Source organism: Saimiri boliviensis, chromosome 9 (genome assembly GCF_048565385.1).
Source record: "Saimiri boliviensis isolate mSaiBol1 chromosome 9, mSaiBol1.pri, whole genome shotgun sequence".
Lineage (NCBI taxonomy): Eukaryota > Metazoa > Chordata > Mammalia > Primates > Cebidae > Saimiri > Saimiri boliviensis.
Window position 1 is genome coordinate 107,970,025 of NC_133457.1, and position 132,310 is coordinate 108,102,334.

The 132,310-nt window shown below is 47.0% G+C and overlaps 2 protein-coding genes and 1 long non-coding RNA gene across 5 annotated transcripts; 1 reads left to right on the forward strand and 2 right to left on the reverse strand.

Moving 5' to 3' along the window:
* Positions 1-4,387: 4,387 nt before the first annotated feature.
* Positions 4,388-87,592, reverse strand: JPH2 (junctophilin 2). 3 transcript variants are annotated; one of them, XM_039479793.2, is made up of 6 exons: positions 86,420-87,588; positions 57,489-58,278; positions 11,228-11,346; positions 8,271-8,992; positions 7,408-7,502; positions 4,388-6,166 (listed from the first exon to the last, which is right to left on the reverse strand). In XM_039479793.2, the coding sequence occupies exons 1-5, from the start codon at positions 86,796-86,798 to the stop codon at positions 7,422-7,424; spliced, it is 2,091 nt and encodes a 696-aa protein (XP_039335727.2). In that variant the 5' UTR covers positions 86,799-87,588; the 3' UTR covers positions 4,388-6,166; positions 7,408-7,421. The 3 variants fall into 3 exon arrangements, 2 of the variants coding, with proteins under 2 accessions (XP_039335727.2, XP_074262666.1); XR_012519357.1 differs by lacking the exons at positions 4,388-6,166; positions 7,408-7,502; positions 8,271-8,992; positions 11,228-11,346 and adding exons at positions 48,757-52,574; positions 53,463-56,305 and having other exon boundaries at positions 86,420-87,592; XM_074406565.1 differs by lacking the exons at positions 4,388-6,166; positions 7,408-7,502; positions 8,271-8,992; positions 11,228-11,346 and adding an exon at positions 48,757-56,305 and having other exon boundaries at positions 86,420-87,592.
* Positions 87,593-96,779: 9,187 nt separating this feature from the next.
* Positions 96,780-111,215, reverse strand: OSER1 (oxidative stress responsive serine rich 1). The gene is made up of 4 exons (XM_039479712.2): positions 111,082-111,215; positions 106,811-106,919; positions 103,267-103,380; positions 96,780-98,018 (listed from the first exon to the last, which is right to left on the reverse strand). The coding sequence occupies exons 2-4, from the start codon at positions 106,885-106,887 to the stop codon at positions 97,334-97,336; spliced, it is 876 nt and encodes a 291-aa protein (XP_039335646.2). The 5' UTR covers positions 106,888-106,919; positions 111,082-111,215; the 3' UTR covers positions 96,780-97,333.
* LOC141585701 (uncharacterized) lies at positions 110,537-113,933 on the forward strand. The gene is made up of 2 exons (XR_012519358.1): positions 110,537-110,916; positions 111,725-113,933. It is a non-coding gene; the product is annotated as an uncharacterized LOC141585701 (long non-coding RNA).
* The last annotated feature ends 18,377 nt before the right edge of the window (positions 113,934-132,310 follow it).

A 132,310-nucleotide genomic window follows, 5' to 3' on the forward strand; every position in this document is an offset into this window, starting at 1 on the left:
TCACCACAGAATACTACACAGCCATAAAAAAGAACAAGATTTTGTCCTTTGCAGCAACATGGATGGAGCTGGAGGCCATTAACCTAAGTAAACCTAACATAGAAACAGAAAAGCAAATACCATATGTTCTCATTTATCAGTGAGAGCCAAATATTAAATACACAGGAACACAAAGGAGGGGACAAGTTTCTGGGCCCTACCTGAGGGTGGAAGTTGGGAGGAGGGTAAGAATGAGAAAATTACCTATCAGGGCCTATGCTTATTACCTGGGTGATGAAATAACCTCTACACCAAACCCCCATGACACATAATTTACCTATATAACAAATCTACACATGCACCTCTGAAACTACAATAAAAGTGTAAAAAGAGAAATTGTGTATCTTTAAAGCTTATTCACAAATATGGCTCTCAATATATTAGCAACATATTAAACATGTTTGTTTTTCAATAATACAAATGTAGAAATTAATAATATCCTGTTTCACATTCAATATTGTGCATTCCTTACAGTGCTTGTCCCTGACTTTGGAGAATAATGCTGCAGAAAATAGAGAGCCAAAAAAGGCATAGATAAGCAACAGAGCTTGTATTCTAGAAGTCCACTTGAAGTGTGGAGGAGGACAAATTCCTAGAAAAACACAAACTACCAAAACTGACTCAAGAAGAAATAGATAACCCGAGTAGACCTATAAAAAGTAAAGAGGTTGAATTACTAATGTTTAAACTTCCCATAAAAATTCAATCTTTGTAGATCGCATGCCTCTAGGAAGTCATCTATTTCTTCTACTTACGTAACTTCTAGGCTACATAACAAAGGATGCAATTAGCAGACTGAAGAAGCAATCCACAAATTGAGAGAAAATATTTGCAAACTATAAATCTGAAAAGGGGTTGATATCCAAAATATATAAGGAATTAAAAAGACTCAACAGCAGGAAAACAAATAACCCAATTAAAAATGAGCAAAGGATCTGAACAGGCATTTCACTAAAGATTAGATACAAATGCCCAACAGGTATATGACAAAATACTCAACATCTCTGATCATTAGGAAAATGCACATTAAAACCACAGTGAGATTTCACCTCACACCTGTTGGAATGACTATTACCAAAATGACGAATGACAAGTGTTGGTGAGGATGTGAAGAGATGGGAACCCTTGTGTATACTCTTGGTGGGAATGTAAATTAGAACAGCCATTTTGGAAAACAGGTTGAAGATTCCTCAAAAAACTGAAAGAACACTTTTGTCCTCTAGCAAAGCTGTCATGGTGGGTTCCTTCCTCTGTAGTCAAGGCTTTCTGGGTCTGTGAATTAATTTAGGTCTGGGAACTAGGTATGACGCTGTGGCTCTCCATTGTGGTGACCCAAGTCAGGCTTCTGCCTATCAAACCTACAGTTTGTTCAGTAATACTTTAGCAGATGGCATGGCTATTTCCTCTCCACAGGGATACCAGCATTGATTGGCTCCTGGTAAAAATGCCTGCATGTCAAACCTCCTGATTGCTATTTGCTCACATTGCCCGCTACAGAACTTGCACCCACCTTGTCTGTGGGAGTGAAATGCTGCCACTTAGCTTCTACCACCTTCAGATCCTTTCATTCCCATTGAAATCAGGAGACATGATGGTGCCAATTACGGGCCATAAATGGGCTGTGATGCATTAGAGTCCCTCCATCTCTGACGGCCTAAGGCGTTATTTCCTCAAGCTTCTTCAGAGACCCCCTCCTTCCTTCCCTGAGCTCCTTTAGGAATTCTGAATCATTGCATCCACTCGTATCCAACAGACTAACGGCCCCTGCATTGGGTAGCATCTCCCCTCAGCTGGCTCACCTGCAGTGATGGGATAGTGGGAGCAGTGTGGTTCTGTCAAAGAGCACAGGCTCTAGGTATCCCAGCTCTGTCCTTCCCTCACTGTGATACCTGGAACCAATCACTCCATCTCCCCGCGGCTCAGTTTTCCTCATTTGCAAAGTGGGTGGATGAATACCTATACCATGGAGACATTCCAAAGAATAGAAAATAACAGGGCATTTACCGTCTGCTCGCACCATGCTAAGAATTGTTCTAAGTGCTGCATTCATATTTTCATTCTGAAGAGGCAGGTAACACGGTAGTCATCACCCCCAGAAAAGAAAGTTATAGATGTTAAGGGACAGAGCCAAGATTTGAACCAGCAACTATGTGCTGAACCACACAGCTGTTCTGCCACCACATACAGGAGGTGAAGGGCTTAGCACGGGGCCTGACCCATGGCCACCTGACTCCACTGAGTGTACCAGCAAGATGGGCCAGGAGAGCGCGAGGGAGGGGGACCTTCAGCCTCCATAAGCATAGACAGAGTTTTGCACAAAGCAAGAAGCTAAGAGCTATTTTAATTTCAGCATACATGCAAGTTTTATGTCTTAACAGTTTAAGTATTATTTTTATTTTGAGTTATTTATTTGGGGGAGAGCATCTTCATATTACGTTTTCAGGCTTGGCACCTCCAAGGTTCATCATCTGGGCCTGCATCTCTTCCAGAACAGCCAGGTCTTCTGTGGGTCCATCAGATTATGAAACTTCCCTTCTTGCCCAAATCCCACATCTGACTCCCATAGTTCCTAGGTTCCCTCCCTTTCACTGCCCTAGAAAAATCCTGCAGAGACCTCAAGGCAGTGGGCCAGCAATGCTCGTAAGTTCACGTGTGGTATAAAACACTTTAAATTCATTCAGGGCATGGCAGGAGACCCATCAGACTTCCTAGAGCTGCCTGTGGTCAAGACTGGAAGAGGAGGCATCAGCCAGGCTGTGTCCTACACCTGAGCCAAAAGGGGGTGCTGTTTCTGACCAACCCCACCTGGCTGAGTCTCCAATCCTGATGCTCAGGAAGCCGCCTCCTTTTCAAACCATCCAAAGTGAGTTTAATACAGTCACCCACGACCCCAACTCATCTAACACACACACACACACACCCCACACCCCGTCTGCAGACTGGCTACCTGGGCTGGCTGCCCACCTGCTTTCCCTCTGTAGGTTTTATCAAAGTCTACAGATTAAAACAACTCCCTCCTCATCCCCGCCCCTCCTATGGTTCCTCCAAGCTCATCCTTCCTGGGATCCCAGGATGTTCTGTAGTTTTGAAAACCTTTTTTGTTTTTTGAGACGAAGTCTTGCTCTGTCACCCAGGCTGGAGTGCAGTGGCTCAATCTCAGCTCACTGCAACTTCCACCTCCTGGGTTCAAGAGCTTCTCCTATCTCAATCTCCCAAGCAGCTGGGTTTACAGGCGCCTACCATTACATCTGGCTAACTTTTGTATTTTCTTTTTTAGTAGAAATGGGATTCTCGAACTCCTGACCTCAAGTGATCCACCTGCCTCAGCCTCCTAACATGTTGGGATTCCAGGTGTGAGCCATCATGCCCAGCCTAAAACCTCTTTATCACTAGAATCTCTCTCATTTGAGTTTCACAACTGCATTGCCTAGGAAGAAGACCGTGGGACAGGGATTAGTCTCCTCAGCAGAAGAGGAAACTGAGGCACGGAAAGAGGGAGGGGACACACAGCCCATCATTGGTAGGGTTGGGGTGGGTGGAGGAGCCAGGCTCCTGATGACAGGGTGCGCCTGAACTCGAGCCTGGTGGTGGGTGAGGAACCCGCCCCTCCAACCCCCTCGCTGGGGACCACGGGCTTGAGAGAAACTTCATGGGCAGTGCTTATTCCTAGAAAGTCATGAGACCTCTCAGCCTTCCTGTCACCAACTCGCTGTGTGTGTGACCTTGGGCAAGTCCCACTGCTCCAAGCCTCTGTAGAGTGTGGCGATCACATCAGGGTCCCCCACTGATGGAGAGAGTCTGTAACGAAACAACCAGTATCTGAATCACCTCCACCCCTTTGGGGTTCCTGGGATCCTCTATAAAAACGCCAGAGAGCTGGAGCAGAGCTAACAGTACTGTAGTGTGATAACAGTAACATCCACCTATTTCTCACTGCTTTCCACCGCTGGGCTGCCCATAAGCCTTAACAGCTAATATAATCCCCACTACCGGGAGGTAGGCACTGTTGTTAGCCCCATTTTATAGATGAGAAAACTGAGGCTCAGAGAAGTGAAGAAAGTGATCAAGCTAGGATTGGAGCCTGGGGGGACTCCAGTTCAAAGGGCAGGCTCTTGATTCTACGGTCAGCTACTCATAGAAGTTTCTGGAAGTTTGCTTTGGAAACTCCACTGTGGAAGCTCTGTGGCCTTTGAGCTTTCATTCCAACTGAAACCCCTCAGATGCCCCTCAAGTGTCATGAGAATGACACTGACGGGCAGGACCCACATCCTCCAGCCTCTTCCCACCCACCCTCCTCCAGCCGGCCCCTCATCCTGGGCCCACAAGCACACTGCAGCCCAGCCAGAGCCCATGAGCAGATGCAGGTTTATTATTGCACAGACTGCAGCATCCTGAACCCCCACCCCAAACACCAGCCCCCACAGTAGGCCTGGGAGCTTCAGCAGGCACAGGCTTGTCTCCAGAGCAGGTCAAAAGAAAAAAAAAAAAAAACAGGACAAGAATCTCCAATCCTGAGCCTGGAGCCCGTCAGCACTGAGCAGTGCCCCCGGCCCACTCCACTCATGCTCCAGGAGTCCTGAGAGGCTCCGACACAGATGCAGAGCCATGGGCCATGGCTGGCTGAGGGTGGAAGAATCTGCAGGTTCTTCTCCATGGAAATGCAGTCCTGGATGCCAGCCAAGCCACAAGGTCCCAGCAGGGCTTGAAATGGCAAGTGTGAAGCTGGAGGAGGTTTCCAAGCATCGAGGGGAAGTGGGAAAGCAGACCCCATCAGAAGCGAACTCCCAGGTCCCAGAGCTGCCTGGGGGGGCCCTGCCACAAAGCCAAAGCCCTCAAGGTCCACAGAAACGGAGGAGGACAGCAGCAGTCCCCTCTGGCTCAGCTTGCACGCCACGTCCTTCCCCAGGCTTGCAGGGTCCTGGAAACCCTTTCCCTCCATCCTCTGGCCTCACCCCACCCCCAGCAAACACAAGCGCCCAGAGACCTAGTGTGGTAGAAAACGTCTTTAAGTGAGGTACATGCAAGTAGCTGCTGTCTTCTGCCAAGTAAACCAAAGGGGCTTATAACTGCACCCAGGCTGTACCCAGGAGGAGTCCCAGACTTGCTCCTCTCCCGCTGGGAAATGCTCCTTGACAAGCAGCCTGTCTCCTTGTCAACTGGTGTCTGCCTGAGTGGGCCCCAGGGACATCTCCCTGGGCTTCCGTGGGCTTCTGTGCCCCCCTCCCCAAGCCTTCAGTGGGCCTGGGTGGGGCCATTTCACACATCACAGGAGCTTTCTCTCGCCGGCCCCAGGGCTCCTGCAGGTGACCCTCTAGCATCCCAAGCACACGGGAAACCCCAAATGCCATCCCAGCCTCAGGCTCAGACACACTCAAAGACAGGTCGTCATCACTGTGCCTTAACCCCTCTTCCTGCCCCCGCCCCGTGGCCACCTGGTCAGCAGCCTCCCAGCCAGAGGCTCTGTCGGGTCTCTCTCGTCTGTTGGTCCAGAAGGGAAGCTAACTGGACTGGTGGGAGGAGACAGAGCGCTGTGTTCTGGGATCTTCACACTGACCTTGTCCCTCTCCGCTACTGTTACCCAGAACATCCACAGGCAAGGGAGGGACCGCGGGGCACAGACCGCACAAGGACAGGCCTCTGTGCCGGTCTGAGGGGGGTCTCAGCACCCATCCCACCCAGCTTCCCTGGGAGGCCTCGGTCCACAGACAAAGGATTAAATCAAAGTGGGGCAGCGTGGGAGGAAGGGGAGGGTGGGATGAAAGGGGATGGGGGTGAATATTAACATCCTGGTTAGGGGACATCTAAAACACACAAAAGCCCAGGGAGGGGACAACCTAGGGGAAAGACAAGGGAGTGGAGGAGGATGGGGGACAGGAGCAGTTCAGGACGCTCAGGAGACCAGGGCGCCTCTCTCCGGGCAGAGAGCTCCTGGAGGCTGCCATTATACTTCATTCCTCTTGACACCACCGCCACCAGGCACAGGCGCTATGGGAGACCTCCGGAAACATTTGTGGGGTGAATGTGAGCTGGACCGTGGGGCTCTGGGTCCAGAGTCCAGTCCTCTTTGGCCACCCTGCCTGGCACTGCAAAAAGAAGGTCCTCATGTCTTCAGCAGGAACTTCTGGCTCTGCAAAGAGACAGCAAAAGGGTCAGGCGAGGGAGGTGGGGTGGAGGCTGGGCTGCCAAGTCAGGTGCAGGGCTCAAGCCTCGGGGTTCCTCTTCTCTGGGGCAAGATCCCACCTCTGCATCCCCCAAGACAGTCTTGTCCCTGGGTTCTGATACTCAGCAGGTCACAAACAAGTCCCCAAGGCCTCTCCTGGCCCTGGCTGCCTGCCTCTGTGTATTCGCAAACACTGCTCCCTTTGCTGGTGCGCTCATCTCTTCCCTCCTCCTCCCCCACTGTCATCCAGTTCACTCCTTTTCACCCTTCAGGCTATTAAAGGAATCAGTGCCTGCAGGAAGCTTTCCCAGAGCCCCTGGGAAACACGGAACCTGCAGAGCTCAAGCGTTCACCCCCAGGGCAGCACCTACCAGGCTGGTATTGTCATTGACTGTTTACATGGTGACAGCACAGACTCTCCTGGGACAGATTAAGAACCTCCAGCCCAAACTAAGCTCGAATCAAAAAAGAGGGTCTTGGGAAGAGGCAGAAACCCCATTATTACCACCAAGCATGAGACGGAAGCTGTGAAGGCTGGTTCCAGCAGGGAGAAGATTTTCTTTGTCTTGTAGATACTTCACCTTGAAAGCAGCGAGGGCCACTCTCCTTCAGCCCAGCCCAGCCCCCTGCACTTCACGGGACCTTACCCCAGCCGCTAGCTCCACCATGGGGAGAAACCAATGGACAGAGGAACGGGAGGAGGCTGGGAGGCCAAGGGATTAAAGACTGAAGCGGGGAAGGGAGAAAGCGAGCATGGAAATGGGCATCCCCCCATCCCAGCTGAGCTCAGCCTAGACCTGTTGTGCTTGATTGAACTGCAAGACTTTTCTGTAGTGAGTTCTAAGTTCAGGGTCACTTTCACTGTGTTCACCCCATTCTTAGGGCAGGAGTGAGTCTGTGCTGGACCCCCAGCTTCCAGCAGAGCAGTACATGTAGGCAAAATGAATGAGTGAATGAAGCCCTCAGTGCTCACCTGACAGAGAGCAGGTGCTCTGCAAACACTGAGCTAATGAAGAGAGAGAGAGAGAGAGAGAGAGAGAGAGAGAGTGTGTGAGTGTGTGTGTGTGTGTGTGTGTGTGTGTGTGGTGGGTGGGCCTCAATTCGTCACAGGACTGTCATCCAAGTACCGAGTAGGTCCCTCCTCCCTGGTGCTCAGAACTCCCCGGGGGCTCCCGCCCCCCACCTCTCCTCCAGCCGGCTGGCCGCACCTGGTAGGCAAAGGTCAGGTCAAGAGGTGAACGAAGAGGATGGCCAGGCCGATGTTCAGCAGGATCACCATGCAGATGAGGATGGTGTTGGGGACCTGGGAGCAGTGAGAGAGGCTGCCTGAGTCCCCATGGCCTCTGAGACACCCCCACCCAGGTCACAGCAAGGCTGGCCAGAGCAAGAACTTCTGGATCGGCCTTCCTAAGGGCATTGCCGGCTTTATTCACTGCTGTATCCTGTCACTCGGCCAGCAGACCATCACAGCTGGAAGGACTCTTGGAAATAACCAAATCAGGCCTGGAACCCATGCATCCTGCCTTCTTTACTACTATTTCCCCTTGGGATGCATTCTTCAGTCCCTCAAAGCCCAGCTTCAGTTTTTTTGTTTTTGTTTTTTTTGCTGCTGAACCTAGCTCCCTGCCTCCCATAAGTCATGAGGTCCATTGGGCCCTTCCTCCACCTCCAGGAAGCCCTCCCTGCTACATCTTGTAGCAGATGCTGCTGGGGCCCAACCGAACCTCCCCACCCCCGACTGGGCAAATGCAGCCACCCTCCAGCTGCTCAGGCTCCCAGCTCATGAGAACTGCCCCCCTGCTCATGAGAACTGCCTCTGCCAATGGGATATCAGGTATAAAGGTACCTGCCTCAAGGTGTGAGGACTCCGTGGGGCCATTTATCCTCCAAAGTGCTCTGTGGCCAAGGCCACACTCCACTAATCCCCAGCCCTGCTGCACTTCCCCCTACTCTATCTGCTTCCATCTCTCGCAGCCCAGCACCCCCCAAATCCCTTGCACCTGAATCCTGCCTCAAAGCCGGCTACCTCTAGGGAACCCGACCTCAGGCACGCCTTCCCCGACAGCCTCACCTCTTCCACCTCCACCTCTGTCTCAGCCGCCAGCGTTGCCTCCTTCCGTCCCTTCTTCTTGGCCCCGGCCTTGGTCAGCCCTCGGGCCTCAGTCTTGCGGGCCTTTGGCCTGGGCTCGGCTTTGGGGACGATGGGCTTGGGCTCCAGCTTGGCAGGGGTCTCGCGCGAGGGTTCGGGGCCTCGGAGCGTGGGCAGCTGCAGCGGGGCAGTGGCCGGGGACGAGGGCGCGGACTCGGACCCGGAGACCTCGGACTCGGGCTGGTCCTCGAAGGGCGGGGGCTCGGGCGGTGTGGTGCGCACAGCGTAGCTGTGGTAGCCCTGGTAATGCGCCACCTCCGGCTCCCGCGACGGCGGGGGCGGCGCCTGCAGAGCCTCGATGGCCATGCGCTCGGTAGCTGGACGCGTGGGACTGCGGCGGACCGCGCCCTCGGACGGAGTGGCTGGCCGGCTGCCCTCGCCGCTGGGCTCGCCGTTCCAGGCGCCCGGGCCCAGCAGGCCGTCCTTGGATGCCCCAGGCCGGGGCCGCTTGGGCTGCGGGGGCGTCCCGGCCGGTGATGGGGGACCACCCTCGGGCCGAGGGGTCTCGCGCTCGTGTAGCTGCGGGCTCTCACGGGGCGGCTCCCGGAGGCCCGCCGCACCCGCGCCCCGGTCGGGAGGCTCCAGCAGGCTCTCCGAGTTCTCCAGGATCTCCTGCAACAGCCGGCGCTTCTGATATTCCGGACCTGCCAGGGGCAACACATGGAGGCTGGGCTCGAACCCCACACCACTGCTGGGTGATCCCGCGCCAGCCGCTTCGGCTCTAGAGCCTCATTCATGGACTCATTTGGCACTCAGATAGCATTGACCAAGTGCCAGGCACTGTTTTAAGCATTTTCCAAATATTAACTCATCTAATTGTTGTAGTAACTCTGTGAAGTTGATGCTACTGTGAACCTCGAAGGGAGGCTCTGAAAGGTTAAATCACTTGCCCAAAGTCACACAGCTGCCAAAGGGCACAGCCGGGACTAGTACCCAGCAGTCAGGCCCCAGAGGTAATGCCCTTTACTATGGCACGCGTCTCTTTCCATTCCCTTATCTGAAACATGGGGCTGATCATAGCTATTTCATAAATACGAGTGGAAGGATTGAGAAAATGCCTGTCAAAGGCAGAGCTCAGCGCCTGCAGAGGCAGAGACCAGCAGGGGGAGCGCTGGGACCAGAAGTGACGGATCCTCCGGGCACAGGTCTTCGCTCCTAGGTTACCCATCTGGCTTCCTTTCTGCAGCCAGGATCACGTTTAGAAAACACACATCTGGCTTGAGCCACTGTGCCCGGTGAGCCGAGATCGCGCCATTGCACTCCAGCCTGGGTAACAAGAGCGAAACTCCGTCTCAAAAAAAAAAAAAAAAAAAAAAAAAAAGAAAAGAAAAAGAAAAGAAAACACACATCTGGCCGGGCGCAGTGGCTCATGCCTGTAATCCCAGCACTTTGGGAGGCAGAGGCGGGTGGATCACAAGGTCAAGAGATCGAGACCATCCTGGTCAACATGGTGAAACCCCGTCTCTACCAAAAATACAAAAAATTAGCTGGGCATGGTGGTACGTGCCTGTAATCCCAGCTACTCAGGAGGCTGAGGCAGGAGAATTGCCTGAACCCAGGAGGCAGAAGTTGCGATGAGCCGAGATTGCGCCATTGCACTCCAGCCTGGGTAACAAGAGCGAAACTCTGTCTCAACAAAACAAAACAAAACAAAACAAAAAACAGAAAACACACATCTGATTACGTCGTTAACTTTAAAACCCTTCATTGCAGAAAACACCGATCTCTGTCCTTCAGGGGCTCCCACCACTCTATCCATGTGCAAGATCTCAACCAAGGCCGGGAGGTCCTCCTTACTCTGCAGCCTCGGTTCTCAGCACCCACAGCCTACGTTGTGATCTAGCTTCCTGGCATGCTGCTCTGACCGAGTTTCTGTGCCTTTGTGCTTCCTCCGCCCCTCCCAGCCAGCACTATCTGGTGCAGCAGTTCTCAAACCTCAAAGTCTGGTCTCTGACCAGCCGCATCTGCATCGCCTGATCCTTAGAAATGCACATTCACGGGCCCCACCTGAGACCTACTGAATCAGAAACTCTGAGGGGTGGGCCCAGCAATCTGTGTCAAATTTAAGACCCACTGACTTGATAGACTCTTGTTCGGCTTTCAAGACTGAGCTCAAATGGCCTCTCCTGAGGGCAGCCTTCTCTAACACCTCCTCTTGCCTAAGTGGGTAAAGTGCTTCCTGTGAGCTCCCCCTGCTCCCATTCTAACCTCACAGCGCTCATCCTGCTGTGTGAAATGGAACCATAATCGTGAGACAACAGCCACAGTCACTGAGAGCTTACTGAGGACTGGGCATGTACCTTACATGCATTTCCATGCACAAAAAACCAGGTACGATTCTTACTCCCATTTTACAGATCAGAAAACTGAGGTTTATGGAGGTTAAACACCTCACTCAAAGTCTCACAGCTGGGAAGCAGTGGAATCAGGATTTGAATGAATGCAGAGTCCATTTATTGTACCCCTAGCTTTGTTGTTTTTGTGACTCTTTGCTCCCCTAGATTTTGGACCCCACTTATGTACCCCTAGAGCCTGGCACAGTGCCTGACATATGGACAGTGCTCAATGCTTGACTGAAACTGTTGGGCAAGTGCAAGAAGCCATTTTTCCCTCTCATCCACCAGTGACTTCTCCCCTCTAAGCTTCACCAGCTCCAACTGTCTTCCCTGCTCAGAGCAGAGAGAAGAGACCTGGAGTGCCTCTGCTGCCCTCCCACGAGCTCCCTGAATCATCCCATCCCATACTTGCACAACACCCCAGTTTCCGAGACTCCCGGGCATCCAGGAAACCACTTGGGCATCTCAGATTCCAGCAAGCAAAGAAAAGTACCCACCCCAGGGAAGGCTCTACCCTGCCCATCCTTCCCTGGTTGGCCCTACCTGGCTGGTAGAAGTCTGGAGCCAGCTCCCTGGCCAAAGTGCGAGCAATGTTGGACTCCTGGTTGGCAGCCACTGCAGCCTGTTCTGCTGCCTCAGCTTTGGCCTTGGCGTGGCTTGTCCTACGGAGACAACGTGGCAGAAGACTCAGGATCCTTCCAGAGAACCAGCCTTCTGGCCCTTCTCCCTAACCCACAAAGAGACGTGCTAAACAGAGCATTCATTCACTCGGGCAGTCAATGAATACTTATTGAGCCTCATGGCCCAGACTGCTGTGTATTCTCCAGATCATTTCCTCTTCTTTCTGAGCACAGAGATAGACTACATTTCCCAGCCTCCCTTGCAGTTAGGTATGGTCAGGTGACTGAGTTCTGGCCAATGCATTGTGGGAAGATAACATGTATGCTATTTCCAGGCTTGGCCTATAAAAACCTCTATGCCCTCTTGTTTTTCCCCAGCATTGCTGGTTGAATGCAGAGCAGGCTGAGGCCCCAGAACAGGGTATTTAACCTCTGTGTCACGGATTCCTTTGGCAGTGCAATGAAGCCTATGGATCCCTTCTCAAAATAATGTTTTCAAATACATAAAATACATAGGATTACAAAAGGATGCAGTTACTTGATATACTGTTTCCAAAATATTTAAAAGAACACATTTGTAATATAATAATCTATATCCTTATTTATCACATTAAACAAGATACCAAGTCTATTAACTACTATAATTTTAAAGTATAGATTAGCATAAAGGATATTTCAAGGATATCTAATTAAAACATGTAATATGGGTCGGGCGCGGTGGCTCACGCCTATAATCCCAGCACTTTGGGAGGCCGAGGCGGGTGGATCACGAGGTCAAGAGATCGAGACCATCCTGGTCAGCATGGTGAAACCCCGTCTCTACTAAAAATACAAAAATTAGCTGGGCATGGTGGCGCGTGCCGGTAGTCCCAGCTACTCGGGAGGCTGAGGCAGGAGAATTGCTTGAACCCAGGAGGCGGAGGTTGCGGTGAGCCGAGATCGTGCCATTGCACTCCAGCCTGGGTAACAACAGCGAAACTCTGTCTCAAAAAAAAAAAAAAAAAAAAAAAAAAAAAAAAAAAAAAAAAAAAACATGTAATATGACATGAAAATGTGAGATTGCTATTAATGACAAAGTCACAGCTACTACTAGTACTATTATGATTTACTGCCTATTTCCACAACTGAAGAGAAGGCTAAATTGCAGTTAGAGTTAACAAAAATATAGATGGAGTGTTTCCCATCTGTAGCAGGCACGTTTGGTGCCCTACACAGATCCCTTCACTGGGCCAATGTGCCCACCCCTGGCTGATGTGAGTGTTCGCTGCTAATGACTCCTTCCTACCCCAGAGACTTGTAGCCCATAGAAGCCACCTTGTTCCAGAAGTTAAAATACTGCCCTGCTTACCTCTAAACCCAGGCAGCCCACATTAATGATTGATACTGGTCAGCCTCCTCTTGCCCCAAGAGGAAGGAACTCCAGCTGCAGCAGCTACAATCCACATTCCAGGGCCCCAAGTGGACTTGCTGAAGCAGGTCTCCAGCTGAGACCACATCTCTGTTTAGCTCCTTCCCTATGCTGCCCTGCGTCTCATTCTCCTCTCTGCTGGAAGCCTTCCTCAATAAATCAGCTACATAAGAATCCCCATTTCAGGCTCTACTTCTAGGGAATCTAACTGAAACCATCCAAGTTCACGTACCCCTGAAATCTATCCACAGAACCTCCTGTGGACTTCAAGTTAAGAAATCTGAGTGAAACTCCGTCTCAAAAAAAAAAAAAGAAAAAGAAAAAAAAAAAGAAATCTGAGTCCATAAATGATTGCACAGAGCAAAGCCCCTTCCCACAGCCCCACAGTTGCATGTGACAGGAGCAAATCTTGAATGTTCATTGTGTTAAGTGCCTGAGATTTGGGAGATGTCTGTTTCAGCTGTCAGCCTAGCTTAACTCACAGAAGTACCTACTAAAGTAATAACAGTCCAATTTCTGAATGGGCCAGGCATGGTTCTAAAGGAGTTATGAAGATTATCTCATATGATTATTCTAATGCCTAGGATGCTGGTGCTGTTATTATTATCCCTATTTTACAGAAAAGAAAATTGAAGCCCAAACAGGTTAACCAATTTGCCCAAGGTCACAGAGTCCTGAAATGCAGGAGCTGGGAATTTGAACCGAGGCAACATAACTCTGGAACAGGGGTGTCCAATCTTTTGGCTTCCCTGGGCCACAATGGAAGAAGAAGAATCGTCACGGACCACACAGAAAATACACTAACACTAGTGATAGCTGAAGCTTTAAAAAAAAAAATCACAAAAAAAGAATCCTGTAACATTTTAAGAAAGTTTACAAATTCATGTTGGGCTGCATTCAAAGCCATCCTGGACTGCATGTGGCCCACGGGCACGGGTTAGACAAGCTTGCTCTGTGCCAGGAGCTGAGCATGTGCCAGATCCTGTGCCAGGAGCTGAGCACAGCCAGGAACTGAGGGCAGAGACTCTGTGGACCAGAAAAGCCACTGTCAGCTGAGGGAGCTGGATAGTAAACAAACACAAAAACTACTGAATAAAATGCAATTAGATAATAAGTACCTAATGACAATTGTGAAATATGCTGTGAAGGAGGAGAGGATACAATGAAGATGCAGAACAGAAAGACTTAATGTTGGCCGGGCGCGGCGGCTCACACCTGTAATCCCAGCACTTTGGGAGGCCAAGGCGGGCGAATCAACTGAGGTCGGAAGATTGAGACCAGCCTGACCAACATGGAGAAACCCCTTCTCTATTAAAAATGCAAAATTAGCCAGGCATGGTGGCATGCGTCCGTAATCCCAGCTACTCGGGAGGCTGAGGCAGGAGAATCACTTGAACCCAGTAGGTGGAGGTTGCGGTGAGCCAAGACTGCACCATTGCACTCCAGCCTGGGCAACAAGAGTGAAACTCCATCTCAAAACAAAGAAACAAACAAAAAAACACATAAAGAGTTAATGTTGATGGGTGGTGGAGGTGGGCTGGTCAGGGAAGGATTCCTTAAGGATGTCGACATTTGAGTTGAGACTTGAAGAAACACATGCATTAGGCCCATAAGAGGTGGGTTAGTCAATGAGCCAGGTAGACAGAAGAGCACATGGAAAGACCCCGAGACTGAGGAAGAGCTCGGTGCCTTCAAGGAGCTACAGAGTCAAGTCAGTGTCCACGCCCTACAGATGAGTTAATTCTTTTGGGAGCTGATGTGTGTGTCTTCATCTCTGTCTCCAGCGGAGAACTGGTCTCACAGTAAGGGAGATAAATTCCAGTAAGCTCCTTCTATGCACCAGGCCTTTTATCCCTTAAAAACCTCAAACTGTGCCAGGCGCGGTGGCTCAAGCCTGTAATCCCAGCACTTTGGGAGGCCGAGGCGGGTGGATCACGAGGTCAAGAGATCGAGACCATCCTGGTCAACATGGTGAAACCCCATCTCTACTAAAAATACCAAACATTAGCTGGGCATGGTGGTGCGTGCCTGTAGTCCCAGCTACTCAGGAGGCTGAGGCAGGAGAATTGCCTGAACCCAGGAGACGGAGGTTGTGGTGAGCCGAGATCGCGCCATTGCACTCCAGCCTGGGTAACAAGAGCGAAACTCCATCTCAAAAACAAAACAAAACCAAACAAAACAAAAAAACAAAAAAAAAAAAAAACCCTCAAACTGTGAGGTAGTGAGGTAGTATTTACCTGTCCCTACTTCACAGGTGGGGAAACTGAGGTTCAGAAAGGTAACTTGCTCAAGGAAACAAAATAGGAGTTAACATTCACAAAGAACTTACCACATGCCAATGGCTTTACAGAAATTAGCTTGTTTAATCCTCCCAATAATTCTACAGGGTAGATGTTATTCCTACCATCTGTCTCTACAGAGGAGGCATCCAAGGCACAGGAGGGTTCTAAGAAATCCACCCAGGCCAGCGCGGTGGCTCGCGCCTATAATCCCAGCACTTTGGGAGGCTGAGGCAGGAAGATCACTTGAGCTCAGGTCAAGACCAGAGCTGGTCATAAGACCAGCCTAGGCAACATAGCAAAACTTTGTCTCTAGTAGAATTTTTTTTTAAAAAAGAAATTACCCAGATGTGGTGGTGCATGCCTGTAGTCCCAGCTACTCAGGAGGCTGAGGTGTGGGGGACTGCTTGAGCCCAGGAGGTCGAGGCTGCAATGAGCTATTATTGCACTCCAGCCTGGGCAACTGAGCAAGACCATGTCTCAAAAAGAAAAAAAGAATCCACCCAAACTATACAGCTAGTAAGTAACAGAGTAAGGATTCAAACCAAAGCATTCTGGGATCTAGAGTCTGTATCCTAAACACAGGCCTGACTCCACTCAATAGCAAGTAGCAGAGTAAGATTCCAAACCCGGAGCTGTCTGATTCCCAAGCCTCTGCCTCTCCACTCTGCCATATTGCCATAGTAACGTTTACTGAATGAATCCATGTATGACTGAAAGCAGGCATGCAGGTGTGCACACGTGCAGCCTAGGGAAGAGTTAAGAGCACAGTTTTGGAATCAGCAGCCCAGGATTCCAATTTGGTTCTGCCAAGGCTGGGGACAGGATAAGATGACTGAGACACTCACTTCAGGGGCAAAATTTACGGGGCTGCCAAAAAACTCAATGAGCAAGATAAATAATATTTTAATGCAGTATTTTGAAAAGTCAAAATTAATGGGAAAATAAATTCTTGATGAACAACCTATGAAGAAAATTTTTAATAAAGCCTGGATTGGACCCTGCGATTCGATCCCTCCCTCCCTCCCTCCCTCCCTCACCCCACTGGGCTTCTAGGACCTTGGGTGCATGCATAGCTTTACCTTTCTGTGCCTCAACTTCATCTGTAAAGTGGAGATAATAATTCTCCCCTCCTGAAGTTGCTGTGGGCCAGGCACCATGGCTCACACCTGTAATCCCAGTACTTTGAGAGGCCAAAACAAGGGGATCATGAGGTTAGGAGTTCGAGACCAGCCTGGCCAGCATGGTGAAACCCCGTCTCTACTAAAAGTACAAAAATTAGCCAGGCATGGTGGTGCGTGCATGTAGCCCCAGGAGGCTGAGGCAGAAGAATCACTTGTACCCTGGAGGCTGAGGCTGCAGTGAGCTGAGATTGCACCATTGCACTCCAGCCTAGGCAGCAAAGTGAGACTTCATCTCAAAAAAAAAAAAAAAAAAAGAAAAAAGAAAAAGAAAAAGAAAGAAAGAAGGAAGGAAGTTGCTGTGAAAACTAGGTGAGAGACAACATGTGAAAGTGTTTAGCCTTGATGACGATGATGACGGGGTGAGGCAGCAGTGGTGAAAGAGGAGGAGGAGAATGGCTTTGCACATCAGAACTGAGTGTGCTGCATGCATATCTCCAGGCTTCTTTTTGCCTACACAAGAGTATGAGACACAGTTCTAAACTTTTTTTTTTTTTTTTTTTTTTTTTAATGATGGGGTTTCACCATGTTGGTCAGGCTGGTCTTGAACTCCTGACCTCAGGTGATCTGCCCACCATGGCCTCCAAAGTGCTTGGATTACAGGTATGAGCCACCATGCCCGGCCCCTTGTTCTAAACTTTTTAAGAGCCACTTCCCTGGGCACCTGAAACCCCAGGTGGGAGGAGGAGGGAATGGGCTAGGCAAGCCTTCAAACTGAGAAAATGCCCTTTTTTGGTCCTGTGAGCTGAAGGATGCCCACTTTCTGGTGCCTTTGGAAGCTGTGCCAAGGACTCCTCACAGGCAGAAAAGCAGCCTTTCCGTATAGCCCTGGAAGATTCTGGGGGACCAACTGTGTACAGCCAGAACACGAGCAGCCGCAGAGCCCAGGGTAATGAGCGCTGCTGTGCTGGAAGGAAGCGCACTCCTCTGTCCCTCTCCATCCGCCTGGCCTGCTGCATCCTATCAGCCCTTCTCCCCGTGTCCCATGCTCGTGATGTCTGATCCCAGCCTTCAGGCCAGGAATCTCAGCGTTCTTCAGCACCTTCCCTCCCTCCCCACCTCCTTCCACATCTACAGCCCATCAATCACCAACGCTGGTCTCTCATGCTCTCTTTACAGCTCTTGAACCTGCCGTCTCAGACCCTCTGCCATTCCTGCACCCCTCCCACCTGTCTCCCCTGCCTGCAGCCTGGCTCTTACAGCCGTTCCTGCACACAGCGGCTCGGCAAGCTTATTTAACCCACAAGCCCGTGGCCTCACCCCTTGCTTCCAATCTTTGCAAGGCTTCCTACTGTGCTCAAAATAAAACCCTAACTACTCAGCATGGCCTTCAAGGCTCTCCAGACACTTGCCCAAGGCGGGCTGGATGGGGTATACCAGCAGCTCGCAGGTGAAGGGTGAAGGCGGAATCGCTGGAGCTGGGAGGCTATTGCTTCTAGGCCAGTGCCTCTCATAAGCAGTCCATGACCCCCACCCAACATCCTCATCACCCGCAAGCTCAGAAATAGAAACTCTCAGGCTCTGGCCAGATTGACTCATTAGAACTGGAAGAGAACGAGCCTAGGAATCTGTGTTTTATACTCCAGATTCTCACTAAAGTTTGAGAAGCAGGTGTTCGGCAGACAGAGAGAAAAGCTAGCTCCCTTTTGACACCGTTCCCAGCCTGCTCAACCCCCTAGGAGCCTTGGATATTTTCCTTTCAGCACCAGGGGCCCTCCCTGAATCAAGGCCCTGCTGGGGAAACGCAGGAAGCATTCATGCTCCTCTGACCATGCACCGCGTCTGGACCCATGCCTCTGGGTGAGGGTCTAGAGGATGGCTCTGGCCCTGCTTGGGGGAAGGGAGCGGTCACTGAGGCTGGGGGTGGAACAGGGAGACTCTTCTCGATTTCATTCGGATTAACTTTCGTCAGCAGGGTTAAAAATAAGGCCGGTGTTTCTGGTATAGGAGCAGGGCTATCACCCAACAGAGCCACCTCTAAAAGCCCCCGCCTCAGCCCCGCCTCCATTCCCCACCTCCCTCGCGGTCCCTTCACTGCTTGGTTGTTTCCCAGTTGTCTCCACCAGGCATTGGTGGCTTCATGAGGCCAAAGGGTGACACTCACCAGACTTGCCCCGACTCCAGGCCTTTGCTTAGGCTGTTCCCCGACCTGGAAGGCTGTTTCCCCTCCTGCTACGATCCGGACCTTAAAGAGTCAGGTCAAGACCCACCTCTACGTCTCAGTTCGTTCATTTAATACAACTTTATGGAGTGCCTGCTATGTGCTAGGCACTCTTCTGGGCACTGAGGACACAGAGGCAAACTGAACATCCAAATCCAAAAATCCCTGGTATGGCCAGGCACAGTGGCTCACGCCTGTAATCCTAATACTTTGGGAGGCTGAGACAGGAGGCTCACTTGAGGCCAGGAGTTTCAGACCAGCCTGGGCAACACAGCAAGACCCCAGCTCTATCTTAAACAAAACAATAGGAATAAAGAAAGAAAGAAAACACAAATCCCTTTCAGAGGTTACATTCCAGTGCGTGGGTCAGCAGATTACAGTGGTAGGCTAAACCCAGCTGCTGCCAGCTTCTGTAATGCCCATGAGCTAAGAATGGCATATTTTTGAATGGCTAGAAAAAAACAAAAGTAAAACCAGGAGTGGTGGCTCACACCTGTAACTCCAGCACTTTGGGAGGCTGAGGTGGGTGGATCACTTGAGACCAGGAGTTCGAGACCAGCTTCGGCAACGTGGTGAAACCCTGTCTCTACAAAAAAAATACAAAAATCAGCTGGGCACAGTGGTGTGCCCCTGTAGTCTCAGGTACTTGGGAGGCTGAGGCAGAGAATCACTTGAACCTGGGAGGCAGAGGTTGCAGTGAGCCGAGATTGCACCACTGCACTCCAGCCTGGGCAACAGAGCTAGACTCTGACTCAAAAAAACAAAAGTAATATTTTGTGACACATGAAAATTATATGAAATCCAGATATGCGTGTCCCTAAAAAAAAAAAAAATTCAGTTGAAACACAGCTATGCTCATACTGTCTAGAGTTAAGTAGTTGCCATAGAAACCATATGACCTACAAGTACCAAAATATTTACCACCTAGTCCTTTACAAAAGTCTGCCCACCCGTTCTAATGTAGTCATTCAACTAATGTCTCTTCTACTATTATTATGAATAATATTAATCTTGGTTATTTGTGGAGCACTCTGTGACCGGCCTTATGCCATGGTCATGTGTAAACACGTATGACCTCAGAGAGGTGGAGGCACATTCTGAAGGTCACACACTAGAAAGTGAATCTGTGCAAGCTCTTACCCATGACACCAAGCTCCTTCCTTCCTGGTGCCACCCCTGAGTCAGGACCATGATGTGCTGGGACCAAGGATGGGAATGAATAGGACCCAGCAGCAGCCCGGGGAGCTTGCAGCCTAATGCGGCCCTGCCAGGTCAATCAAGCAAGATTTCTGGAAGTCCACGGATGAGCAGGGGCTCAGAGCAAAGCCTATAAGCTGCATGGTGGAGTGGCAGAGAGGGGCTACCTCTGGCCAGGCTGCCCAGGCACAGACCCTGGCTCCGCTCCTCATCACCTTGAGCTCAGTCTCCTCGTTTGTAAAATGAGAATAATAAGGGCACACGTCTCCAAGGAATGGTGTAAGGAGTAAATTAGTTATAGTCACGTGGCTCAGAACACAGGAAGTGCTACCTCAGGGCTTGTTACATAAAATGAGAAGTACAGTTTTAACCTGGGCAACACAGTGAGACCCCATATCTAAAAAAATAAAATAAAATAAAAACATTAGCTGGGCATGGTGGCTAACGGTCCTTGCTACTTGGAAGGTGGAGGTGGGAGGATTGCTTGAGTCAGGGAGGTCAAGGCTGCAGTGAACTATGATTGTGCCACTGCACTCCGGCCTGGGTGACAAAGCAAGACCCTATCTCAGAAAAAAAAAGGGAAAAAAAAGAAAAGCCATGGTGCTTTGGAGGAGACTGAAACAAAAATCCTGAATGTCCTAAATGCCACTGAATTGTTCGCTTTAGAATAATAATAAAACAATAATACATCCTTCAGCCCAGGAATCCCATGGTAGGTTTGGAGATGGAGGTAGATAATCAGTGTCCCTGGCTCAGGCCACTTCCAGCCTCTCTGGAGGCTGCCGAGGTGGTTATAGGGAAAGTGCTTTCCAGTGTCTTCCTAAGGTGGGGATGCTTCCAATGCCACTGCCCTACCCTCTCCCGAAATAGCCCCTTGCCCCTGGCTCTGGCTGGTCATGGCCATTTCCCCCAGAACAATCATGGTCAGGTTAATCTAGAGGAAGGACCACAGCTGGGTGTCCGGCACTGGCACAGAGAGCTCCCTAGGAGAAAGCCCGCTCTGCCCCCAAGGATGCAGGTACAGTCAGGGAGCCTTGACCCATGGGATCTTCCTCTCCCCACCCAGGATTCTGTTCATTCTCATTCGGCAAATGTGTGCTGAGCCCCTGCTATGTGGACCACAGAACTGGGTGCTAGAGACATGTACAGTGGTCAACGAGGCAGGCAGTGCCCCACTGGGAAGCCCCTCACAAGAGGGGTTAAGGGCACAAACTCAAGTCCAATTCGTAGCATCATCATCTAGATATCTGACCTTTGCTCTCTGGCCTCAGTTTCTTCAATTCTGAAATAGGGATAAGAATACTAAACTCACAAAATCACTGGGAGTTTGAAATGAGATAGCACAAATGTGCTTAGCATAAATGGAGCATGTAAGAAATATTAGCTATCATTATTATTAGTGTTTTTGTTACTATTAGAACAATGCTTACAAGCATTCACTTCCAAAATCCTATCATCTGCCAACAAATGGATGTGTCATCTAAACATCATTTCAGGGTTCTCCCACAGTGTAGCATGCATCAGTGCTTCCTTCCTTTTTATTGTCAATAATCCATATTTTGTCTACCTGTTCAATAGTTGATGGACATTAGGGTTGTTTCCACTTTTTGGTTATTATGAACAATGCTGCTATGGACATCTGTGTACAGGTTTCTGGGTGGACATGTTGTCATTCCTCTTGAGTATATACCTAGGAGCAGAATTGCTGGGTCCTGTGGTAACTCTGTTTAACTTTTGAGGATCTGCTAAACTGGTCTTGAGATGGCTGTACCATATTATGTTCCATCAGTAACACGTGAGAGTTCCAGTTTCTCCACATCCTCCCTAACACTTGATATCATCCGTCATTTGATTGTGGCCATATTAGAGGTCTAGGAGGTGCCAACTCATTGTGATTTTGATTGGCATTTCCCTGATAGCTAATGATGTTGAGCATCTTTCTGTGTGCTTAATGGCTGGCTGCTTGTATATTTTCTTAGGATAAATGCCCATTTAGATCTTTTGCCTGATTTTAATGGGAATTTTTTGTCTTTTTATAATTAAGTTGCAAAATTTCTTTATATATTCTAACGCAAGTCACTTATCATAGATATGATTTGTAAATATTTTTCCCATTCTCTGGGATTTTTCCCTTTCTTGATGGTGTCCTTTGAAGTACAAAAGTTATTTTATTTTAATGAAGGCCAATTTAGCTACCTTTTGTCACTTGTAATTTGGGCGTCATAACTAAGAAGGTTTTGCCTAATCCAAGGTCACAAAAATTTACTCTTATATTTTCATCTAAGAATTTTATGGTTTTAGTTCTTATACTTAGTTCTACGAACATTGTTTCTAATAAGAAAAAATGGGAAATAACCTAAGGGCTCATTGCACCCAATGAGATAGGCACTACCACCATTTTATAGATGAGGAAACTGAGGCACAGGGAGGTTAGGTCATTTGCTCATTCTTGTTATAATGAAAGTAATAATGAAGGCAGACATGGGTCCTGCCCTTGAGTGATGTAGAGTCTGCTAAGAAAGACAAGACAAAGTCAAAAGTCTTGAGTGCAGAACAAGACTATGGGGCAGAAGAAAAGCCATGTTACTTGTTCATAATTTGTATTTTATTTCTTCTATATTAAAAATATAAATATAAGATACACTGTATATACTATAAAAATAAAATAGCTTCCTCAAAGAAAATTTTGGAAAATGAGCATTTTTTTAAAATAAAAAACTGCTATTAACATGTTGGTCTTGTTTTCTTTTAAAGAGACAGAGTCTCACTCCGTTGCCCAGGCGGGGGTGCAGTGGTGCAATCATAGCTCACTGCAGCCCTGAACTCCGGGGCTCAAGTGATCCTCTCATCTCAGCCTCCCAAGTAGCTCAGATTACAGGGGCACGTCACTGTACCCAGTTAACATGATGGTATATTCAGAGTTGGTTAGGAATACAGCTGCATGACTGCGGGTAACTTACTGAAATTCTCTGTGCTTTGATTTTTCCATCTGTAAAATGAGGTTGGTATATTCAGAGTTGGTTAGGAACACAGCTGCATGACTGCGGGTAACTTACTGAAATTCTCTATGCTTTGATTTTTCCATCTGTAAAATGAGGTTATGAAGAGCCCTTCTCTCAGAGGCTTGTAGGGATTAGAGAGAGAACTGACCGGCAGAAAGCATTTGGAACAGAGCCAGGCATACAGCAAGCTCGATGCAGATTTTTCTAGCTGAGGTGAGGAGTAAGAGCAGTGTTGGGGATTCTGAAGTTGTGGGGCTGTGACAGCCCTCAGGCCTTACGTAGAACCTCTCCATCTTAGAGGCTCCACCAAAATCCCCCAGCCTCCAGCTGGAGCGGAGCCTCCTCCAGGGTGGGAGTGGGTGTGTGAGCTCTCAGCCTAGAAGATGGGGTAAAGTAGTAAGAGTTGCTGCTTATCAGCAGGGCATGGCGGCTCACACCTGTGATCTCAGCACTTTGGGAGACTGAGGCAGGTAGATCACTTGAGGTCAGGAATTTGAGACCAGCCTGGCCAACATGATGAAATCTTGTCTCTACTAAAAATACAAAAATTAGCCAGGTGTGGTGGCGCATGTCTGTAATCCCTACTCGAGAGGCAGAGGCAGGACAATTGCTTGAACTCAGGAGGCAGATGTTGCAGTGAGCAGATATTGCACCACCGCACTCCAGCCTGGGCAACAGAGCCAGGCTCTGTCTCAAAAAAAAAAAAAAAAAAGAGGAAGAAGAAAGAAGAGTTGCTGCTTACTGAGAGCTAACTATGTGCCACACACTCAGCAGAAGGTGTCAGCTGACTAATGGCCCTAAAGATATTTGGTTCTGGTGCCTGGAACCTCTGGATGTTACCATCTATGGCAAAGAGGGCTTTGCAGGTACAATTAAATTCAGGATCTTGAGATAGGTAGATCATCCTGGATTAGACAGGAAGGCCCTAAACGTAACCATAGGTGTCCTTATGAGGGAGCTGTTGATAACAGAAGAGGAGAAGCTGACGTGAGGATGGGCGCAGAGACGGGTGTGATATGTTTTGAAGACAGAGGAAGGTGCCATGAGCTCAGGAATGCCGGGAGCCACTGGGGGTTGAAAAGGCAAGGACTGAGATCTTCCCCTTAGAGCCTCCAGAAGGAAATCTGACTTTAGCCTTCCAACCTCCAGAACTGGAAAAGAATAAATCTGTATTGTTTTAAGCCACCAAGTTTGTAGTAACCTGTTGCTGCAGCAACAAAACCAAACCAAACAAGCTGTGTGATCTCGTGTGGTCCTCAAGACGATCCACTTCACAGGGGAAGAAACGCAGGCTCAGAAAGTTATTTGCCCACGGCTCATAGCTAGTGAGTCCAGAGCTGGCTCGAGCCCAAACCCAGGTCTCCCTGGCCCCAAAGCCTTTGCTGACCCTGCATCTGCTGCACTGCTTCGGCTCATGCCCGCTTTCCACGGGGCCCAGCCGCTGTGGTTGCCACAGCCCAGTCTCGTCTCCCAGGGGCATCAGGAGGCCCCTGAGTTATATATTCCTGACATTCCTGCTGCCTGTCTGAGAGGGCCCAGGGCTGTGTTACCAGCACGTTCCCCACATCCTTCACATCCCACAAGAAAGTCTGGCCCTTGGGGGCTAGCATCACCCAGAGGTCTGGCTGCACTTTAGCAACCAATGAAATGACAGGGAGGGAACCTCAGGCCTTGCTCCTCCTCCAACAACCAACAGAGAAGCAACCCAGCAATTCAACCTGGATCTTGCTGCCTGCCATCAAAGAGGGGTCCAGCTCCAAAACCACACAAGGAAACTTCCTTTTCAAAACATCTATGCTTGATTTTTAAATTTTACAAACTACAGAAACCGTCATATTAAAGCAACAGCACACTGAAGTCACTTCGCTAACACAATAGCTATTTCGGCTTTTGAGCCTTCCTTGTCTGTCCAGGTGTACACCTGCTATTTTTTCCTTTTTTGGGGGGTGCCCTTCATTTATAACACAATGTACACATCTATATATTTTTTTTTATCAGGGCTGTGAACAGAATCAAGACTCCATTTTTGAGGCATGGTGGTCAATAGCAAGGAATCTGAAGTCACGCTATGTGGGTTTGAATCCCTGACTTACTAGCTTTCACCCAGACAAGTCACTTAGCCCCTCTGTGCATTGATTTTTCTCTTCTTAAAAATGAGAGGTGGCAGGCAGATTTCTCAGATGGCTCCTGTATTCTCATCCTAGTGTAATTCCTTCCCCTTGAGTGTGGGCTGGACCTAGTGACATGCATCTAATGAACAGACTATGCAAAAGTCATGGGACGTTACTTCCATGATTTGTTCGGACTGTGATGTCTCTCTTGCCACTGGCTCCCGCTGGCTTTGCTGCAGCAAGCTGCCATGTTGGAGGAACTGTGATGTCTCTCTTGCCACAGAGTCTCCCGCTGGCTTTGCTGCAGCAAGCTGCCATGTTGGAGGAACTGCCTCAGTCTCACAGGCTGCAAGAAACTGGATCTTACCAATAACCACATGTATGAGTTTGGAATGGATCTTTCCCTGGTGGAGCTTTCAGATGAGACCACAGCCCTGGCCAATACCTGGACTGCAGCCTGAGAGACACCCTGAGCCAGAGGACTCAGCCACCATGTCCTGATAACTGACGTGCAGAACTGTGAGACAACAAATGTGTGTTGTTTCAGCTGCTCCGTGTGGGGATAATTTGTTATGCAGTGATGGGTAACTAACACAGTGGGGATAATTATGCCTACATCATAGGGCAATGAAAATTAAATGAGGTAGTGGCCACAAAGGGCTAAGAACAGTGCCTTGTAAAGAGCAAGCACTATAGAAGTGTTAGCTGTTCCTACCATACTTTCATAATTGATTCACTTAAGTAATTTTCCATGTTTCCATAAACTGACATTTATCATTTAATTGTTCAACCATTTTGTTCTTTAAAAATCTAGCATCTACATATTTTGTGCTAGTGATACCCCTTCTGGGAATGTGACCAACAGATATACTCAAATTGTACAAAATGACACATGTACAGGTCCCAAATGACTTCTGGGAACTCTTGTCTCCATCCCCATCTTTCACTTCTTTATCTGGTGAACTCCTATGCGTCCTTTAGGACCCTGCCCCAGCATAGCTTACTCTGACTGCCAGCTCTCTGCTCTTACCGTCTCCTGCACTTAGCTGCCAAGTGACTCAATAAATGAGCTCCACAGTATATATTGTAACACTGTAATAGCTAAAGAGTGGAAACTAAGTGAAGTCCAGCAGTAGGGAGCTGGTTAACTCAATTATGGCATTGCCGTTTGAAAGAGTATTATGTAGCCAATACTAGGAATAAGATTGCTCTTTATGTATGATCAAGAGTGAATTCCAAGATACATTAAGTCAAGAAGCAAAGTGTAAAAGAATTTCTATCGTATGTAACACTTGTGTAATCAGACAACCTGTTTGCTCTTCTATATAGAGACTATTTATGGAAAGATAGGTAAGAAACTTATAATACAGGTTGCCTGCTGGGAATGAGGTGGAAGGGAGGAAGACAGGAAGACAGACAGACAGACAGACAGACACACACACACACACACGTGCACTCGTGTGCACACGAGCGCGCACAGACACACACACACACATTTGGGCTGGGTATTTTCCTTCTGCCCCATCTCCTCCCCTTGCCCTACCCTATCTATTTCCTACCCAGCTCTGTGCCCAGAGAGATGGTCTCTACAGCCTTTGTCACCAGCACCCTTGCTCCCTGGCTTCCAGTGTGTCCTGCCAATTGGGGGCTCCAGCAAGAGGCTGGAGAGGGCTGGGGTGTATACTCCCACCTGGCTCCCTCCTCCACACCTGCAGCTCTCCCTGTCCCCCACCACTGCCCTCCACAGCTGCAGCTCTCACCCCCACCCCTACCCTCCACTGCTGCAGCTCTCACCCCCCACCCCCACCCTCCACAGCTGCAGCTCTCACCCCCCACCCGCACCCTCCACAGCTGCAGCTCTCACCCCCACCCCCACCCTCCACAGCTGCAGTTCTCACCCCCACCCCTACCCTCCACAGCTGCAGCTCTCACCCCCCACCCCCGCCCTCCACAGCTGCAGTTCTCACCCCCACCCCCACCCTCCACTGCTGCAGCTCTCACCCCCCACCCCCACCCTCCACTGCTGCAGCTCTCACCCACCCCAGCCAGCCCTATCCCTGCCCCAGTCATCACACTGTTTCCCTCTCCCCCATCCCCTGCCCCTTCAGACCTGGGGCATAACGGTTCCCATGGCTGCTAGTCCTGGATGCCTTAACATACCTTGTTAATTTTTCTGCCCACATCTCTGCAAACAGCACCTTCATTAACGTCTCCCCAATTAAACCCTTGGAATAGACCCCTTCCTGCCAGGACCCAGACTGATACAACCCTTCTGGATATTCTGAAGGTGCATATGCTACACTTACTTCAAAATAAATAAATATGTATTTTAAAAACCTCACATCTGTTGGTACTAGGACTTTTAGAGGTCTGGTTTAATTTATTCCTTACAACAAGGGACAGGGGATATTATATCCACTGAATGGGGAGACTAGGCCCCCTCTGGGGGCAGCCACACAGCCGGGAAGCTGTGGGTTGGGATGACGGCAGTTTACCTGATTCGAAAGGCTGTGTGAAGCCTCATCACTAGCACCCTTGCTCACTGGCTTCCAGTGTGCACAGTGACTGGGGGCCCCAGCAAGAGGCCAGAGAGGGCTGGGTGTCTATTCCCATTCTATCTTATGGCAGGATGGCCCTAGAGGAGATTCCAGTCTAATCTCCTGCCTGTGAAGCAAGAAGAAGACAGCCTTGCCTGGGTTAAAGCCCACGTTTCTCAGGCTGGTCTTGTTCCATCTAATGTTCTCTAATGCCTTCTTAAAGCATCTTTTACTGGAAGGCATGACTGAGAGGTAGGCAGGGGCGATAGAAATATATATGTATATAACCCCCAGCTGTGCCAAGTGCTTGACCACGTAGCTGCTGGGTGCTGGGAAAGATCAAATGGACAGAATAGCAACAGTGGTTGGCAGGATACCTGGGGTGGGGGCTCAGGGAGGCTGCTAGTTACAAACCAGTACAGACTATTTTAATATTTAATAATTGGCATGACTGCATCTACTGGGTACCCAGCTAGATGCTAACCCTGGATGTAAATTTTCCTTCTTATGCTCCGTCTGGTCCAGAAACTTTCCCCAGAGGCCACCCCCAGGAGATCTGGTCTTGACCCTCTGCTTAAGACCCCCAAAGTGCCTTTCCCAGTGCCCGAAGGATGAGATGGAAATGCTTTCATATGACTTCATGACTTAGCTCCTGCCAACCTCTCTGGTCTGACTCCAAACTCAGCCTTCTAGGCAGACAGAAACTTCCAGTTCCTCAGACATGCCCTGACTATTGTTTCTATCCCTGGGGTGAAAGCACAGGCAGTTTCTTCTCCCGGGAACTCTTGTCCCCATCCCCATCATTTGCTTCTTTATCTGGTGAACTCCTACTCATCCTTCAGGACCCTTCCCCAGCATAGCTCACCCCAGCTGCCAGCTCTCTGCTCTTACCGTCTCCTGCACTTCGCTGCCACGTCACTTTGTCTTCCTCTGATTAGTCTGTGGGTCCCACAAGGGCCAGAAGCTTCACTGCTGTGTGTCACCAGACAGAGGCTGGCACAGAGCAGGACTCTTTATCTGAAAATATCTAGGCTCGCCAAGAATGTGCTGGATAAATGTTTCATTTTATGAATCACATATACTTGACTGTGAGACTCACAGAGCTGGACGGACCCTCAGAAATCATCTCATCACCTTTAAGACCAACACAGTAACAAGAAGGGGAAACTGAGGCCCAGAGAAGTCTGTGTGATTATTTTCCATCACTGAAAGTTAGTCATTGTGATTGTTACTCTGTTATAGACATACTGGAAGGGTCATGTACTATGTGACAGGCCCCATTGTAAGTACTTGTACATATCATGTCACTTTACCTAAACAGCAGCCTGATGAGAGAAATACTATTATCACCCTCAGTGTACACGTGAGAAAACCGGGACTCTGAGCATTTCAACAACTTGCCCAAGGACACACAGACACCAAGGGATGGGAAGTCAGCCTGGGTACACAGGAGGTGCTCATAGAAGCCTTGGGCAATCGAGCTGACACAAAAACGTGATTACATACCATGGATTAACAGAGAGTAAAACCAACCCCAGCCACCGTCCAGCCTCTTGCTTGGGGAACCTAGAGGCTTCAGATGGCTTAGGAGTAGTAAACATTTCCTTCAGGAAACAGAGACAGGTTGAAGGTCCTACCACCCTCTCCAGAGGGCCATGACTGTCACTGTGCTGCCAGAGGGGGACACAGTCTGCTGGAAAATGGCCTTACCATCTGCCTACCCAGTCCCCTGGGTGTAACCCAGCAGGAGGATGCTGAATCCCCTGGGACTCATCGCCATCATCCTCATCCTCATCAACACCACCATTATGAATAGGCAACATCTGCTGCGCACCTACTAGGTCCCAGAGACTTGCCTGTGTTTTCTCAATTACTTCTCACAATATTCTCTAAAGTAGGTATCACTATCCCCACATCAAAAGTAAGAAGGTATGCAACCCATCCAATCCACACAGCCAGGCTTACACCAAAATAAGAAGATGGAAGCATCAGTTACCACTAGAGTCAGACAACGTGGTTTTAAACCCCAGCTCCCCTATTTCCAACTTGCGTGACCTTTGCCGACTCAAGGAACCTCTCCCAGTCTCAGTTTTCTCATCTGTAAAATGGGTTACTAATAGCACTTCGCGCTATACTAGTAGCTACTTCTTGTAAGGGTTATGTAAATTGTGGTATGTGAAGAGTATATTCATTCAGTTGTGACAAGTATTTACTAAGCACTTAATAGACCCTTTCCTGCCAGAACTGATATACCCCGTCCGGATATTCTGAATGTGCATATAGTATATATGCATATTCAGTGTATAGTTTATATGTATGTGCTGTGCTGGGCTAATCTTGGGATACCATTGTGAGCAGGAGAGACTCGCCTTCTGGAGCTTACAGAGCAGCTCAGCATTGTGCCAGCACATAGTGGGCACCCCATGAATGTTAGCTGGTATTTTTTGTTATTATTACTTAGCGGATTTTCTTCCCAAGGATCAGGCTCCCACCCTGGGGCTCACTTGCCCAGGAACCTGCTGACTTAGCTTTCGGCGCGCTCTGCCCCTGCCCCACCCCATCTGGGAGCCAGCCTGCAATGGCATCTTACAAGTCCCCAGTCAGCAGACATCTCCTGCCTAAATAAGGACAAGGCGCCCAGGAGAGCTTTCTGTGAGCCGGAGGAATGTGACAGCTGAGTCCTCCCAGCCCAGTGGCCTCCCCCGCCTCCGGCCCCTCCCCAGGTGGGGCTCAGCTGGGGCATTCCAGCTTCTCTCAGAGCAGCCCCCATTGTCACTGACACCCACTCGCTCCCCACCCCACGCTGCTCTAAAAACTGATAAGGAGCTCTGGGAAGGAATTCCAGGCAGCTCCATTTGCTCCTGGGGGACTGGCGACCCTGTTGTCACAGGGATGGGAGGAAGCAGCCGCCAGGAGGGGCCAAACTCAGCCTTCCTCTGGACAACTGCATCCCTTTGTTCAAAAGGCACTTCTAGAGATTGGATTTGGCCCTAGGCACCATGCCAGGTACTAGAGGTCCAGAGGAGATTCTGACCCTCTTGCCTTATCCCATCACAGCACTCACTGGGCCAAGTCTTTGAATCCTGGTGTGGGGCAGGGTGGGTGGAAGTCATATCTACTCATGAGGTCAGGAACACCTCTTAAGAGAAATTCTGGCTGAGGTAACAGTTGATGATGTGCATTCAAAACCCAAACATGCTTCTCCCCAGCTCTGTGATCTTCAATGAGTCACTTCATAGCTCTGTCCCTCTATTTTCCCATCTGTGAAATGGGAATGATAATAGCATCAATTTCATAGGGTTGGAGGGACTCGTATTTGAGGAGTAAGAAGCCATATTTTCAGGCCTTGTTTAAGGTGACCAGAGAGTTTGTCATTCAAACTAGGGCATCTGACAGTGAAAGGCAGGCTGCTCATAATTATACCTGGTATGAGCCAGGACCGTCCCAGGCACAGAGGGCTGTGCGGCAATCCTGGCCTTGACCACACCAAGGAGCCAAAGGTCAGCAACCGTCTCTCTCTGATCTTTGCAGCAGTGAACAGCATACTCAGCATACAGTACGTGCACACGAGGGGTGTGAAGGTTTTGTTTTAAACAGATCTGACGTTTGGATTTCCCAGGAAGAATAAGTACCCTGTATGATGAAGACATTTAAACTCAAGACTTGAGCTGGCACTCAAGCAAAAATTAAGGAATGTAATGCACTAGTTAAGAGATGTTCATTGAGCCCTTCACGTGTGTCCAGGCCTGGCCCCCGGGGTGTTGGGATGAAGGGGAAAGAGGTGTCCTGAGAGAGTGAAACAAAGAGGTGAAGGATTCCATTCCCAGTGACCAACCCTGGTTAGCTGAATAACGAGAAGGGATTTGGAGACAGGGCCCATCACGTAGAAAAGACACCATCAGGGAAGGATCAGGTCTCGGGTGGGCCTGAGGGATGTGCTGTCCATGAGAACAGATGAAGTTGGAGAGAAGGCACTCAGAGGAGGGGCGGGGGAACAGCCTGGACACTGGCAGTGGGGTGAGCGGCAGAGGGGCCATGCTGAGTAGACTAGGTTACCTCATGGTAGCCACATGCCAGGGGTAGTCCCTTCCCCACCCCTTACACACAGGCTGATATGTGGCAACCCACATGACTCTACTTCCCACAGCAGTAAGACCAAGCTTCGCCCTTCAGGGTTGCCCAGAGACCCGATGAGACAATGCCTGTGAAGCTCCCCTCAGTTCATGGCATGTTGCAAATGAAGGAAGAAAATGCCTTGAGGGAGGGAGTTCTGTTTCATTCATTGGTGAATCCCCAGCACCCATTACACAGAGTCTGGCTCAGAGGAGATGCTGAATACAAATTGGCCGAATGAATGAACAGTAGCTATTACTACCACCACCACCATCATTATCATCATCATCATCACCGTATAGTGATAGGGTCTGTCCTAGCGGGAGCAGAGGAGGATAAAAAAGGAACTTTTCATAGACTAGGAAACAGGCCTAGACAGGCGAAGGGATATGCCCGAGGTCAAGCTGCCAAAAAGTCACAGAACCGGAACTGGCTCCCCATCGGATGCTCCGCAACCCCGCCTCCTTCCCGCCTTCTTCCTGCCTGCCTTCTGCAAGCCTTTGCTGGGCCTACTAAGTGCAGACGTTGGACAATGCCACAGGGATAGAAAGAAACTTAAAACCAAAGGTTTAGCCATAAGAAGCTGATAGACTAGCAGGGAAGACAGAGGAAAACAATCCAATTTGGAACGTTCAGACTTCTAAAATAGAGTACCCAGAAGAAACAGGGGAGCTGGAAAACTTTCCCAAAGATGAAACCGCTGAGCTACAGCCTGAAGCTGAGATGAGGGCACAAGCTGTGTGTGCAGTGGTGTGCTGGAGCTGGCTCGTGCAAGCTCTTGCCTGCTCCAGAAAGTTCTGCTCCTAAGTCCTCCCAGCTCTGTACTCAAAGACTGCCTTTCACTGCTAGCCTGAAATCAGCCACGGCGGCAGAATGTACACCACGGAAACTGGCAAACTCTAGGAAGCTACTGAATCAGCACACCATGTGTCACAAGAGACATTAACTAGAAAAAAGTTTAGGCCGGGCGCGGTGGCTCAAGCGTGTAATCCCAGCACTTTGGGAGGCCGAGGAGGGTGGATCACGAGGTCAAGAGATCGAGACCATCCTGGTCAACATGGTGAAACCCCGTCTCTACTAAAAATACAAAAAATTAGCTGGGCATGGTGGTGCGTGCCTGTAATCCCAGCTACTCGGGAGGCTGAGGCAGGAGAATTGCCTGAACCCAGGAGGCGGAGGTTGCGGTGAGCCGAGATCGCGCCATTGCACTCCAGCCTGGGTAACAAGAGCGAAACTCCGTCTCAAAAAAAAAAAAAAAAAAAAAAAAAAAGAAAAAAGAAAAAAGTTTAACTGTCTCTGCAAATTCAGACCCTTATGTTTCTTTCACCTCTGCCCTGGACAATTTCTGTGACGACTCCTTTAAAAAACAGATGATTAGCTTTCTTGACAAAAAGCTCCTGTAGTTTTCCATCTACGACTACAAGATGCCCCCTCCCCTGTTTATCACGGGATAGTTCTCACAGTGGGTGTCGGGCATCTGTGTATAAAAGAAAACCTGCAATTTGTTCTACAAAGGAGCTGAGGACTCTTCCGGGCTGTACGCGAGTGCTCTCTTTTCTCCCAGCATGTAATTCTTAGAAAACGGCAAAATCGGCCAGGCATGGCGGCTCACACCTGGAATCCCAGCACTCTGGGAGGCCAACATGGGCGGATCATGAGGTCAGGAGTTCAAGACCAGCCTGGCCAATATGGTGAAACCATGTCTTGCATGGTGGTGCACACCTGGAATCCCAGCTACTCAGGAGACTGAGGCAGGCGAATCACTTGAACCCAAGAGGTGGAAGATGCAGTGAGCCCAGATTGTACCACTGCACTCCAGCCCGGGTGACGGAGTGCGACCCTGAGGAAAAAGGGGAAAAAAGGGACAAAAGGGGAGAGGAAAGGAAGGGGACTGGCAGGGGAAGAGAAGGGACAAAAAGAAGAAAAAAAGAAAATGGCCAAGTCTTATTTTAAATTCTGAGGCTGTGGTCTTATTTTCTACTACTATATGAGCTGCTCAGTCAGAGAAGAGAGGAAAGGGTGTTTTAAATGAGGAAACAGCAAGAGCCATGGCACAAAAGGTCGGTCTCTCTCTCTCTCTCTCTCTCTCACAGACACACGCACGCACACAGTGTTTAGGAAATAGAAAAGTTCAGACTGACAACAGCATGAGTAAATAGAGAGCCAGGATGGGGCAGGTGACAAAGGTCCTTAAAAGTCACGTTTGCCGCGCGCGGTGGCTCAAGCCTGTAATCCCAGCACTTTGGGAGGCCGAGGCGGGTGGATCACAAGGTCAAGAGATCGAGACCATCCTGGTCAACATGGTGAAACCCCGTCTCTACCAAAAATACAAAAAATTAGCTGGGCATGGTGGCACGTGCCTGTAATCCCAGCTACTCAGGAGGCTGAGGCAGGAGAATTGCCTGAACCCAGGAGGCAGAAGTTGCGATGAGCCGAGATTGCGCCATTGCACTCCAGCCTGGGTAACAAGAGCGAAACTCTGTCTCAACAAAACAAAACAAAACAAAACAAAAAACAGAAAACACACATCTGATTACGTCGTTAACTTTAAAACCCTTCATTGCAGAAAACACCGATCTCTGTCCTTCAGGGGCTCCCACCACTCTATCCATGTGCAAGATCTCAACCAAGGCCGGGAGGTCCTCCTTACTCTGCAGCCTCGGTTCTCAGCACCCACAGCCTACGTTGTGATCTAGCTTCCTGGCATGCTGCTCTGACCGAGTTTCTGTGCCTTTGTGCTTCCTCCGCCCCTCCCAGCCAGCACTATCTGGTGCAGCAGTTCTCAAACCTCAAAGTCTGGTCTCTGACCAGCCGCATCTGCATCGCCTGATCCTTAGAAATGCACATTCACGGGCCCCACCTGAGACCTACTGAATCAGAAACTCTGAGGGGTTGGCCCAGCAAGAGTGAAACTCTATCTCAAAAAAAAAAAAAAAAAAAAAAAAAAAAAAAAAAAAAGCCACATTCATTGAGTGTGGCTGAAACCAGTCAGAAGCTCACCAGCCAGTCTCCTCTTCCTTCCGAGCACATACCTAGACAGTTTCCCCACCACCCTTGCAGAAAGGTACGGTCATGTGACTGGCTTCTGGCCAATGGAATGTGAGAGGACATGTGCACCTACTTCCTGGCCCAGCCAGGAGGAAGCTTCCACGTGCATCCTTCTGTGTGCTTTCCCTTTTCGCCAGCTCAGTGCAGAAGAGCATAATGACCCTGGAAGCCACGTGCGGAAGGTGAAGGGAGCTACAGGGTGACAGGAGCTTTGGTCCCCTAAATCACTGCTTGGATGACACGGAGCAAGAAAAACGCTGCCGGGCAGGGCACAGTGGCTCATGCCCGTAATCCCAGCATTTTGGGAGGCCAAGGTGGGCAGATCACCTGAGGTCAGGAGTTCGAGACCATTCTGACCAACATGGTGAAACCCCATCTCTACTAAATATACAAAAGTTAGCCAGGCGTGGTGATGGGTGCCTATAATCCCAGCTTCTTGGGAGCCTGAGGCAGGAGAATTGCTTGAACTCAGGAGGCGGAGGTTGCAGTGAGCCAAGACTGCACCATTGTACTCCAGCCTGGACAAGAAGAGCGACACTCTGCCTCAAAAAAAAAAAAAAAGAAAAGAAAAAAAAGAAGAAAAAAGTTGCTGATCTGTTCTACAGGTGTGTGCTTGTTTCCTACTAGTACAAATGAAGGAATGGAGGAAGATGAGGGAAAGTAGCAAGGGTGGTCCTGTGTTCCTCTTATCCAGTTTGGGTGACTCCTATTCCAGTGCTCCACTGACAAGCCTCAGCTGTAAGATAAACCATTTGCTACAGGATAGAGTGAGAGGAGGGCCACTGCTCACTTTCAACAAGATTCAAGAAGGCACCCGTTTGTCCTTCTTTCAAGAGTCCCTCAGGCCCACTAATGAGTTAGCCACTGACAAGCATGTTGAGAGTGTGCTGTGAGCGGGGCCTGTCTAGACTCAGCCTCCTCTTAGCCGCAGTCTAGTGCCTGGAGAACAAGCCCTTTCAGAGACTGGCGTTCCTTCTCTCTGAGACTGGGAAGAGGGAGAGGATAACTCTGTCTTTCAGGCCAGGGTCTCTAAAGGATGGGTTGCTTTCTACTGGCAGGACCAAGAATGATAGGTGGTACCAGACCATTCATTAGGTAACATTGTTCTTTGCAATTTCTGTAAAAGCAAGAAAGTACACCTGTAAAAAAAGAAAAGTTAAACATTTTTTTAAATTCAATTTCGACCACTCTGATGACATCATTGAGAAAGTCTCACTTGCTGCTAATATGTCTTTAACGTCTCTTTTGTTTGTTTGCTTTTTTGTGACAGAGTCTCGCTCTGTCACCCAGGCTGAACGGCAGTGCCTGATCTCAGCTCACTATAACCTCCACTTCCTGGGCTCAAGCAATTCTCCTGCCTCAGCCTCCTGAGTAGCTGGGATTACAGGCACTGGCCACCACGCCCGGCTAATTTTTGTATTTTTAGTAGAGATGGGGTTTCACCATGTTAGCCAGGCTGGACTCAAACTCCTGACCTCAAGTGATACGCCCGCCTTGGCCTCCGAAAGTGCTGGGATCACAGGTGTGAGCCATCACTCTTGGACTTTAATGCCTCTTTTACACAGTTTTTTAACTGAGAACACAGCAGCAAGCAGCCTTGAGTCTGAGTTTGTTTGCTCTATTAGACAGAGTCTGGCTCTCTCGCCAAGGCTGGAGTTCAGTAGTGTGATTGTGGCCCCCTGAAGCCTCGACTTCCTGGGCTCAAGCTAGCCTCCTGTCTCAGTCTCCCGAATGGCACCTAGGACTACAGGAGAGCACTGTCACACCCAGCTAATTTTTTGACTTTTTTTGTAGAGATGGGGTCTCATTATATTGCCCAGGCTGGTCTCGAACTCCTGGCCTCAAGCAATTCTCCTGCCTTGGCCCCTGCATAGTGCTGGAATTATAGGCGTGAGCCACCACATGGCCGAGATTTTAATCAGCGACTGAGGCATGGTTGAATGATGTTTTGCTTCACTGTATTCTTTTTCTTTCTCACTCTTTCTTTTTGGCTAACTTTTTCTCACCTAAGACTGGATTTCTATTTATGGTAATGATCTAAAGTTTCTTTGTAAGAATAAATTTAGATTTAAGAAAGGTAAAATATTTTTAAATAGGAAAGGGGCCCAGATGGCATGTGGACACGGCATGGCTCAGGGAGGTACAGCAGTGACTGGCATTTGGGAAATGCTGCCTTCCCCAGCTGTCACCCCGCTGTGCCTTTGCCTCAGCTTGCCCTTCTGTCTGCTCTCCCATGCTGACCTCACCGGGCTGCCCTGGACTCCCTCTGGGCTAAGGTCATCTCCCAAAGGATCCACAGTAACAATAGCTGCACATGACTGGGGCGTGGGAAAGCCCAAGCAAGGAAGTGAATCTGGGCTGGATTTTTGTAGCCCAAGGACAAGGCAAGGAGAGCTCAGTGGTCCAGGAAATGGAGACCCACAGAGGGGCAGGGGCTTGGCCCGGGTCATTCAGCAAGTCAGTGGCAGAGGCCTTCCCACCCTAAAACAACTTGGATGGGAAGATAAAATGGAACAACTGCCACAGAGAGCCTTTGATCCAGCCACTGCAATTTGGGGGAATTTATTCTAGAGATATACCGACCCATGGGTGAAATATTGATCTAACACAGCAAATATCTGGAAATCATCCAAACATCCACATTCAACATCTCAAGCCTGATTCAATAAATTACGGCACAGCTATATAATTAAATTCTCCACAAGTATTTAAAAATGGATCAAGTTCTGCATCTGGAAAAACATGAATACATCTCTGATATATACACAGCAAAGAGAAAAAAGCAAGATTCCAAACAGTATGTATAATATGCTACCTTCTGTGTAAGAAAGAGAAGAACAGGAATCTAAATATGCATTTGCTCATATTAGTTTGAACCATATGAAATTGCCATCCTATAGGTCAAACCTGGTCAAATATTAGCTATTTCACATTTTCCATCTTAATAGAAAGGAACTCTGGAAGGCAAGGAAAAAAACTACAAACGAGAGTTGCCTGTGGGTCATGGAAGTGGCAGCAAGATGGGGACAGGGAAAAAAGGTGGACTCTTCCTAGTAATACTTTTCTAATGTTGGGTTTTGTATTTGTTGTTGTTGTTTTTGAGATGGAGTTTCACTCTTGTTACCCAGGCTGGAGCACAATGGCGCCGTCTTGGCTCACCGCAACCTCTGTCTCCCGGGTTCAAGCGATTTTCCTGCCTCAACCTCCTGAGTAGCTGGGATTACAGGCATGCACCACCACACCTGGCTAATTTTGTATTTTTTAGTGGAGATGGGGTTTCTCCATGTTGGTCAGGTTGGTCTCAAACTCCCGACCTCAGGTGATCTGCCCGCCTCGGACTCCTGAAGTGCTGGGATTACAGGCGTGAGCCATTGCGCCCAGTAACTGTTGGATTTTTGAACCAAATGAATAAGATTTTTTTTTTTTTAATAAAGGAAAACATTAGTAGGGCCCCATGGGGGAGGCTTTCTGCAACATGACACCTGTCTCCATATCCATTCCAGCTGGGTGGTCAGGAAAGAACAGTGCAGCCTGAGCCCAGGGTGCACCTCCGTTTAGCCTCTGACAAATCCCTTCTAGAGAACCCGCTCTGCAGTATTTCCCACCCTCCACATGGTGGGTCAGAGCTCCAGGGGCCTCCACCCCTTGGGCCAGGCTTCTGGCAAAGCTACATCAAGTCCTGTGGGATGACAGTTTGGGCACCAGGCTGCCATGACTTTGTAGAAGCATCCCCTTCCCAGACAGGGCCACAGGAAGCCAGGGCTGATGGGAACAGCGCTTCAGCAGCACTGCGATAGGTCCCCACAAGGACATGGCTTGGCCAAAGGTAGCTCTGGAAATGGATCCCCACTGCTGCCTCTCCCTCCTATCTTGTCCTATGGCACATGTCCTCTAGCAACCTAAGGAGAGAGGTTCTCCCTGGGTGATCTCTGGGATGATGGAAACACGTGGGCAATCCCCAGAGATCTCACCCTATATAGGCTCTCTGGTTCTTCTTCAGTAACACCAGGAGGAATCACTGAAGCAAGAGTAAGCATAGCTAGAATAAGTTTTTTAAACTGCCACTGCTGAATGACTGTGGTATGCAGTATTTCACAGGTTATATCTCATTTACCCTCAGTGGTAAGTGCTATATCTATTTCTACCACCTCCCACAGTTGGAGAAACTGAGGCTCAGGGAAGTGACCTGCCCAAGAAACGAGTGTTATCTGACTCCAAAGCCTGGGTTCTTGACCATGAATGATGTTTGTGCCTCTGTTTCTCCATATGAAAATGGAGAGAGGAAGAAGCTGTGAAAACAGGTTCGGTGAAGGGCCTAGAGATGTGGTGACCATGGACGGCTCGGGATGTTAAGGTCACAGTCTTCAAACCTCTGCTAGGATGCTGAGACAAACATTGCTAGCTTCCCACCAAACAGCCATCCTCTCCCTCTTTCCTGCTAACAGAAGCCTAATTTGTTCAAGGAAGCAATGCATTTGGCTAAAAATATCCACCTTCCCCTTCTCTACATCTAGGGAAGGGTAAATCCCTGCAGTGGGCTTCACTTCTGCATGGAGAGAAACTGTTCCATTTGGACCTCTGCTGTCGGGAATGCAGAGGTAAAGCTGGGCGTGTGGTGGCTCTGAGTGTGAGGACAAAAGTCACCCTCTAAGGACAGTGGGTGGGAAAGGCAGATGGAGGCAGGTCCCTGAGGACATCATGGAGCTGCCCCTCAGCCTTGTACAGCCTCTCTGATCACATTATGTGAGAAAATAAGCCCAATGGGTGAGGCGGTAAATTTAGAGAAAGGGTCTTGCTCTGTTGCCCAGGCTGGAGTGCAGGGATGTGATCATAGCTCACTGAAGCCTTGAACTCCTGGGCTCAAGGAATCCTCCTGTGTAGCTGGGACTACAGGTGCATGCTACTACACCTAGCCAATACTTTTATTTTTCAATTTTTTTTGTAGAGACAGAGGGTCTCACTGTGTTGCCCGGGCTGGTCTTGAACTCCTGGCCTCAAGCAATCCTCTTGCCTCTGCCTCCCAAAGCGCTGGGATTGTAGGCAGGTGCCACCAAGTCCAGCCACAGGCAGCTTCTATTACCTGCAGCTGAGCACAGTTCTAATCTACACAGTCCTCAAGGATAGCACTGGGACCCGTGGGTAGGAGCTACAGAGAAGTAAAAAGCCCTTCTGGTTTTAGCAAATCCAAAAGGCAAATCTGTCAAAAGCTGGCCTAGACCACCTCGAGACACAGCGAGCTCCCCGTGCCGGGAGAGACAGAAGCAGTGACTGAGTGACTGAATGACCACTTGACAGGATGATGGGAAGGGCGTTCTGACACCGGCTGGGGTTGGACCAAATGGCCTTGCATGCTTTCATCATTGCCACTTTGGGAAGTGAGGAAAGGCCCCCAGGATGCGTGCCCAGTTATGTATGGGCAAGTGCGTATGCCCCACCGTGACCTGCAAGGCCCCCGAAGTCACCATCCAATAGAACTTTCAGGGATGAGGAACATGTTCTATATCTGTGCTGTCCCAGCTATCGAACACTTGAAACATGGATAGTGAGACTGAGGAAGGCAACTTTTCCTTTCTTTTTTTTTTTTTTTTTTTTTTGAGACGGAGTTTCGCTTTTGTTACCCAGGCTGGAGTGCAATGGCGGGATGTCGGCTCACCACACCCTCCGCCTCCTGGGTTCAAGCAATTCTCCTGCCTCAGCCTCCTGAGTAGCTGGGATTACAGGCACGCGCCACCATGCCCAGCTAACTTTTTGTATTTTTAGTAGAGACGTGGTTTCACCATGTTGACCAGGATGGTCTCCATCTCTTGACCTCGTGATCCACCCGCCTTGGCCTCCCAAAGTGCTGGGATTACAGGCTTCAGCCACCGCGCCCGGCCAACTTTTCCTTTCTTTAACTTCAGTTAACTTTAAATAGCCACAGGTTGCCGGTGGCTCCCATACTGTACAACGTCGTCATCATCCCCACCACCTTCCCACACTCTCTCTGGCCTTTCCTCCCATGACTGATCTCCCCATCCCTCAGCTTCAGCTCCACTGGCCTCCTCACTGTCCCCAGAGCATGCCAAGCATATGCCCACCTCAAAGCCTCTCCTGGCCCCTCCGTCTCCGGGGTGGCACTCCCTCACACAGCCCCCTGGCCAACTCTTTCCATTCCATGTCTCTGCTTCAGCGTCAACGAGGCCTTCCTCAGTGAGGCCACCCTGCCCACGTGTTCTGCAAGGCGGCTTGCCCAACCCCAGGCTCTGTCTTTGATGTGCATCTGTGGTCTGTCTCCCCATCGGGAGGGCAAACACCATGAAGGAGGGATCTTCAGGTTTTCTTCCCCAAGAGCCTAGAACATTACCTGGCACGGAGCAGGCTCTCAGTAAGAACTTGCTGCCCGTGTTTCAAGGCTGAAATGAGTGAAATGGAGGGTGCCCCTTTCTGTGGGTTCTTCCCATTATAGGGTGTTTAAGGCCCGACATTCATCAGTCAACCAGGCTTCCTGGGCCACACACACCTGCTGGGTGCTACGCCAGGTGCTGGTACCTGGGTCTGGGGTGCCAGGGGCACAGAAAACAGGGAACCCAGACTAGAAGGGAGCTCAGAGCTCCCCGGAGGGCGAAACAGTCAAGCTGAGTGAAGCCAGATGAAAAGGTAGGTGTTAGTGAGGGAGCAAAGGAAAGCATTTTGGGCAAGGGAACAGCATGTGCAAAGGACTATAGGCAGCAAAGAGAACAGCCCTTTGGAGTAAACATGGCTGAAGGCAAACGATGGGGAGAGAGTTACGAGACAAGGCCGGTGGGGTAAATGGAGCCAGAAAGGAAGGGACTTGGGGGCTGAAGTAAGGAATCTGGAATTTCTCCTAGAAGCAGCACCCCTGGTGCCTGTATCCCAGCTCCTGTGTCTACCCCTAGTTTCCCCCAGCAGCTGTGGAGGCCAGTTCCATGTACAGTCAGACTTACCCAGCACTGTCAGGGTTCCATGCAAGCATAGCTATCCACTTCCTGCCCAGAGCCTGCTCTGAGGCTGCAGGAGGCCCCTTTACCCGCTGCTGCTTGGGAAACTCGCAGTGAATGTGGCACTGGAGCCATCCTTCTGGTGGGCAATGCTGCAGGTACTGAGGTCTGAGCTGGATCCAGTCCCCGTGGTCTGCAGTGACGCCTCAATAACACACACCTGCACTGCCTGTCCTTCCCTCACTCGAGCGCCCCACTCACGCCCTCTCAGCGGCTCCCTCCTGGAATCGCCTCCCCAGTAAACTATCTGCACCTGAATCCTTGTCTCAGGCTCTGCTTTTGCAGGAACCCAAGCCAAGGGCTCCGTGAGAGTTTTGTGCAGCAGCATGGCATATGCAGGCTGGCATTTTTTAAAGCTCATGCTGGCTGTTGTGTGGAGAACAGTACGGGGGCAGAAGGAGGCATGAAAATCAGTGAGGGGCCCTTGGGGAGGGGCAGTGAGAGGGGCTGCTGGCCCGCACTGGGTTGGTGGCAGTGGAGGGAGAGAGACAAATAGGGGGTGCTTGGCTCCCCAAAGAACCAGAGGCTTGAGAGGCAAGGAGGGGTGACATGGAGGCCAGGCTTGGGTCATGCCTGATTTTGGGAACCAGCCTCACCAAGTTCCATCCCTCAAGCCCCACCTGGCTGTGAAGACCTGTTGCAAAGGGGCTATTTTTGGAAAGCTGGGTGTTTACTTGAAGGATTTAAAGACAGGCTTTATTTTTAACTCCCCACCCAGTGGCGGGGACTTACTGGTGTGGACTTAGGAAGTCAGGTGGAAGTTGGACCGGGCTTTGGAAACCCAGGGAAAGCAGCAGCATTTGGGGGAGGATGAAGCTTAAAGGAGACAGCTGGCCTCGCCACGTTCCACTCACCTCGGGCTCCGGGTAAGAACGATAATAAAACAGCCCACGGTCTGTCCTTACCAAGCACCCACCGAATGCCATGGCCACACAAAGCCCTCTACAAACATCGCCTCATATCGTCCTCACCATAACTGGGGGGTGGGGACAGGGCTGTTCCTGTCCCCATTCTACAGACGAGGAAAGGGAGGCTCTGGGAAGACGGAGGACACTTGGTGGGCAAGTGACAGAGCAGGATCTGAGCATCGATTCCCCAGCGCCCCCAGTGTGCTCTCTCAATCGCTCTGGCATTCAACAGCATGGCCGGGCACCGAGGTCTAGGCATGGAGTGTCAGCCTGGCAGCAGCTAAGAGACTTTCTCTTCCCATCATGGTGAAGAAGGTGGAGTCTGGCTCACAGACGTGGGGCCTGGCTGTATCAGTTCTCTTGTGAGTCTGAACTGGTTTTCTCATCTGTGAAAAGGGCTAATATAATAAACAGCACCTCCTTCATGAGGCTAAGATGAAGCAGGGCACAGAAGGGGCCTCGGTGTAGAGGCTGGCAGGCAGTGATGGGAAGGGGGCACTGGGAGATGCCCTGGCCATGCCAAGCACTGCTCCCAGCACAGCACATTTATCAACAGCCACTTGACCCTCTCCTACGCCCCACGGGGAAGTTTCTCTCATGATCCCCACCTTAGAGATGAAGAAATGGAGGTACGGGAAGCTTACGGGAGAGTCGCTTGCCCAAAGCCAGTAAGAGTGCCGGACTAGGGCCCAGACTGCCCAACCCTGGCCTCGACTCTCACTGACCCGGGGCAGCCACTAGCATTCTCATTTTTACTGTTCTCTCAACACTCTCTATCTGGGCCCTTCCAGCACTGACCCGAATCCCCGGGGCTCAGCTCAGGAGCCAGGAGCAGGCACTGGTCTCACCGTGGGTAAACCCTTGCATCCGTGGGACAGGGACGTTTTTCTCCCAAAGGCACAGGCTGCTGGTCTGTATGTTCTCTGACTGCTACTTGGGCTAAAAAGTAAAGCTGAGCCAGGCACAATGGCTCATGGCTGTAATCACAACACTTTGGGAGGTCAAGGCGGGTGGATCACCTGAGGTGAGGAGTTCAAGACCAGGCTGCCCAACATGGTGAAATCCCATCTCTACAAAAAATACAAAAGTTAGCTGGGCGTGGCAGAGTGCCTGTAGTCCCAGCTACTGGGGAGGCTGAGGCAGGAGAATCGCTTGAACCTGGGAGAAGGAGGCTGCTGCTAACCAAGATTGTACCCTGAACTCTAGCCTGAGCCACAGAGCGAGACTCCATCCCCAACCCCCCAAAAAAAAAAAAAAAAAAAAAAAAAAAAGGAAAAGAAAAGTAAAGCTGGAAACATTTTGGAGCTCGGCCCTAAGCACTGCTTATAAGGGTGGAGGGATAAAAACCTTCCTTTCCACTTCGAAGAGCTCTGTCCTCTTTCAATTGATTTATTAATTGTGACCCAGAAGCCAACTGAGGCTTCACAAGAGCCTCCCTCACCCTGCCTTCCAGCCACACTCATCTCTGCTCTGACCCAGACTCACTGTACAACCCTAGCTGGGTCTCTGCCCCTTGCTAGGCCTCAGTTTCTGCATCTGTGAAATGAGCACATTGGGCCTCCTCTTCCCTAAGGCACCTTCCAGCTCTGACCAGCTTTTTCTAAGGACCGAAGCGGGCACGCTGGGTCTTTCTTTAGTTCTCTACGCTCCAAGCGTGGAAGACCTGGCTCCCACAAATGCACGGTCACTGTAGCTCTCTAACATCTCCCTGCTGCCAGGGACCCAGGCAAGCTCCTCTCTCTCTCCCCAGACCACTCAGCCTCGGAGTCACAGCTGTCTCGTATCTGTCGCGAGAATCCGGCTCTGACAACTCAGGAAATTTCATTTACTCCTGCACCGCAGTTTCTGGGTGCAAAGGGATTTTGTCCATCTGGTAATTCACAAAGGAGGGATGTGGTCAAGGGCAGAGTTTGGGGTCAGGGGCCTTTCCAACACTTCAAGCCCATCTTTAGGGAATTTAGTCTCACTTAGTGGAACCTGCAACCTATCAAGGCATCTCAGGAGGCGAGCCAGAGACACTGAGAAAGAGGACAGATGTAGCCTCTGTGGCTATGGACAGTTGTTTGGAGGAGTGTTGCAGGTGGACACTGGATTCCGGAACACCAGATTTTCTTCAGTCTGGCAAGAATGCAAAAGACTCATCACACATAGCTCCAGCAGCCAGGGTGTGAGAAGACTGCACTCATGCACTGTTGGGGAGTTCTAAACTGAGAGCATCCCTTTTGGATGTTAACTTGGGTTCTGATAATAATTAAAACGTACATTTCTCTTGCCCCCAAAATTCTCCTTTTAGGAATTTAATCCATGGTTTCATCTGCATGTCTCTTGCAATGATTATTCTTTAAATATTTGTTGAACATATACTGGAGGGTGGGGTGAGACACTGGATGGGGTTGGTTGGATTTTTGCTGAATTCACTCAATTTGGTCCCTGTCAAGAGGGACCAAAGTGACACGTTGACAGTAAATGTCAGAAGAGTCAGTCCCTTGCAAAGACCCACGTGAATTGCCATTATATTCCCAATGTGTTCCAGTGCTGCTTGAATGTCCCTGAAGGGATACACTGCCTGGATGGGGCATTCCTTTAACCGGTCCTGTGAGCAAGGATATTGGTCCAAGGCTGTTCATTGCAGCCTCACTGGTGATCAAGAAAACAGGAAATGGATTCAGTCTCCATCAAAAGAGATCGGGTTAAATGAATCACGGTACCTCCACACTTCGGACCAGTATACAGCTGATAAGAGAGGAAGATAAATCTGTGTGTATTACTTAAAAAGATCTCAAAACATATTACGTCAAAAATGCAAGTTACAGAACATCATCTAGGTAGTCCTACTTATGAAAAACAAGAACAAAACCAGAACAGGTAAGTAGAAGAATTCTATAAGCGAATTGTAAACAGTCACTTCAGAGGTGCAACTAAGGTGGAAGTAGAGCAGGGATTTTATCCTTTTTTATTTTGTATGCGTATGACCTTCCTTGGAGTTCATATGTGTAAGATCTTCCTTGGATTTTAACAACAGGTATGTTGTTCAGAGTAATGTAACAAAAGAAAAAAAAAGAAAGAGAAAGAGAAACTCACTGTATCTGAAGTGGCAGAATAGGGTAGTGGCTCAGAACATAGATTCAGGGCAAGAATCTCAGCTCTATCACTTACTAGCTGTGTGACTTAGGGCATGTGAAAAACAAGAGCCAGGCATGGTGCTCACACCTGTAATCTCAGCACTTTGGGAGGCTGAGGCAGGTGGGTCATTTGAGGTCAGGAGTTCAAGACCAGCCTGGCCAACATGGTGAAACCCTGTTTCTACTAAAAGTACAAAAATTAGCCAGTGGTAGTGGCATGTACCTGTAATCCCAGCTATTCAGGAGGCTGAGACAGGAGAATCACTTGAGCACAGGAGGCAGAGGTTGCAGTGAGCTGGGATCGCACCACTGTACTCCAGGCTGGGTGACAGAGTGAGACCCCGTACCCCCCGCAAAAAAACCAAAAAATATCTCTATATGCCTAAGTTAGAATTAGATGAGTTAATTTAGCTGAGCACTTAGTGGCCACCACATATGAAGTCCTCAATGAATGTCATCCAATAGTGTTGGCCATTATTATCCATACTCTCTTGAGATCCCCCTTGGGATCCCTTGAGACAGCTGAGGCTGGAAGATGTGACTGGAAGTGAGTGCTGAGGCTGAGTCAGCCCTCAGGTCACCTGACTCTCGTTCCAGTGCTCCTTCTGCTCTACGTGGCTGCCTCTGTTTCCGACACAATAGCCTTCCCCTGATAGATGAGGCGTGTGGTGAGGAAACAAGGAAAGGAATCAATGGGTTCTTCATTTCTTTCCCACCTGCTGACAACGTGCAGGATGCAGAAAGGGAGGATGGGTTGGGCGAAGGTGACCTGAGCTGCCCTTCGGGGCGCCGCGTGGCCCTGGGCTCATTACTGGCCTTCACTGTGCGTCGGAGCTGGGTAGTGGACCCCTCCCTTCTCCCCCACAATCTAAGGCAGACATCTCTCAACACCTGCAACCGCCCCCACACACACCCGGTTCAACACCGGGCAGACTGCCGCCTCAACACTCCCCTTCCTCCAATCAGAAAATCAACATTCAGCCAGGTGCGGTGGCTCATGCCTGTAATCCCAGCACTTTGGGAGGCTGAGGAGGGTGGATTACGAGGTCAGCAGTTCAAGACCAGCCTGGCCAAGATGGTGAAAACTTGTCTCTACTAAAAATACAAAAATTAAGAGCCGGGCACGGTGGCTCAAGCCTGTAATCCCAGCACTTTGGGAGGCCGAGGCGGGTGGATCACGAGGTCGACACATCGAGACCATCCTGGTCAACATGGTGAAACCCGGTCTCTACTAAAAATACAAAAAAAATTAATTAGCTGGGCATGGTGGCACGTGCCTGTAATCCCAGCTACTCGGGAGGCTGAGGCAGGAGAATTGCCTGAACCCAGGAGGCGGAGGTTGCAGTGAGCCGAGATCGCACCATTGCACTCCAGCCTGGGTAACAAGAGCGAAACTCCGTCTCAAAAAAAAAAAAAAAAAAAAAAAATTAGCTGGGCGTGGTGGTGGGTGCCTGTAATCTCAGCTACTCGGGAGGTTGAGGCAGAAAATTGCTTGAACCTGAGAGGTGGAGGTTGCAGTGGGCTGAGATTGTGCCGCTGCACTCCAGCCTGGGTGACAGAGTGAGACTCCGTCTCAAAAAAAAAAAAAAAAAAAAAAAAATCAACATTCTCCTTCCTCCAATTAAAAAAAAAAAAAAAGAAGAATACAGACAGGATAATTTGACTAACTGTGCCCCAGGCTTCTGGAAGCCCAAGCCCCTGGCCAGCCTCCTAATGGTGCCACCAGACCCTGCATCTCCACCTCAGTGGCTCTGCCACATTTCAGGTCTCCACCATCTCCCCAGATCCCTGCAGCAGCCTCACTGACGCCCAGACTACAGCTTGGCCCTTGCCACACAACCCCTCATTCTCTCGGCAAGAGCCACGATCTGGGTATGGTCATACACATTTGGGCAGGCCGCTCCCAGCTCTCATGGCTACCCACTCACGAAGCAGGGGCAGGGGCAGCGTATAGCACACATACGATTTGCCCTGCCTGCATAATATTTGTCATGTGTGTGAGTGTGTGTACGTGTGCATGTGCATGTATGTAGCCACACATTGGTGGGTTTTTCTGCATGGATGTGAGAGCTTTGGGGTTTAGTGAAAGATGTGCTGGGCCTCTCCCCATTTTCCTGCTGCTCCATCCCACTGCCTGTGACCCCACCCTATTCTTCACCACCTTCTTCTACCCTCTTCCCCCTAACCCCTACTCCTAAACCAAGTCCTCCAATTTGTTATGCAAAGTACTTAAGAACTGGAAGATTTCACACAGGGCATGGTGGCGCATGCCTTGTTATCCCAGCAATTTGGGAGGCTGAAGCAGCAAATCACTTGAGGTCGGGAGTTCAAGACCAGCCTGGCCAACATGGCGAAACCCCATCTCTACTAAAAATACAAAACTTAGCTGGGAGTGGTGGTGCATGCGTGTAATTCCAACTACTGGGGAGGCTGAGACATGAGAAATGCTTGAACCCGAAAAAAGAAATTGAAAGATTTCATACTAATCAGATGTTATGTGCCCCCTGATGTGATACAGTATGAAGTACACAGAACTATTTATTAAGTTTTCATGCCGGAAAAATCTAATCTGAATCCTTTCTAGACAGAATTTACAGGAAGTATAGGAAAGAGAGAAACTAGTTAAACAGTGTCATAAGGAATAAGCCTGATAAATAATAAAAAAAAAAAAATGAGGAGGATGCTCTAGACTAAGAGATTTCTGACACAGCTCCCAAGCTGAAAATAAAATTTAAAAACAATTCTATTTAAAGTAGCAGCAAAAAGAATAAAACATTTAGAAACAAATTTAGCAAAATAAGTATAAAATTGAACACTGAAAACTACAAAGCATCACCGAAAAAGTTAAAGACGTAGACCAATGCTAATCGGACGTTAGCATGTTCGTGGAAATGCTCCATGTTCATGGATTGGAAGACTTAAAATTGTTAAAAGAACAATATTCCCTAAATTGATCTACAGATTTAAGAAAATCCCTTTCAAAATCCCAGCGGCATTATTTTTCCCTTGCAGAAATTGACAAGCTAATGCTAAAATCCATATGGAAATGCAAGATAATCTTGATAAATAAATGCAAGATAATCTTGATATCCAAGATAATCTTGAAAAAGAAGAACAAAGTTAGAGGACTCACATTTTCCAACTTCAAAACTTACTACAAAGCTACAGGAATCAAGACCAGCCTCTGGCATAAGGATTGAAGTACATAGATCATTGGAACAGAATTGAGAGTCTAGTCAATAAATAACAAAAAGACAAATACAGGCCAGGGGTGGTGGCTCACACCTGTAATCCCAGCACTTTGGGAAGCCGAGGCAGGTGGATCACCTGAGGCCAGGAGTTCAAGACCAGCCTGGGCAACATAGCAAGACCTCATCTCTACAAATAATTTTTTTTTTTTTTGAGACGGAGTGTTGCTCTGTTGCCCAGGCTGGAGTGCAATGGTGCCATCTCGGCTCACTGCAACCTCTGCCTCCCAGGTTCAATGATTCTCCTGCCTCAGCCTCCCGAGTAGCTGGGACTACAGGCGCCTGCCCTCATGCCTGGCTAAGTTTTGTATTTTTAGTAGAGATGGGGTTTCACTATGTTGGCCAGGCTGGTCTTGAACTCCTGACCTTGTGATCCACCTACCTTGGCCTCCCAAAGTGCTGGGATTACAGGTGTGAACCACCTTGGCTGGTCAAATAATTTTTTTTTTTTAATTAGCCAGTTGTAGTGACATGCACTACAGCTACTTGGGAGGCTGAGGTGGGAGGATACTTGAGCCCAGGTGGTGGAGGCTGCAGTCTAAGCTGACTTGGCAACACTGGACCCCAGCCTGGGCTACAAAGCGAAACCCTGTCTCAAAAACAAAACAAAACAAAAAGATGAAGTAAATATGGCAAAAGTGCTAACAATGATTAAATCCAGTTAATGGGTACATGCGTGTTCAGTTTACCACTCTCTCTGTTTACATATATGCTTCACACTTACCCATAATAAAAAGTCAAAAACTGGAAGATTTTATAACAAAATGCCAATCTCTAGTTTGTCTTGAAAAATCAAGAGCTGTGCTAACATTGAATCCATGTTCCTCTGGGGCAGCTGTTAGCTAGGAAGGGGCAGCCCCACCCAAGGGGGCTTGCAGAGACCCAGGAGACCTGGTTGCCATGGCCCCACTACCCTCTAGCGAGTAGGACACAAGCCTGTAGCCTGCCTGGCCCCTGGAAACTTTTAGCTTGTAACATCAGACTTCCACTCTACTGGGCATTCAAAACCAGTCCTAACCTGGCCCCAGGCTGCCTTCTCGGCCTCATCTCTAATCTTTCCCCACCCACTCCAGCATTCTGGATGACTCATTGCTCCCAAAATATACCGTGCGCATTCCTACCTCCATGCCTTTGCACATGCTGGTTCTTCTACCTGGAATGACCTTGCTCTCCCTCTTTTCCACCTGGCAGACTCCCAACCAGGGGCGGCCCTGCAGGGAGCTTTCCCAGACCTCCTCTGCGATCGTTGGTTGCTCTTTCCATTGGACCCCACCAATTTCAGCTCCTTCCTCCCTGTCCTCCGCCACTGACTGTCCGATACCTGCATGGCTTCATCCCCAACCTGGGAGTCCCCAGAGGACACTGCCCACGCTGGTTCACCACTGGGTGCTCAGCACCCTGGCACAAGCCTGGCACAAAATAAGTGCTTATTAAAGTTTGTGAAGGAAAACCAACAAAAGGTTGCCATGACTCAGTTGTGCTACCCGTTTGAGATATTTAAGCTGTCTGTGCCTCAGTTTTTCATCTGTAAAATAAAAATAACAGTACCTCCCACACAGGGTTGTTTTGAGGATTAAATAATATATTCCCACCAGGCACAGTAGCTCACACCTATAATCCCAGCTCTTAAGAAGGCCGAGGTGGGAGGATAGCTTGAGCCCAGGAGTTTGAGACCTGCCTGGGCAATATAGCAAGACCCCGTTCTCAACAAAAAGGAAAAAAAAAAAGTTAACATATGTAAGGCACTTAAAATCATGCCTGACCCCCAGAAATAAGGACTAGATGAATGCGTATTAAATAAAAATTAAATAAGCCGGCTCAAAGGTGGGCAATTTTTATCAAGAGCTTCCCTGAGACCTAGTCCAGTGTCAAACCCTCTTTCCACCAGTGGCCTGTGTCCCCCATGACACTGGAAATGAGTGTTGGCAGTGCAGAGTCACAGCTTGAAGTGACACCAAATCTATTCTTCTCATTAGCCAAGGAAAAGGCCTCTGTAGATGCCTACAGCTCTTTGATACTGGTCAATCTCTCATCAATGTCTCTCTTAAACAAAAAGTAACTTTAGGCTCAGTGCCTTTGAGCATCAATAGTTTGACATGGAACTTGAATAGCATTGTTCTGTTTTCAGAACTTCCTGTGATACTGATTTCTCATTTTCAACTGTGATTAGAAAGTCTTCCTTTTCAATAAATGTACTTAGGTATTTTTAAGTAAGTTGATTCAAAGACGAAGATTAAAACAGTAAGTAGTGATGGTGTGTGAAGGTAACAAAACCTGGGATTGGGGCCTGCAGAAGATGAACACGTGGGAAGCAGTTGGGTAGGGACTGGGAGAGAAGACAGGGCCTTCCCTCAAGGCAGTTTCATTCTTGGGTCAGTGCAGAATGATATGGGATGGATACTAACAGCTTATATCTCCTCTCATGCTTTCCAAGCACTGGCCCTTTCCATGACCTATTTCTTTTACTCTCTGCAGCACTACTTTCAGGGAGGAAGAAATATAATTCCCATCGGATTAAAGAGAAAAGTGAGCCCAGAGAGGTGAGATAACTTGCCTAAGGTCACACAGTTTATAAGAGGCTGAAGCCAGATTCAAACCTAGGTCTATCCTATACCACCGCCCGTGGATCACACGGATGGGTTCCTGCTCACCAGAGAAATTCAGCTCCCAGCAACTGAAGAAGCCAACTCTAAGCTGTGCTCAGCCTGGGAATTTCTAGAGCTAGCATGGTGGGGAGATGGAGGTGGGGGGTTGAGGGGTATAGAAGACAGACAGATGCCACCCTGGTACAAAACCTGAGATGCTCCAAACTTTACACCCTAGGGCAACTGAGAACAGGCCAGCCCCTGCCTATGCCACGGGGACACAAAAGCAAGAAGACGAGGCAACAGCAATGGCAGCTGACACTTACAGGCTACTTCCTGCTTGTAAACCCTGAGCAGTGTGTATATACCCTTCGTATACAGGCTCTGCTTTAACCTTGTGAAAACTTTTCAAGGTGGGTCTTTTAGAAATCAGAAATTTGAGGTCTGGAGGGAAGACAAGATATAGCAAGCAAGGGGCTGAGTCTAAGCCTTACTCTTAACGCCTCACTGTGCTCCTTCCAGAAAACAGGCATTTATCAGGGTGTTGGCATGACAACCTGAAAACTTTAGGCACCTCCCCAAACATACCAGCTTCCCTCCACAATCCAGTATCTATGACCTTAAAAGGCATCACAAAAGAGTTCTTAGCTACAAAATCAGAAGACATAAATCTAGCTCCCTCCCGATCGTTTTGTGGCTGTGAGTATATCTAGATCCTTTTCTGCACCTCAGTTTCCCCAACTGCACAGTGACAGGGTTGGGATTATTCTGAGGGCGCTGAATGGGTCTACAGCGACATTGTCCAATAAAAATATAACGTGCATCACATATGTAATTTTAAATGTTCTAGTAGCCACATTCAAAAAAGTAAAAAGAAACAGCGTAATTAATTTTAATAATGTATTTTGTCAAACCCAATATATCGAAAATATAACCATTTCAATATGTAATCAATACTTTAAAAATTATTAATAGATAACTTTACATTCTTTTCATACTAAGTCTTTGAAATCCAGGATATGTGTCACATTTACAGCCCATCTCCATTTGAACCAGCGACATTCCGAGTGCCCAGTAGCCATGTATGACGAGTAGCTACCATACTGGACAGCCTAGGTCAAGAATCTTCTTCAATCCATAGCTCATTTTACAGGGAAGAGCTGTCTCATCTATCTCCCTTCTCTTAGGAAAGATGTCCTGGTCGTAGACTCTGGGCTGACAAGTTCCACATAAGCCCGGACGACGGAGCTGGAAGCCACGATGGAGAAAAAGCCAGGGCCTGTCTGGGTGTGAGGAGGCTGCGGTTGCTGGGGATGCTTTCTGTCTCTCTGCTGCCAGATTACTCACGAAGCCCCAGGGATGGGGAGAGTCCCTGAGGAAGATGACCACAATCCTGCTTTTCCTCCTGACCCCAAAATTCCCTTAATTGGAAATTCAGCCTGAGCTTGAAACCCATCCAGGCAGCCACCCCCACCCATGGCAACAGCTCCGTGGGCAGGCAGGACTCCTGCCTCACACACACGAGGAATGCAAATACCCCGGGGCTCTCACAGCGCCACTGCATGCAAGAGGCTGGGTCCCAACTGCTCAGTCCCCAGGCTCACTTCCCGGCTGTGGGCTTGGCAGCCTTCTCGGTGGGAGCTCGACACCAAGGGCACAGGCATTGGCAGGAAAGACCAGGAGGGCAAGGAAAATAAGGGGGCATCCCTCCTTCTCCCAAAACTTCCACTTCCTCACCTTTAAAATCAAATGTTAGATTGTAGCAATGATTGTCTTTACTGCTGGCTGCCCTGTGCCAAGCATTTTACAGGCATTAGCCTACCTACTCACCTACTTCTATGAGGAAAGAGGAGCGCAGGGTCAGATTAGTGAAGAACTTGAGCAAGGTCACACAGCTCTGCAGGAGAAGAGCTGCATTTCTAATTCATGGTCTTTTGCATCAAGAACCTAAGCTCTTTCCTGCTGTGCTCTGCTTAAGTGGCCCAGGGTGGCCCAGGACAGTCTGGGCTTACACTTGCCATAAGTAGATACATTTAGTGTAATTATTAAAAATGTCCCCTTTGGAAGAAGGAGCAAATCTTCCATACAGAAGAATTTCAAATCATATAGGTAGATATCTCCCCCTCCACAATCTGGTGCAGCTGAATTTCAGACCCTTGTCTCTCTCGAGTGTGGGCTGCACTGAATGTCTGAATTCCAAAGGGTAGAGTGGGGAAAGAGGAAACAGGAGCTGGACGCCAGAGAAACCTGGGAGACCTACCTTAGCCAAGAGACCAAAGTCTACATCCTCAGTAATCAGTCATCTTCATATCGTGCGTCCTCATTACAATGTGATGAAAAGGGCACTTTACTTCTGTGGTCTTCTTCCTCCAAATCTATAACCTCAGTCTAATTATAAGAAACCTATCAGACAAACCTAAAGTGAGGGACACTCTACACACTGTCTCACCAGTACTCCTCAAAACTGTTGAGTTTGGCGTGTGGCTCACACCTGTAGTATGAGCACTTTAGGAGGCCAAAGCAGGAGGATCACTTGAGGCCAGGAGCTTGAGACCAGCCTGGCCAACATGGTAAAACCCTGTCTCTACTAAAAATACAAAAATTAGCCAGGTGTGGTGGTGCATACCCATGGTTCCAGCTACTTTGGTGACTGAGGCACAAGAATCGCTTGAACCCAGGAGGCAGAGGTTGCAGTGAGTCAAGATGGCGCCACTGCACTCCAGCCTGGGCAACACAGCGAGACCCTGCCTCAAAAAAAAAAAAAAAAAAAAAACTGTCAAGGACGCACAAAAAAAGGAAATAATGAGAAACTGTCACAGACCATAGGGGACCAAGGAGACCTGACAACTAAATGCAATGTGCGATCCTGCATGAAATCCTGAAACAGGAAGAAGACATTAACGGGAAATTTCGTGAAATGCAAATAAAGTCTGGAGTTTAGCGGAGAGTTACGTGTCATGTTGGCTTTGACAAATGTATTATGATGATGTAAGAAGTTAACATTAGGGAAAATGGATAGAGTGTACGGGAGCTGCCTGTAGTCTCCTTGCAACTTTTCTGTCAATCTCAAATTACTTCTACCTAAAAGTTTTATTTTTAAAAAGTGCTCCCTTTTACACATAGAGGTGTTCAGGTTTAGACAGTCAATTATATGATCACCTGGTCATAAGTCTGGTCCTTTAACAGAATATCTAGGACTGGGTCATTTGTAGGTGAAGTCCAAGGTCAAGGCACCAAGTGGGTCAGGGCCTGGGGAGGCCATTATCTTCCTCCAAGATGGCACCCTGCACGCTGCATTCTCTGGAGGGGAGGAAGGCTGGATCCTCACACAGCAGAAGACAGGAGTGCCAAGAGGCAGAAAGGAGTCAAACTCACTCTTTAATAAGGGATTTAATCCCACCATGAGGATTAATCACCCTTCAAGCATTAGTCTCAGGACTAATCATTCCCCAAAGGTCCCATGTCTTAATGTTACAATGACAATTAAATTTCAACATGAGTTTTGGAGGGGATAAACATTCAAACCATAGTTGCGTCTAACCAAGAAGTCTTAAGAAAATCTCCCATACCTTCTGTCCCCCTTAATGATGCCAACTGTTCACACATTTATAGCAATTTAAAGTTTACAAAGTTGAGCATCAGCAAGATGTGCTAGTTAAAGTTTTAGAATCAGAAAGCTAGAAATTGATGCCTGGGTTCTCCCACTTGCTTGCCAGGTAGTCTTTGGCATATTACATTCCTTCTCTGGGCCTCGGTTTCTACGTCCGTAAAATGAATTCATTGTATGATGACAATGATACTATGTCTGGTGTCCGGCACTGTAGTGGTCCATTAAAACCACTACAGCCTGGCCAAGACAGATGGGCCACCCGGATTCCCCTTTAGGACTAAAGGACTTATTTCTCCCACTCCCAGGTACTCAATTGCCAGCTGCCAGCCCTCGCCAGGGATTGCCCTTGGCTGAAGAGAGCTGTCCAGCCCCAGTCCAGCCTCCTTCTGGAGGGTAGCCTGCATACAAATGTGGAGGTATAAAGATCCAGCTCCCTCATCCCAACTTGGGACGACTTTGAAGGCCATCTCCACTGCAGAGCACCCCTTACGGTTGGCTGAGGCTTTGTTGAGACTGCATTGCAACCCAGTGTCTCCCACTGCCCAGTCTGGCCTTCTTCCCTTCCCCACAAATGTTGATCCAGAGAGTGCTCCTTATGCATTTCCTGCATGTTAATCTTCATCTCAAAGTCCACTTACTAGGCGAACTCACCTCGCAACAGGATTGTGAGCCACCTGACCTGCACTGTCTTTCCTAACCCTTAGACCAATTGGTCTTTACAAATGAGACCATTGAGATTAGAGAAGAAGAAAACAGATCTGGCCAAGGAAATACAAGTAAGAAATGGCAGTGCCACAGATGAGAAACTGACACTCAGGCCAACTGACCTGCCCAGATCAATTAGCTAAAAAATGGCAGGGCCAGTATTTGGCCCTAGGCCTGCTTAACTCTGAAGACCATGTGCCCGTCTCCTGCCCAGGCCATTTACTGCTTCCCAGGAGAATTGCTACAGCCCAGGACAGGTGAGTGCCTTTTACCACCCTCCTGCCAGACCACACCGCTGCTGTCCTTGAAGCTCACTCCAGATTTGCAAAATGAGAATAAGAACAGTATCTACCTCTTCAGGTAGTTCCTGTAGGTAATTAATGTAGGTAAAGACCTCAGAACTGGCATACAGGGAATCTTATTTAAGTGGCAGGTTAAAAACAAATCATGTAAGTCATGTAAAGCTGCATCTGTGATGCGTTCTAAGGACAGAACAGCAGCTGGCAGTGGACCTCATCAGCTCTCTAAGGGAATCAGGGTTGACCTGAGCTCTGAAGGAGGAGTAGAAGTCACTCGGGCAGCAAAGGAACCAGTATCAACTAAAGCTCTGTGGCAAGAGGAACTAAAGAAGGGAGAAGCAGCACAGAGGGAAGAAAAATCCAGGCTCAGGGAAAGAATGAGAAAAAATAAGTCTGGTAACAGAGTGGGAACCAGATTATACAAGGCCACTCACTAACTGGGTGATTTTGGACAAGTTACCTTATTTGTTTGAGCTTCACTTATCTCATCTGCAAAACAGAAATAAACATAGTACCTATCATAAGGATTAATCACCTCTCAAACATTAAAGGGACTGAGTGAGTCAATATCTGTGAACCACTTAGAATTGACTTGTACCTAGTAGGTGCCATAAATGTTTGGAGACAACATTAGAACTTTATGTGAAGTACAAAGAGAAGACTTAAAGGGGTTTGAATGTACGTGATCGGTTGGTATACGGTGGATGGGAACATGGATGGATGCATGGCTGGATGGATAGGTGGGGGTGGCTGAATGAATGGAAGTGTGGACAGATTGCTGGATGGAAGTGTAGTTGAGTAAGACAGGTGGCTGGCTGGCTGGCTGGATTACCTGGTAGGTGGTTGGATTATGCGGTGGGTGGGAGTGCATGTTGTTTTAATGGACTGAAGCATTGCTGGGTGAATCAATGGAAGTACTTGAGTGAATGGATGTGTGGCTGGATGTTAAAATGGATGGCCAGGTGACTGGAAGCAGCTGAGTGAATGCAGGTGGTTGGTGAATGAAGGGACAGCTGAGTGGTTAAAAGGGTGTTCGTATGTTTAGATGGGCATCTCCGTAGTTGGATGGGTGGTTGAGTCAATGGATGGATGAGTGATTAGCTGGCTGGGCAGGTAAAAGGATAAAAAATTGGGCAGGTTGGATGGAAGAGATGAGTCAATCTTTGAGCGAATGGATGGTTGTTCAGGTAGATGATGTTCAGTGTGATGTGGGACCGGGGGTGGCTAGGTGGGTAGAGGGGTTGTTCAGTGAGTGTTAGAGAAGTTAGTGAATGAAGGAATTGGGTGGATTTGGGTGGGCGTCTGGTGGTTGACTTTCCACCAGGATGTGTGGAAAAATGTTTGACAGGACGGCGGGGTGGGTAAACAGGAAGTGGAATGGGTCGGGGGATGGGTGGATGCCTGGAGAGATGGTTGTTCAGGAGCATATTAGAGAGGTTGGGTGAGTGGAAGGGTTAAGTCAATGGAGGGCTGGGTGTAGTTGAGTGATGGATGATGGATGAGTGAACAGGAGGTACCAGCTCCTGAAGTGCCTCCAGTTAACCCTCTGAAGGTGACGGGGGTAAAAGAAGCAGAATCAGGCTTGGAGACGGGGCCTTCTAAGTTACCCTGCCCCAGGCCCCTCTTCCCCAACCAAAGGCAACCCCTTCCATCCCCACCACCGCTGTCCCACCTGGAGGCGGCGATCTCGGCCTTCTGGCGCGCGATGGCAGCAGCGCGCTGGGCACCCTCCACACTGTGCTCCACCTTCTGGCGGACCTTGTTGCTCTTGAGCTGCAGCACGCGGCGCTTGGTGCCCTTGACCAGCACGTTGTGGCGGTACTTGCCCTCCTCGCGGTGGCCGTCGGGCAGCGTGGTGCAGCCGTAGCCGTGGCGCAGGTTGTCCAGCCACTCGCCCTCGTAGCGGAGGCCGCTGGAGCGCTCGCTCACGCCGAAGCCCGAGCGTTTGTCGTTCTTCCATTCGCCCATGTAGGTCTCGGTGGTGGTGGCGTCGATGTCGGCCTCGAAGGGCGCGGCCTCGTCGGCGCCCTCGGCGGCCTCGCCCAGACTGGCGGTGGAGGCGGCGTCGCTGGCGCCCGAGCTGAGGTCGCTCTTGAGGAAGCTGACGCGGCTGCGCTGGCTGCCCAGGGACGTGCGCGACTCTGCGCGCCTCAACTTGCCCAGCAGCGCGCCCCGCTGGAACAGGCCGCCGCCCTTGGACGCCCGCGCGGCCGCCTCGGCGTTGGCCAGGAGGCTGAGCGCGAAGCCGCCGCGTGGGATCGCGGGCGAGGGCAGCGCGGGGCCGTCGGAGGCCGGCGAGGCGGGCGAGTCCGGCGCCACCGTGCCGTTGCTGTGCTCGCTGCGCAGGGACGACAGCGACGTGCGCAGCGGCGAGCGCACCACCACGGCCATCCCGTAGGGCACGCTCTGGCGCACGCCGTAGCCGTGGCGCATGCCGTTGGTGAACTGGCCTTGGTACGTCCCTGCGGGCAAGGAGAGGGCACGTCAGTGGGCGGCACGACAGGCCCCCGCGTGTGCACGGTGGCCTGGGAGGGCAAGGGCAGGAGTGGGCAAGGCGGGGTGGGGGAGTGTGAGCCTACTAGAGTGTGCAGTAACACGAGTGGGTCAGCCAGGAGGAGCTTGCACGAGGGTGGGAAAATTTCCGTTGGTGGGAACATGGTAAGGTCACAAGACATGTACGGATAAACCAGCGAGTTCGCATGGCAGTGCCAATGTTGGAGAGCATGGAGCTGTGTATGTGTGCGAGATCGTGTGTACAAGACACTGTGGGCATGCATATCGATGTCTTTTGACTATATAAGATCAGGAGGCCGGGGAGGTGGCTCACGCCTGTAGTCCCAGCACTTTGGGTGGCCGAGGTGGGCTGATCGCTCAAGCTCAGGAGTTCAACACCAACCTGGGCAACATGGGAAAACCTCTCTCTACAAAAAATCAGATCAGCCAGGTGTGGTGGCATGCACCTGTCGTCCCAGCTACTAGAGAGGCTGAGGTGGGAGGATCACCAGAGCCTGGGAGGTCGAGGCTGCAGTGAGCCATGATTGTGCCATTACATTCCAGCCTGGGCTACAGACTGAGACCTGTCTCTGTCTCTCTCTCTCTCTCTCTCTCTCTCTCTCTCTCTCTCACACACACACACACACACACACACACACACACCAATCATGAGTGTGCAGTGCAGTGTGTGCACAGTGGGTGAGTGCCTGAGATCTCATGGAGGTGCCATTTTGGATGTGTATGAGGTTCTGAGTGTGCAAGGCTATCAGAGTACCAAAGAACAAAGTAATATGTAGCACTCCAGGCTGAGTGTGTGGTGGGCATCAATGAAACTGAGACCAGGTGAGACCATATGGAGGAAGGCTAGTGGTGTGTACAAGGTGTCGGCAACCTAGGTCCTGCCTGTACACAAGTCCGTGAGTTCCTGGGACTGAGATGCTTTGTTAGTAGCCATGCAAGTTGTATGTGCATGGAGAGGCAGCAGAGAGTAGTGGTTCAGAGCACGGACTGCAGAGCCAGGGCCCCTGGGTCCAGATCCTGCCTTTGCCTTTTTACTAGTTGTGTGACCTTGGGCAACTGACTTAATCTCCCTGTGCCTTAGCTTCCTCATCTGCCAGAGATAACTGCCTCTTACCTCCTAGGGTTTTCTGTTTGTTTATTTGAGGTTTAAATGAGTTAATGTCTCTGAAAAACTCTGAAAGCAAAGATACGTGTGTGAGACTGTGACTCTACAAAGCTGTGCTCATGTGTGAGGTCACCTGAGTTGTATGACAAGCTGATACACAGCTGCCAAAATAATTTCATCCTTCACCCCCATCCTGACATGTGGTTCTCCCCAGGGCTCATCCAAAACTTTCTCCTATTCTCTCTAGATGATTGCATCATCTGGTGTTTTTAAACTGCCATCTATGTCCTGCTGATCCCCCCAAATATAACCCCAACCCCCTCTCTTCCCCTCAGTAGCTCCCGATGTCACCTTGGAAATGTGTATCCTCTTAGATGGTACACAGCCACCTCCAGCTCACATCTCCCCTCACTCACCCCCCACACAGCCGGGCCAGCGTCTTGGTCTTTCTCTCCCATGACAGTGCCACTGAAAGGCAGTTCTCTGCTTTCATCTTTGTACCTTCAACATATAGAATGGTACCTAATACATAACGTTCACTGCACCAAAGGCAAATTCTGAGCCTTCTTGATTTTGTTTTAAACGCAAGCTGATATATTCCTTCTGGTTAACAAAAACCAAAAGGTCTTCCTCCTAATAAATGTCCAGGAGCAAGATGGCTGGGTAAACAACCACAGTAGGGACTCTCAAGCTCACCCCAGCAGACCTGCGGTTGCTGCTCTGCCCTCTTCCTGGAACTCTTTTCCTCCAGATATCCTTCAAGTCTTTGCACAATGAGACATATTCTGCCCCCCTGTGATGGTTAATGCTGAGTATCAACTTGATTGGATTGAAGGATGCAAAGTATTGATCCTGGGTGTATCTGTGAGGGTGTTGCCAAAGGAGATTAACATTTGAGTCAGTGGGCTGGGGAAGGTGGACCCTCCCTTAATCTGGGTGGGCACCTTCTAATCAGCCGCCAGCAAATATAAAGCAGGCAGAAAAATGTGAAAAGGCGAGACTGGCTTAGCCGCCCAGCATACACCATCCTCCCTTGCTTGGATGCTTCCTGCCCTCAAACATCAGACCTTTGGGACTCAGACTGGCTTCCTTGCTCCTCAGCTTTCAGACCGCCCATTGGGAAACCTTATGATCATCTGAGTTAATATTCCTTAATAAACTTACGTATAGAGCCTACTAGTTCTGTCCCTCTAGAGAACCCTGATGAATACGCCACCCTCTTTAAAATTGCAATCTGCTTATTTCACATTGTGTGCCTTTATCAAAACATCTCATGTAGCCCATAAATATTTAATACATATACCTATTACGAACCCACAACTTTTTTTTTCCAAAATTGCAATCTGCCTACATCCCCACCACCCTGCTCACTTATCTACTTTTCCTTATTTTTCCCATAGCACACATCACCTTCTAACATACCATGTGACTTATTTATCACATTAATTGCTTTTCTCCCTCTGCTAGAACAGAAGCTCCACAAAGACAGGGATATTTTCTATTTTGTTCTTGGATGGATTCCAGAACCTGTTGGAACAGTACCTGGTACATAGAGATGCTCTATTAATATCTACAAAATGACTGACTGAACCTGTCCAAAAACTCCATCTCATTGGGTGACCTTGGCAATTACTTTTTTTTTTTTTTTTTTTGAGATGGAGTCTCACTCTGTTGCCCAGGCTAGAGTGCAGTGGTGCAATCTCAGCTCACTGCAACCTCCACCTCCTGGGTTCAAGCGATTCTCCTGCCTCAGCCTCCCCAGTAGCTGGGACTACAGGTGTGTGCCATCGTGCCCAGCAAATTTTTGTATTTTTAGTAGAGGTGGGGTTTCATCATGTTGGCCAGGCTGGTCTTGAACTCCTGACCTCTGGTGATCCACCCACCTCGGTCTCCCAAAGTACTGAGATTACGGGCATGAGCCACTGCACCCAGCCAAATGTTCTGCATCTTGATTGGCTGATGGTTTACACAAGTGTGTACATTTGTCACACCTTCACATTTCAAATGCATTTTATCATATGGAAATCACACCTTGATAAAGCTGATTTTTGTAATGTAAATAAATAAATTGGAAAGAAACTTTTCAGAAAAAAAAGAAAAAAAAGAAAAAAAAAAAACCAGCATAGCATTCTGCAAATACCTATCAGGAAAGCCATCAGCTCTTTCCAAATGAATCCAGAATCCAGCCACTTCTCATCACCTCCCTTTGACTAGATGGTGGTCTGTGCCACCGTTTGCTCTCACCTGGATGTTCATAGTCACCGCCGCACTGGTCTCCTGACTTCACCCTTACCCCTCTGTCCATCCCACACACAGCAGTCAGAGGGATTTTGTTCACACGTATTAAGTCAGATCACGACGCTGCACTGCCGCTTCTTACTCAGAAGAAAAGCTGATGTTCTTAGTGGCCCACAGGCCCTACCTGAACTTCGTCCCCATCGCTTCTCCATGCTCCTCTCCTCCCATGCTCCCCTTTCCCTCGCTCCACTCTAGCCACAAAGGCTGTTTGCTGATGCACGTGAGTCATGGAAGCACCTCTGGGCCTTGCCATTGCTGTTCCCTCTACCTGTAATGCCCTTCCTCCAGATACTTACCTGGTTCACCCTCTTGCTATCTTCAAGCCTTTACTCATATGTCACCTTCTCAGTGAAGCCACCTGTGACCACCCTAAGATTCGGCCCCTGCCCAAAGTCTTCTCTCTCCCTCACTTGCTTTATTTTTCCTAGCGCATGTCTGATGCAACATACAGTTTGCTTTTTTTGTGTGTTATTGACTATCCCCCTCACTGGCATGTGAGCTCCTTAAAGGCAAGGATTCTTTTCTCTTTTTATGTTCACTGTGGTATCCTCAGTGCCTTGAGCTGTGCCAAATAGGTACTCAATAAATATGTGTTGGATGAATGAATGAGCGCACGAACAGCAGGCATTCCCTAACTGTTTATCCTCTTTCTGTTTTGTCCATCTGCAAACAGCTCTGTGGAATAACAGAGCTGGAATAATTTTATGGTTCCTGTTTTACAGATGAGAAAAAAACGAAGGCCCAGCAAGGACAAAGGACTCATCCAAGATGACACAGCTCATTAATATGCCAGAGCCAAACTCCAATCCATGTCTGGCTATGTTCCTCTGCTTCTCAGAAGAAAGAAGAAAAAGAAAAGAAAGGGGAAAGTGAGCACGCAGAGAGCAGAGAAGCTGGTTCACTGGGAGAAAGAGAGAAGACATCTAATCTCTGGGTTGGACAAGTTTATGAAATTAAATCAATCACCCTGCCTCTGGCTTCAGTTTGGCATGAGACGGGCTGACGTGGTCCCTTTAAGCCCAAGAAAAACTGAGATTGCAACAGGAGAACAGCTCTTGGCCACCAGTTGGGAAGGAAACCATCAGGCTATATTAGGAATCTTACAAGCAAGTGGCAAGAGGCACAGACACCCAGGGGAGACTGGGAGTGACAGGGCCCTGGGAAGGGGAAAAACCAGCTGCTGAGGCCACCCCCAGCCCAACTCTCTCCAAGACAGGACAGTTCTCCCTGGGGACAGGAAGAATGCATCTCCAGAGGGAGAGAGGGAGAACCCTGCCCATGACCGTCTGGCTGAGAGGGGCCATCTGCAGAAGGAGGGGCCTCCTCACTGGGCTTTGTAAACCCTGCAGGGCTTCCCGCTGTCTCAAAGGGAAGGACCGAGATCCTTAACAGCCTATAAGACCTGGCAGGGACCACCCCTGCCACCTCCCCTGCCTTATCTCGGACTGCTCACCACGCACACTCACCTTCCCACCTTGGGGCCTTTGCATAAGCTTTCCCCATTTGTTTGCCTGCTCGTCTCTTCCCCCTTTCCCTGGCCGACTTCTGCAGACAGTTCAAGCTTTGGCTTAAACGTGACTTCGTCCAGGAAGGTTTCTGAGCCCCATTCCCTGCGTGTTGTTGGAAACAGCCTCATGTTGTCACGTCATCCATTTTTCTTAGTGCTTTTCCCAGGTGCCAGTGAATAATGATCATGACCATTTGTTCACCATAAGCCTTTCCGGCTTGTCTTTAGCTTCCAAGGAGGAAGCTTTGTCTACCTCACATTCTTGCTAAGATCCTGGCATCTAGCACAGTTTCCAGGCCCAACGAAATCCTCGGTAAGCATCCCATGAATTTTCGACTCTTTTCCTGAATGACACTCTTATGTCCTTTGAGGGGCAGGAAACCCATCTCTTTTCCCTCACGACTCAGCATGCAGTAGGCGCTCAATAGTAGACAGCAGTGGCTGCCAAAGGTGTTCAGGTCTAGATTCAGCAGTTCAAACCCTGAGAGTTATTGGCGTACATGTAAGATGCTCGTGAAGGCCATAACCATGGCAAAAATACAGTCCTGTTCCCTCCACAGGACTCCTGAAATTCATCAAACCTAAACATAGCCTTCTCCTCGCAGTTTCTCTTCTGGTTAGTGTAGAATATCAGGGATTTAAACCTAAATTCCAACATTGACTAGTTCTAAGACATGCATAAACTTTTTAAGCCTGCTGAGCCTGTTTGTCCTTCTGTAAAATGGAAATAATGATACCTATTTTATCTGGCTGTTCATACAATCCTTTGCATTTGACAAGCTAGATGAAGACCATGCATTCTTCCAGCTAGGTGCTGGGATACAGCCGTGAACTAAGTGGACATGATCCCTGCCAGCAAGGGGCCTAGAGTCTGTGCCAGGGATAGACGACGTTTAATTAAGCAATCACAGAAATAAATGCAGCCATGGCAGTAGTCCAGATGAGAGGTGATGCCTCAGGTCTTGAGTGGCAGGGAGTGGGGAGGGCTGGTTGAAGATTAAATGAACTATGTGTGAAGCAGCTAGCTCAGTGCCTAGTATACAGTAAGTGTTCAATAAAGTCTAGATTTTTGACATGTCAGAGTCTTTGCCCAGAAAGGATTATCTGAAAAGATGATAAAGAGCCACAGAAAACAGAGACACAGCTCAAGAAGAAAATGAGACCAGCTCCAATTTTCCGCCCAGATCCAGTTGTTCATAAGAATGCATGTTTGGGGCCGGGCATGATGGCTCAAGCCTATAATCCCAGCACTTTGGGAGGGCGAGCGGGTGGATCACGAGGTCAAGAGATTAAGACCATCCTGGTCAACATGGTGAAACCTCGTCTCTACTAAAAATACAAAAATTAGCTAGGCATGGTGGCACGTGCCTGTAGTCCCAGCTACTCGGGAGGGGCTAAGGCAGGAGAATTGCTCGAACCCAGGAGGCGGAGGTTGCGGTGAGCCTAGATGGTGCCATTGCACTCCAGCCCGGGTAACAAGAGCAAAACTCCATCTCAAAAAAAAAAAAAAAAAAAAATGCATGTTTGTTTGTGCTCTGGAATACCTAGGTTTTGCTGGTTGGGGCACATCTCTGACTCAGGGAGAAGGCCTCAGAGCTTCTGACCTGAGGGGGCTGAAAATGTTGGGATCTGTTCATTTGCCTCCATGCTCCTAAACACACACCACAGTATAGTTTCCGGCAGCCATATCTACAGTTCAAGATCCCCTTTCCTGGTGAGAAATGATGATTTAATTGCTCTGGACATTGGATATTTTTCAAAAAAACTCAGATGATTCTAATGTGCAGGCTGGGTTGGGAGCTGTAAACTCTGCCCACTGACCTCCCATCAACAGCACGCTCCATTCCTTCTGTCAAACCTGCTACCTTGACTGGGCATGGTGACCCATGCCTGTAATCCCAGCACTTTGGGAGGCTAAGGCAGGCAGATCACTTGAGGCCAGGAGTTTGAGACCAACCTGGCTAACATAGCGAAACTCCACCTTTACTAAAAATCCAAAAATTAGCCAGGCATAGTGGCGCACACCTGTAATCCCAGGTACTCTGGAGACTGAGGCAGGACAATTGCTTAACAGGGGAGGCAGAGGTTGCAGTGAGCCGAGATGGCACCATTGCACTCCAGCCTGGATGACACAGTGACACTCTTTCTCAAAAAAATTAAAATTAGGCTGGGTGCGGTGGCTCACGCCTGTAATCCCAGCACTATGGGAGGCCGAGGCAGGTGGATCACAAGGTCAAGAGATCGAGACCATCCTGGTCAACATGGTGAAACCCCGTCTCTACTAAAAATACACACAAAAAAATTAGCTGGACATGGTGGCGCATGCCTGTAATCCTAGCTCCTCAGGAGGCTGAGGCAGGAGAATTGCCTGAACCCTGGAGGCGGAGGTTACGGTAAGCCGAGATTGCGCCATTGCACTCCAGCCTGGGTAACGAGCGAAACTCCGTCTCAAAAAAAAAAAAGAAAAAAAATTAAAGTTAAAATTAAAAATAAAACCCTGCTCTGGCCGGGCGCGGTGGCTCACGCCTGTAATCCCAGCACTTTGGGAGGCCGAGGCGGGTGGATCACGAGGTCAAGAGATTGAGACCACCCTGGTCAACATGGTGAAACCCCGTCTCTACTAAAAATACAAAACATTAGCTGGGCATGGTGGTGCATGCCTGTAATCCCAGCTACTCAGGAGGCTGAGGCAGGAGAATTGCCTGAACCCAGGAGGCGGAGGTTGCGGTGAGCCGAGATCGTGCCATTGCACTCCAGCCTGGGTAACAAGAGCGAAACTCTGTCTCAAAAAAAAAAAAAAAAAAAAAAACCCTGCTAACTGGTACCCTTGGCACGCAGATGCTCCCAGCTGGTAGACCATGCTCTCAGAGGCCTACATGCTTCCGTACCCAGATGTGAAGTTTTATGTTTAAGATTGTTTCCAAAGTTGTTTACTTCAGTTGTGTTCATTACTGAAATGATGGGATTTATTAATATTTCTCATGTAAACCAGTGGAATATCAATGTACCAAAAGATAAAGAGGGCTGCTATTCCTCAGGAAAGCCAAAGACTTTTAGATGTCCATAAAGGAGAGTCCCTAAAACATTATCCTCAAATTCAGTATGAATGACATACATACCTATCTAAGACTGGGAATGAAATTATAAAAACCTAGACATTTTCTACACTCAGGTTGCCAGTGTCTTCAACTTCTCAATCCTCTTTAAAGAAACTGAAAGAAACTAGTTTTTATAGATTACACATGATGGGTATCCAAGAAAGACAATGAGAAACATTCATTAAAGACTTTGTCATCAGAAGACTAGTGAATGAAAAGTAAAGATTGGGTGAGTATATATTATGCATATGTGTGATTTAAATTTAAAAATATAAGACATATGTATTATTTTCGCGTTTCTCTGCTTTTACTGACTTATTCAATTAACTAATTTATAACTGGTATTGATGACATCAGGTAAGAGGGCTTATCTGATTTTATTGTGGTTTTAAACATCAGTCTGGCCTGTAATCCCAGCACTTTGGGAGGCTGAGGCGAGCGGATCACGAGGTCAAGAGATAAGATCATCCTAGCCAACATGGTGAAACCCCATCTCTACTAAAAATACAAAAATTAGCTGGGCGTGGTGGCATGCGTCTGTGGTCCCAGCTACTCGGGAGGCTGAGGCAGGAGAATTGCTTGAACCTGGGAGGCGGAGGTTGCAGTGAGCCGAGATCCCACCACTGCACTCCAGCCTGGCACCTGGCAACAGAGCAAGACTCTGTCTCAAAAAAAAAAAAAAACAAAAACCATCAGTCTGAACACATTTGCTTTGGCAAACAGATTTGTCCATTTCAGGAAGACACCAGGAAAACCATGAAGACTATGACAAAGAAACCAAGCAAATCACGTGTGCCAAAGGTCCCGGCATGGGCCCTTATGTGAGACTTTCTCATAGGGTGTGAACCCAAGGTTTGGATGAGTTTAGCAAGGAGAAAACTGTAGTTTTTGTTCTTTTTCAGGGAAATGATGATTGTGGCTGAGCCACTGGATGCTCTATCCTTGCCTGGTCTACAGGAATTTTCCTGGCGTGTTTGGTGCAGGTCATTCAGTTGCATCCAAAAGAGGCCAACGTGTGGGCCTGTGTCCTGTGGTAGATGTTCCCTGCTTATAAACCAGTAATCCATTAAGGCAGCTTCTCTAAAACTGTATTTCTCAGAACTTGTGTTAATGTGTTTTATCATGGGGGAAATAAAGCACAGTTCTGAAGTCGAGAAAGTTTTGAGAAAATCAAAGTGAAATAAAATGAAAGGTCTCCTTTCCGTGGGGTTTATCAGAACCCTTCATGTGCTCATGACTACTGTGACCCTCCAAGAGACAGATGTTATTTAATCAGAAGGTCCCTTTGGCAGAGCGTCTGCCAGGATTTGTGTCCCATGGAACCCACTTTGGGCAACAGCAGTTCTCCACTCCTTTGTTGATAGGACCTCAGTTTTGTTCCAGTGTCTAGTTCTCCATGAGACTTAAAGAAGGGTAAGCCTGTCTCCAGCTCTAGGGGTAAACTCTGATTGCTCTAAGTCAGACTTTCAGATCTTCCTTGCCAGTGACTAGATTGATTCTATGTGAGTATGTGATGAAATCTGGCATTGAGACTGAGAGAAAATCAGCTGTGAGGGGAGGCAGAAAAGAGGTTTTTGTTCTCATAAAAAGATACACACAGAGAAGCACAGCTGCTTCTGCTGCTGGGTGTCAATGCATCTGGAGGTGACCCCAGAGCTATGGCAGCCACCTTGGGACCATGAGGAGAGCAAAAAGCTGCCAGGAAGCTGGATCCTTGTTGATGCTGTTAAGCCTCTAAATTAACCAATCATGGGGATCCTCTACCTCTGGATTTTCAATTATGTGGAATAATAAATATCCTCACTGTTTAAGTCTGTGCTGTCCAATATGGTAGCCACTAGCCACCTGTGGTCACTGAACACTAAATTTTTTTTTTTTTTTTTGAGACGGAGTTTCGCTCTTGTTACCCAGGCTGGAGTGCAATGGCGCGATCTCGGCTCACCGCAACCTCCGCCTCCTGGGTTCAAGCAATTCTCCTGCCTCAGCCTCCTGAGTAGCTGGGATTACAGGCACGCGCCACCATGCCCAGCTAATGTTTTTTGTATTTTTTTTTTTTAGTAGAGTCGGGGTTTCACCATGTTGACCAGGATGGTCTCGATCTTTTGACCTCGTGATCCACCCGCCTCGGCCTCCCAAAGTGCTGGGATTACAGGCTGGAGCCACCGTGCCCGGCTGAACACTAAATTTTTTAAAACTCACACAAAAAGAATGGAAAATGTCCCATTAATGGGACATTTTTGTTGTATATTGATTACACACAAAAAGATAATATTGTGGACAATGAGTTAAATAAAATACATTATTAAAATTAATTTTACCTTTTTAAATATGGCTACTAAAAATTTTTAAATTACATATGTAGTTTATATTATACTTCCATTAGAAAGTGCTGGCTTAAGTCATTTGGAGTTAGGGTTTTCCATGAAAAAAGTATCTTAACAGATACAGGCAACATCATTTTGATTTTACAGCTGGAAAAGCCAAAGCTAAGAATTTTAATGACCTGCTCCTGATGACACAATGTGGCAGTTGCTGGCAGTCAGAGCCAAGCATCCTGACTAGTGCTTTCACCTCTAAGAATATGAGAACATCCGTTAGAAGTTAAAGGTTCTAAAATTCTCACCAAAGCTCAGCTCTGAAGAAAGCATGACCATTTCAGAAATGCAAGTGCTATGGTTCAGATATTTCTCTCCTCCAGACTTCGTGTTGAAATGTTATCCTCAGCGTTGGAGGTGGGAACTAATGGGAGGTGTTTGGGTCATGGGGGGCAGATCCCTCATGGATAGATAAATGCCCTCCCTTGGGGGTGAGTGAGTTCCTGCTCTATTAATTCCCGCAAGAGCTTGTTGTTACAAAGAGCCTGGTACCTCCCCACTCTCACGCTAGCTTCTACTCTTGCTATGTGATCTCTACACACACCAGCTCCCCTTCACCTTTTGCCATGAGTGGAAGCAGCCTGAGGGCCTCATCAGAGGTAGATGCTCCACCTTGAACTTTTCAGCCACCAGAATCACAAGCCAAATAAACCTTTTTCTTTATAAATTACCTGACCTCAGGTGTTCTTTTTTAGGTGAAGTCTCTGCCACCCAGGCCAGAGTGCAGTGGTGTGATCTTGGTTAACTACAACGTCCGCCTCCTGGGTTCAAACAATTCTCTTGCCTCAGCTTCCCAAGTAGCTGAGGCTACAGGTAACCGCCACCATACCCAGCTAATTTTTTTGTATTTTTATTAGAGACAGGGTTTCACTAGTTGGCCAGGCTGGTCTTGAACTCCTGACCTTGTGATCTGCCTCCAAACACAGAATGGACACTGAAAACACCACCCCATCTGGCCAGCGACACCTTCCTATCTGAAGTTGGAAGATCAGTGTGCCTGTACGCTATAGTTTGAATGTTTGTCCACCCAGAAAAACTCATACTGAAACGTAATCCCCAATGTGGCAATATTGACAGGTGGGACCTTTTAGAGGTGATTAATCCACTCATGGATTCATGGTTTAATTGGTTATGGGAATGGGACTGGTGGCTTTATAAGAGGAATAAGAGAGGTCTGAGCTACTACACTTGGCCCCCTCATCACATGACCCTGGGACTCTGCAGAGAGTCATCACTAGTAAGAATGGCCTCTCTTGATATGACTCCTTGACCTTGAACTTCCTAACCTCCAGAAATACAGAAAATAGGCCGGGTGCAGAGGCTCATGCCTATAATCTCAGCACTTTGGGAGGCCGAGGTGGGCAGATCATGAGGTCAGGAGTTTGAGACCAGTCTGGCCGACATACTGAAACCCTATCTCTACTAAAAATACAAAAAATTAGCCAGGTATGGTGGTGTGTGCCTGTAATCCCAGCTGCTCGGGAGGCTGAGGCAGGAGAATCATGTGAACCTGGGAGGCGGAGGTTGCAGTGAGCCAAAATCGCGCCATTGCATTCCAGCCTGGGTGACAGTGCGAGACTCTGTCTCAAAAAAAAAAAAAAAAAGGAAAAAAATATAGGAAATACATTTTGTTTCTTATAAACGACACAGTTTCAGGTATTCTGTTGTAAGTAACAGAAAACAGACTAACACACTGGAGAACTAAGCAGAGATGGAGAGAAAGGAACGAGGATTAGTTCCTCGTTTTTTCTTTCTAGGAGTCCCTGTTGCCTATGAAAGTCCTTACCTGATAGTCCAGCCCCTTCATGACCTGGTTCCAACTCACTTTTCCAGCCTTATCTTCCCAAATCCTTCATAGCCCAGTTTCAAACCACCTCCTTCAGGAAACCACCTTCCTTCCTCCAAATTCTCAATGCCCAAGACACTGATCACTTTTTACTTCCCAGGGCAGCTCTCCTGTCTTCATCTTGCCTGTTTTGTCTCCCAGCCATCCCTGATCCTTCTCCAAGTCCTCTCACATAATATCAGACGCTGGCACAAAATCTTTGACGGGCCCATGGAAGTGTCATCAACAAATTTCAGACAGTGTTTAAGATGAAGCATGGCAGACAGAGAGTGAGCATCAGACAGTCCAGGAGTTAGTGGCTCTTTTCCAAGCATACCAAGATCAGGCCAGGTGAAGCAGAAACGCTCACTGTGATCAGCACGCATGCCCAAGCCATAGACACTGTACAGATGATCCTGGGTATAAGGGATTCATCCCAGCTTGGCTCTAACCCACCTTGATAAAGACTATGGACCCAGCATCCCAGCGAGAGTAAGGCAGGGCTCAGACATCTTTGGGGATAGCAAAGAATAATGGAAATTACATGGCCTTTAGAAACAGGTAGACCTGACTCTGAATATCTCCTTAATTTTGCTTAATATATTGTTAAAATGAAAAGATTAAAAAAAGTATCCTAACAGATACAGGCATCATCATTTCAATGGTATAATTGGAAAAACTGTAACTAAGAATATACATGCCTTTCTCATGATGACACAGTGCGGTACTCCTTAATTTTTCTGCTTCTCTCGGTCTCCGCCCTAGCTGTCTGGTCCAGTCCACACCCATTTCCCCCTTGATGACAGCAGTATCCTCCCTTCACCCACTTCAGGGCACCCTTTGCTGCTGCCACTCAGCTCCTTCATAAGATGCAAATCTCGGCAGTTTACTCCCCCTCTTAAAACCCTGCAGTAACTTCCCAGTACCCTGAGGATTGTCTCAGGTCAGGATTCCTAGGGAACAGATTCTGAAGCTGAGATGGCGCGTGTGTGATTTAGTGAGGAGTGCTCTCAGGAAGAGCACGTGTAAGGAAGGAAGCAGGATTTGGCAGTGGAAGAAGTTGAACATCTGCAACAGAATCCTCAACTGGTCCCAGGGGGATTGAAGCTGGTGTCGCCCTTCAGAGTTGCCCAAAATCAAAGCAAGGAGGCCTGATCATTACAGTCATTGGATGTCAAGGAGGGAGCTCCCTTGTTGAACGGAAATGCCCAGCTAGGATTTGACAGCTGCTAACACTCCTGGCAGCTCGGGGAATGTGACCCTGGTCCTAAGGAGTGTCTGAAGGGGTACCCCAGAGTCTATCAGAAGAATGAGGTCCAAGCTCCTCACTGTGACCCACAAAGCCCTCATGATCTGGGCTCTGCCAATCTCTCCAGCCTCATCCACCGTCTTTCCCTCTCAGCCTCTGTGTTCCAGCCTTTTCTGGAATAGCGTGCTCAGGTGCCACCTCCAAGCCTTTGCATTTGCCATCCCTTCTGCCTGCCTGTGCAGCCTTCCCGTCACCCAGTTTACCCCTGTTCATCCTGCAGTTCTCAGCTCAAACATCACTTCCTCAAGGAAGCCTTCTCTGATTATCAGACCAGACCAGACTCCCCTGTTGTCAGTTCATAAACTCTTCTATTTTTCCTGTAAAGTATGTATCACATTTTGTATTTAAGTAACTGTTAGATACCGGTCTCTGCTGTTAGGATACGTGCACTTGGGGGCCGAGGCAGGTCTGCCTTGCCCACCATAGCATCTCCAGCACTCAATGCAGAAACTAACACATGGAAGACATGCAGCAGATACTGTCAACTGCATTAACAAGCACAGGCCTTGGATAAGCTATCTTTGAGTTTGTCTCCTTTCAGTAAAGTGAGCATAGCAAGTTTACTTTGCAGGGTTGCTGTATTACATGGGTTATCTAGCAGAGATCTCAGGCTTTCCAAGAGATCTCAGGCTTTCCACAGAGGTTGGCTCCCTTCACTTCATGGAAAAGATTGTAGGGTGACCAGTCATCCCGGTTTGCCTATGTCTGAGGGGTTTCCTGGAATGTGGAAATTTCAGTGCTAACATCAGAGCAGTTTAATGAAAATGGAAATGGCTGATCACCCTAAATTGGAGTGAGAAGGAAAAAAAAATGGCATTTCATATTAGCACAATAGCCGGAATACAGTAGCAAACCAGCTCTTTAGGAAAAACCAACCAACCAACCTCAGTCTGTAACGTTAGTCATTTTCCACTGTGTAAATACTCCCAGCGTGACTACACAGTTCCTGAGCTCTCACGAGCCAGTAGGAGCTGGCTCTAGGAACCCATATGTGTGTATATGTCAATATTTTTGTTTTGTTTCAAGACAGTCTCACTCTGTAATCCAAGCTGGAGTGCAGTGGCACAATCACAGCTCACTGCAGCCTCAAACTCCTGGGCTAAAGTGATCCTCCCACCTCAGCCTCCCAAGTCACTGGGACCACAGGCGCCTGCCACCACGCCTGGCTAATTATATTTTTGTAGAGATGTGGTCTCAGTATGTTGCCCAGACTGCTTTTGAACTCCTGGACTCAAGCAATCCTCTTGCCTTAGCCTCCCAAAGTGCTGCCATTATAGGCATGAGTCACCAAACAGGGCTCAATAACCCATATTTAATATGGGCTGTTAGATTTCTATTGCAAACGTTCAACACAGCCATAGACAACCTCAACTCTGGTGTAAGTGAGAATTTTTTAATCCTGAGAAGGTCACAGCTGGAGTGGAGCTTGGAGATTAAATCCACTTTTATAAAAATTGTGACAGTGAAAAAAATCTGACATAAAAATATTATAACGGTAAACAAATCTGATATAACGGATTCCATCTTCCTTCTCACCTCACAAGCTGTCTTCACTCATTCCTGGATATAGACCAAACTAACTATAAAAATAATTGAGTTAATAGTTCAAGACAAACACAGTTAACAGTCCTTTTCCGAAACTAACCCCCTCTTTACTCAGAGTCCAAACTGCCTTTATAAAATCATGACTCCGGAGAAATACAGCCAGGGCTTACAAGGCTTGTAACCCCCCCAGTGACTCCTAGGGATAACATCGCTACTGTCAAAACCTAAAATTGGTCTTTAAAATATTTTTTGAACTTCCAGACCTGTGACTCATAACAAAAAAACTAATTCAACCAGTTCCATAACTCCCACCCCAAAACTGCCTCAATACAAAACAAACAAAAACCAGCTTCAACTTCCTATCATTTCATCCCTAACCCAACCAATCAACATTTGCCGCTCCCTAGTCCCTGGCCCGTCAAACTATCCTTAAGAAACGCTGGCTTCTAAACTTTCAGAGGCAAATTTAAATAAACTCTCCTCTTCCCACTTGACTAGCCCTACATTTATTAAATGCTTTCTCTACTACAATACCAGTCTCCCAATAAGTTCATTTCACCCATACAACAAACACATAAACATTTCATCAGACATGACAAAATCTTCTAGTCCAAGGCCATGAGTAATCCATCACATACACCACTTACTCCCTATCTGTGTCCACAACTGACATCGCACGCGGGTCATGAGGCTGAGTAGCACCATGGCCTGGAGTCTCCCCTCCCCACTTCCCAGGTAGCCACGGCCAATTAGCCAATGCTGTGCATGAGAAAATCTGCTCACCTTTGTGGGTAAGTGTAGTCTTGTTCCTTCATTACACGGGGGAGGAAGCTTAGGCTCAGAGAGCTAGAGGGACCTGCCCAAGGCCACACAGCCAGGGAGTCGCTCAGCTGAGACTGAGGAACAGGTTCCTTGCCTCAATTGCTCTTTCGACCCTGCCTTGCATTGAAAAGTTGAGTACCCAGAGTGGGGAGAAGCAAAGGGAGACCATCCAGGATTCTGAACCTAGATTCTGGAAAACTATGTTCAGACACCCCCACCCCCAACCCTTTTGCATCCTGAGGGCTTCTTGTTATATCTACATGTAAATACTGTTTGTATGGCGGAAGCAATTGCAAAAGTTGGGCCAGGTGCAGTGGCTCATGCATGCAATCCCAGCACTTTGGGAGGCCGAGGCAGGCAGATGGCTTGAAGTCAGTTCGCCACCAGCCTGGCCAACATGGTGAAGTCCTGTCTCTACTAAAAATACAAAACTTTGCCAGGTGTGGTGGTGCTTGCACCTGTAATCCCAGTTACTTGGAGGCTGAGGCAAGAGAATCGCTTGAACCCAGGAGGCGGAGGTTGCAGTAAGCCGAGATCATGCCACGGCACTCCAGTCTGGGCAACAGAGTGAGACTCTGGCTCAAAAAAAAAAAAAATTAATGAATTAACTAAAAATTAAAAAGAAAATAAAAATTGCGAAAGTTGGGCCAGGTGCAGTGGCTCATGACTGTAATCTCAGCACTTTGGGAAGCTGAGGTGTGTGGATCTCTTGAGCTCAGGAGTTCAAGACCAGCCTGGTCAACATGATAAGACCCCTAACTCTACTGAAAATACAAAAAAGTAGCTGGTGTGGTGGTGCATGTCTGTGGTCCCAGTTACTCAGGAGGCTGAGGTGGGAGGACTGCTTGAGCCCCGTGCAGGGATGGAGGTTGCAGTGGGCCAAGATGCCTCCTGCACTCCAGCCTGGATGGCAGAGTGAGAATCTGTCTCAAATTTAAAAAAAAAAAAAAAAAAAGAAGACTGTATATTGCAAAAGTCATATGCTCACTGCAAAAAATCCAAACAACAGAAGACTATATAAAAGAAAAGACCTCTAGCTGGTCTCCCCAGGGTAACTCCTGTTAATGATTTAGATCCTTCCAGGCCTTCTTCTGCCAAACTGCAACCATATACTTATCACAAATAGACTAAAAGCTTAGCTGTTCACCAGTCTACCACTGCCCTACTCTGAGAACACTACCTAGCACCTAGCAGGCACCCAATAAATATTTGCCAAGTGGCTGTTGTTCACTTACAATGCCTTAGATTTCTTTCTGTATGAATATAGGTGGGTCCACCCCTGTCTTTTCAAAGGCCTTTATTACTTCATCGCATGGCCTCATAAATTAATTTAACAGACCCTTCAGTGAGCACTTAGACGGTGTTACATTTTTCTCATAACAAGTCCAAGGCCTTGCTCCCTGGCTCACCTACAAGGCTGGCACCAGAGTCCCTTCCCATGGCTTCCAAATGCTGCTGTCCATCAAATCTCCACAGCCTCTGGTTTCCTGGGATCACCAATAGACAACCAAGGCAGAGGAGCTTTGGGACCAGCTCCCGGGAACAGGGTCAGGTTGCAGTGGGTGGATGACAAGTCCCTGAGCCCACAAGGCTCCACCACCCGTACATCCAGAGGCTGCTGCCCCGGATGATGCCCCGTAGCTCACACCAGAAGCAGAGGATTAACCAGGAGGCATCGCCTGGGTGCTGACAGCACAGGAGCCTGCGGCCTGGGGGACAGCCCCATTTCCAGGTCTCGGGTCAGCTCAGCAGCCGTTAGGGCCTTGGGGACCAGAAATGATTGTGTGTGCAGGAGGGAAGAAAGCTCAAAGGGAGAGACTGTAAAGGGAGCCCCACCTACCTGTGCACAGGCCTGCCCACAACCCCAATGCCCACAGACACTTCCAACAGGCATCTCTCACCCATGGTGTCCAGTGCTGAACTCCTGACCTTCCCTCCTCAAACCCTTATCCTGTCTCAGTTCATGGTGGCACCATCCCCCCATGGCTCAGGCCAAAGCCTTGGGACCATCTATGACTTCTCTTTCTCTCACGCCTATCCAGTCTATAAGCTCTTACTTCAAAACGCATCTTCTCACCACCTCTGCTGCTGCAAGGAGGTGGTGTCAGCCACCATCATCTCATCATCTCACCAATAATAATTGTAATAAACTCCCCAGTTGGTCTCATTGTCAACTCCCCCTCACTCAATACCTGCCTTCCCAAAACAGCCTCTTCTCAACACCATAGCTAAAAGAATCTCATCCAAGGGGTCAGATCCTGTCTCTTTCTTTTTCTTCTGGAGACGGGGTCTCACCAGGTTGCCCAGGCTGGTCTTGAACTCCCAGGCTCAAGCAACCCTCCTGTCTCAGCCTCTTAAAGTGCTGGCCTTCTCTGTACATCCTGTCAGGGGTACATACTGTAGGTTTGTCTGTCACTGATGATGTTAAATTAGATCACTGTGTTAAAAGGTACCCACAGGCCAGGCACAGTGGCTCATGCCTGTAATCCCAGCAATTTGGGAAGCTGAGGCAGGCAGATGGCTTGGGCTCAGGAGTTCGAGACCAGCCAGGGCAACATGGAAAAACACCATCTCGACAAAAACAAAAAATTAGCCAGGCAGGGTGGCGTGCACCTGTAGTCCTAGGCACTAGCAGGCTGGGGTGGGAGAATTGCTTGAGCCCAGGAGGTCGAGGCTGTGGTCAGTCGTGATTGTACCGTTGCACTCCAGGCTGGGCGACAGAGCAAGACCCTGTCAAAAAATAAATAAGTAAAAATAAAAAATAAAAAAGTACCCATAAAGGTTTCTAACTTAATTAAAAATAGAAATAATAAAAGCATGGTGCTTACCATAGAGTGTCCCCTGGAGGCTGCGTGCACCCGTCGGCCTCCATGTGTGACCCCAACTCTACCCCATCCACAGCAGTGGCCAGCCAGTGTTGGCAGGAAGACCTCCAGGCACAAGGTGCTCATTCCTGGCCCAGAGCAGGGGTCACTGGAGTTCCCAGCACACCTGGGCTACTCTGTGGATTCTGCCAGCACAGATCTGTGCCAGGCAACTCTCATCAGTTTCCTTTAAGCAGGGAGTGAAAGTTACACAGAATGGAGGGGTGCCAGCCCTAACTACTCCGCTGTTCTGTGGCTTCAACTCGGGAAGAGACAGGTGAGGACAAGGATAACCCTCCATGGCAGGAAGTCTATGGCAGGAAGCAACCATGTCCCCCTCGCCCCACACTCCACCCTCAACCAGGGCCCTCAGAAAATAAGACTCGACATTCTTCACAAGGGTGTGGAGGGCAAGGCCTGCTCCAGGGAACAGCTGCTGGGCACTGAATTAGTAAGCCCTGGAAACAAGCAAGCTCGATGAATCCCAAAGGCTTGGCCTTGGACAGGAGCATGTCTGCAGAGATTTGGGAGATTTGGCAATTGGACACATGAATCATTGAAAACAAGGCCGTGGAGAGGAAAGACTAATAATGTCCGCTTTCCTGTCCTGCTAAGGGTCTGCTGTGCTCTCCTGGGGTCTCTGTAGAATGCCCAGAAGCTGCCAAGACAGCAACTCAGCTGACGGTCACGCTGATACCTGGCTGTGAACTGGGACATGAGATTTCCAAGATGAGGTTAAATTATGCTGATTCTACATTGGAAATGGAATCGTGTCTGGCATGGATTCCGCCTACACTGGCAGGTATTAAGGCAGAACTAAGCGAATCAGTCTTGTCTTATTCACTGTTCCAAAGTTTTTTGCCCTCAAATGTCCTCCCAAAGACAGGGACAGCTATGCTTCGGGCCATCCTGAATTAATTCACCCTTTGGAATGTGAAGGAAATACAGAAACACATATTTTGGCATTTCCTGTGTGCCAGGCATTGTGCTGAGTGCTTCACATGTATTATCTTGTTTCCTTGACTCGACCATATTCTGAGGGAGATTTTAACACATCCCTAAAAGAAAAATGGAAACGGAAGCTCAGGGAGGTTACATGGTGTGCCCAGGTTCACCTGGTTAAGAACTGGCACAACTGGGATTTGAACCCAGATCTGGCTACTCTAAGTCTCAGATGCTTAAATATCACATGTCTTCCTTTATAATATCAGATTCCCTCAGCGCCTCTACACTTGATTTTTAATAACAAATTATTTCAAGTTAAAAGATATTCCTTTTAATGTGAAAAACACAAACAAAAAGATCCACTAGAACTAAGAAATTAACCTAGTGAGGTAAGGGAATTCAAAGTCAATATACAACAATAGTTGTATTTCTATAAACTAGCAGTCAACAATTGAGAAAATAAAATGTTAAATGCCATTTACAACGTCACAAAAACTAAAATACGCTGGGATAAAATTAATAAAAGATGTGTAAGACATTGAAATCTCTAAAACATTGCTGCAGGAAATCAAAGAAAACAGAAACAAATAGAGATCTATACCATGTTCAAGGGTTGGAAGATTCACTGCTAATAAGATGTCCATTCTCTCAAACTGATCTATGTAGACTTCATACAATCTTCATCAAAATCCTAGCAGGCCTTTTTCAGAAATCAAGAAGCTGGTTTTCTTGTTTTGTTTTTGAGGCAGGGTCTCACTCTGTTGCCCAGGCCGAAGAAGCTGATTTTAAAATGGAAATGACCTGGAATAATCCAGTGTTGAAGCAGAAGAGCCAAGTTGAAGAATGTACTCTGATTTGATGGCAATGTAAAGCTACAGTAACCAAGGCAGCATGACATTGCTATAAAGATAAACTGACCAATAGAAAAGATATTCTTTTATGAAAATAAATAAATATGGAAGTCAAGTTCTTTCAAGCTTATCTCTGCAAGGAACGTGTATCACAGGTCTAGAGAATGTGACCCCAGGTACTTACTGCTCAGTCCTCCACCTGGCAAAATCACATAGCCCCCGTGTTCAGAGTCAATTGGACTAAAACTAGCTTCAGTCATAAGCTTTGGGCAGAAGAAAGAAAACTGGATCCAGAAAGCAGAAGCTTGGGTTTTTGACCAATTGTCATAATTAAACATAAAGTCTCAACTTTTCAGCATGTAATAATAATAATAATAAGAGCACGAACACATGCCAAACCCTGTTCTAAGAGCTTTACGTCGATCAGGGCCTCATTTAAGTCTCTCAACAAAATAGAATAAAAGAGAAAATAGCAAGCATTGTACCTAGGAAGGAAAATCTTTTTTGCGATGGCTTGTTTCAGTTTTACATTTTTCAAGATGTGTATAGGTATACAATTACAATGTAAAATACATATTTGTTTTGCATTCACTTCCCAGAGAAGGAATAAAATACATATCTTATAGTGGGGTTGCAATTATGACAGTTTAAAAGCCAGTAGGATAGTAGATGAGAGGGTTATGAGGAAGCCCAAGTAATACAATGCCCGTAAGACTCTTAGCCAGAGCCTGGTACATAGTAAAGGCACATTAACTAGTAGCCAGACACAGTTATTACCATTGTTGAGACCAGCTTTGTGGATGCTGGAACTATGTAGTCTTGCAGGACACACCACTCAGAAGGGCCCTGCACCTGGGTTAACGCTCTGTTGTCCCCATCTTAAAATTCTTCAAAATTTTAAAGAAAAGATCTACATTTTCATTTTGCACTGGGTCTCACAAATGACATAGCATGTCCCATTTTGTATCAGGGTTTACATGTATTAAAATATTTATAATACAAAATATTTAATGATCAGTTATTATTATCAAATTGCATCTCTGCTTCTTATTAGCCAGACTACCCGGAGTGAGGCACTTGCCTGCTCTTCCACTCAGTTTCCTCATCTGTAAAACAGGAGTCATAACTACTTCTGCATGAGGTTGTTGTGTGAAGGTTTAAATCAGGCGTCCCCAAACGACGGCCCGCGGGCTGCATGCAGCCCCCTGAGGCCATTTATCCGGCCCCCCGCCGCACTTCAGGAAGGGACACCTCTTTCATTGGTGGTCAGTGAGAGGAGCACAGTATGTGGCGGCCCCCCAACGGTCTGAGGGACAGTGAACTGGCCCTCTGTGTAAAAAGTTTGGGGATGCCTGGTTTAAATAATACAACAGGCCAGGCGCGGTGGCTCACCCCAGTAATCTCAGCACTTTGGGAGGCCGAAGCGGGCAGATCACCTGAGGTCAGGAGTTTGAGACTAGCTTGGCCAAAATGGTGAAACCCTGTTTCTACTAAAAATACAAAAATGGCCGGGCGCGGTGGCTCAAGCCTGTAATCCCAGCACTTTGGGAGGCCGAGGCGGGTGGATCACGAGGTCAAGAGATCGAGACCATCCTGGTCAACACGGTGAAACCCCGTCTCTACTAAAAATATAAAAAATTAGCTGGGCATGGTGGCGCGTGCCTATAATCCCAGCTACTCAGGAGGCTGAGGCAGGAGAATTGCCTGAGCCCAGGAGGCGGAGGTTGCGGTGAGCCGAGATCGTGCCATTGCACTCCAGCCTGGGTAACAAGAGCGAAACTCCGTCTCAAAAAAAAAAAAAAAAAAAAATATTAGCCAGGCATGGTGACACATGCCTGTAGTCCCAGCTACTCAGGAGGCTGAGGTAGGAGAATAGCTTGAACCTGGGAGGCAGAGGTTGCACTGAGCCAAGATCGGGCCACTGCACTCCAGCCTAGGCAATTAGAGTGAAACTCCATCTCGAAATAAATAAATAAATAAATAATACAACATAACTCAAGTGCTAGGAACGATTCCTGGGACTTAGCACTCCAAAAATGTTAACCATTATTATTATTTGTTGCTTTTTTTTTTTTTTTTTTTTTTTTTTTTTTTTTTTTTTTGACATGGTGTCTCATTCTGTTGTGCAGCCTGGAGTGCAGTAATGTGATCATGCCTCTCTGCAGCCTCGACCACCTGGGCTTAAGCAATCCTCCCACCTCAGACTCTCAAGTAGTTGAAACTACAGGCATGTGCCACAACATCCAGCTAAATTTTGTATTTTTCTTTTTTGTAGAGATGGGGTTTCACCATGTTGCTCAGGCTGGTCTAGAACTCCTGGGCTCAAGCAATCTGACCACCTCAGCCTTACTGTTATTATTTTTATTAGCTTTATGGGAAAAAGTCAACTTCAGGCTTGGTTCTTCCAGTGCACATTTCGGGGAAGGGATTATTAAAGTCGTCAGAGGTTCTGGAACTTATCTGAGCAAGAGATGACTTGGAGAATCTGAGACTATGTGAGAAAACGCCTCCCAGAAAAACACAGATAGTCTTGAACATGTGTGCACATCATGCCTGAAGTTTTAGGGCATTTATGGGTCTCTGAGGCCAAAGCAGGGGACCCAGGAGCAAGAACCTCAGAAAGCAACAAGCACCACGGAATCTGGGAGGTCTGGAGTCCACGAGTGTCTCGGTGGGAACAGCCAGCCAGCCACGCAACAAGCGCATTACTCTTTCAGGGCCGGGGTGTGTGCATGTGCTTTAAGTCAGCAGCTGTTTTTAGCTTTGCTATATATGGCCAGGGGAGGAATGAGGGCTATAGGAGGGGGAGGGGTGCCAAGCGGCTTACAACAGGGTTTGGGAGGCCAGAGCTCCTGCACCAGCTCCACCTTACTCTTCCAAGGCAAGAGCTGAAGAGCTTATCCTCAGACCAGAGAAAAAGCCTAGAACACAAGGAGGGGTCTGCAGAGGTGGGAATATCAGGGACTTCCAAGAAGATGCCAAGTCAAGTCACCTTAGTGACCATGACTTGCAGTTAGAAATATATTTTACATCGCAAAACACACGTAAATGCAAACACTTTTAAACACACACTCTCACACATTGTGTGTATATATATATCTCTCCCCAACGGAACAAATATTTCCAAAAATAATACTTTATCTTATTATGTGAAATACTCTGATACTTCTATTCTATTCTTTCCTCCTGACCCATTGAATTGATTTCACCATCCACTAATGAGCTGACATCTCCAGTTTGGAAAACTCCTGTTTTCTTGGCAGCATTTGACTGCAAGAAGAGGGGAGCAGTGGAGAAGAATTCTGAACCTCTGAGGATAAGATGCAAGTTTCGGCTTTATCTCCTAGCTGGATGGGAAGTTTTGGACCTCCCAGCTTTTGCATGCTGTCCTCTGGTCCTGGAGTCTTCCTCCGTCCTTGTCACCTGGCTCACTCCTGCACGTACATCGGGGCTCAGCTTGCAAATGACTTCAGAAAGCCTCCCTGAATGCCTGCATCTGCTCAGCTGCCCACTCTGGTTCTGTTACTCCCCCGTCTGTCCCTACCTAGCACCCGACACAGAACTGCAGGACAATTTCCTGTTAGATTTGCTGTGGAGGCAGGGAGCGTTTCTCTTCTGCTTATTTCTACACCACCGGTGTAGCACAGTGCTAGTTTCACCATAGTCACTAAATAAATATCTATTGGATGGATTAATAATAGGTAATAGTGGCCAGGTGCAATGGCGCACGCCTTTAATCCCAGCACTTTGGGAGGCCGAGGTGGGAAGATCACAAGGTCAAGAGATCAAGACCATCCTGGCCAACATGGTGAAACGCTGTCTCTACTAAAATACAAAAATTAGCTGGGTGTGATAGCGCGCGCCTATAGTCCCAGCTACTTGGGACACTGAGGCAAGAGAATCACTTGAACATGGGAGGTGGAGGTTGCAATGAGCCAAGATTGCACCACTGCATTCTAGCCTGGTGACAGAGTGAGACTTTGTCTAAAAAAAAAAAATATATATATATATATATATATATATATATATAATAGTAACAATAGCAACAACCATTTACTGAGTACTCATTTATCCCATGAGAAGACTTTTGAGAGACTGGGATAGGTCGATTTTATAGATAAGGGACTTAGTGAGTTTAAACAACGTGGCAGGGCCAGGGGAATGACCCAGGACTGTCTGACTCCCAGACCTTCCTAATCATAGGATCTTATTTGTCCACATTCCCCCCTGCAGCGATACCCAGGTTGGGGGAAAGGGTGAGGGCAGATCCTTAACAAATCCTCTGGGGACTGATGACAGGTTGATTAAAGAGATTTTCCGAAGTGGTGGCCACATCTAATTTTGGAGAGTTACACGTCGTGTGTGGCTTGGGAAAGAGAATCTGTGAGGTTGCCAGGGCCCCTGGATGTGTGGTTGTCTCATTTGGGAGAAGTACGAGCCTCTGACAAACCAAGACAGCAGGACTTCTGCTCACCTGGCCTGAAGAGCACCTGGGCACACGTGGGATAAACCCAGGGCCCGAAGAGCCTACGTGATCTGTCCCAGCGCCACGACTGTTGCACTCCTCATTCACTCTGGCATTCTTGCTGTTCCTCAAACACGCCCAGCCCAGCCCTGCCTCAGGGCCTTTGCAATGGGATTCCCTCTGCCTGAGGGGACCTACTTCCTTTCTAGGCTCCTGAGACCACTGCATCTAAGAACACCATCCTCTTTCGCCTGTCAGTTTTTTCCATAACATTTGTAACTTCTAGAGATTACATGTATGTTTGTTTTCTGATTATGTCCATCTTCTCCACTGGACAGGGAGCTCCTTGAGGACCTTGTCTTGGTCACTGCCCCAGCCCTAGAACTTGCTGTGAAGCAGTGCCTGGAACAGACCAGGTGCTTAGTAATACTGGTTGCATGCATGCATGAATGAATGAATAGGTTTTCCCTTTTAGACATATTGGGAGATGAACCTGTGGTTTCCTATGCTCACTTTGACCCAGAAATTTGTGTCCTGTGACTCACATACAGACCCCCAACACAGACACACAGAGACACACACACAGAGACACACAGGCACACATACACACACCTTGAAGAGAAGAGGGACCGGAAGGAACATTCTACACATGCCTACAGTGCACCACTGTGCATAGGTAACTGATGTCGTGTTAAGTACGCAAGGATTGTCTCCATTTTATAGCCAGAGAAAGTAAGGCTTGCTCTCTGCTCTGTCCCCAGTGCATAGCACTGTGCCTGCATGAAACACCTGGTGAACCAAATTGTACTAGATTCAAAAGGCTCAGAAAACATTCAAGGTCACCCAGCTAGCAAGCGGCGGAGCCAGAATCTGTGCTCAGGGCTGTTCAGTTCCCAACCTGCTGGGTAGCAGCCAAAGGCACCTGCAGAAACTCCAGGGACCTCGTTACCATCCAGACATGGTCTCGAGGGCAGGCCCTCACCCAAACACCCACCAACTGGCAGCCCAGATGCAAATCTGTCTTGCACCTGAGGCTGCTGTCAACGTGCCCAAGGGCCTCAGCTTCAGCAAACCTTGCTCCCTGGGCTGGCTGAGGCCTTTTCCTGCTCCAGCTGTTCTGGTCCCAGTCCCGCTCCCACACTTCCTGTCCCCTGTCAAAAAGAGGAGACACTAGTGACGAATACAATATTCTGCGAATGCCTTCTGACGCCAAATGTGGCTTGTAAAAATTAGCCAGTTTTGAGTTATCTGTGTGGGTTCCTCTTTCCACTGCAGCGCATTAGGAAGACTCTGTAGAATTATCCTGTGTCAGAAAGAGTTTGAATGACCTTTCAAAGCCACAGCCAGTAGACTTTCACTGTAAAGAGTCAGGTAGGGCTGGGCATGATGGCTCACACCTGTAATCCCAGCACTTTGGGAGGCCAAGGCAGGTGGATCACTTGAGGTCAGGAGTTCAAGACCAGCCTGGCCAACATGGCAAAATCCCATCTCTACCAAAAAAAAATTTTTTTAATTAGCTGAGTGTAGCAGGAGGTGCCTGTAGTCCCAGCTACTGGGGAGGCTGAGATGGGAGAATCACTTGAACTTGGGACACAGAGGCTGCAGTGAGCTGAGATTGTGCCACTGCACTCCAGCCTGGGCTACAGAGTGAGACCCTGTCTCAAAAAAAAAAAAAAAAAAAAAAAAAAAAAAAAAAAAACAACCAGATAGTAAATGCTTTAGGCTTTACAGGACAAGAAGCAAAATTGAGGATGTTATACAGGGGCTTTCAAATAATTAAATAATTTCATGTGTCAAAAAAATAGGGTTCTGTTTTTTTTCTTCCAAACATTTAAAAATGTAACATCACTCTCAGCTTATAAGCTGTGCAGAACTTACGGCGGGCCAGTTTGCCCCATGACCCATGGTTCACTAGGCCCTAATTTAAAGCAATACTTTTTAAACTCTAATATGTATAAAAATTGCCTGATACACCTGTGGAAGCAGTGTTTGGGCTCACACTCAGAGATTCTGATGAGCAGGTCTGGGTGGGCCACTGAACTTGCATTTCTAACTGACGGATTGATGGTGCTGATGCTTCCTGTCCACTGACCACATTTTGAGCAGCACTGATATTCTAGAGTGCCCATTTCATAGATGAGGAAACTGTGGCCCAGCTAAGTGACATGTCCAGTGTTACATCCCGTGGACTAGGTAATGACGTCTGCTCTGCCACTCCACAGGGCTGTTTTGCCACAGAAAACTCCTCTCCGTTTCTTTAGCCCACTATTACTCTCATGCTTCTGAGCAATGTCCTCACTCCTCTCTCTGCCCCACGCCCACCCCCACAAACGTAACTTTCCTATAGAGATCAAGTTCCGGCGTCAGCTCCACTAAGGTATTTCCTGACCTCCTCAAATCGAAATGCTCCTTTCTGCCCCAGCATTCTATACGTACTTGTGTCTAATATGTATAACTGTTTGTCTGCATGCCTTTTTTTTTTGGTTTTTCAAAAAACCAAATGATGAATGTTTAGGTGGAAAGATGAATGGGTAGGTGAGTAGATGGATGGATGGGCAGGTAGGTGGGTGGGTGGGTGGGTGGGTGGGTGTATGGACGGTGGGTGATTGGTGTGTAGACAGATGATGAATGGATAGATGGATGGGTGGATGGTAGATGGGTTGGTGAATGGATGAATACTCCTCACGATCTATTGCTTGAAAATAATTTTCATGGCAAGGTTGAGACTAGACCCCAATTCTGCTAGAGTCTATTCCATGGCTATCTATGATGGGACATGCTGAACATGTCAACGGCAGTAGTTACATTTTATTGAGTGTGTGTTGAGTGTGCATTTATGTGGCCGGCTTTGTACTAAGCAGTTCCGCCAATCCTATCATCAACCCCTTTATTAGCTCCACCTTTACTACAAGAAAATGGATGCTCAGAAAGGTGCAGCAGCTTGCCCAAAGCCACATAGCACAGCACATCCTAGCCGATTGGATTCTGTGCCAACTGCCCGTCACCTTTCCCACCCTTCACCAGCGTTCCTCACCCTCCCCGGCCCCGCCCCAGCTCTGTAGGCCCCCAGCCGGGCTCACCTCCATCAGCATAGGTCTCGGTGCCATAGCCGTCTTGCAGGCCGTTGTTCCAAGTGCCCTCATACTTGGCACCGCTGCTTGAGCTCTGCCGGATTCCGTAGCGTCCCTTGAAGCCATGTGTCCACTCGCCCTTGTAGAGCCAGCGCCCCTTGGTCTCTATGCCCAGCCCATGCCGTTTGCCCTGGCTCCAGTATCCCTCAAAGGTGTTTCCGCTGGGCCAGGTATAGACACCTGCCACTTCAAAGCCAAAGTTCCAGGAGCCAGAGTATTCGCCCTGGCCCTTGGGGCCTGTGCACAGTCCGTGCCCATGGGCCTTTCCCCCCTCCCAGCCCCCGCAGTACGCCCCACCATCATCAAAGTCGAAGCGGCCCCCGCTCATCTCATCATAGCCCCTGACAACCTCCGCGTCCTCCAGCGTGGGTGCAGAGGGCGTCGGTGATGCCGGCAACACTCCTCCAGTGCCCTCGGGGCCAGGCCCCCAGACTCACCACCGTGCCCCAGGAGGGGGAAAGCAGGAGGCCAGCAGAGGCTGAAAGAGCCCAGGCGCCAAGTCAATACTGGGTCGGCTAGTCAGTGCCATGCCCGGGAGCCTCGACTCCACCGGCCAGAGCAAGGCTGCCTGCTGGGAAGAAAGCAGGAAGGAAGGGTTCAAAGTTCCCACAGAGTCCCAAGCCTGCCTTCCAAGAAGTCGAAGGGAAAACGGTGTGATCTCTTTAAGAAGCCCAGTGAATGGGTGCGGGGGAAGGGTCCCCAGCCTTTTCAAAGAGGGGAAATTCCCCTCGGTGACAGCCCCCGCCTGAGGCTGACTTCCCGCAGCCCGCTGGCCCCCTTCTCCACCCCAGTGGGTGTGCGGGGCTGCTGGTCTCCCCGCCGCTGCCCCGCCCCCTTCTCCAATCCTGCCCTCCTCCTGGGACGGAAAGGTCAGTGTTGCCCTAACAAGGCCATTGGATCTCAGAAGCTGCTCCCAAAATAACCCCGGCCAGCCCAGCCTCCTCAAAGCGGGAAGGAGGGGTATTTCAAATTGTGCCGTGCCGCAGACCCAGCAGTGGCTGGAGGGCTGAGGAAGGAGGCTGAGAACTGAGTGCAGGCAGCCTAGGGACCTTGGTGTCTTTTCCTGCTGGGAGTGACAGCTCCCTTCCATTCTCAGAGTCCCCTGGGTCTGCGGGCAGGGAGGGCGCTGGGCAATCGGGGAAGGGAGGGGAGAGGGAGACCAGAACGCCCAGTCCTGGAACACTGAAAATCCCCCAGAGCGAGGATGTTGGCAGGTCTCAGCCCCACCACTACTCACATGCCCTAAGGGGACCTGGGGTTACAGCACCACTGTCAGCCCCATCAAGGAATCCGGTGACCTAAAGAGAAAGGAATGGAGACAGTTTCACATGTGCTCCCGAAAGCAGAGAAGTCAGAAAGAGAGGTAAGGCTGTGGAAACAGTCTGAAAGATACACGAAATCTGAGTCCAGGGCTCCGGCACCACCCAGAACTCCCTCTACTCCAGGAACCCGGGGAGAACTCGGGGAGAACGCAGTGCAAGAAGCGACCATCTATTCCCTTTCTCTTTCCTCCGGAAGGGCAAGGAGCCTGCCCTCCTCTCTGCCTGAGACACAGACTGGACGTCCTGCTGGCTTCCTCTCCCCACCCCTTTATGCCCCTGCGCCCTCCCTGCCGCAGACCCAGCAGACCCTGAGGGTCAAAGGAGTCCCCTTCCTGTCAACCCAGGGTTGTGTTGTAATGAGGTCCTCTCAGAAATTCTCAAGGGTCATGATTTTTTTAAATGTCCCTTTCTGAGCTGTCTTTTGCTCTAGTGTCCTAGGAGCCTGTGAGGCCAGACTTCAGAAAGCTCTTGGGGCAGGGGCAGGAGCTAAGGGCCTGAGTGGATTCCCAGCCACTCAGGTTCCCACCAAACTCCGGTAAAAAGAACAAATAAATCTCCACGGCAAGAAGCTGTGGCCAGAGCTAACGATGGTAAAGCCCAGCTAAGCCCAGGGTTAATGCGAGTCTAGAGGAATTCTGGGAAAGGTAAGAGCCACCAAGACTATGAAGGTCTCTGTGTGTCTGTGTGTGTGAAAGTGTATGTGTGTGTGTTTCTGTGTGTTGTGAGAGTGTTTGTATGCAAGTATGTGTGAGAGTGAGTAGGTGTGTTATGTGTGAGAGTGGAAAGTATGTATGTGTGTGGTGAGTGTGTTTGTATGTGTGTGTGTGATTGTGTGTGTGTTGTGAGAGTGTGGTGAGTGTATGTGTGTGTTTGTGTGTGTGAGGTGTGTGTTTGTGTGTGTGAGGGTGTTTGTATGCAAGTATGTGTAAGAGTGAGTGGGTGTGTTGTGTGTGGTGTGTGTGTGAAGGTGTGTGTGAGTGGAAAGTATGTATGTGTGTGGTGAGAGTGTGTTTGTATGTGTGTGTCTGTGTGATTGTGTGTGAGTGTATGTGTGTGTGTGAGGGTGTTTATGTGTGTGTGGTGAGAGTGTGTGTTTATATGACTGAGTGTGTGTGAAGACAGGGACCAAAGGGAAAGAGAACTAAGCACCGTACCTACTAGAGAACATTAGACAATTATCTGACTTTAAATTTGTCTGACATATTTCCAGACCCCATGATAACTTAGGCCAGGTCATCATTGCGGAAGTCTTGTTCTTGTTAGGGAAGCGGGTAAAAAATGTTCCCTCCTTTCCCTCCAGCAGGTTTACCTGTTCTTAGGACTTGGTTTCATCCTGGGTCACAGCCCCTGACTGTGCTTAAAGAGCCCCTTCTGTACTTGCATTTCACCACCAGGCAGAAGCAGCCAGCCTCTTGGGCTCACTGTCACCGTCTGTTCGCCAAGCTGACAGGGAGCAAGTCGTGGATAAAGTCTGTGCCGCCTGGGTAGTCAGGCATGAGCCCTGGCCAGGTTGACTGGCAGCCTGCTTGCACAATTCACTTCTAAGAATGCCTCAGGGCTACTCCCAGGGAGTTCAGCTTTTGCTACTTCTCACTGAGGTCTTTTGAGAATCGGGAAGAGGGAAAAGCATCTGAAACTGGAAGCTAGGGGAGTTTCAGCTGCGGATTCAATGCTATAATCATATGCTGGGGCCAGGTGGCCACTGCTACGTGAATTTAACCTCTGTTCATCCACAGCAGCTCCCTAGGGTGGCTCTACCCAGGGTTGCTACACTTAAGAATCATCTATAGAACTTAAAAACAAAGAGATCCCAGAGTCCCACCCCAGACCTACCGAATTAGATTGTCCTGGGCGAAGACTTGGGCAGCTGCATTCTTTTAAAAGCTTCTCCGATGAATCTGACTTTCATCTGTGGTTAAAAACACCGTAGGTGTTGGGTATGGTGGCTCACACCTGTAATTTCAGCACTTTGGGAGGCCAAGCCTGAAGGACTGCTTGAGCCCAAGAGTTTGAGACCAGCCTGGAAAACAATTAGACCCCACCTCTACAATTTAAAAAAATTAAAAAATTATCCAGGTGTGGTGATGCATACCTGTGGTCCCAGCTACATGGGAAGCTGAGGCAGGGGGATCGCTTGAATCAAGGAATTGTAGGCTGCAATGAGCCTATTTGTGCCACTGCGCTCCAACCTGGGCAACCCTGTCTCAAAAAAAAAATAATAATAATAAGTAGAAAACAACAAGAACAACAACAACAAAAACCACTGTAAGTTTTTGAATTAGAAACTGTTTAATAACATAAAAATTCATGAATCCATTTACTACAGGATGAGTAGTTTTGGAGTTAGATACGTGTTCCAATCCCAGTCCTGCCCCTCACAAGCTGTGTGACCCTGGACCAATTGTTAATTTCTCTAAACTGCAAAATCTTCATCCGTAAAAGTCCCTACCTCAAGGATTACTGGTATCAAGGATAACAGTATCTACCTGATATGGCTGGGTGAGAATTACAGAGTGAATACTGTGAAAAGGTTCAGGACACACTACACACATAATTAGTGTTAGCTCTTATCAGTATTACTCTCACATACTAAATTACTTTTCAGGCTTAATAAAATAGTCATCAAAGAGGGAAGAGAGAACCCCTCCTAAATATTAAATATCTTGACATGAAAGCACTCTTTATTCTTCCCAATTCAGGTTTATTCTACATTACTCTGTGGTTTCTCATTTTTTAAACTGCAAAACTAAGTTACTGGTAAAGGGATACTTTGACTTTGTAAAAGTTTAAGTAAAATTCTTTTCCAAATTTGGTACTGGCCTTACCTGCCCAGAGCTTTCTGACAAGCTACCATTTGTCCCGCCTTTTAAACCAGTGCATTCCAGGGAAAGGGAGACCTCTTGTGGTGCTATACGAATTACAACAGCTTTTCCTCAGAAAAACCAAGTTCTTCAAATCCAGTGGAATTTAAACTTGAAATATTAGTCGGGGAAGGTGGTGCATGCCTGTGGTCCCAGCTACTCCGGAGGCTGAGGCAGGAGGATTGCTTGAGACTGGGAGGTCAAGGCTGCAGTGAGTCGTGATCGCACCACTGCACTCTAGCCTGGGTGATGGAGCAAAACCCTCTCTCTCTCTCTCTCTCAAAAAAAAATAATAATAATTAAAAACTGAATAGGCCTGGGTGTGGTGGCTCACACCTATAATCCTAGCACTTTGAGAGGCCAGGGTGGGCAGATCACCTGAGGTCAGGGGTTCGAGACCAGCCTGGCCAACATGGCAAAACCCTGTCTCTACTAAAAATACGAAAATTAGCCAGGTGTGGTGGTGGGCACCTGTAAGCGCAGCTACTCGGGATGCTGAGGCCAGAGAATCACTTGAACCCAGGAGGCAGAGACTGCAGTGAGCCAAGATTGTGCCACTGCACTCCAGCCTTGGCGACAGAGTGCGACTCCATCTCAAAAATAAATAAATAAATAAATAAATAAATTTGAAATCATTGTAAACTGGTTTTAAAGGTAGCTATCCTATTCTCTCTCTTTTCTTCCCAGATCTCTTCCCACTCCTTGGTTCTGTTCCCTGGTCACTTTCTCCCTCTATTTCCTGCTCTACTTCTCAAGCTTGACTGCTTCTCTGGGAGCCTCAAAGGGAGACAATTGAAAATCCATAACGAAGAGAAGGACTGCGCCTAGAAATCCACTGGAATTCTTTTTAGCCATGAAGGCTCAGCAGGCGAGGCTCGCCTGCCCAGGAAGCTTTTCCAGGTAGGTTTCCCTGCTGGGCTAGTCCCCTTCCCAAATGCTGGCTCCTCCCCCAAACTATGAGTTGTTTAAAGGAAGAATTTTCTTCTTTCCAAAAAAAAAAAGTGGATAGTCCTGCAGTGAACATATGTGTGCATGTATTTTCATAACAGAATGATTTATATTCCTTTGGATATATACCCAGTAATGAGAATATTTCTGGTTTTAGATCTTTGAGGAATCGCCATACTATCTTCCACAATGGTTGAACAAATTTACATTCCCACTGAAAGTATAAAAGCATTCCTATTTCTCCAGAGCCTTACCAACATCTTTTGTTTCTTGACTTTTGTAATTGCCATTCTAACTGGTGTGAGGTGGTATCTCATTGTGGTTTTGATTTGCTTTTCTCTAACGATCAGTGAATCAACCCAAATGCCCATCAGTCATAGACTGGGTAAAGAAAATGTGGTAGATATACACCCTGGAATACTATGCAGCCATAAAAGGAAACGAGAGCATGTCCTTTGGAGGGACATAGATGGAGCTGGAAGCCAATCTTCTCAGCAAACTAACAAAGGAACAGAAAACCAAACACATTCTCACTTCTAAGTGGGAGCTGAACAATGGAAATACATGGACACAGAGAGGGAAACAATGGGTCCTGTGGGCGAGGTGGGGGGCAGGAAGAGAGAGAGCGCACCAGGATAAATAGCTAATGCATACAGGGTTAAATTGGCTTAATACCTAGGTGATGGGTTGATAGGTGCAGCAAACCACCATGGCGCACTCTTACCTATGTAACAAAGCTGCATGTCCTGAGCATGTACCCCTGAACTTAAATTATTAAAAAGCCTGAGCACCTACTGTACAGTAGACATTACAGCTCAAGCTAATCTGTGTCTACCCAGTGCCTGCACATAGTGGGTGCTCCTGGTCCTCCCAGAGTCTAGCAGCTGACGGCCCCCTTCTGAATTCCTTTTTTTTTTTTTTTTTTTTTTTTGAGACGAAGCCTCACTCTGTTGCTCAAGCTAGAGTACAATGTTTTGCCATTTTGGCTAGTCTGGTCTTGAACTCCTGACCTCAGGCAATCCACCCACCTCAGCCTCCAAAAGTGCTGGGATTGCAGGCATGAGCCAGCATGCCCAACCGAGACTTAACCTTTTGAAAGAGCACTGGCTCCTATGTGCAGACTAAGGGAAGGCAAGGAGGACAGTTAGGAGGCTACTGCAGTAAGCCAGGCAATGGGTTTGGTGGCTTGGGCACATGGCAGGTGCAGGAGATAAGATGTGTTCTGGAATTGTTTTAATTTAATCCCTTCAGAGATTTGCTGATGGACTGGATTGAGGGTGTGAGAGAAAGACAGGGATTAAGGTTGACTCCAAAGGTTTAATAAGTTTGGAGTCAGCTGAAGGGACAAATTTGCAAGTGGAAATTGAGAGTTTCGTTTGTTCTTATCAAATCTGAGATGTTCATGAGATATTTGGGAATGCTGCGTAGGTGGCTGGATGTCTGACTGAAGACCAGGAGAGAGGTGTGGCCTGGAGATGCAGACTCAGAAGTCACCGGGAGAGGGAGGTTATGCAAAGCCATGTGACTAAAGACCTCAGAAATGAATGTAGATAAGGAAGCCAGAGAACAAAGGTCTGGGACACTCCCAAGGTACAGAACTCAGGGGGATGGGAAGGAACCAGTAAGGGAGGGATTCTAGAAGTCAGTTGAAAAAGGATTTCAGGGCTGGGCACAGTGGCTTACGCCTGTAATACCAGCATTTTGGGAGGCTGAGGCAGGCGGGTGGATCGTGAGGTCCGGAGATCGAAACTATCCTGGCTAGCCGGGCGAGGTGGCTCAAGCCTGTAATCCCAGTACTTTGGGAGGCTGGGGCGGGTGAATCACAAGGTCAAGAGATCAAGACCATCCCAGTCAACATGGTGAAACCCAGTCTCTACTAAAAATACAAAACATTAGCTGGGCATGGTGGTGCGTGCCTGTAATCCCAGCTACTCAGGAGGCTGAGGCAGGAGAATTGCCTGAACCCAGGAGGCAGAGGTTGCGGTGAGCCGAGATCGCGCCATTGCACTCCAGCCTGGGTAACAAGAGTGAAACTCCGTCTCAAAAAAAAAAAAAAAAAAAAGAAAAGAAAAAAAAAGAAACTATCCTGGCTAACACAGTGAAACCTTGTCTCTACTAAAAATACAAAAAATTAGCCAGGCATGGTATGTGCCTGCAGTCCCAGCTACCTGGGAGGCTGAGGCAGGAGATTTGCTTGAACCTGGGAGGCAGAGGTTGCAATAAGCCGAGATGGCACCACTGCACTCTAGCCTGACCAACAGAGGGAGGCTCCGTCTCAAGAAAAAAAAAAACAAAACTATTTCAGAAGGGGTCATCAGCTGCTAGACCCAGAGCACCCACAATGTGCAGGCACTGGATAGACACAGATGAGCTGCAATGTCTACTGTACAGTGGGTGCTCAGGCTTTTTAATAATTTAAGTTCCAGGGTACATGTTCAGGACAGGCAGTTTTATTATATAGGTTAAGTGTGTGCCATGGTGGTTTGCTGCACCTATCAACCCATCACCTAGGTATTAAGCCTATTTGTACTGAAAATACAAAAAAAATTAGTCAGACATGGTGGCACACAACTGTGATCCCCACTACCTGGGAGGCTGACACATGAGAATTGCTTGAACCCAGGAGGTAGAGGTTGCAGTGAGCTGAGATCGTGCCACTGCACTCCAGCCTGGGCAACAGGGCAACACAGCAAGACTCTGTCTCAAAAAAAAAAAAAAGTTAAGTCTGGTCATGTCTCTCTCCTCTACTCCTTCCAAAAGCTCCCTATCTCACTCAAGACTAGGAGCCAACGCCTTTAAAATGCCCTACCAGGCCCTCCATGATCTGTCCACGCTCATCTCTCTCTGACTCCACCTGCTCAAGCTGCATTGGGTTCCTTCTGCCAAGAATGCCCCTCCCTCAGATGCCCCTGTGGATCACTCTCTCAACTTCCTTCAGGTCTCTGCTCAAATGTCACCTTATCACAGCAGCTTCTCTGCCCAGCCCAAATAGCAACCCTATCCCTAGCCCACCCCTTCCTAGCGCCTAATCCTTTTTCTCTCCATACTACTTACATGTTTATCATCTTTTTGTACTGAGGACAAGAATATTGTTCTGCTTACTGTTCGATTCCCAGAATCTAGTAGTGTCCCACTGTGCTGTAGGTGCTTGGTATTTATTGAATGAATGAAAACTTGTGAAATAAAGGCATGTGGAAATCAGGATGTTACTTTTTTGGAACATCAGAGTGAGACTTAATCCCTCAATCCAGAAGTCGAATCCATTTTCCTACATGTATCAGAGAAAGGAGACTAGTTCGGTAAGTCACATTCACAAAAGGAAGTCAAATGTCCCAATGAGGGACCCTAATGTTAAAGCTGGCCCAATTGGGTCTGAGCAATTTTTGAATTCAAGTTTCATGTTTTGAGGAAGACTTTGCTGAGATGTATGTAACTTACAACTTATACCCACAAACCTGGAATGCCTAAACTTTCATCCAAGTTGGATTTCGAGTTACTAGGTCATTGGAACTTTGCCCTTTTCAATCCTTATAACCCTCCTAACATCTTTGTATGAAAAGAACACGTATCATTCTTCCTTCTCTGGTGACTACTGGACTAACATACAGCATTAAGTAAATAACCAGATCGTGGGCTTGAAAAGCAAACTAAAAGGGATTTAAAGACTTAAGAATTTGTCTTAATCCAAAGAGCGTGTTAAGCCCACTTAACATGAACTTGAATAGCTCACTACTTAATTACAATAGCTCCACTCCTCTCCAGATTTTGTTTTTAAGGTGAGTCAAAACATTAGTTCCCTGATCTGAAAATCCAAAATCTGATATGCTTCAAAATCTAGAAAGTTTTGAGCGCTGACATGAGGACCAAAGGACACGCTCATTGGAGCAGTTTGGCTTTTAGGATTAGGGAAGCTGAACTGGTAGGCATGTAATACAAATCTTTCAAAATCTGAAAAAAGCCTGAGATCTGAAACACTTCTGGTCCCAAGCATTTCATTTAAGGAATATTCAACCTGTTAGTTGCCTTTTTAACCCTAACTCTCTCACAAGTGTACAAGAGTTTGCCAGAGACCACACAATATGTGATCTCCCAGAGACTGAATACAGAAACATAAGAATCTGTCTTCTAATTAAGCCAAATGTCAACAAGATTTGCAAAAAGGTCGAACAATGCCACTCGTTATTTTGAAAAGCTGTTTTTCATTAAAAAAACTTTGCGTTAACTTGTAATCAGTTACCTTTAAATAAATATTTTTAAAAGATCTTAATTTCTAATATGGTAAATATTAAGATATATCCTTTTGGAGATTGTAACAAAACCTTTCAGGTCGTAAATTTGTCAGTGTAAAGAAGTGTTTACAATAAGTTTTGAGAATTTCTGCCTTAGATATACTACACAGTGCACCTTCTGTCATTAAGAAACATCTGTCACAGCTTCTAGAGCTATAAGGTATTTTGCTCCCTTGCTTTAACCACAGCCTTCAGATGTCACCAAATCCACAGTAAACCAATAACCAGCAGAGGACTCCCACTACTTAAGCTCAGGGTTTTTCTAGTAAATATCCTTCCCCTCTCCCCCAAGTACAAATCACCTATTTGTTGAAGCCCACCTCCCATTATCGTGAATCAACCATATAGCCAGTGCAATGTTTTAGTAAATAATATAAACATATTTTGTAATTTAAACAAAAGCTTCTGTTAACATTATTGCTAACATGGCTAGATGTCACTAAATTTGGCGGGTCTGCTTAGGATGGTCTGGACACATGCAACATTCATTTTGGAGCCACCTGAAAAACAAGGATTCATCATCCAGCTGAAACCAAAGACAGATTTTTTACCAAACTGGAGGGAATTCTGAAATGGTTAACCAAATCCGTGGGATACGGAATGCACAAAATTCTCTTGTGGAGTTGCTGGAGTGACAGGGCAGTTCGAACAGGCAACCATTTAGAACGTTTGCAACTGAGGTATGAGACCTGTATTACAAGTAACAAAAAAACATGCATATACTTAAAATGCTGGAGATGAAGACACACACTAGTTTCAATTATTACACCCCCTCCCTCCAACTGAAGCAGCCCATTCCAAGCTGCCTACTTGAAACTGCATGTCACATGTCTCAGGATGAACAGCACCAAGGGCTTATTTAGTGATGGGTAATAACTCTCTCAAACAATAGAGGGCAGGCCAGCTAGTTTATTCAAATGGAATCTAAACCTTAGATCTCTGGCTTAACAGTAACAGGAGAAACCTTTATAGACACAATAAATTTCTTGCATTAAATCAGAGGTGGTTTAAATCAGTCTTGCAACTTCTAATGTTCTGGGCTGGCAACTCCAGCATGACAAATGTTTAGTGCAGTTACAAAATCACATATTACTTTCCTTGGCTACCAAACCTTAAACAAATCTGAAAAATGCACCGTTTCACAAAGGCTTTACCATATACCCACTGCTGCCAGTCTCAAGTTATTATGGTTTCTTCATTCCCCAGGAACATTTCTAAGTAAGAGGATTTTTCTTTGATCTGCTCGCCTTCAAGTGTATGTAAAAAGTCAGAGAGTAAATTTAAAGAATGAAGATTAACTGAGATGCCAAGAAGTTTTTATTGCAAGCACAGTGAGCAGAAAGAGATGTCTTCTCACACAAAGTGGCCACAAGGTCTGCCATTAACTAAATCTCTTTGACAAGCCTTCATTGGTTTAAAGCATATGAAATTAGCTTCTTGCTATCAGGTGTACATCATTTCTGCCATGTGGGACATTTTCTTGGGAATATACAAGTAATACTCCATGTAGCCTGACAGGTCCTCAATGGTCACATCATCCACAAAGACTCGAGCTTGCTCAGAACAGGATCGGGGAGAGCCAGACAGAGTTCTGGTGTGCAGCGACTGAGAGTAGTCCTCAAGTGTGGATCTTCGTTCTGGAGCCAAGGGAGGGACATTCTGCAGGCCTGAAAAGGAATAGACTTCCATATCATGCCATCTCTTACACTGGCACTCCTTGCCTATGCATGTGCATGGCTTGCCCTGGTTTAGCTTGGAAACTGATTGAAAGTCAGAGAGATCACTGGCTTTGAGACTTGCTTGGGAGACTTGGGTAGCGTCAGAGTCTTCCTTCTTACTCTCTGATGGGAGCCTTGGAACGGAAGTTCTCAAAGGCTCAACAACTGCCCCTGTGTGATTAGCATCGAGAGAAGTAGAGCTTTCTCCTGCACTGAACTCTTTAGGGGTTGAAATTCCCAGCCCACTGCTGCCATCAGGGGTGTCAGTCTGGCTTTTGTGCTTGAGTTGACTGCTGGAAGAAGATGCTATTGTACTGCAATGTATAAACTTTGGAGGATGAAGGACAGGTGACTTAGAACGTCGACGACGCTGAGTTCTCACTGCCCCTCGTGAAGACTTCCTTGTAGACCTAAAAGGAAAATAAATATACAAGAAGATGTTGAGATACAGAGCTGTCCATAACAGATTCTTTATGAGAGTAGGAAATTTACCTCCCCTCAGATTTATGAGTCTAAGGTCATAATTTCCTCCAAGAGATACAGCTGCTTCCATTTCCATGCTGCCTAAATCTGTGTGTCTCAAAAATTTCAACATCATCTTATTAGCAAGCTAAAGAACCAGATGAGATAATGGTATTTTTTAACTGAATCACTTGGGCCAAACATTTGGAACAGAACACATACCCTGTCCCAACTCTCAGAGGGTCTGAAGAAAGCACCTCAGACAGACAACTGAAACAGATTCTGTAAAGCCTAAATATTGTGCCCTAAACTTGAATATATTCTATATGCTATAGCAGCTTCAGAACTACTGTGAGGCTGTTTAAAATGACCATTATGCCATTACTATTACCTAGATTTCTGATTCATTTATCATTGGTAACAGCCAATCAATCAAAACCAACCAAAAAACTAATAATATTTACAACCCCTGAGGTTTTCAGATACTGAGAATTACTGGACACACTATGTAAGATAACTATCCATAAAATATTTAAATAAATTAAAGAAATGAATGAAAAGTTACCAAAACTGCTAAGTGAATTCGAGACAAGAACCAAACAGGACACTGAAAAACAAAAAAATTTTTATTTGGAATTAAACTAAATGAATAGGCTAAACAGAACATAGTAGTCCCATCTTATCCATGGCTTCGCTTTCTATAGATTCAGTTATCTGCAGTCAACCTTGGTCTGAAAATATTAAATAAATTCCAGAAATAAGCAATTCATAAGCTTTAAATTGCGCCCATTGTGAGTGGCATGACGAAATCTTGCACGATCCTGCTCAGTCCTACGTGGGATGTGAATCGTCTCTTCATCCAGGGTATCCACACTGTATATGCTACCTACCTATCAGTTGCTTAATAGCCATCTTCATGATCAGATCAACTATCATGGTACTGCGGTGCTTGTGTTCAAATAACTCTTACTTAACAATGGCCCCAAAGTGCAAGAGCAGTGATGCTGGCAACGTGGGTATACCAAGAAAAGCCATGAAGTACTTCTGCTGTGATTAGAATGTGTCACCCAAAAGTTCATGTGTTGTAAACTTGGTCCCCAGTGCATCAGTGCTGAGACCGTTGCGGGTGACTGGGTCACAAGGGCTCTGCTTCAAGAATGGATTAATTCATCTACAGATTAATGAATTAAAGGGTTATTCAGGGAGAGGGATAGTTATCACAAGAACGGCTCTGTTATAAAAGCCAGTTTGGCCATTTCTCATGAGCCCCCTTGCCACGTGATATCCTTCCCCATGTTACGATGCAGCAATGAAACACCAGATGCTGATGCCATGTCTTAGACTTCCCAGCCTCCAGAATTATAAGAAATTAAGTCTCTTTAAACGGCTTTAAGTGAAAAGGTGAAAGTTCTTGACTTAATAAGGAAAGCAAATCATATACTGAGGTTGCTAGGATCTTTGGTAAGAACAAATCTCCTATTTGTAAAATTGTGAAGGAAAAACAAATCTGTGATAGTCTTGCTGTTGCACTTCAAACTCAAAGTTACAGCCACAGTGCACGGTAAGTCCTTAGTTAAGATGGAAAAGGCATTAAATTTGTAGGTGGAAGACATGAACAACATGTGTTCTGATTGATGGAAATGGATTTGATATTGTCTGCAGTTTTAAGTGTCCACTAGGGTTCTTAGAATGTATCCCCTATGGATAAGGGGGACTTGTACAGACAGCTAAAGAAAGAATTACTGACTGGAAAATAAATCTGAATTACTTCTAACAAGGGCCAACAAACTATAGCCTGTGGGTCAAATCTGGCTCCCTACCTGTTTTTGTGCAGCTTATGGACACTGCTCCAGTGGGCTAGCACTGCAAGCCACAGAGACCAGGCTAGGGCATCCTCCCCTGCCCTATTCTCCCTGCCCGCCTTCCTAGCCAGTGGATATATTGCACCACTGTCCAGCACCCACACTGGCTAACAACTACATGTTGGGTCTCTACTGTTGGCAACTGCTGATCATTGAGAGGCAGAATCTCAGTTCAAGACTCCAACCAGTGCTGGGATCTCTGGAGTAAAAAAAGATACAGGGATCTGAGTGTCACTGGGACAGAGAGCAAAACTGACCCTACTAGCTGCTACCCACCCATTGCACAAGGTTCTCCTTTCAGGCTAGTCACTTCATCCTGAGACTGTCTCAGCAACTGAAAACAAAATGTGTCCACCAGCCAGATGGCCAACCCCAGGCAAACAGGGTAGAGTAGGAGTTATATAAGCACTTATTAATATCCTTAGATTTTTGCTTCTTGGCCTCCAAAGCCTAAAAAATTTACCACATGGTGCATTACAAAAAAACTTTGCCAACCCCTGACCTAAAAGGCAGTACAGAAACAAGGATTTGGAAAAAATGTAGAAGTTAAGAGAGATGAGAGTAATTCTGGAATCTTGAATAAATGTATACAGAGAACAGAGGACAAGTGATTTATAAAGACATAATGACTGAGAAATTTTGTGAATTGGTAAGAGAATCTATGAATGCAGGAAGTACACTGGAGCAGGACAAATAAAAAGAAATCCACATAGATACACTCTAGCAAAACTATAGAATAGCAAAGACAACAAGATGATCTTAAAAGCAGCCAGAGACTAGAAAGATTTCCAAAACAGTAACAATTAGATTTGAAGTATGCCTTTCACTATCAATGTAATGAAACCAGAAGATAATGAACTATACCTTGAAGTGCTAAGAGAAAATAACTGTCAATCTAGAAATACAATGTCAAGTATATCAACTCTATCTTTCAAAAACAAGGATGAAATAAAGACATTTTCAGATAAATGAGAGCAAAGTACAGTTGGTCTTCTGTATCCATGCATTCTACACCTGTGGATTCAACCAACAGCAGACTGAAAATATCCAGGAAAAAAACAATTCCACAAAATTCCAAAAAGCAAAACCTGAATTTGCTGTGCTCTGAGTACTATGCTGACTCCATGTGAATGAAGTGTTGTGTAAGCACTGTGGTGGGTATTAGAAGTAATCTAGAGTTGATTTAAAGTATACAGGTGAATGAGCATAGGTAACATGCAAATACTACACCATTCTGTCTAAGAGACATAAGCATGGTCAGATTTTGGTAATAAGAGGGGCGTGTGAGTGGGGATGACCTGTTATCAATCCCCCGTGGATACAGATGATTGTTATTTATCAATAGGACATGATGTTACTTACCATCAGGAGCACCTTTCAAATGTATTCTATATGGAGTTACACAATGCAGAGGTCCTATTTAATAGCAGTAAATCTTCACTAAAGAAACTACTTTGGGAAAAAAGTGAGTATATATGGGAGGTCTGAGGTGAAAGCATGGTGAGCAAACAAATTATAAGCAAGTAGATAAATCTAAATAAATACTGTCTGCTTAAATAATAATAAAACCTAGTTTGTGAGATAAAAAATAAGTAACATAACTAAAATATTGGGCAACTACATCATGGAAGTCAGGAGATTCTAAGAAAAGGGTTCTAAGGAGAACGGCTAAAATACTATTAACTTTTGTCTTTGTTAAAAGCATGCATGGTAAAATCAAGGCTAACAACTACTGAAAGAATAGAAACAGGCTGGGCGCAGTGGCTCATGCCTGTAATCCCAGCATGGGAAGCCGAGCTGGGCAGATCACCTGAGGTCAGGAGTTTGAGACCAGCCTGACGTACATGGTGAAAGCCCATCTCTACTAAAAATACAAAAATTAGCTGGACATGGTGGCAGGCACCTGTAATCCCAGCTACTCAGGAGGCTGAGGCAGGAGAACTGCTTGAACCTAGGAGGCGGAGGTTGCAGTGAGCTGAGATCACGCCATTGTCTGCCATTGTACTCTATCCTGCGTCACATAGCTAGACTCTGTCTCAAAAAGAAAACAAAGAAAAAGCAAAAGAACAGAAACAAAGTGTGCCATTTCCAAACCACTAGAGGGAAAAAACAAACAAAATCCTTGCAAACAATTGTTTTTAAAGGAGGAATGGCAAGGTGAAAAAAGAAAGAAAAAAAAATAGAAGAAAAGCAGGACAGAGCGAGGGAGGTAAAAAAACTGAAAAAAAAGAAAAGAAAAAAAAGCAGGACAAATAAAGTAAAATGACAGATATGTCCAAATATATTAATAATCAAATAAATGTAAACGCACTAAACTCAGCAGCTAAAAAACTGATGATCAAATTGAATAAATCAGAAAAAAATAAAACCTAGTCATAAACTATTTATATGAAACATACCTAAAATTTAAGAACATAGAATGCTTGAAAGAATAGAGGGCTGGGTGTGGTGGCTCATGTCTATAATCCCAGCACTTTGGGAGGCCAAGGCAGGTGGATCACTTAAGGTCAGGGGTTCAAGACCAGCCTGTCCAACATGGTGAAACCTAATCTTTACTAAAAATACAAAAATTAACTGGGCATGGTGGCAGACACCTGTAATCCCAGCTACCTGGAAGGCCAAGGCAGGAGAACTGCTTGAACCTGAGAGGCCGAGGTGCAGTGAGCTGAGATTGTGCCACTGCACTCCAGTCTGTGTGACAGAGTAAGAGTGGACTCTGTCTCAAAACAAAACAAAACAAAACAAAACAAAACAAAACAAAACAAAACAAAAACACACATAAGGGAACACTAACTAGAAGAAAACTTTAAGACAAAAACCATTATGAGGGATTAAGAATGTCAATACATAATAAAAGTTTCAATTCAGGAGGGAAACATTCAAAACCTGAATAAACCTATGCTATAGAAATCTAACAAAATAACCTCAAGATACATAAAGCAAAAATATAGAAATTTAAAGGGAAATAGACAAATTCACTTCCATGGGGTATATTTCAACATACTTCTTTATTATTTATAAGTCAAGTTGACCAAAAAATTGAAAAAAGTTCAAATAACACATTTAGAAGTCATTTAATGAATGTAGAAACACAAAAACAATTAGAGAAGTCCCAATCTTCTCAAATACACACAGAATATACATAAAAATTGACTATGGACCAGGCCAAACAGAAAGTCTCAGCAAATTCAGCAAAAGAAGGAATAGGTCCTTCTCTGATCATTGGGTTTTAGGTTCTATATCAAAACCTACTCTTTTCTGGACACTCAGGAAAGAAATGCCAATAACGTTTTATAACATCGGAAAAAAAATCATTTCAGTAGGAAGCTCTTACCCATGCCAACTGTCTTTAGATGCACATGTGGTTTTAGGTTTGGGATCATCTGTTGCTGTTCTGACGGGTGCTCTGACACCTGTGCCTTCTCCAACAGACAGAGATGCTATGGACCTGAAGACAAGAACAAAGTTTATGGCTACAGAAAACTGTAAAATGAGGGGAATATATTGTTCTCACTAACTCAAATTCAACATTTATCAATACATTTTTTTCTAGTTTAAGTTTCTCAAACATTGCTTAGCTTTTAGTGTGAATTTTCCTTCAAAACCAAATTTAGAGGATCCCTAAAAGCCCATGATTGCAAAATCATAAGCCAAAGAATGACTGGTAAGTATACCCAGCAGCAGGATATAAATAGACTTTCAGACTGTTTCTCTGGGGCAGATCAGATCTTCTGGCCAGAGAATGTTAATGACACTGACCATTTATTTTATGCAGGCAAACCAGAGTCATGGAACTACGTTTAGAAGCAAAAATATTAGGAGACTCCATCTAACTTAAAACTGAATACATTTTCAAATATTATTCAACTTTTAGAAAAATATTCCAATTTTTGCAACTAATAAACTTGAAATATGACTCAGAGTTAAATCCTTGTGGTTTAAAATTATACAGATAACATGGGTTCCCAGTAAAGAACACGAAAAAATCTAAAAGCAAGAAAAACAGAACCATCCATAACCTTACAACACAGAGACTAGCAACATCGAACATTGGTGGAAATCCTTTTGGACTTTTTCCACACACCACAAACACACACCCCTCCTACTATACGTGCTATATTGTTGACAAAAATTCTTTTTCTAGAAAGAAACATTAATCTACTAAAATAATGTTCAATGAAACATAAAGTAAAAAGTAACTAGGAATAACCTAAATATCTAATAGAAAAAAATACTGTATTTCTAAATTATGGCATATCTATGCAATGAAATGTTGGGAATTTATTAGAAATTAAGTGTACAAAGAACTTTTAATGATATGGGGTAATGTTTATAAGGAGAAAGCAACATGGTTAAACACCTATACATACATATGATCTCAACTACGTAAAGTATAGGCTATCATGAACCAGTAGAGGTCTAGATGTTAAGAGCAGTTATAGTAAACTGTGATTTTTACTTCCATTTTTATCCTGTTTTGTTTTTGTAAATTTTTCTGTAATAAGCATGTATTATGTTACAGTCAGATAAAAAGGGTATTGTTTTGTAATAAATATATAGAGATTTACCCTAATAAGACAAATACCATTAAGGAATCAAAACCTGTCGAACAGGATCATGCTAAATTCCTGGCAAGGCTTGGTTGGTTTATAAGTCAATCCCTCAGATGTCCCATTCGTAAACTGGCAACAATATAAAACAACTAGAAATATACGACACACTACTACACAAGTCTTATTCTGCTTAGTCATGCTAATGACTCACCCCTTCTCTTAACTTTGGTTTCTCAAATGTTCTCCTTCTCTTCTTATAATTTTATTCAAGGCAGAATACATGCTACAAATATGTAATTTTTTTAAATTTCAGCTTTTATTTTAGATACAGGTGATACATGTGTAGGAATGCTCATGAGTATACTGGACTCAGGTCGTGAACACAATACCCAATAGGTAAGTTTTCAACCCACATTCCGTTCCCACCCTCCCCACTCCAGCAGTCAGCAGCGTCTACTGTTCCCATGTTTATGTCCATGTGTGCTCAAATTTAGCACCCACTTCTAAATGACAACATGCAGCACTTGATTTTACAAATATGTAATTTTTGACCATGTATTTTGAAAATTTAAAAAACAGTGTTTCAAGTAATTTTTAGGGATACCAAACTGACTTATTTTTACTTTTTTTGAGACAGGGTCTCACTCTGTTGCCCAGGGTGCTGTGGCATCAGTTTAGCTTACTCTAACCTCCACCTCCTGGGCTCAAGTGATCCTCCCGCCTCAGCCTACAGAGCAGCTGGGACTACAGGCATGCACTACCACGACTAGCTAATTTTTTGTTTTGTTTTGGTTTGGGTTTTTTTTTTTTCCCCAGTAGAAAAGGGGTTTTGCTATGTTGCCCACACTGGGCTCAAGTGATCTCCCCACCTTGGCCTCCCAAAGTGCTAAAATTATAGGCTTGAGGCATCATGCCCAGCCTGGCCTAATTTTCTATTTCAACCTCTTAAAACATCAAGAAAAGTCCTTGTTATCAAGAGCTACTTACATAAATTTACACACTAAAAGATTTATATGTGTAATTGTGTGTATACATGTCTAGTATTTTCCTGATTTAAAAAATTATTCCCATACAAGAAATCACAAAGGATACACTGCAGCCACAATCTGGAACAATCTGCTCCTCTGCTTTGCTTCCATTTCCCAAGACAATTTATCTAAGTATTGATATGAACTGGCAAGATGACCATATTAGAAAACTATCAGGAGAAAAGGTATGTTTTTGAAGTACCATGGAAGCAAACATGAGCATCTATAACATCTACTGCACAAATCTATCAGCAAAAAGCTTCTCGTTTGATACACCAAAAACAGTACCAGCAACAGGAAAGTGGTTATATCAGCAACTAGCATCTATTTAATTTTTACTTTGTGCTAGGTACTGCATGCATTTCTTCATATTATCTTCAAGGTACCACATAAAGGATGGTTAAGAGCGCAAGTTCTGCAGACAGGCTATCTAGGTTCAAATCCTGGCTCTTCAACTTCTTACCAATGTGACTTTTAGCAAATAATTTAATTTGTGTGAGTCTCATCTGCAAACTGAAATGACAAAAGTATCCATCTCCTAGGGTGGTAGTGAGGATTAAATAACGTCCACAAAGTACTTAACCCAGTGTTGAGGACACAGTGAATAATAAACATTAATGATGATTATTTTTACTTGTGGGGTGTTCTATTTTGAGCTTTCAGTGTTTAGTTTCCATTCATGAAAAGAAAAATTCTTATATCCATTAAAAATGTTAATATTTCTTTTGGCCTGGGAGAAAAAACTGGGGTGAGAAGAGTCTTACACAGAACATTTTGCAAAGGGTTAAACATTTATATTCAGACAGCAGCTGGTATGCAGGTGCTCTAATTAGTCTGGCCAAAGGGTCCAAGATTATTGATCTCTGTGACAGAACCCTACTGAATAGAGGTTTCCATAGTGATAGGCTTAGCAATCACAGACCATGAAATCTGCAATGTCTTCATAGTTTTCTATTGAGCCAAACACTTTATTGAAAAATACTATGATTCCTTTGAGAAACATGACAAAATTCCTGATAGGATACTGCTTGATAATCTTTCGTTAAAAAAACCCTCCTCGAAGTTAACAAAAACCAAAACACCCATCTTAGGAGGACAAATGAACTGCTACTTTTCAAATTTAACTAAAGGGTTTTTAATTAAAGTAAAACAATACTGTGCAGAATCTGCAAGAATGTCACACTATTAGCATTTATATCTTCTTTGAATAATGAGAAATATTAAAAGAGAAAGAGCTTTTTAGGGAAAAGTGACTAAAATGTATAAATAATCCAAATAATAATACATATTTAGTTACCCTGATGCATCCACTCTTAATTTCTTGAAAGCAGTCTGTAGACTCTCCTCCTCTCCATCTTTGGCTTCGGATTTCATTGTGAAAGTTTTTACACTACTTATCGATGTTCCTGTTAACATTAATAAAGAAAATAAAGTGAGCAAAGTAAAAACAGGTGGGATCAAAACTATAACTTTTGTTAAAAATTTATATTCCTGTTACTGTTAGAAGAAAAAAAGCAAATTTGTATTTCTAAAAGGAAGTTTCAGTGTAGATAATTGAAGACTATAGATTTCATTTATTAAGGGGAAACAAATGAAATGATACCAAAAAAATGGGTATGTACTATGACAGAATATAAACTGTTCAAATACTTGATACCGATATCCTATTACACAATTTTGGAAACCAGATGACCTAAAATCTATGTTTCAGTACACATATTTTTTAACAGGGGAATCTCCCCAGTTGGTCTAGAAACCTATGGACAAAATGATATCAGAAATAAAAGAGAACAGCTCAAACCATAGCACTCTGATTCTTTAAAATGACACTATTTGTCTGGCCTAACCCTAGTTCAGCGTAACTTCATGACACAGGATAGCATTTCTGTGTCCTGACCCAGACAGCTATGTTCAGGAAGACATGTTTTAGAGAACAAGATGTTACCACTGTTAAAGCAGAATTAGAAATATACTCTACCAATAAGGTTGATATTTCCATTTGTGGGGGTTTTTCCCCCATAGCCTGGAGTAGTGTAATTGTTAAACTGTTAATGAACTACACTTGTGACTCCCCCCAAAAAATTCACTGTGCACCTGAGTGAAAAATAAAATTTCTTTAGCCAAAAGAAAGGTTTAAAGAAAAAAAAATAAACTACTATTGTGTAGATGCACCATTAAATGATCTCTTAACTAGTCTGATTAACCAAAGTCCTCCGTATTTTCCACCTGATTTTTATCTTTAAACAAAGGGAGAAGAAGAATCAACCAAAGCAACAAGAAATGCAACAGAGAAGTCTGCTAATAAGCCCTTGAATCTAGTCTCCAAATTATTTTTTTCACTCAGGGTTATTAGTACCAAATCCTGAATAAAAATTAAGCAAACCAGCATCTGTGAACATTATCAGAGAGAATCAGAAAGAAAAAGTAAAACAAAAGAAAAAAAAAAAAAAGCAGAAATAAGAGGTTTTTTTGTTTGTTTGTTTTTTGAGACAAGAATCTTGCTCTGTCACCCAGGCTGGAGTGCAGTGGCACAATCTCAGCTCACTGCAACCTCCACCTCCCAGGTTCAAGAGGTTCTCCTGCCTCAGCCTCCCCAGTAGCTGGGACTAAAGGCACCCGCCACCATGCCCAGCTAATTTTTTTTTGTATTTTTAGTAGAGATGGGGTTTCACCATTTCTAAGCTGTTACCCCCCACTCCCCACCTCACCCCACTTAGGCATTCTTAGAGGGAGCAATGCCTCTCCACTGGCTCTTGGGTCCTCTCTGATTCATATCTGCTGGTTTCTCAGGATGGCTCCGAAGTTACTGTGAGACCGCTAATATTCCAAAGGTCAAGGTGTCATAATGTTTGATATAATGTAACCATGTAGTATCAGCAGCAAAATAAAGAGGCAAGGAATCAGGACTTCTCACTTATTTATCTGCAGAAGTTAAGGTATTGTAGGCAGAGCTCTCTGGGGAACACTGAAAACAGTCTCAAAATAATTCAGCTACAAAAAATAAAAAAAAATAAAAAATAAAAAAAAATTACCCAGCCTGCACCTTAACTTCTCAGGAAAAAAAAAAAAAAAATTTAAATACACTCTCCACATATATTTTGCTGGTTTATTTAAGTACATGAACATGAAGAAACACTATCCACACAATCCCATGCTTCACTAGTCTCTCATTCTCAATTTAGGGCAGGATCCCCCCAAATACACAATAAACTCCTATATACCTGGGGGGAGAGGTGAGCAATCACTTATTCCAGTATTTTCAAAGCTTCATATCATCTAAACAAAGTACCATGGTAGGCTGTAAACAAATTATTCCTGTTGTTAGAACTAAATTGAAGTTTGACTTACAGTGTTCCTCAATTACCTTACCGTTAGTCAATGTTCAGCAATTACAGAGTCAGTAAATCATCTGAGCCATCTCCCCAACTCGAAGACCCCATACATGTCCTCTTTAACCCTCTCTGGAAATCAGTCAACATATTTATGTACACATCAAATTTAAGTATACACTGCTGCATCCTACAGGCAGAAATTCATTTCTTTCACAAATATTTACAGAATTCCTACTACATGCACGATACTAGACTGAATGCTAGGGACAGAAGCCTAAACTCCATTTCTATAAGGCCTAGAATCTCATTCCTGCCCTCCAACAGCTTACAATGTAACACTGCGCTAAGAGGCTCTGAAGCCACATACTTAACTTTTAATTACACCATGCTGACTAATAGCATGGCAGGTGATCACACTAGATGTTAAAACAAACTTTACATTCCTGTTGACACACTAAGAAAATCTATCATCTAAAAAGCAAAACAGGCCAAAACTAAAACCTGGCTACAGACTAAAATTTCAGGAATGAAGTATGTCTAAACGATTTTCAGACTTTCAGCATTTTTGACTACTCGCCTTTTTTTCTGTTATTTAGCCCAGAGCAAAGGTGTTAGGCATAACTTTAAGAGCTAGAGGACAGCATGTTTGTAATTATAAAAAGCTCACTAGGCCGGGCGCGGTGGCTCAAGCCTGTAATCCCAGCACTTTGGGAGGCCGAGGAGGGTGGATCACGAGGTCAAGAGATCGAGACCATCCTGGTCAACATGGTGAAACCCCGTCTCTACTAAAAATATAAAAAATTAGCTGGACATGGTGGCACGTGCCTGTAATCCCAGCTACTCAGGAGGCTGAGGCAGGAGAATTGCCTGAACCCAGGAGGCGGAGGTTGCGGTGAGCCGAGATCGCGCCATTGCACTCCAGCCTGGGTAACAAGAGCGAAACTCTGTCTCAAAAAAAAAAAAAAAAAAAAAAGCTCACTATGCCCCTTTGCATCCCCAGATCCCCATTCACTCAAAGCAAGGGCTGTACAACTAACTCTGGACAACAGGTATAACTGGCTTGCCCTTCTTCATTAGTATTAAATTTGTGGGAGAGTCTTGGCGTTTCCACTGCAGTGAACTCTTCAAGTTGAACAATATCCGAAGATATGAAACTTTAAAGCCTATTCCAAGTTACTTTATGTTAACTCAAATCACACCGGGCAATTTAACTGTGCCTCGGATTTTCCACAACCTTACGAAAATTACAAAGTTCTTCGAAGTTCCTCCCTCAAAAGGACAAAATTCCTGGTTTTCCTCTTGCAACGAAAGAAATGCGTCACAATCTTATTTCTATCTTGCCGTTTTACCCAAGACCTCCTTGAATCTCAAGTCTAGGTCTACATTTCCAGGCCTCTGAGAAGACCAGAGAACGATTAATAAGGGATGCGCGGGTAAGCGCTGTCATCACAACGTTAAAGATTTCGAAACTCCCAGACCACCAGGAAGCGTAGAGTGCGGGAAAGAAAACCCTGCCCAGCAACCCGAAGAGGCAAACTAGCCCGGGAGAAAACAATCGGCCCCCAGGACAAAAAGCACGTTCACACCTTCCTGTGCAACCTACTCATCCCTTTACACTCGCAGTGCTGCCACCAAAACACGAAGTTATTTCTTTTCACCAGGAATCTGGGTCTGTCGCGGTTAAACACGAACAGAGGAAAATTTCTGGCCAGAACCCGTTGGGAGAGGGAGGCGGAGAGGACCCGGCCGTCCAGGAGCTCCGCCCGCCAGGGGTCTCCAGCCGGAAAGTTGCGCTCCTCGGGAGATTCCCGGGGTCAGAACGAGAGGCTGAAGTCGGAGCGAGGCACAAAGGATGCGGGAGAAGAAACGAGTGGGGCCGAAGAGGCAGCCAACGAGAACTGGGCTATGAAGAGAGCGGGAAAGGGCGGGAAGGGGCAAAGGGCGGCCAAGGAGGGCGAAAAGGGGAAGCTGCCGCTGGGCGGGAGACGGCGGAGGAGCGAGACGGGGCGGAGGCCGCGAGAGGATAGGAAGGCGGGAAGGGGACAGAGCGCGGAACTCGGAGCTCCAGCAGGTACAGGCCGCGGCGGAGGAGGGGGCGCGGAGAGGCCCGGGCCTAGCCCAGGGGGACGACGCGACCCGAGGCGGGCGGGCCCGGGGAAAGCCGCCCGCGGCCCGGCCGGCTGAGGAGGCCGAGATGCGGTACCGCGGCCCCTCTCCGTCACATCAGGGCACTTACCTCCTCGCAGCCGGGGCACTCGAGTGATCGGGCGCCGTCAGTTCAGAGCGTTTCTCCCGAATCTCGGCGCCCGACTGACCCGGATCCAAACCCGCCAAGGGGGGCGGCCCGCGCCTCAGGAGTTGCACTGAGCCTGCGCATTCCCGCATGCGCCCCGCCCCCCTACTCATGCTCCTCCCACCCCGGTGAGTCGGCAGCGCGGCAGGCGACGGCTGCGCAGGCGCAGGGCGGCGCCCGCGCCTCTCTAATGCTCTACCCCCGCCCCCTTCGGTAGCACGTGCGCCTTACATCATTTCCTGTTATTCTTCGGTTTTTCTCCTCCCAGTGGCGTGGGTTTGCTCCCGGCCTGCTTTTGGGGCGTGCCTGCTTCCTCCTCTCTGTCAAGTGAGCGAGTAGGCGCCAGGCAACGCAGTCGCCCTCTGCCTCCGCAGTCCTGGGATCTTCTTGTGCTTGGTTCTCTATACTTGAAGTCACCTATGCAGTGGAATTCCGCGGAGCGGGGGCGAGGACAGGGTGTGGGGGTCTTTATGGCCGCGGATCCCCGGCTGAGCGCTTGGCCAGTGTCTCAGTGATGCTAGAATCTGAACTGCCCGCGACCTTTCCTGGGCTCGACACCAGCCCTCGCCTCCTCCTGATCTTTCAGGGCCTGCAGAGAAGCGAAGAGGTACTGAACGTGGCCAGGGCCATTCGTGGGAAGCCGGAATTGGAATTGAATAGAAATGCCTTCGCTTTTGATACCGCTGCTGTTTGTCTTGAGCCAACTGCTTTCCCTTCTCTGAGCCTCAATTTTCCGTCGAGTAAGTGAGGAAGTTGGACCTTATCGGTGAATCGTTTTTTCTGGTGTAGACTCCTTTGAGACTCTAGTGAGAACTGTAGATCCTCTTGCCAAAGAAATGCACCTACACGCCAAATTTTGCAGAAAGATTTTAGGCATTTCACCTAAGGAGATGAATTTTGGGGCTCTTTACGTTTTTCTGATTCTGAATGTTGCTCAGGTGACAAGCGGGAAAAGGTGATTTGTGCAACAGCTGCCACGCGCTCTATCACCAGGACTGGATCTAGCTGTGCCTCTCCTCGCCTGCCAGTCCCCGGCTCCACATCTGCACTTCTCAACGCTTCGTGAGAGCGGATGAATTTGCTCAATAGATCGGCTGGCGTTGATTGTGGCCCACCCCTAGAGTGACGGTTTTTCCCTGAACCAAACTGGCTCCTTCCACCATCATTCATTCCCCAATACTTTAGTCGTAGTCAACTAACTAGATAGGCTGCCGAAGATGGTTTAACTGTGTCCAGCCTAACTACAGCCAGGCTTTGGAATGCCTGTTCTATGTCTGTAAATGAAATTTAGCAATTTATTGTATAATGTTAAACACGAAGCATGTAGTTGGCCTTGGGTAAAATATTTTAAATTCTCATCGTTCATACCAGGGGCTCAGTAACTGACGGGATGAAAGGAAACTGTTCATTGTATTCATTGTAACTTAATGAGACTAGATAGCATTAGATGACATTAGAGATTAGGTAACTTGTGCTGCCTTTGTCCTTTGTCACATAGTTCTAGTAAGTCAGGATTTAAACTGCCTTTCTCAACATCTCTTGGAAAAGAAAAAGTGGGAAATATGCATTTTTTTCTGAGACCTCACCAAGTGAAATGTATCAGTACCAAATATGTGTTTTAAAGCTGCCACTTCAAAATGTAGCTTCAGATAAAATCTCATATATCCTTGAGAAGGCTGGGTGCGGTGGCTCATGCCTATAATTCCAACAATTTGGGAGGCGGAGGTGGGTGGATCACTTGAGGTCAGGAGTTTGAGACCAGCCTGGCCCACATGGCAAAACCCCGTCTCTACTAATACAAAAAAATTAGCCGGGCATGGTGGGGCATGCACTTGTAATCCCAGCTACTCAGGAGGCTGAGGCAGGAGAATCTCTTGAAGCCCCTAGGTGGAGGTTGCAGTGAGCCAAGATTGTGCCACTGCACTCCAGCCTGGGCAACAGAGGAAAACTGTGTAAAACAACAACAAAACACACATACACACAAACACACAAAACTCGTATATCCTTGAGGGTAAAGAATTGTCTGGATCATGACTGAATTCCCAGAGCTTAGCACAGTTCCTGAGGGTTAGTAGATGCTCAATACAGTTTTGGTGAATTTTCATTTTACCTGATTTCCAACCCTAATGATATTAAATACTAAAAACTAAAAAGTTACAGCATTTTATTTTATGTAGGCACATGTCCATCATAAAGAGGTTGACGCTTTCCAGGAATGTGATGCATTACTCAGGGAGTACTTGGAAGATGAGAACCTCTTGTGAATACTGAAGTCTGTCGACTCACAAACCTGATGTGGCCTGAAGTTTCAAGTCATTAAACATAGGACTGGCTCACAGTGTGGTACGTCATGACTTGGAATGACATAGAAAAGCTACAAATGGGATCTGAGTGAACAAAAAGCCAGATTGGTGTCCTATACCAGCAATTCAGGGTCTTTTTTAATCATAGGGAAAAAGCCTGCACTTGCCTGTAGACTTGATATTCAAGATATCAACTTTGTATTAATGTACATGGTAATGCCATTTAATTAAAAAGCTGTGGTAGATGTAAAATTCCTCTAACAATGCTTCCTTCTTGTTACAAGTGTCTTGTACATGCTTTAGTAGGAGAAACTTAATTCTGAATTTATACCGCAAGAACAGTTTATATAGGAAGAAAACTTTGAAGAAGCCAAGTCCAAAGTAATAATGAAAATTATTTTCCTAAGATTGTGGCTGCCATTGTACAGTTGGTAATCTGGAAAATATTCTGTTCTTATGTTTTAAGACTCAAATAAATTAATTTATTCCTTACCTCAATATAATTTTTTAAATGATTTTGGGTAGGCCGGGCCTGGTAGCTCACACCTGTAATCCCAGCACTTTAGGAGGCTGAAGTGGGGTGGATCACCTGAAGTCGGGAGTTCAAGACCAGCCTGACTAACATGATGAACCCCCATATATATGTATATATATACATACATATATATATGTATGTATGTATATGTATATATAGACACACACAGACACGAATTAGCTGGGAATGGTGCACATGCCTATAATCCCAACTACTTAGGAAACTGAGGCATAAGAATCTCTGAACCCAGTAGGCAGAGGTTGCAGTCAGCCGAGATCATGCCACTGCACTCCAGCCTGGGCTATGGAGCAAGACCCTGTCTCAAAAAAATAAAATAAAATGGCTTTGGGATAGAAAATAGTGATAATGATTATTTGTCTTGATTTACAAGTTGTTAGCTCATGTAATCTTCATAACCAATTTGTGAAATGTACTTTTATGATGTCTGTTTTGCAGCTGAGGAAACCAGGTTCAGAATATTTAGATCACTTGTCCAAGGTTACATAACTTGTAAATGGCAGAACAGGGATTCCAGTCTAGGCAGTCTGACTACAGCACCCTGCTGATCGATGAGTTACCCTGCTTTTCTTAGCCTCCCTACCTTCTCCTCCTGTATGTACCCAGCTAGACCAGGAATACCTGCTTTCACCTGGAAAATATCAGTGGGCTTGAGGAAATTGGCTGCCCAGGGCCTAGACCTGTTCAAGCCGCACTTTCTTTGCATGTATTTGAACCCAGCAGGCATACTTCCCTTTCAGGTCTTTTGTATTTGATGTTTCCCCTCCTGGAGCATTGTTTATCCACAGCTCATCATCTCTTCAATCAAAGTCTCTCCTCCTATCAGCTCCCCAGGGGGCTCTTGCTTGGCTACCCAAGTTCCCCCTTCCCTCTGCCTCCCTTTACCCTCCTTTATGATAGCACTTATCACTACCTGACAGTGTATCATTATTTTTTGGTCCCGCACTAGAATAGACGCTACCTGAGGATAGGGATGTTGTGTCTTTTTTTAGTCACTATTTTTATTGACTTGAAGATGCACATTTTCCCACAATTTACTAATGGCAGTCCAAAAATCTGGATGTATCTTTTTTTTTTTTTTTTTTTTTGAGACGGAGTTTCGCTCTTGTTACCCAGGCTGGAGTGCAATGGCGCGATCTCGGCTCACCGCAACCTCCGCCTCCTGGGTTCAGGCAATTCTCCTGCCTCAGCCTCCTGAGTAGCTGGGATTACAGGCACGCGCCACCATGCCCAGCTAATTTTTTGTATTTTTAGTAGAGACGGGGTTTCACCACGCTGACCAGGATGGTCTCGATCTCTTGACCTCGTGATCCACCTGCCTTGGCCTCCCAAAGTGCTGGGATTACAGGCTTGAGCCACCGCGCCCGGCTGGATGTATCTTATAATCACCAGTGTGTCTTGGTTTAATTGGTAGTTTTTTTTTTTTTTTCTTTCTTACTTGTACCTACAATAAATGGTGAGTCTTTAAATTGATGGTATCTTAGAACTGATGAAAATACAGTGTATCCCCAGGGTCTAAACTCTTATGTGGCACGTATTTGGCTCTCAGTAATTACTTGTTAGAGGAAGGCATTGAGTGTTGTGTGCCAGAAACTATTGAAACTTCTTTTTGTTTTTTGAGGTCTCACTCTGTCACCCAGGCTGGAGTGAAGTGGCACGATCTTAGTTCACTGTATCCTCCGCCACCCAGGTTCAACTGATTCTCCTGCCTCAGCCTCCCGAGTAGCTGGGATTACAGGCGAGCACCACCATGCTCTGCTAATTTTTGTATTTTTAGCAGCAGTTTATATCATTCTAGCAGACTCTTAGAAAGTAGATGGGGAGGGTGGGGAATGTAAGAGAGACCAGTTAGAAGATGCCCGAGATCACCTGAGGGAAGGCTAGAATGGGAACCATGCCCACAGATGGTGAGACCAGAAGGGCTCCCCAGCCTGCTAAGCCGAGATGTCGGGCCTGAGCCAAGCCAGTAGGTGGCCCCCTTCACTAAAGAAGGGAATTCAAGAAGCCGGCTAGGTTTGGAGAGTTGGGAGGATCTGGTTTTGAATATAAAAGTTGTAAGCGCAGATGAAATCAGGTATCAGGTCCCAAAGGCTGCGACAAGGGATTTATCCTGAGGTTTCTCCTAACTGTGGGAGCTATGGAAGAGAAATGACTGGATTTTGGAAAGATGACTGGTTTCAGCGTCAGCCGGCATGGTGATCCAGGCCTGAGGTGATGGTGATGGTGGTGGAAGGGGCAGGTGACTGTAAGTGTGGAGAACAAGCGAGCTGATGGAGAGTTGTGTAGATAGGCCTCGGTGAGAGATGGACTATGAACAGGATGGGCAGTGAGACAGGGCTGACAATGATACTTTGCTTTCCAGTTTGAGCAACTGAATGGATATTGGTGCCCGTCTCAGTTAAACTCTGTTGAACACAGCTGACAGTGAGCAGAGGAAGAACTTTTAAATTGAGAATAATAGTTACTAATAGCTAGTACATACTTTCTTTTATTCTTTTTTTTTTTCTTTTTTGAGACAGAATCTCACTCTGTTGCCCAGGCTGGGGTGCAGTGGTACAATCTTGGCTCACTGCAACCTCCACTTCCTAATTCAAATGATTCTCCTGCCTCAGTCACCCACGTGTGTCACCATGCCTGGCTTTTTTTTTTTTTTTTTTTGTAGGGACAAGGTTTTGCCATGTTGGCCAGGCTGGTCTCAGACTACTGGGCCTCAAGTGATCTGCCCGCCTCGGCCTCCCAAAGTGCTGGGATTGTAAACATGAGCCACCATGCCTAGCCTATGATAGCTGATATTTTCATAGCTCTTCCTGTATGTCAGAAGACTCATTTTAGTTCTCACCACAATCCTATGAAATTCCTATTATCACCTTCATCTTGCAGATGAGGAAACTGAAGCAAAGAGAAGTTAAGTAACTCACCTGACGTCACACAGCTAGTAAGTGGCAGAGCTAGAATTTGGACCTGGTAGCGTCTGCTGTCACTGCGTCTCTGTGCTGAGATTTCTGTAAATGAGCTCAGTTTGGACAGAATGAACCTAAGAGATCCTTGGGGCAGCTGTGTGGAGGTGTCTAGCAGGCAGGAAGATAGGTGGTTCTGAGGCTCACATGGGAGGTGGGGACTGGAAATGAAGACTGTGGAGTCTGCATACCGGTGGCCACTGAAGCCACAGGAAAGGACAGGACCCTTAAGGAGAGGGTGGGAAATAATTGGAGGAAAGAAACAGCAGAGCCCTGGAAGGCAAACACAGGCATTCCAGTTGTGGGCAGGACATCGCCCCTTCTGCACACCAAGACACTGACCTGGCCTCTAGATCTTCAGCTAACAGATAGCGAGTCCATCCCCCTGAATTTCTTTGGCTCTGGGTACCCTGACAAAGTACAGTTTCTGGACCTACAACCCTAAGGACCTGCCTCAGTGGTGGTGATCCCCACTCTCTTCTGCAAGAGTCCACTTGGGGGCCTGTTGGCTTCTCTAGGCTTCTCTGCTTTTTGCCCCTCCCACAACTAAAGAGCCTCCAGCTCCCCTGTCTACCACCTATCAGCTTTGTCAGGTCAGGGCCCCTGCCTGTCGGCACCACAATAACGCTTCACCTGGAGCTTCCTCGGATGCCTCCTGAACTTATGTTCAGCCCTTTACCCACACATTTTCTGTATCACCTGCTAGCTTCTACATTTCTGGAGGACAAGAACCTGTTAGGTTGACTCTCCCTCACGCCACCCCTGCTCCCCTGTGTGGGTTAAATGGCCCTACGCCTTTGTCCCATGGCACTTCACGTGCAGGCCACCAGAATAGGAGCTGCATTTTGTAACTCTACCTAGCACAGGAGCCAGTGAGTCCATCAGTCAGTCAGTCAGTCATCTCAGCAATTAATTCCAGTTGTCTACTGGCTTTCTAGAAACATGGCTGGGACTGCTGACGCCTTTGACAGTTGATTTGAGCAGCAGAGTCTTTCACAACAGTATCCCATTTTTGTGGGAGGGGATAGGCAAGGGTTAGGAAGTGGGAATTCACTGCTCGCTCTTGTTATTCTCTTCATAGCCCCCACGCTACTGTGGTCTGTTATTTTGATAGTTGCTTTCCTGAAATGTTGGGGAACAAGATGCAGAGTGAGGGAGGACTTTGTGATGCCTTGGTAAATGACCCAGCCATGTGCCTGTGTGCCGATTCCCATGAAGCCTGCACCAATTTGAGTTCCAAGACTCGGGTCAATCAATCCTCAGAGCTCCACGAGGGGAGGGGCAGTTTTTCCTGGTTGCTGCTGATCACCAGCAGAGGGAGCCCTAGGACTCTTTTCCTTACTGATGGTAAACCCTTCACTGTGGCTTCAAAGCTGTGGAGGACCCGGGATTTGTGGATCACTTGTCTTTAGAATGGAACCAAGAAGTAGAGCTACAGAAGAAAAGAATCTGCACATGGTGAGGATTGGAAGGGAGTGTTCAGAGGGGCCTCTGGGGTGCTGGTAATATTGTTCCTTGATCCGATGTTGGTTATAGGAGTGTGTGCTGTAATGTAGTGTATGTACATTTTTCTGTGTGTATAATTAAACTTCAATTAAAACTTTTTAAAACTTAAAATAAACCTATGTATTCCACAAAATAGGTATCGGGTTAGGGTGAGCTGCTGTTCTTTTCCTTACAATTCCTAACCTTATCTGCACCCCAAGACAGTCCCTTCCCCTGAGAAAGCCACAAACCACTGGGTAAGGACTTTGGCAGCAGCAGCCAAATAGAGGAAGTGAGCAAAGGACATGAACAGAGGGTTCACAGCCAAAGAAATACAAATAGCTCTTGAACGTGTGAAAAGATGCTCAGCCTCAATTTTCAAAGAGAAATGCTTATTAAAAGTATGCAGACATACCATTTTAACCTGTGAGATTGGCAGAAATCCCAAAGCTTGACAGCACGCCCTGTGGATGGAGCTGGAGGTGGGGGAGTCAGGGAAGGCATAGCAGGCCCTTTAATTTTTTTAATTTTGCAAGTAGGACTGTGAAATTGACAGCCCTGTTGATTTTGGCGCTATCTACCAAAATTACAAGTCTAAGGATTACCCTGTAGATGAATTTGTACATATATGTAATAATTTATGTAAAAGGTGATCCATTGTAATGTTGGCTGCAATAGCAAAAGATTGGAAACAATCAAGTGTCTCTCTGTAGAGGACTAGTCCAAAAAACTGGTGCATCCATAAAGCCAAATACTACATAACTGGGGAGAAGTTTGAGGAAGCTCTATGTGTGCCGAGGAAAGATCTCTAAGATATATGTGAAAAAAAGCAAAACATGTAGCTAAGGATGTATGTTTGTATTGCTTCTATCTTCATAAAGAAAAACTGATTAGCTACACAAGAAACAGAAGAAGTGTTCCAGGAGATGGTTGGGGGCCAGCAGGAGGGGCCAGGCTTCTGAGTGTGTAACTTGTGTTCTGATTTTTGAATTGTGTCAGTGTCTTACCTGTGCAAGACAAAACAAAAAGTTTAGAATCCCTGCTCTAAAGCCACTGAGCTAAGTTAGTAATTCATAAATTATTATACCTGCCCAATTGTAGAACAGCCAGGTTTGGCTTTTTAGTTTGCACCCAGCTGTGTCTTGGTAAGAGTCTTCAAGTTACTCCACATTAGAACACAATTCAGGAAAATGCAGTGCGGTTTCCTGGCTCAGCCCTAACTCTCAAGAATTCCTTCCTTCCCCTCCATGTGTTTGAAACCAATCTTGCCCCTCAAGTGTTGACACTCAGCTAGTTATCTTTTTTTTTTTTTTTTTTTTTTTTTGAGACGGAGTTTCGCTCTTGTTACCCAGGCTGGAGTGCAATGGCGCGATCTCGGCTCACCACAACCTCCGTCTCCTGGGTTCAGGCAATTCTCCTGCCTCAGCCTCCTGAGTAGCTGGGATTACAGGCAAGCGCCACCATGCCCAGCTACTTTTTTGTATTTTTAGTAGAGACGGGGTTTCACCATGTTGACCAGGATGGTCTCGATCTCTTGACCTCGTGATCCACCCGCCTCGGCCTCCCAAAGTGCTGGGATTACAGGCTTGAGCCACCGCACCTGGCCCTGCTAGTTATCATTTTTCAAAGTATTTCATTTTCTGCTTATACATTCATGAGCATCTAACCTGCCTGAGGGGGGAAAAGAAGTTTTTGCTAGAAAAGTACACGTGTGTCTTCAGAAACCAAGAGATAACAACATCTTGCTTTCTGTCCCTTATCTTTGCCTGTTTCTATAGCCATCCTTTCCCCTTTCCCTCCCCGCGGATAAAAGCAATCCCAACTCAAACACTGGTTCCCATCTCTCCTCCCTTCTCGGGAAACTCAGTTTCTTCTGTATATGCAAATACACATCATTTAAAACCAAAAGCAAAATGAAAACAAAAACAAAGCAAACCCCAAACCCACACAGCCCCCTTCTACCCAGGTTCCCCCTAGAGCTCCTGTCCTTTTCTTCCTGTGGAGCTCTAGCTAGTGGCTCTACTTCTTCCCTTCTCCACCCACCCTCCTTATCTCTCCCTCCTCCCTCCCTGCCCCCCACCTCCCCACCCCTACCCCCTACACCCTCCCCTCCTCTCCCCACCTCCACTCTACTGTAACCAGACTTCCATCCCACTAAAATGTTCCTTGCCAAGGTCATGGATAACCTCCTTGTTGCTGAATCCACTGGTCCTAGTTCTGACCTGCCTGACACTGAACACAGCCACCTCCTCCACTCGCTCTCCTGTCCGCCCCTGTGGCCACTGCTCACAGGGCAGCCTCTCAGCCCCTTCTTTTCCATCTCTCCTACAGGCTCCTCTTTTCTCACTGTCTGCTGACCCTCAGGGGCCATACCTTGGCTCTCTTCTCCTTTCACATTCACTTCCTGGATGATCCCGGGGTTGGAGAATATGGACAGGAAATCTGACTTGCTTGAGTGAAAAGTGAATCCACGGGAAGAATGTATCAGAAAGCTCTCCCAACAAAAGCAAAACCTGAACAGCCAGGCCTTATCAGTCCGGGAGCCAGAACAAGCCTTTCCCAGGTGCCAGGAATCTCCGAGTATTGCCTCCAGGTAATTCAGTTCCACACATTTTTGTTCCTGAAACTGATACATCTCTCCACATAAAATTCAGTTTCCCAGGAAAGAAACTGATTGGCTTTCCTGGCAGGGTCATATTTGAGCCACTCCAGCCCGGAGGGGGCAAAAACTGCAGCTTCCTCTGTATTTTCTTTTCTTTTTCTTTCTCTCTTTTTTTTTTTTAAGGTAGTCTCATTTTGTTGCCAAGGCTGGAGTGCAGTGGCAAAATCTCTGCTCACTGTAACCTCCACCTCCCAGGTTTGAGCTATCTTCCTGCCTCAGCCTCCCAAGTAGTGGAACTTCAGGTGTGAGCCACCGTTCCTGGCTAATTTTTGTATTTTTTAGCAGAGATGGGGGTTTCACTATGTTGGTCAGGCTGGTCTCGAGCTCCTGACCTCAAGTGATCCGCCCACCTGGACCTCCCAAAGTGCTAGGAGGACAGGCATGAGCCACCACTCCCGGCCCTGTATTTTCATCTAATCTCATTTTCATCTCAAACTTCCATTCTCCCAATTTGAGGGGATACTTCAGTCTCTTCTGGTTCACAGCACTCTCTTTTGCACAGATGATACTCAGTATTCAGGCTCCTCCTCTCTCCCGGGGTGGCACCTGGGTATAAGGTCGCAGTGGGTGAGTTTTATGGCTTAGATGCTGCTCCCAGCCTGTTGCTGGTCTTCGCTGCCATGTGGTCGCTCTGGACTTGGTCCTGGGCGTTATGGATTATGGTGGAACTTACCAAAATGGAGTGGACCTCATTTAATTCCTGAGCATTACACAGACCTGCTTAGAAAATTGCCCTTGTCTATAGCCATGAGGTCCTCGTGTGCCACAACCCTCACAGCTTGTCACCTGGCTTCTCTTTGTCCATCAGTCTACTTAGCACATCACTGGGGCGTGTGGACACGTCTGGATCACCTACATGGCACCCACAGGTCAAGGGGGTACGGGCTGCTGTTATCCACATGCTGTCTCACGGGGCTCCTGTGACAGCTTCGGTGCCAGCTTAGTGCTGTGTCGTGGTCAAGGTGGGGGGCATCTCTGCCTGGGCTGTGCTCGGGAAAGTGGGATACTAGTGTCCCCCAAACCTGTCCAGATGCTTCTTAGTCCTACACAGGAGTTTTCCTACATAGGAGGAGGGTGGACCATAACACCTGCGCCTGAACTCTTTCCTGCTTTTTCTCCTTGGCGGCACCGGAAGGCTCTCGTCCCCTCTTGCTGTACAGGAACTTGTCTTCACCTTATACTGTGTCATCTCCACACTGTGGTATATAGGACATCTCTATCCTCTCATCCCCAAGTTGTCCTCTTGCTCTGTAAACGGAAGATTTGGGAAGTTAGGAAAACTTTTTCTGCCTTAACGAAGTCACATTTTAACACTAATGTCTCACACTGTGGACTCAAGAAAATCTAACTTAAAACAGAGCCAGGCAATGGCTCCCATTGATTGAGTGGCTGGAGGCAGCTGCTGGCTAACTGGGAATTAGGAATTACCCACAGCAAAAGTGCGTTTGGTTTTATCTCAAGAAATATCCTCCTTTACACCTGTCTTGGCAGATGTGCCCACTGCTTGGGTGGCAGGACACTTTGTCTCACCAAGGCTGCGTGGAAAGGGGTGGGTGCTTCTGCAAAGGGAAAAATGGGCTGCTGTCACCCATAAAAGGGGTAGAGGGGAAGGGCAGGCAGAAACAGTCAATGTCTTCTCTAGCTTAGGGTGACACCTGCCTGCCGCTGATGCCATGTCCGGATCTGCAGCCCATGTGTCTCCTCGACACCAGGCCTCTGTGTCCACTGTCTTCCCAGTCAGTCGCCTATGTGGATGTCCCTCTGACACCTGGTGAAACGTGATGTGTTTCTAATTGATGCAGGTTATCTTTCCTCCTAAGCCTGGGCTCCTGGCCTTTCCACAGCCCCTTTCAGTTTAACTGAATCAAATTGAATGTGATTCACCTCCTCCCATCCATCTAGCTTCCGGGTTATTTAATTAATTAATGCTCATAGCATCCAATGTGGTTTAGATATTCGTCCCCTCAGAATCTCAGGTTAAATGTGACCCCTAGTGGTGGAGGTGGGACCTGATGGGAGGTGTTTGGGTCATGGGGATGGATCCCCCAGGAATGGTGAGCTCCCATGGTAATGAGTTCACCCCAGGCCCAGTTGTTAGAAAGAGCCTGGTGCCTCCCGCCTACTGTACTGTCTCCTGCTTCCCTCTCTGGCTGTGTTACCTGCGCAGGCCAGCTTCACCTTGCATCCTGCCATGAGGGGAAGCAGCCTGAGGCCCTCACTAGAAGCCAAGCAGGTGCTGGTGCCATGCTTGTACAGCCTGCAGAACTGTGACCCAAGCAAACCTCTCTTCTGTATACATTACCCAGTCTCAGATACTCTTTTATAGCATCGCAAAACAGACTAATACAGCATCCAACAACATTACCTACTGCTACTATTATCATCGTATTTTAAGTGTGTGCACTTTAAATTGCTGGTAAGCTGTGTGAGCTGGTTTGGATGTCTGTTCCCTCCAAATCTCATGTCGGACTGTAATCTCCAGTGTTGGAGGTGGGGCCTAGTGGGAAGTGTTTGGATGATGGGGCAGATCTCTCATGCTCGGCTTAGCGCCATCCCCATAGTGAGAGTTCATGGGAGATCTGATTGTTAAATGGTGTGTGGCACCTCCCCCCTCTCTTTTTCCTGCTCTTGCCATGTGACACTCGGGCTCCCCTTTGCCTTCTGCCATGACTGTAAATTCCCTATGGCCTCACCAGAAGCAGATGCCAGCACCCCACTTCCTGTACAGTCTGAAGAACCAAGAGCCAATTAAACCTATTCCCTTTATAAAGACACAGACTCAAAAAAAAAAAAAAAAAAAAAAAGACACAGACTCAGGTATTTATTTATATCGATGCATGAACAGCCTAATACACTAGATACACGTGTTACATCCTGCTTTTTTCAATTTATTATGAGCATTTTTATGTCACAAAATATTTCTAACAACATTTTGACTGTATAATAGTCCATCATTTAAAGGTATTCATAATTTATTCTGTAGTTAACCATTCACCTGCTTCTGGACCATTAGGGGTGTGTGTGTGTGTGTGTGTGTGTGCGCGTGTGCGTGTGTGTGTTTGTTGTAATAAAAAACTCTAAGCCAAAAATCCTTGTCTGATTCTTTTCTTAGAACAGAATTTTACACCTGGAAGTCCTGGGTGAGAAGATATAAATGGTTTAAAGTTTCCGGTGACACACTAATAAATTGCTTAAAAGGAAAGTTCTCAAACATTTACTCTCTCAGCAATGTGTATAATAGGGCCCTCCACACCACACCCTTTCAAGCATTGAGGTGAGCTTTTTTAAAGTCCACCTTTGCTGCTGCTATTTCTTTACAAGGCAAGTTTTACTACATTTCTCGAGGATGGTGGGAGTTGGTCCCATGCCCTAGATGCTTTTACCTATGTTGCCTGTTATATTGTTAATAAATTAGCTAACAGTCCCATAAACCCTGGGTGGACATATTCACCGTTTCCTTCCTTGTCTGTTTTCCTGTGGGTGGAAATATTTTTCTTTTTTTTTTTTTTTTTTTTGAGACAGAGTCTTGCTGTGTCACCCAGGCTGGAGTTCAGTGGTGCCATATTGGCTCACTGCAAGCTCAGCCTCCCGGGTTCAAGGAAGTCTTCTGCCTCAGCCTCCTGAGTAGCTGGGATTACAGGCATGCATCACCATGCTCAGCTAACTTTTTTGTATTTTATGTAGAGACAGGGTTTCACCATGTTGGCCAGGCTGGTATCAAACTCCTGACCTCAAGTGATCCACCCGCCTCGACCTCCCAAAGTGTTGGGATTACAGGTGTGAGCCACCACGTCGCCAATACATTGGTTTTTGTTTCTCTGTTGCCCCTGCCCTGGATGTGGCATCCCTCCCTGGTGACAGCACAGTCCCAAAGCCCAGTAATAGATTCTAAAGAAACCCAACTCAGGTAAGGTACGAGTTTAGCTGGACTGACCCATTATCTGAAATCTGTGTGTGGCCTTCCCAACTTACATTGCCAATACTTGTGCCTATTTCAACTTCAGATTTCTGTTCAGTGTAATCTCCCTTTAAGTTACTCTACTCGTGGTATCCTAACCTCTCAGAAAGGTAGAGTTTTATTTTGTTAAAGTAAAATCAATATTCCTCAGTGCTCTGTATTTTACAAAATGCATTCACACATGATTGCCTTGATCCTCAGAAGGAGGATATCATGAACATGCATGATTTCTGTAATTCTTTTGAAAAGCCATTGAGGATTTTTTAAAAATCTACACCTCTTGGACCATTAACTGTCGACTAGCTTTGCAGTGTGTTCCTAAGACTTAGTTGTGTACATGCCAGCTTGCTTTTCCCTGATAAGGTATAGAAGTCCTCGGTGTGGGCCTCGAGAAGCCATCAGTGCTTCAGGTTCCAGTCTGCCATCCTCTGGCCTTCAGAATTCCTCTATTGCTCTTCCAAACCATTTTCACCTGGTGGACACCCAGACCCAGGGGCCATCTCCCAAGAATCATTTTGGCCCAGAGAGACTCCTTACCACTGATCAGGCCTCCAAAACAGAATGTACCTTGCAGCTGACCCTAGGAAACCCAGCACACACACCATGGACTCATCTGCCCAGGCGCTCATTTCATGCTCACGCTCACGCTCATTTCCTAGCTTTGAAACCTGAGATCTATTTGCCCAGTGAACTTCCAGGGCTGTCAGAGCTGAGCCAAGCTGCTGTGGAGCTGGAGCTGGGGCTGCTGGCATAGGCTCTGGTGGAGTTCACATTCCCTCCTCGTCTCCACTAAGTCCTGTCAGAGTGGAAATGGAATGGAGCCCAGTCTTACCCTTGCCTGGCATGGCAGGGACTCCCGGAGCAGTGCCACACTCCTTCCACGTGGTGCAGAGCGAGCTAGAGTCAGCCTGGAGGAAGTATCCACAGGGAACTTGTTGGTATCACTTGGATATTCCCAAGAAAATGTCTCACGTGGTAGAAGTGGCATAGACTTGCCTGCAGCCGTTGTGAATCGTGTGGAGTGGGCTCCTCCAACAGCTGACTTCCAGAGTGGGCAAACAGCTCCTGGCCCTGGTGCCGGGCACAGGGCTTCTGCCAGCAGTTCTGAATGTTTGGTCTGCAGCCCAGTGTAGTTTTCCAGTAAAGCAAAGATGTACGTGGAGGCTGCCGGGTCTAACATCTCCACTCTCTAGAATCCACACAAGTCATATTAGGAGCACGGAGTGTCCAAGCTGCAAGGCCATGAATTCCTGAGACACCCAGGCATTGCTGACTTAGAGAGACAGCAGGAAGAGAATCATGGTAGGAGGGGAGGGGAGGAGAAGACATAAGGAGATGGGCCTGAGTTCTCCACCTGCCCTGCTGCCAAGATAAATCACCAGACCTCTTGGGCCTCAGCTTCCTCATTAACTAATTATTGGAAGCAATCACCCTTTTTCAATCTGAAGTTTTCTCAGAAACACTGCCAGTTAGGTAAAGCTGGCTAAAATGAACTAGAGATTTAAAGTAGAGTTGAGATTAAGTCCAGCTCCTGTCTCTTATTCTAAAGTAAGCAATGCTCAGAACAGAAAGGAAAAAAAGAGAGAGAGAGAGAGATACAGCCAAGCAAAAAGTAATTCATAAAGTACAACCATAATTCCACCCACCCAGAGGCCATGGCGTCCTGGTGGAGGCCTTCCAGATATGTGGTTCTTTTTTGTTTGTTTTATTGAAATGCCGTCTGGCTCTGTTGCCTAGGCTGGAGTGCAGTGGTGAAATCTTGGCTCACTGCAACCTCCACCTCTGGGGTTTAAGCAATTCTCCTACCTCAGCCTCCTGGGTAGCTGGGATTACAGACACCCACCACCACACCTGTCTAATTTTTTTTTCTTTTTAGTAGAGACAGGGTTTCACCATGTTGGCCAGGCTCATCTCAAACTCCTGACCTCAAGTGATCCACCTGCCTCGGCCTCCCAAAGTGCTGGAATTAAAGGCATGAGCCAGAACACCTGGTTGAAATGTTATTCTTAACTTGGATTAGTAGCCTGCTTTGGAGGAAGGGAGCCCCTGAACTCACTAAAGTTGCGTGTTTGGGTTCAAGTTTCTACCTCTCATTTAATTCAGAGAGGTTCTTGACTCATCGAAAAAAGAACCAGTGTTGTAAGTATTTTCTTGACACATATATTTAAAATACCTTTCATGAGATCTGACCATACAGGGTATTTTGCAATTTGCTGTTGTCCCTTACTACTTTTTTTTTTTCAATTTGCAATCTGCTATTTTGCAATTTGCTATTGTCCCTTACTAATATACTGAGCTTGATTTAACAAACCCTCTTTCGTGGGCCCTTTAGGATATTGTAGTTGTAAGGCTATTACCGTGAGTACAGTGCACATATAAACTGGGTGAAGAAGAATTAGAACATCATGAGAAATCAAGGAAAAAAAATTTGAATGGCTGACAAAAGTGCTCTAAAGGGCATGAAAGGATGCCAAATTATCCTACAGTGATAAAAACTACCAATAAGAAACACACAAGGGGCCGGGTACAGTGGCTTACACCTGTAATCCCATCACTTTGGGAAGCTGAGGTGGGCGGATCACCTGAGCTCAAGCTGAAGACCAGCCTGGCCAACATGGTGAACAACCTCGTCTCTACTAAAAATATAAAAATGAGCCAGGCATGGTGACAGACGCCTGTAATCTCAGCTACTCAGGAGGCTGAGGCAGGAGAATCACTTGAACCGAGGAGGCAGAGGTTGCAGTGAGCTGAGATGATGCCATTGTACTCCAGCCTAGGCAACAAGAATGAAACAACATGTCAAAAAAAGAAAAACACCCAAGATGCCAGGCAGTGGCTCATGCCTGTAATCCCAGCACTTTAGGAGGGTGAGACAGGCAGATAGCTTGAGGTCAGGAGTTTGAGACCAGCCTGGCCAACATGGTGAAACCCCATTACTACTAAAAATACAATAATTAGCTGGGTGTGGTGGCATGCACCTGTAATCCCAGCTACTTGGGAGGCTGAGGCGGGAGAATCGCTTGAACCTGGGAGGCAGAGTTTGCAGTGAACTGAGATCGAGCCACTGCACTCCAACCTGGGCAACAGAGTGAGACTCGGTTTCAAAAAAAAAAAAAAAGAAAGAAGAAAGAGAGAAAGAGAAAAAGAGAGAGAGAGAAAGCAAGCTAGCCAGGGACTAATATTTTCAACTAATTATATTTAAGTCAACAAATATTTATTGGGCAGATGCTATGAATATTATCAGCCAGACCCTCTGCCAGGTGTGCAGACTCAGCAGGTAGCTGTCACTGACCTTACTGAGCGTACAAACTAGCAGAGACCAACATGGAAGTTATTTCACACTCAGTGTTTAACCAAACTGCCTCCGTGTCCATGACCTCTGCCACAGCCCTTTCATTATGGAAACTGTCGGGCATAGGCGTGTTTTGATGAATCAACGTTGGCAGGGAAGGACACAGAGGAACTCTGATCATCTTGCTCCTGATGCTCTTGTCCCGCTGTGACCCGCCTCCCTGCCTTTAAGGAGGCCACACGTTCCAGCCCTGAGTGGATGCCCCCTTCAAGCTCACAACCAATCCACAGGTTCTCCCTAAAAGAAGGTCATTCAATCCCTGCGTGTTCTTTTCAGAAACAGAACTGCCGTCTGTCTCAGCCCCTTCCTGCTTGTTTGAAACTTTTCCTTATATTGAAGTGCAACAGCCCTCCCTCTAACTTCCTGTGATGGGTCCCAGAACCTCATAGAGCAAGTTTGTCATTCTCTCCAACCTGCAGATGTAAAGGCCTTTAGATCTTTGGGTGAAGCATGCAATCCCATGGTCTGCTCCCTGAGTGGATGCCCAGCGTCTGTGATGCTCTTTCCCGGTAGGAAGGGCCTGTGAACCCCTGCTGATTCATCAGACTGCACATGCCCAGACCTTCCGACAGAGTATCCATGAACAGATGGCCACAGCATGGGGCAGCAAGGGCCAGATATTTGGGGACCAGCTATGCTGATGACACTGAAAAAACTTTTGCAGCTTCAAGAGCTGGGTGGGGAAGGAAGAGAAGATGGGCCAGCCCTGATTGGTGGATCTAATCTACTGTCCTTCCAAAAGGAGCCTGTGTACCTTACAGCAGAGCTTCTCACAGGTAAAGTGCTTGTCCATCTCCTGGGAGTCTGCTAAATTGTGGGCTTAGGGCAGGGCCTGAGACTCTGCATTTCTTACAAGCTCCCAATGATGTGTGCTGATGCTTCATACCATGCTTCAAGTAGCAAGAACCTGGGGCAGAGGGGAGAATCACAGTCCTCTGGGAGAGCTTTAAAAATAGGGAAAGTAGCCAGGTGCGGTGGCTCAAGCCTGTAATCTCAGCACTTTGGGAGGCCGAGGCGGGTGGATCACAAGGTCAAGAGATTGAGACCATCCTGGTCAACATGGTGAAACCCCGTCTCTACTAAAAATACAAAAAATTAGCTGGGCATGGTGGCACGTGCCCGTAATCCCAGCTACTCAGGAGGCTGAGGCAGGAGAATTGCCTGAACCCAGGAGGCGGAGGTTGTGGTGAGCCGAGATCGCGCCATTGCACTCCAGCCTGGGTAACAAGAGCGAAACTCTGTCTCAAAAAAAAAAAAAAAAAAAAATAGGGAAAGTAGCTGGGCACGGTGGCTCATGCCTGTAATCCCAGCACTTTGGGAGGCCGAGGTAGATGAATCAGGAGCTCGAGACGAGCCTGCCCAACATGGAGAAACCCTGTCTCTACTAAAAATACAAAATTAGCTGGGCATGGAGGTGCATGCCTGTAATCCCCGCTACTCGGGAGGCTGAGGCAGGAGAATTGCTTGAACGCAGGAAGCAGTTGTTGCAGGCAGCCAAGATCACACCACTGCACTCCAGCCTGGGCGACACAGTGAGACTCAGTCTCAAAAATAAATAGATAGGCCAGGCGCAGTGGCTCATGCCTGTAATCTCAGCCCTTTGGGAGGCCAAGGCAGGCAGATCACTTGAGATCAGGAGTTTAAGACCAGCCTGTCCAACATGGTGAAACCCCGTCTCTACTAAAAATACCAAAATTATAGCTTGTCGTTGTGGCAGGCATCTGTAATCCCAGCTACTCAGGGAGGCTGAGGCAGCAAAATCACTTAAACCCAAGAGGCAAAGATTGCAGTGAGCTGAGACCACACCACCGTACTCCAGCCTGGGCAACAGAGTGAGACTCCGTCTTAAAAATAAATAATAAAAAAAATAAATAAATGCAAATTTTCAGGCTGTACCATAAACCAATTAAATCAGAATCTCTAGGGCTGGGTTCCTGGCATAGCTACTTTATAAAAGGCTTTAGTTAGTTGTAATGTGCACACAGGGTAAAACATCACTGACACTGTGTGGGCTTGAACCCACCCTGCAGATATGCTCTGTTATGCCTGCCCCAGTGTTCTTTTTCATATAAGTTTATCAATATTTTTTTTAATTAATATATTTTAGATGGTGTCTTGCAGTGGTGCTATCTCAGCTCACTGCAACTTTCACCTCCCGGGTTCAAACAATTCTCCTGTTTCAGCCTCCCTAGTAGCTGGGATTACAGCCATACAGCACCATGCCTGGCTAATTTTTGTATTTTTAGTAGAGATGGGGTTTCACCATATTGGCCGGGCTGGTCTCAAACTCCTGACCTCAGGTAATCCACCCGCCTTGGTCTCCCAAAGTGCTGTGATTACAAGCGTGAGCCACTGCGCCCAGCCGAATTTATCAATAAATTTTTAAATGAGCAAATTCACACAAACATCCGGATTTCCAGATTCGTGAAAACTCGGAATCGGTGGCACCTGGGTTTGTATTCCGGTGGCTGGAGCGGGAGCGGCTGTCCTATTAAGCGGAACTTGTGCTCCGCAGCTTGCCACAGTCTCCACCATACACCGTTGCTTTATGCCTGGTTTGCCTCACAATTATGGCGCTTCTCCCACGGCTGCAGCTTCTCGAGTCAGGGAACCCCGATGCAATAGATGTGGAAGTTCCGCGTTAGCTGTTAAGATTTTTCACAGCGAAATTCAAGTGACTTCTTACTCTCAGGAAAGTCATTCTTGTCCAGAATTTGGAAGCAAAATCTCCTGGGTACTCTTTACAGGCTGAAGGATGTTCCCCATCTCTACCCTACCCATATCTGTGGCCATTTCAGCATCTACTATGTGGAGGCAGGGGTGTGAGATGGGGCGAGCTCAGCTGGATTTGGGGATCAGATAGACCTGGGTCCCAATGCCAGCTATGATTGCTTCCTAGCTGGGGAGTTGGGGTCAGGCATTTCTTGTTTTCTTTCTTTTCTTTTTCTTTTCTTTATTTATTTAGAGACGGAGTTTTGCTCTTGTTGCCCAGGCTGGAGTGCAATGGCGTGATCTTGGCTCACTGCAACCTCTGCCTCCCAGGTTTAAGCGATGCTCCTGCCTCAGCCTCTGAGTAGCTGGGATTATAGGCACTCACAACCATGCCCAGTTAAATTTATATTTTTATATAATTTATATTTTTACTAGAGATCAGGTTTCATCATGTTGGTCAGGCTGGTCTTGAACTCGTGACCTCTGGTGATTCGCCTGCCTTGGCCTCCAAAAGTGCTGGGATTATAGACGTGAGCCACCACCCCTGGCTAGTATTTATTGTTCTCTGAGTCGCTGTTTCCATCTGTCAAATGTGGACATTAAGGCTCTTTCCATGAGATTTCAGTAACAAGTCTAGCTCAGAAGGACACCCAGGCGGTGTGAATTTCCTTCCCTTTTGCTGCAGTGTGAAGACCAGGACTGGCTGCCTTGAGTGGTCACAGGGAAATTAAGCAGTATCTTTTTTTTTTTCTAAACAAGTTTGATTTAAAATTTTTTTTTTAAAGAGGCAAAAAGGCACGTCTACTATAGGTATATTAGTCAGCTTGGGCTACCATAACAAAATATCACATACCAGGTGGTTTACTAAATGAACGAAGTAGACCAAAAAAAAAAAAAAAATCAGAAACCCATTTTCTCACAGTTATGGAAGCTGCAAGTCCAAGATCAAGGTGCCAGCAGGGTTGGTTTCTGTTGAGGCCTCCCTTGCCGACTTGCAGATGGCAACCTTCTCACTGTGTCCTCACAGGGCCTTTCTTGTGTGAGCACTCCTGTGTCTCTTCCTCTTAGAAGAACAAGAGTCCTGTTGAATTACAGCTTCACCCTTATGACCTAATCTAACCTTTATTATGTCCTCAAAGGCCCTATCTTCATATATAACCACATTAGGGATTACTTCAACATATCAATTG

Coding starts and splice junctions, on each gene's coding strand:
- OSER1 (XM_039479712.2), bottom strand. CDS start 106,887: ATGAAATCCGAAGCCAAAGATGGAGAGGAGGAGAGTCTACAGACTGCT. Junction 103,381..106,810: donor TTAAGAGTGGATGCATCAGG/GTAACTAAATAT, acceptor TCTTGTCTTCAG/GTCCATAGCATCTCTGTCTG. Junction 98,019..103,266: donor TCTAAAGACAGTTGGCATGG/GTAAGAGCTTCC, acceptor TTTTCCTTTTAG/GTCTACAAGGAAGTCTTCAC.
- JPH2 (XM_039479793.2), bottom strand. CDS start 86,798: ATGAGCGGGGGCCGCTTCGACTTTGATGATGGTGGGGCGTACTGCGGG. Junction 11,347..57,488: donor GCCGAGATCGCCGCCTCCAG/GTGGGACAGCGG, acceptor TTGTCTCCGTAG/GACAAGCCACGCCAAGGCCA. Junction 7,503..8,270: donor CAGAGGTGGAGGTGGAAGAG/GTGAGGCTGTCG, acceptor CACTGCTCCCAG/GTCCCCAACACCATCCTCAT.